At 43.6% G+C, this 112,144-nt stretch overlaps 1 protein-coding gene across 1 annotated transcript; it reads right to left on the bottom strand.

The window, feature by feature from the left end:
• Positions 1-15,056: 15,056 nt before the first annotated feature.
• On the bottom strand, positions 15,057-111,848 carry LOC128422290 (sucrase-isomaltase, intestinal-like). The gene is made up of 23 exons (XM_053406131.1): positions 111,788-111,848; positions 105,036-105,123; positions 102,550-102,652; positions 101,956-102,104; positions 79,739-79,907; positions 79,013-79,109; positions 75,085-75,197; positions 60,487-60,612; positions 60,105-60,236; positions 52,211-52,324; positions 51,235-51,351; positions 51,049-51,133; positions 48,171-48,288; positions 40,913-41,081; positions 38,621-38,737; positions 36,470-36,618; positions 30,525-30,613; positions 28,971-29,023; positions 27,790-27,920; positions 26,026-26,114; positions 25,722-25,771; positions 20,183-20,341; positions 15,057-15,214 (listed from the first exon to the last, which is right to left on the bottom strand). The coding sequence occupies exons 1-23, from the start codon at positions 111,831-111,833 to the stop codon at positions 15,155-15,157; spliced, it is 2,523 nt and encodes an 840-aa protein (XP_053262106.1). The 5' UTR covers positions 111,834-111,848; the 3' UTR covers positions 15,057-15,154.
• Positions 111,849-112,144: the final 296 nt, after the last annotated feature.

The raw sequence follows: 112,144 nt of genomic DNA, 5'->3' as shown, positions 1-112,144 counted from the left end.
AATGATTTCTCAGTCTGTTGTAATGATATTTAGAAGCACATTAGGTTTGCTTATTTAAAAACTGGAATGCTAAACTGATATAGATTGCTTTAACAGTTAATTATAGAAAGGTTTCATACTTTCTTCCAGCAATGTCAGCAGCTAGTTGCCAAATACATTAGAGCATCAGAACTTCATGGGATGTCAGGAGTAGAAACAAATGATAGGAGGAGCCATTGTGGCTTCATTCCTGTTTGTGACCTGTGCTCCTGAAGAAACAATTCACTTGTTTTTATATAGACTCATCAGGGTCAGGTTTAAGGTGCTGGTTTTGACCTTTAAAGCCCTATGCGGCCTAGGACCCTCGTACCTATGGGACCGCCTCTCCTGGATGACCTTAAGATCCATAAATAACACCACTTTGGAGGTCCCAAGCCTCAAGGAGGTTAGATTGGTCTCAACTAGGGCCAGGGCCTTTTCAGCCCTGGCCCCGACTTGGTGGAACACTTTGTCACAAGAGACCAGGGCCCTGTGGGATTTGAAATCTTTCCGCAGGGCCTGCAAGACGGAGCTGTTCCACCTGGCCTTTGGCTTAGACTCACTCTGGCCCCTTATATGGGATTTGGTATATAAATTTTCCCTTGGCTTTTTTGCTGGCCCATGTAGAACCAGCATGGATAGCTGACTTGGGTGAATATCTGATGTTTCCTCCCTGTATGGTCTTGATTTATGGTCTACTACTAAAATGAGGCTGCATTTTAAGCTGCATTTTAAGCCGTATTTTAATTAACTGCCAGTCCTACCATTGGCACGTGATGACAGGTCCAAGCTCGACTGCTTCACTGTGCTGGCCTGGGAGCTGCCATTGCAAAGCTGCATTCTTCTTCATCACACACCCCAAGCTGCTGCAAGCTGCAGAGCTGTGGGCATGGCAGCGACTATGCCAGTCTATCAAACCCCACCACTGCCAACCACTGGCTTAAACTGCAGCTTCAGAAGTCAACTGACATTAAACCACAAGCAGACCAACTCTAAGAATGAAGTTCTACAGTTTTATGGGAATCTGAGACTCATGGCAGAGGGTGGGTTGCCAGTGCCCAGGGCAAGGCAAGTATTGCACCCCATAAACCATTAAGTGTGTGAAGTATCGGGGGGCAAGAGAGAAGAAGTGGGGAGAGGAAAAGCTAGTGTAAGAGAGTCTCAATCCAGCAGAGGGGCCAGTGGGTCAGTATTGGAGATGCTGGGCGAGCATGATACTCTTAATCTCAGGGATGTTGGTTTGAGTCCCATATTGGGCAAAAGATTCCTGCTTTGCAGGGGGTTGGTCTGGATGACCCTTGTGGTCCCTTCTAACTCTACAATTCTATGATTCTAAGTGCTGGATAGTAGTTGTTGCAAGCATGATATGATGTGTGTTGAACTGATGTCGTAGAAAGCTTTATAAATGATTACCTGGCCTGCCAGTAAGCAATGTTGTTTTGGATTCAACAAAACACCAAGTACATTAGAACTGGAACGTACCTATAAAAAGTGTGATTTTACAAACCCAAATACCATAAATTCTCTTCTGAACTAGGGCAGGATGATACTATTCACCCCACCTAAAGTTTCTCTGGCACTGTGGGAGGTCCTCTTTCTGTGCTGCCAGAACAATGTGGGATGCCTGGGCTATGTGGCAATTATTCACACTGATTTCAAGGCGAAGGGAAAGATGACTTACAAACAGCCTGCCCAAAGTAAAATAAATGAAATGTGTAGCACTGAATAAATTACCTTTAACATTGCTTCTTCCAAGTTTCAGGGTATAATTGAACTTGACTGCCACAGGATGCAAACATTGATCACTCCCCCATTTTCTTCCTGGTAGGTCATTAATTAGTACATCTCAAGAAAAAGACAACTTTCGTGACTCAGTCTTTGCACTCCTAAAAAATTAGCACTGTTATTTAGTGAAAAGAAACATGGAATTGCAGAGTTCTAATACTATATATGGAAGTTTTTTCTCTCCATTTTGCATTAGCTTTAGTTACTGTTCAGAAGCCCTGTTCTGGCAACTGATAGCAAAATTGTGCTTCAGAACCTCAAGCTTCCCACTGTACTATTTTTTGTTGTTAAATGCTCAAATGCTAGTTACTTATACATTTTTTACATTTGAATTTAGGGACCTGCATGATTTTGCATAAAACATTGAGTGGGGAGTTGAATCCTCCCGCAAAACCCTGTAGAATGACTCTGATGTTTCGCAACGTGAAAGTTTCCAAGAGTAGCTGAATTTTGCCATCTTTTCCCTCATCTTCATTAGCTGCTAGGGTAGTAATGGCTTACGTATGTGGCCTCTAGTCCTAGTCCTGCTTTTCACTTGAGGAAGCAACGTAGGTTGGAAGGGCTCTTTTGAGGGTGCCTATCCATACATATTGGGAATAAAAAGGTAAAGGGACCCCTGACCATTAGGTCCAGTCGTGACCGACTCTGAGGTTGTGGCGCTCATCTCGCTTTATTGGCCGAGGGAGCCGGCGTACAGCTTCTGGGTCATGTGGCCAGCATGACTAAGCTGCTTCTGGCGAGCCAGAGCAGCGCATGGAAACGCCGTTTACCTTCCCGCCGGAGCGGTACCTATTTATCTACTTGCATTTTGATGTGCTTTCGAACTGCTAGGTTGGCAGGAGCAGGGACCAAGCAACAGGAGCTCACCCTGTCGCGGGGATTCAAACCCCCGACCTTCTGATCGGCAAGCCCTAGGCTCTGTGGTTTAACCCACAGCACCATAGCAAAGCCACAAATGTGAGCCTTACCTTTGTACAGTAGGCTGTACTCCAATTATGCAGAAGTCAGGTGTTTCCAGGCAAACGAGTGATACTGTCCAGGGGCATTCCAGCCAAGCAAAATAACCTGTGGTGGTTGGGGGTACACAGAGCAGGGCTGGTTCGGGTTCGTGATACAGTGATGATCCCAAGGGCCAGGTAGAGTGGTCTGGAAGTCCACATTAGGTCTGCCAGCTATATTAGATTCTGAGGCTGAGGTACCCCAGATTCCATGTCCATTTTTATTTCAGGCAAGTTGACATTAAGAGGGGGGCAGGAGTCACAGAGAAGTGATATTACGATGGAAGAGAGAGCAAAATTAAGCAGAAGGTGAGAGGAAGACAAAAAAAAGGCAATACCAACAGGTGAGGAAAAAGAAGGTAGGATAGAAACATTTGAGAACATAAAGAAGTAGAGAAGAAAAGGTACGCAATGGGGCCAAGAATGGAAAAGCAGTGTGATTTGCGTGTGAAAGCAAGGGGGCAAGGGGCCCTCTGGGCCCCCAGGAACCTGGAGTGTTAGGCCCCAGGCTGTAGAGTGTTTTGCATTCCTTAGAACTAAGGATCCTGGCATAAGTGAAGGCAGGAGAATTTGCGTACAAGCTAAAAGAAAACTAATGGGTTGTAATAATGTTAGCATGTTACATATTGCTCCCTCTCTGGTTTTCACTGGTTGCAACACACTTCAAAGGGTAATTATTCTGTGGTTTAATACGACACATAATGGGCACCTCTGCAATTGAATATTGTTATTATTCTCTCTCACACCTTTAATTAAACTAATATTGTGCAAAACCAAAAGGGTCTTGGCTCAGATCCATCCATACTCTTAATTCCATTAAGGGAATAGCATTTGGTTTTTCTTATTGAGTTGCGTGTCATTTATTCATCTGCCTTATTGCTCAATTCTCTCAGTGAATTATAAATAACATATCATTTAGTAATACCTCAAAACTACTTTACCTCCTCTGTTGTGCTCTCCCCCCATGCTTTTATTTTGTTTGTTCCACAAGAAATATATGTTACATTTTATTAATACAGCTCCTTTCAAAGGGTAATGGCATGGAAATAAAGGAGAGGGAGAAATTCAATTAAGGGGATGGAAGCAGTTAGAGGGAGGGAAATGTGAAGTCAGTCTTTTTCTTGATTTAAAGAGGAAAGAAGATTGAAGCTTTGTCAGTGACTTGTTCATCAAATACTAAGATGTGGGGATTTCATAATCCCTTGCAATTTAAAATTCCCAGTTACACAAAAAGTTTTTCCTATTAATTTAAATATATATAAGTGGATGAAATAGTATTAACTATGTGTTCTTTCTATACAAGAAAGGGATTATTGTACAGACTGGTTTTGCAAATGGAGGGCAATTTGTTTATTAAAAAAATTATGGACCTCTATTCTTAAAAAGGGACACGGGTGGCGCTGTGGGTTAAACCACAGAGCCTAGGACTTGCCGATCAGAAGGTTGGCGGTTCGAATCCCCGCGACGGGGTGAGCGCCCGTTGCTCGGTGCCAGCTCCTGCCAACCTAGCAGTTCGAAAGCTTGTCAAAGTGCAAGTAGATAAATAGGTACCGCTCCTGCGGGAAGGTAAACAGCGTTTCCGTGCGCTGCTCTGGTTCTCCAGAAGTGGCTTAGTCATGCTGGCCACATGACCCAGAAGCTGTACACCGGCTCCCTTGGCCAATAAAGCAAGATGAGCGCCGCAACCCCAGAGTCGGCCACGACGGGACCTAATGGTCAGGGGTCCATTACAACAACAGCACACAAAACCGTACAATTAAAAGCAGATAAAAAGTTAAAAACAGAGAGAGCCGGCCCTCCCATGAGGCAAAGTGAGGTGACTTCAGGCAGCAGGATCCCCGGGAGCGGCAGATTCAGTCTCCAAGGAACACGTCATCCACGGCTGCAGTGGGGAGTGCAATCCCCCGCCATCTTGGTGAATAGGAGGCATTGCTTGTCTTCTCCCACCCACTGTTCCGTTGTTAATCTTTATTCCCTCTCCCCACCCCTGGTCCTGATGTAGTTCTTCACTCCCCTGTTCTTCCCTTGTAGGGGAGGCGCAATTTTGTGGTTTGCCTCGGGTGCCACAGTGTCTTGGGCCATGAAAACAAGACACCAGCTAACTACTGTATAGTGGAAAAATATATTCTTAGATGCCTGCATAGGCCTGATGGAATGGCAAAGTTTTCAGCAGACATCTAAAAGTTGAAACAGAAGCTTCCTGTTAAGTTGTGGGTGAACATATCAGAGGACACAGCGATTCTTCAGACAGCTCTTGTTTATTCACAGGCCAGGACAGAACTGAACTGAAGGGTTCAGTCAGCCTGCTTATATAGAGCTCCCGTACAATGTAAGTGTAATAACTTTCTAAAACTATCCAATCACTGAACGTCACTTTCGATCCCTTATTTGCATAACTATCTACAGTATCCCCCTGCTGGCCCAGGGTGAGAACTTCAGTACATAACACCTCCTGCTCAAACTCAATTGGCAGAGTGTTCTGCAGTATTAGATCAATGAGACTGAAGACCCTATTTGTTGTTGTCGTCGTCAGGTGAGCCTTGCAACGTAAATACATAGGGGCTCAAGCAGGCCAACTCCCTCCCTTCCTTCTCCCCATACCCTCAATATTCAGTAAGTCCTGGAAGCTACTGTAGGGCAGTGTTTTCTGTTTTCTTTTTAATAATTTTTTTCTTTTAATTTACAAACTAAAATCTTTCTTTTGCATGCATACCTTCAGTATACAGAAATCACTACAGTGGTACCTCGGGTTACAGATGCTTCAGGTTACAGACGCTTCAGGTTACAGACTCCGCTATAACCCAGAAATAGTACCTCGGGTTAAGAACTTTGCTTCAGAATGAGAACAGAAATTGTGCTCTGGCGGTGCAGCAGCAGCAGCAGGAGGCCCCATTAGCTAAAGTGGTGCTTCAGGTTAAGAACAGTTTCAGGTTAAGAATGGACCTCCAGAACGAATTAAGTACTTAACCTGAGGTACCACTGTATTGTTTCAAACTCTTCCTACGTGTCACTGATAGGACCACCCGGTTTCAGTATAGGAAGGAATGAAATGCATATTCTCAAGAAAGGCACACATGGACTAGTGAGGCATTTGGAAGACTTAGCTGTTAGGCTCCAATTGTCAGCATTAAGCTTGACATCTGAAATTTGCATGTGATAATTGCCACTGAAACGAAATTAGTGTGAATGAAAATGGAAGCATCAATGTTTTTATAAGCCCAGTTCCACATGAAAGTAAGTCGTTAGCAAATGAAATGTTTGTATAGAAACATTATCCTACCCTGCTAAGTAGATATTTTATTTAAAGGTTACTGCTGGAATCATACACTTGGTTCAGCAGGTTTAAGCACTCATGTAATCACCGAGACGAAAGGATTTGCATGGATACAACAGCATTGCAGCCCAAGTCCTTAAATTGTTCAAGATGGCTGGGGTCCCAACACAGTGATATGCACTTAAGCCCATTAATGCTGGTGAGCTGAAGCAGGCCTAGGTCTGCTGAATGGGTGGCTAAGATGGAACTTGGTTTGCAAAGAAATATTCAGGGAGATTTGGTTGCTTTGGCTTGATATAAACAGGATCTTTTGTTGTATTTAAGCTACTAAAGGAATGAGAAAACATGACTTTCTCAAGTGCACATCCATATTTTATTTTATTTTTTAAAAACCAAAATTCTAGAATTGGGATACAAATAAATATTTAGGAAAATGTTCTATTTTTAGTGTTCCAGCCTTGTTTTTCCCCTTAAGTCTTTACTTAGTCATAAGCTTTTCATTACGTATGCTGTAAGGACAAAATCCCTGAAACAAAAAGGTCTCCTTTCACAGCTGCAAAATTGTTCTAATTGGCTTTAATTGTCTCCTGATTGCTTAATCTCTTTACTGGCTTCATGAGTGGGGAATGCGCTTGCTAACCCCACAATACCCACAGCTTCCAAGGAAGTGGAAGTAATAATGCTGTTTCCAAATAAATGGATTTAAAAACAAGGCATTTGAACTATGACAGATAAGTTGTTTTGGAGTTATAGAGGGAGGTTGTAGTTGGAAACATCTGAAGGCCATAGGTTCCCCACACCTTCCTTAAATAATAGTGAAATATGCTCGGAGTCAAGAGTGGATTTCATGCTCTTTATTCAGCTCATAGTGGTGAGGAGGAATGGAAGTTCCCCCATAATGTCTGCTTTATATACATTATTTACACAATGGGCTAATTCCGGGATTCACCTGTAGGCCAATCTGGTTGCAGATCCACTTCCACCTGGAGCTGGATTGGGTGGCTCCTGTGGACCAATCAGACTGCTGCATTCTGGACCCTATTGTTCTAGGACCAATCAGACTGCTGCCTTTTCTATCCTTTTTTTAAAAAATTATATTTTATTAATTTTCCATACATTTATACCACATTAACAATTTGCATTAAACTTTTCGGTTTTTTGACTTCCTTCGGCTTCTCTGCCAATCATTCAAATTCTGATTTTTTTAAATACACATTTCCAAATTTTAGTATTGCCTTTATACCGTCCCCCCTCTTATATTTTGCTTTTTTACAATATTTCTTATTCTGTTACAGAGCTTCTTTAAATGCCACTAACGTTATTCCGTTATCACTTATACATTCCCAGTATTCTACTAATTTTCTCCAGTCCTCGATGAATTTTTGGTCTCGTTGATATCTAATCTTCCCAGTCAGTTTATCAAGTTCTGCATAATCCATCAGCTTCGTTCTCCATTCCTCCAACGTTGGTATTTGTTCTTGTTTCCAGCTGCCTTTTCGATCCTATTCAACTCAGTACATAACAAATAGCAACCATTCAAAACTAATCAAGTGTACCTCTGTCAAAGACAAATATCTTTCATGCAAATGTTTATTCTCCTTCCTTACCCGAAGCCAGTCAGATCTAAAATATCTGGACCGCCAGCTTCAATCTGACTCTCTGCAGACCTTACAGAATTATAATTATTTATTATTATTTATTCCATCCCTTACCTGCTGTTCACCTCAAGGTCCCAGGGTGGGATACAACAATTTTAAAAATACAGTATTAAAAACAGTTTAAAACAAATTACATTCAAAAGAACAAGATAAGTCCTAGAAAACATAGTATTTCAGGTGTCAGAGGCCATCATAAAGATGTGTGTCTTCAGCACTTGATGGAAGCCACATAATGAAGGAGCAAGACTCACCTTTGTGGGGAGATAGTTTTACAGTGGTACCTCGGGTTACATACGCTTCAGGTTACATACGCTTCAGGTTACAGACTCCGCTAACCCAGAAATAGTGCTTCAGGTTAAGAACTTTGCTTCAGGATGAGAACAGAAATTGTGCTCTGGCGGCGCAGCGGCAGCAGGAGGCCCCATTAGCTAAAGTGGTGCTTCAGGTTAAGAACAGTTTCAGGTTAAGTATAGACCTCCAGAACGAATTAAGTACTTAACCCGAGGTATAGCAGAATACACAATTAGCTTTGTAAATCTAATTTGTTGCCAGGAAAGTTTTTAAAATATCAACTCCCCCCACCCACAAATCACCCCGAATACGATATAATGAATCACTGGATGCAGTGTTTCACGCAAAGAAATCAATTAATACAGGTTTGCCTATAAAACCTCACAGTCTGGCTGAAAAACAGCAAATGAGAACTAATGAATCATGCTAATGAGAAATGTTACTATTTTCCAGAGTGAAATGTGGAGGAGTGCTATATATTTCTGTGTAAAAGATAGCACTATTTAATGTTTGGTAATTTAGGGATAGTTAGCAGGAAAGTAACCAGATTCTTTGTAATGATAAATCAAAGCAGAAAATACTATGAATACAAGATAAATGATCTCTAGTGACGGCAGTGGGAACAATTAAGAGGACTGGCAGGACTAACTAGCTAACCAAGTTTTAAAGGAGAGGCAGCGTCAAATACAGGGGTTAACTGGGGAAGCCAGATCACATCCTCTCATTTTAATATCTTTCCGGACCCTTTAAGGACTACCTGATGTTAAACATTAGAATGTGCATAAATATATCAGAATAAAACAAAGGCCAGATCTTGCCCACGACCCCTTCAGTATATAGCGATCATGAGAAAACATCCACCCTTTGGTGATTCTCGACTGCACTAAACTGCTGTGAGGTTTTAAGGAAAGGCTGTACCTCAATGGGACAGCATCTGCTCTGCTTTCTGCAAAGAAGGTCACAAATTGAACCCCCCACTATCTCCAAGCAGAGCTGAGACCTGTCTGAAATTAATTCTAGAGGAAATGCTATCTTACCATGCTTACTAGTGATGAGTGGGCTACTGCAATCTTCATTGGGCTCTAGAGTAAGGTTACCAGACATCCCCGTTTCCGGGGACAGTCCCCGGATTTATAAATCAGTCCCCTGACAAAATCCTATCATTCCTACTGAAATTGAAAAGTGTCCCCAGATTAATTGGGGAAAAAATCTATTAACCATACTCTAGAGTTCTAAATTCATTTGTTATTGCTGCTCCCTCCTGCAGGAGCCTTCTCCCACCCAACTCCTTGCTCCTGCTGCTGCTTAGCATTGGAAAGGACAGCAGAAGGAACTTTCTTCCCCTCCTTCCATCTTCTTCCTTCTCTCCCTGGCCCCACTCCCTCTGCTCCCTACCAGCTCAACCAGTTTTGTCACACTGGGCGCAGAGACTAGGGGGTGTCACAGCTACGATGTAGAATGGAAGGCGAGGAGGGCAAATTTTGGTGTTGTACAGGGCGCTGCTGGAATTTGTGACCTCAGGTCAGCCACTGCTCCCTAGCCAGGCACCTGGAATTCTGGTATGCTAATCTAAGGTTGACGCAGGTGGTGCTGTGGGTTAAACCACAGAGCCTAGGACTTGCCGATCAGAAGGTCGGCGGTTCGAATCCCCGCAACGGGGTGAGCTCCCGTTGCTTGGTCCCTGCTCCTGCTAACCTAGCAGTTCAAAAGCACGTCAAAGTGCAAGTAGATAAATAGGTACCACTCCGGCGGGAAGGTAAACGGCGTTTCCGTGCGCTGCTCTGGTTCGCCAGAAGCGGCTTAGTCATGCTGGCCACATGACCCGGAAGCTGTACGCCGGCTCCCTCGGCCAGTAAAGGGAGATGAGCGCCGCAACCCCAGAGTCGGTCACGGCTGGACCTAATGGTCAGGGGTCCCTTTACCTTTACCTTAATCAAAGGTTCCTTGAGAATAGCGCATTCCCATGGTTCCTGCCTCTGGAACCATAATTGCCGCCGTGTTGCAGATGCTGAGGGCAAAGAAGGTAGAGTGAATGTGGCGGGAGACGTACTTCACTCCCTCGTTGTTGCTGCCGCCACCACAGCAAAAGTCAAGTAAATGAGTGGATGGTGAAATTTAAAAAATCCATTAAAAAGTGGGTGGATAGAGGTCTTATCTAGGTCAGATTAAACTCAAATCTTGAGAAGAACTGGGTTCATAATGCTTGTTTCACACTGAACATTATGAGCCACCATGGTCCATATTCCAAATCAAAAAATTACATACTTCAGCAACATTGCTAACGACTGTCTTCCCGCTGGCTGGCTGCACATTTATTTCAAAACCGTTGCAGAGTTTTGTGCCCGTTGAAGAGGGCACAAAACAGTTCAGTTGGGCAGGGTGGAAGGAAAGCCATGGTAGGATTGCATGTAGCTCACAGTTCATACCTTGGAAAACATGGCTGCTGATCAAAAGATTAAAAACAGAAATCACAAGCATTGGGCTCATTCGGAGTTGTATTTTTTTAGTGCATAGAGATCAGTTGTATTATTATGCCGTTGGACCCCACACCAGAGGGCAAGGTCACAAGAACCTTTCAGATTAGGTTTCTTTTATCAGCAATGTAAGCTCCTAAATGCTCAAAATTACAGTGCAGAGGTGACTCTCCAGGCTGTCTTTCACTTCTGAGTTGTTCTAATTGGCTCGGTAACCTGCAATTTTAGGGCAGTCGATGAAGTGACCCTCAGTCCTAATGATTTCACTTTTGGAGAGCTAGAGCAGCCCTGATTTTATGTTGCCTGAGAATCCTCTCTGTCTCAGAAGAAACTCAGGTGTCTTAATTGGGGAAGTTTTGAGAACTTTATTTTGTTTGGAGACTATGAGTGAGAATTTCCTACCCCTTAATCCTGGTTTCAATCTTTGTTAGAATAGTGATGTGTGTGGGTTTTTTTAAAAAAGCATTTTATTGTTATTCCATACCTTATTGGATGGAAAAGCCTAATATATTATATCCTAAATTTCAGTACAAAGTTGTCCTTCAGTGCAATTTCCCCAAACATCACATCTGGTAGAACCTGGCCAGTTTTTAAGCCAAGCAAAAGTTTCACAAAACCAACACAATGTGCATACAAGTGTCTTGCTTTGTGGCTGTCAAGCAAGCAGGCAGGCGTGTGGCATTTCAGGAGAGCTCAATTTTGGTTGTGGCACTCAGATCCATTCCTCAGTTTATTATCCGACGGGAGCAGGCAGCTGAGGAGATGAGATGGCAAATAGCAAAGGCATACCAGCTGAAGGGCTCAGGCAATGAATATTTTGACAGATTTAGTGGGTTCCGAGACTCCCTGAAAATGGGAAGCCTTTGATCGTGGGTGCACTTATGCAGCACTCAGATGAGAAAGGCACATTGTGATCCTTCAGAAATTTGGACTGAGAAGTCACACTTTAGCATGCACATTTGTGCCACTTAGTCATTAATTCCCAAGTTAATTTCAGCAGCCATGCATTTGATAAATGTGATTTTCAAAAACACAGGGTCACTATCTATACACACAGGCATTTTCTTAAAGGGATGCAAGCACTTGTGAGGATTTTGCACTGAGAATGAATGGAAATATACTTACACCTCAGTTTGCATTCAGGGCTTCTGTAATTATGGCTAAAGCAGAGGGAGGCTCCATTAGGGCACTTTTACACACGGTGCATTTATGTCTTGAGCAAACTTTTTACAAACTTGTGACTGCGGTTGATGTTAGATGCTAGATGAAGTAAAACATCTTAGTTCTTTACCATCTGTCATACTGCAATTTCTGAAGTGCTCTCTTTATGGCTGCAAGGCTAAAAGCCAGTTCTCGGTGTTTTGGCCCATAGCATTCTGCCAAGTGAGCAAGCATTTTAGTGTAGGTGTGGCCTGAATTCAGGCTTGCAGGAAATACTTTGCTTTTTCTTGGAATTTTGAGGTCCGCAAACCAAAGAAAATATTGGGGTGGGGGAGCAAAGAGAAAGCTCATAGGATGGAGCCAATTACCTGCTGCACCCCATAAGGCACATACTCAGGGATGATATCCATATATAAATACAGATCTACATCTTACTGTAGACTAAGAAGTCCAAATAGCCCCATTTGTCAGGTGAGAGTCTCTTGTTGTCATACAGACAGGAGGTAGAACCCCTTGCTGAACTACAGCAATTCAACCAGTAATAGATCTCTAAGTAACCATCTACCCACCTCTGTTCTAGACCTTGAGAATAGAGGTGGGTCTCTCTCAACAGGGTTTCTGTCTCTAGTGTCTTGGAGCTGCCCAAGCAGCATGAAAGGGGAGTGTTTATCTACTGATAAATCGGTCTTCTCACCCTTTGTGCTGATTGGAGCCAATCAGAACAAAAGGAGGTAAGTGAGTCACTGAAGATGGGCTCCTAGGGTCAATCTGGAGAAGGTGTGCAGGAAGATCACCAAGAGTTCCGCATGTTCCGGTGCTAAGGATTTCAGAACACAGAAAACACAAGGTACTCAGTGGCGTAGCGTGGGGGGTGCAGGGGGGGCCGGCTGCACCGGGCGCAACATCTGGGGGTTAGGGTTAGGGGGAGCAAATCCACGGGTTAGGGGGCGCAAATCCACGGGTTAGGGGGCGCAAATTACTTGCCTTGCCCCGGGTGCTGACAACCCACGCTACGCCACTGAAGGTACTTCAATTTCAAGAGAATGGTGTTCGTGTCCTGTTGCATTCCACTGGAATGTCAAGGAAAGCACAGTTTAAATCTTCCTGAAAGAAGATACACACCATTTATCCATGCATATGCATTAAAAATAATAGATTTAGCTGAAAGGTAATGCATGGAGATCAGCACGGATTGTTGCAATGCATCCCTAATTATTATGACTGTATAACTATAAGATTATGGTATAATCTGAGAAGGTTGCATAGTCTTAGAAAGGAGTGAGGGGGCGTGGCTGTGGCTATCATGAAGGGAACGTCTGAATTTGCCCCCAGACTACTGCATGGAAGGTAAGCTATCTGTAAGGTGAAGTCTGAAAAGTGTCTCATACGCTGCCTGATTTAGGAAATTAACGTATTGTGAAGGCTGACTCTGTCTAGTTGAAACATGCAGTGTATGTGTGGCGTGTGTGGCAGATATCTCATATCGGTTGTGAATGGTCAACTTCCATTTAAACTGTCACTTTTATTATCAAACGGGACGCGGGTGGTGCTGTGGGTTAAACCACAGAGCCTAGGACTTGCCAATCAGAAGGTTGGCGGTTCGAATCCTTGTGACGGGATGAGCTCCTGTTGCTCGGTCCCTGCTCCTGCCAACTGAGCAGTTCGAAAGCATGTCAAAGTGCAACCCCAGAGACGGCCACAACTGGACCTAATGGTCAGGGGTCTATTTACATTTACCTTTATTGTCAAAAGTGATAGAAAGAGAAGACTGATCCTTGCAAGCAGCTGAGCCTGTGTACTTTACTACAAAAAGCTGTGATTTCAACGTGCATGCACCATTAGCAGCTGATGTGAGGCACATTCTTTTGGGTGGCTGCATACAAAAAATATTGCAAGGATTGGCCCCCAAGAGCATCAATGTGTCAAGTGAGCATGATTTGGTCCAATCCATTTCCCTTGTTCAGTTATCTCTGGAGCTCTCTTTGGGTGCTTTTAGAGTAATGCATTGCATGAAAAAAGCATGAACCATTAGACAAGTTAAGGTTTGGCAAAGAAAGTATGTGCATTTGAACTTATCAGCTGATCAGGGAGCCAAGTAAATAATTCAAGCTGCAGCATAAATTAAACATTTTAAAATATATCGCACTTACGTTCATGTTAAGTAGCTGAATATATTTCCCTCTCTAGACCCCCAGACATACATGAAAGCAGCTTTTTATAAAGTGTTTTGACCGGGTCTGTGGAACAATATTTTTCACTCTCTTCTCAAAAGTTGGCTTGCTTTAGATGACTTAAACACTTAAGCCTGGTTTACACACCAATGCTCAGCTGTCATGGACTGGTTGGATGCAGAGGAATCATGCGAGGAGCCAGCTGGGGAACACTCAAGGGAAGAAGGCTCAGAGCTAGGGGACTGGTGGTTGAACAACACTGAGTGGTCAGAAGGAGAAGAGGGAGCAGACTGGGAGGAGGAAGTGCTGAAAGCTGAAGAGGCAACAGGGCTTAGTGAGCAGGAAGAGACTGTGGCAGAGAACAGTCCAGAATCAGAGGCAGAAGCGGAGGCTGGAGATGCCAAGAGGCAGAGATGAGTCAGGCTGGTGAGTAAGCGAGGCTGTCTTCCCCTCTTGCTGCAACCAATTCCACTCCCTGCTGGTCTCCCAGAACCAGAAGAGGTGTAAAGAGGGTGGAGCAAAAACAGACAAGGCATCATAGTCTCAGATTACTTGGGAATGACCCGAGGGAGGAGGATACTTAAGGAGCTTTGGGAAGGTGGGGACCTTTGGTCCTCACAACTGCCTCATTGCGGCAAGATCTACTGGGAAGGGTTGCTGTGCTCATGAGGCCTGAGCCATTTTGTTTATTTCAATAAAGAGTTAACTTCACTGATACCTTCTGAGTTATTGCTGACCTGCTCCTGACACCCACCCTGACATCAGCATTTGACAACTGCAGCATCAAGGGATGAATTGCATTAAAAACTGAACCACCATATATCTAATCTTGCCTGATGATGATGAGGTCAACCTTTTTGGTGAGTGCTTTTGATTCTCCTTGGGGTACAGAAATCCAGTCTAGAATATTAGGTGAAAGTAGATGTGGCTGTCATAGCAAAATGGCCTAGATGCAACATTCATAGTATTGAATTCAATTAACTTCTACTTAGAGTAGACACTGCAAAGGACCTAAATTAGTTGTGGCAATTACAGTTAGTTGAATATAACTCATATAATTGGAAGTGACTTCAAAAAGTCTAGCCTGCTATGGAAGCAGGAGGCCCACTTACTTTTGAATCCAGACATTTATTAACATTAAAAATGACACGTTGATTTATGCTTCTCAGAAAAACCTACCCTGTAATTCTCTAGAAAGGAGGACGCATGGGACACTCACAAAAATATGCAAGGTACTGGTGTTTATTAATTCAGAAGAGAATTCATGAAGACATGCAAATTACAGATTTAATCACAAAGCAAATTATTTGATTTCTTCAGCATCCTATTGAAGTATGAGGTCCAAATCTTCACCAAGTGGTACAGAAAGGTGCACAACAAGTTTCTAGTCAGAAAGAAACAAAATTAATGTTAAAAGGGTTTAAAGAAAACCACCTCCAGTATTAGGAATTACCAGAACAGGAACAACCCACCCAAAGCTAAACGTTTGGGAAGCCCTTAGGGGAAGGTTTGAATACATGCTTAATTACTTTATGAAACAATGAAACTTAAAAGTGCTTCATTTTGCTGGAATCATACCACTGTATTTTGACTGGTATAACATACCTCTCATGTAGAAATAAGCTAAGATACCTAGTCTAGACACCTGAAGTCTAAGGCAGGATAAAGGTCACTACCCAGACACTGTCTTTTTTGCAGATAATGGTTGAGAACTCTCCAGCACTTCCAAAACAACTAAAATGCAACATTACTGATTTCAACATGAAAAATAAATGGGCTACATCTTTTTGAGATTCAGTCTAACTAAAGTTCTCTCTATTATCCATTTGCAAACTATTTGTCTACAGTTTTAAAGGAGATGTGTGCCAAAGCACAAGCCTATCCTGTTAAGAACAGCAAATCGCATAGAGAGGTTGGTGAATTCAGGCCCCTAGAGTCTCACTATTTACTATAAGAATGAGAGATCTTAGTAAGAAAAGAGGATAGCCCTATTGTAGCCACACTAAACCAATATCCTCTGGACCAGGCATAGGCAAACTCGGCCCTCCAGATGTTTTGGGGCATCCCTAGCTAACAGGACCAGTGGTCAGGGATGATGGGAATTGTCTCAAAACATCTGGAGGGCCGAGTTTGCCTATGCCTGCTTGGGACAAATACTGATTACCTGGGCTTATCTTATTCTGATCAACTACCTTGTTCCAGAAACTATTTCCCAAGGATACACAATTTCTCTTTTCTATTGACAAAACAATATTATGCTTTAGGAATGCAAGAAGCTGTGTTGACTATTTGTCCCTATGGCCCAATATTGCCCACTCTTGACTGGCAACAGTTCTCCAACATGTCATGCAGAGGTCATTCTCATCACCTGCCACCGGTATTTTCTTGAACAGTCCCCTCCCCATCAAAAAGTATTGGTTTTGCTATGTGATCTGATAGGCACCTTTCCTAATTCCAGTATATTTTTAATGCAGGCAGGGGAAGAAATATTCTAAAGTAATTATAATGATGAAGTCTGACACTTTTAAAATAGAAACTGTCGACCTCCCCATTGCTTCCATGCAAAGCCTCTTTCTCTAGTTCTTTGTTCAACCAATTTGTTCAGTTTTGTAAGTTACAGAAACAGCATTAAGCAATGGGGCTTCTTATCCTGACTCCATTTCCCAGCTAGAGAGCACAGCAAAAACTATTATTTTTTTTGCTTGCGTCCTTAGTGATTTATTTCCAGAAAAATATGATGGTGTGTTCAGAAGCGATTTCTGACTTTTACTGGCTTTAAGGGCCATTGGAGGGCAGTGCAATTGTAAAGCATCTATAACAGAAAATATTTGGAGTGAAATAGCCAACTACAAGGTATTTGGAGTGGAAAAATCTCTATTAGGGGAAATTCAATCTTCCTACTCTAGACCTGACATTAATTTCTGAAATGAAAGGCACTAGGCTCAAGCCAAGAGCTATGCTAAGAATTTCATTTTTTTCCAGTTTTTGATGAATTGTTGGATGGCTGGCAGGGTGGTGATGGGATGAAATCCTCCCCAAATATCACAGGGTGGGGGGAGGCATTTCTCTGAAATTTTCGGGAAGGAGTTGCTCTTTATCTTACTTCATACTATGAGGTGGACAAGGGCTTCCCATTTCCCCCCATCCTTTTAAAATATAGAAATAAGCACCCTACACCACTCTCGGTAGCACAATGCTCACTCCACAACTTCCCACTGGCTGTGCTACCTGGAAAGACTTGGGAAAAACACAATTTCATGCCGCGACCAAGGCGTTTCAAGAAGAAGGCATCCTGAGGTTCTTACCAGAGTTTCTCACTGGCCATACTTTCGGGCAAGATCCAGTAAAGGTAAGCAGCAGCTCCTTTCAAAAAATTTGGAGAAATTTCTCACCCCTCCCCCACCACTGCCAAGAAAGCAGCAGAAAACCAGGTCCCTTTTCTGAAGGAAGAGGATGTTTTCGAGAACTTGGGGGTGAGGAAATGGATTTGGGACCAACTTTGATGCCTGGAAACTGCCCCAGATGTGAGGGACTTTATGGAGCTTCTCCACTGTAAGCAAAATTCTGGCTGAATTTATTTTATTGCATATTGTTTTAGGAATTATAACTGAGCCCCTTACCCAGCCCTGGATGATGATGATGATGATGATTATTATGTTTCACTATGGCCCTAACAGTGTTGTGACACAATGCCCTAATGATCTGCTGACAGCTGCCATTTTGTAGCTGCTTGGAAAACATGTAATTGTGAGCTTATGTAAATAGCAGTCATGAAACAAGACAGGCAGCCTTCCCACATATGCGCACAGAAAAGTTTCCCATTCTTACTGCGGTGGCTGTTTTTGAAATGCTAACTGCACATTGTGCCAAATGGAACAGAAAGAACCATTCACATGCCCATGCTGGATAAATATTAACACTATGGGGAGCAGCCAAACTGTTCAGCTTGATTAATAGGCAACGGGGGCACTTTCCCCTAGAAAGCCCCCTCACTCCATTTCCTACTTCATTCCTCAGGTCCATAGGTCATGGCTGCAAGCATATAGTGATGGTTCAAAGAAAAATATTTCTGGCTTTCCCTGTAGCAGCAAACCACCTTCAACATTATCTAGATTTGCACACACCACCAGACACCCACATGCTAGTAAAGGTAAAGGGACCCCTGACCATTAGGTCCAGTCATGACCGACTCTGGGGTTGCGGCACTCATCTCGCTTTATTGGCCGAGGGAGCCGGCGTACAGCTTCCGGGTCATGTGGCCAGCATGACTAAGCCGCTTCTGGAACCAGAGCAGTGCACGGAAACACCGTTTACCTTCCTGCTGGAGTGGTACCTATTTATCTACTTGCACTTTGACGTGCTTTCGAACTGCTAGGTTGGCAGGAGCCAGGACTGAGCAACGGGAGCTCACCCTGTCATGGGGATTCGAACCGCCGACCTTCTGATTGGCAAGCCTTAGGCTCTGTGGTTTAACCCACAGCGCCACCCACGTCTGCTAGTAGTCAACAGCAAATGGAATGGGATGGCTCACCTGACCTCTGTCTGACTGAGGACTCAGCTACATCAGCAAAGAAAAAGCGTTTCATATGTGTTGTTTATGCATTCTAAAACTGTGGAGTTCCGCTTTTGCCAACCCGATTTCTCGTACAAAGTTTGCAACATGTTTAACTGAAACGCTGGTTTGCTAGATCCAGCCTAAGTAACTACAGCAGAGGTTGGCAACCTAAGGCCCATCGGCCGGTTCTGGCCCATGAGCTTCCTGGAACCGGCTCACGGTCGTTCTGTGGATTGGCGTGGGGATTCTATGCATTTTCCCACCGCTGTGCCATTTTCTTCCTCGCCATGGGGACCTACTTCTGGGTTGGAACAGTGCCAGAAATAGCGTACGTACACAGGCACTCCTCACCCAGAGGAGCGCCTGTACGCGTCCGTACAAGCTATTTCCGGCGCACTTCCAGGACGGAGGAGCACCCGTGTGCATGCGCACACGCTATTTCCGGTGCTCTTCCGACCCAGAAGAGTGCTGGAAATAGCTTGAGTGCGTGCATGGGCACGCATGCTCTGGGCCACCGAGAGGTCTGCCGGGGAGTGGACCAGACCAGCCTCAAAATAACAACAATAATAATAATTTATTATTTATACCCCGCCCATCTGGCTGGGTTTCCCCAGCCACTCTGGGCGGCTTCCAACAAAACACTAAAATACAATAACCTATTAAACATTAAAAGCTTCCCTAAACAGGGCTGCTTTCAGATGTCTTCTAAAAGTTTGGTAGTTCTTTTTCTTTTTGACATCTGGTGGGAGGGCGTTCCACAGGGCGGGTGCCACTACCAAGAAGGCCCTCTGCCTGGTTCCCTGTAACTTGGCTTCTCGCAGCGAGGGAACTGCCAGAAGGCCCTTGGCGCTGGACCTCGGTGTCCGGGCAGAACGATGGAGGTGGAAACAAAAAACATTGCCAACCCCTGAACAACAGCAAATTGGGACATAGATGGGGAAGAGGAAGGAGACACCACTGATAGTGTGACACAAATGTGCCCGAACGAATCCGGCGCTCCTGCCCATGTGTTTGCACCACACTCACCTCAGGCTACCCCCTGCCCTTTCTGGTATGTTGCAGTGAACCACAACACAGTGTACTACTGCCAATGGTGAATGCCACACAGTTGAACAGAGTGGAATCATGTAATGACAATGCAATGTACTTAATTGATTACATAAAGCGCACTACGGGCAGCGAGATAAATAACATAGTTTTTGTCTGAAGATTAACTGCAGCAAAACGGAAACAGTGCTATATATACCGTCTTTTTCAGTATATGGGGCGAATTGCAGGCTTTCGCTGAAGCCTGGAGAGCGAGGGGGGTCGGTGCGTACCGACCCCTCTCGCTCTCCAGGTTTCAGGAAGCTATCCGCTAGCCGTGGGAGATGCAGCTCTCCCACGGCTAGCGGAGAGCTTGCCAGCACCCAGAAACTTGGGGTGCGCTGAGCTCAGCACGCCCCAAGCTTCGGGCTTCGCGCAGCTCTACGCTAGCCGTGGGAGAGCTGCACGACTTCGCACAGCTCTCCCACGGCTTGCGGATAGCAGCCTGTTCTGGGGGCTGGGGTCGGGGGAAGCTTGGGCTTCCCCCGCCCCAGCCCCGCACCTGGGGGGGGAAAATAATTTTTTTCCCTTTATTTCCCCCCCAAAAAACTAGGTGCGTCCTATGGGCCGGTGCGTCCTATGGGGCGAAAAATATGGTGTGTGTGTGTGTGTGTGTGTGTGTGTATATATATATATATATATATATATATATATATATATATATATATACAACAACAAATATTTTAAGTAATTCACAAGCAGAATGCCTACCCCATTTTCCTGGTAATGTATGTCACTTCTGCGGATGGCTTTTCCATTCATAACGACAGCATTAGGTCTTGAGGTCACACCAAGGATCTGAACTGTATCATATATCAGAGAATCGACCCCACGGTAGTTGTTGTTAACAATACTTGTCTTCAAGTGCCCCTAGAATAATTCAGGAGGAGAATACTTTAGGCATTCATTTGACACACAGTGCAATGGCAAACGATGCAGGCATCACTATTTTTTTATTTTTAAAAAGTCCTACACAGAACTGTCTTGTGCTGCTGTCAGAATTCCAGTTTGGTGTCAGAAGTACAGATGAACAAACATTCAGCTAAATTGGAACACAAAGGACCAGCTGCTACATACATCATAGCGCATTTACACAAGAGAGACTTTGTCTTTCACAAGCCACTAGCTACCACAGCTGCAATTTAATGGCTTAGTTATTCACCTCTCTACAGGTTCTCCTAAGCTAGTTACCGTAGTTTCCATATGCCCTCTTTTTAAAGATACCGAAGAAGCTGGTAAGGTCTGGGAAAGCTCTGATAAACAAGGCAAGAAACATGGCGTGTTTTTTCAGAATTGTTCAAAGAATAAAATAAAATAAAAAACCCCTGAGAGGCCATTCAGACACCCTTTTAACAGCACATGATTCCAGCCCCCGTCTCCTGCGCATTGAAGGCAGAGTGATAGTCATGCAGTGGTACCTTGGTTTTAGAACAGCTTAGTTTATGAACAACTTGGAAATAGAACGCTGCAAACCCAGAAGTAGGTGTTTGCCTTGGAAGCAGAACATGCTGAGTGTGTTCCATTTGTATATTGTGTCCCCCACTGCTAATCAAAGGCTACCTGTTGAGTCTGTCGGCTGTTGAGTCCCGAGCACCCATGCAACACAGAGGTGATATTTGGAGCTTTCGTTTTTGCTATTTTTTTGCGTTTTGGTTTGTGTGGCTTTTTCGTGTTTTTGACAAAGACTTGTTCTTCGTTTTATGGTACTGACTTGTGACTGTGGCTTGTGACTTCGTTTCTGTGACTTGTTTTTTGTGACTGTGTGGAACCCAGTTCAGCTACTGATTGATTGATTGTGTGACTGCAGAAATGGATAAAAGCCCCCCATCCAAACAATGACTATCATCAGTGCGCATAAGAAATTTTATTATTTTTATTTTTATCACCTACAATACTGTCTTATTTATTTTATAGTACAGTACAGTGATTATTGCTTTCATTTTATGGATCAGTGGTCTCATTAAATAGTAAAATTCATGTTAAATGGCTGTTTTGGGGGTTGTTTTTAAAAGTCTGGAACGGATTAATCCATTTTGCATTAATTTCTATTGGAAAGCACACCTTGGTTTTAGAACAGACTTCCGGAACGGGTTAAGTTTGGGAATCAAGGTACCACTGTACATTGAAAACCACGTCAAAACACAATCAGCACAGCCCTGTGTTGGCACAGGATACAACTTTTGAGTGCTGTGCTTTATTACACCTGCTCTCGGAGAGATAACCCATAGCACTAAAAGCTGAAGAAATACACCCAAGGGGACAGCTGCCAATGACTGAGCAACTTCCAAATACATTTCAAGCAATAAAAAACCCACAAAAACCAGCTACTGAGAAGGTATTAATTACTTCGCTAGACAGATCTGTCAGTTTCCAACAGCGGTTCGCTAGAATTCCTCTCTACACCTGTTACTACGTGATTTTTTGATTTTTTGATTTTTTAAATGTACCCACTATGTGCTTCAGTCAGAATTGGCACTAGAAGAAAGAAAAGGGACCCCTGACCATCAGGTCCAGTCATGGATGACTCTGGGGTTGCGGCGCTCATCTCGCTTTATTGGCCGAGGGAGCTGGCGTACAGCTTCCGGGTCATGTAGCCAGCATGACTAAGCCGCTTCTGGCGAACCAGAGCAGCGCACGGAAATGCCGTTTACCTACCCGCCGGAGCGGTACCTATTTATCTACTTGCACTTTGACGTGCTTTCAAGCTGCTAGGTTGGCAGGAGCTGGGACTGAGCAACGGGAGCTCACCCTGTCGCGGGGATTCGAACCACCGACCTTCTGATCGGCAAGTCCTAGGCTCCGTGGTTCAACCCACAGAGCCACCTGCGTTCCATGGCACTAGTATAGGTGCCCCATAATACCTGTTCCACATTTCTAGGACCTTGATTGTTTGGTGTGTCAGCACCTGCACTTAGGAACTCCCTGCCTATTGAGATCGAGCAGGCTATTCACTGTACTATTTTCGGCACCTTGTTTAGACAAGCCTAACCAGATGCTTAGAAAGCTGACTTAACTTTAATGTATTTGGGTATTTAAAATTTTGTATGTTTTAAAGTATGCTTGTGATATCCCCCCCCAAGTTTTATTGTTTTATCTTTTTTGTAAATCGCTTTGAGGTTTTCTACAATTTAAGTGGCATATAAAGTTGATGCAATAATAAATAAATAAGTTTTCAAGTTATGGATAGGTGCCTTGTTTCTTTCTATTTTGAAAAAGAAAACGGGAAATGAATAGATGTTAAGTGTCTCTTACTTAAAACAGTCTTAAACGGGGCCAGCTATTCAATCAGAATAAAATTAAGACATGTGTAAGAACAGTTTTAGTGAAAAATAGACTAAATAGACTGTAAGAAACTTACAGCATATGAAGATTTACAGTATTTACTTACTTACTTATTTTACATACAGTCATACCTCCGGTTGAATATGCTTCATGTTGAGCGCGTTCGAGTTGCGCTCCGCGGCAACCCGGAAGTAATGAAGTGCATTACTTCTGGGTTTCGCTGCTCACGCATGCGCAGACACTCAAAATGACGTCACACGCATGCGCAGAAGTGGCGAAAAGCGACGCGTGCTTGTGCAGACGTGCTGTCGCTAGTTATGTTTGTTTCTGGATATGAACGGGTCTCCGGAACGGATCCCATTCACATCCCAAGGTACCACTGTATAATAGCCTGGGACCTGAGCATCTTTGGCCACATATTTCTCCCTGCCTGCTCTGGTTGGCATTGAGGGCCCTCCTCCAGATTCCCCGACCTCATGAATTTGGTCTGAACTCCCGCCCCCCTTGACTTTGTAATGCAGTTTTGAGTATGATCACTGCTCTTGGAAATTTTCATTTCTCTTGGTTTATCATATTGGGGTTTTATTAAGCTCACTTCACTCTTCTTAATAAAATGTTTTCTCTGTATACCTGCTGTATTTTGCTTTCGGGGGTGTTTTTGTGGGTCTTTGGACCGTAATAAAGAATGTGTGTGTACTTCACTCTTCAGCAGGAAAGGCTTCCAGAGCACCTTTCAACAGAGCTGATGGAATGGCCCCTGCGTCCCACCTCTCTCACTACTGCAGGTTTATGAATGTTGTTTTAAGAAAGTTCAATACTGTATGTCTCTGTGTTTGCCTGTCTGCTCATTCACACACACATTTCTCTAAGGCCTTTCTTATATATCACTGCATTGCATGCCTCTTCTGTATTAGAATGCCGATTTAACTACCTCACATTTGCAATGTTAACTTGGCGGTTAGGGCTGGCTTAAATGCAGGTTGTAATTTCAGGTACTACAGAGAAGAATCCAATTTAAGCAATGAGAAATAGAAGTGCCACAGAGCCAGCAATCAAATGCAAAGCGATTTCCTGCAGAACATAAAAGTGGCTATCGCCTCTCAATTGCCTTCGGCACATTTTGCCCGCCATGCCAAAGACAGAAGCCTAGTCTAATCTTTTCCTTCCTTTGCCATTCAGCCCATGCCAGTTTTGTGCAAGACAACAAGATAAAAGCACTCTGAAGAAAAGAGCAAAGGAAGAGCCTTAATGCTGGAAAAGCATCTGCTGTCTTAAGACGAAATATCCGATGCCAGTCTCTGCAGAGATAATCATGCAGAAAAAATAGTCATCACTCTTCTCCAATTCACTGTCAGTGCTGTAAGCAGGAGGTCTGGGAACAACACCACAGGAATATTAATGTCATTTTGTTCTTCTAAATGGCTCCTATTAATTGCATACTTCTGGGACTGAATGCCAATTGCATCTTTCTGGGACTGCAGACCTGAGTAATATCATCATCAATAGGCAGCTCTGTAGAGGAGGACTGGAGGGAAAGGAACCTTTCTCAGCTGCAGCAATCAGAGAGTAGTGGTAATTCAGTCCTCCCTAACGTTCTGATTTTTTCTTCATAGAGAGATATGCATGCTGACTTACAGCAACACTAATGCTTGATATTTTGTGTGTTTCCCACAAGCAGAGAAAACTCTACAGTACCTTGATTTGGCTTCCTTTCGGGTGAGAGAACATAGAGGATTTGTGACATGTTTGTAAGAACTGCTTGGTTTACAAATATATAGGTAGAACCTAAGTGGGGTAGAACACTTATCTGGCAGCAGATCAGCTACCCCACATTACTTACCTCCAATCTGTACTCATGGCTTTTCCTTTCAGAGTGATCTCTCAACCAATACCTCCCACTGAGTAAACCAACCATTTTGGGCTATCAACAAGTGATCTCCCTAACAAAGAGATGGTCGGCCAATAGCCTGTTACATGATGTTTTGCCAATATTACTAACAGCGTGAAGCTGACTTGGAAGGGACATTAAGGGAGGATAAAGATGCCTGCAGTGTTTGAAGATTTTCAAAGAGCTATCAGGAATCAGGAAGAGGATTCACTGGATCCCCTCCAAATGTGTGTCCCTTGTTTTTGCCTCATCAAAAAAACCGAAGATCATGGCCACTGGTCCCATCACCTCCTGGCAAATAGAAGGGGAAGAAAGGGAGGCAGTGAGAGATTTTACTTTCTTGGGCTCCATGATCACTACAGGTGGTAACTGCAGTCACAAAATTAAAAGACGCCTGCTTCTTGGGAGAACAGCAGTGACAAACGTAGACAGCATATTAAAAAGCAGAGACATCACCTTGCCAACAAAGGTCCGTATAGTTAAAGCTATGGTTTTCCCAGTAGTGATGTATGGAAGCGAGAGCTGGACCATAAAGAAGGCTGATCGCCAAAGAATTGATACTTTTGAGTATTATGGTGCTGGAGGAGACTCTTGAGAGTCCCATGGACTGCAAGAAGATAAAACATATCCATTCTTAAGGAAATCAGTCCTGAGTGCTCACTGGAAGGACAGATCGTGAAGCTGAGGCTCCAATACTTTGGTCACCTCATGAGAAGAGAAGACTCCCTGGAAAAGACCCTGATGTCGGGAAAGATGGAGAAGGGGACAACAGAGGACAAGATGGTTGGACAGTGTTCTCAAAGCTACCAACATGAGTTTGACCAAACTGCGGGAGGCAGTGGAAGACAGGAGTGCCTGGCGTGCTCTGGTCCATGGGGTCATGAAGAGTCGGACACGACTAAACAAGAATAACAAAAACTGATACATGTCTTCCCTAAATAGAGGCTACCACTTCCCCAGCCTAATTTTTACTCATTTCTTCTCCTTACTTTGCTTTTGCTTCCTGAACCTCTCTTCTCCATCCCCACCCACATCTGCTGCATACACACCTTATTTGTCCAAGTGCTTTTTTCTACTTACTTCTCTGTATGTATATCTGGCATAGAAATAATTTCCATTCTCGACCGTGTCTGCCAAAACACAAATCACAAGACTGATGTTAGTATTAGGTCATCTAACAAGGAAAAGGAACAGCTTCCTTTTAGACTAAAACATAACAAAGGACACACGTTGAGACAACATGTGCTTGCCTATTCAATAATAACCTTCCCCCCTCCCCTCCTCACAAGTTAAAGGGACAGTTAGTAGGTCAGACCCTTCCCTGCCCCTTTTACACTTTATACAATGTGTTTTAGATACAATACCAGCATTTTTGAACACTCACCGGCAGAGTCGCCATCATCCCAGAAGAGAGAACCAGTGGCTTGGCCTTGTTCATCCAGGGCAACAATGAGTCCAAATGGATTCAGTCGGCTGTTGGGTTATTAATTTAAAACTAATTATGAAATGTGGGTGATAGAGTCTTTTTATTTATTTGATTAACTCCTATCCGGCTTCGGATTTCATCAGAAATCTCTAAGCAGTTTGCCAATCCAAACTAAAAGGAATCAATAAAAGAACTAAAATACAAATTCCACATTCAAAACCAAACCATGCACAAATCATGCATTAAACATCAATATAAATCAAGGTACATCAAAATGCAACACAATGACAATTAACCATAGACATTTCATTATCATTAGTGTTATTATTATTTATAAAATTTATATACCACCCTTCATCCAGAGATCAGAGGGCGGCTTACAGTATAAAAACACACTACACACAACAACAACAAAACAATTATGAAACACAAGAAAGGACGACCTAGTAATATGGTCCTGTGAACAAGTGGGAGCTATCCAGTAATGGAGAAGAAAGTGCCCTATGAACATCTGACATAAATAGCGATGGAGACCAAAGCATATGCAGAGCATGAGACTTAATTCAAAGGCTACAATTCAAATCCAAAATTTTCAGCCTCCCTGGTCATATCATTATAGCAAAAATGTGACCTGGAGGTGTACCTGAATAACTGAGAAGACCATTAAATTCATTGGTATCTACAGTTATGATTTAGCATTTATTTACCCATACACTAATAGAAATTTCTTACCCATACACTAACAGAAAATTTGCAAAGTTGGTTGTGGTGCAACATTAATGTACTCATCAGGAACATACAGGTTTGCTATAGGTGCACCTTTTTTGCACATTTAGTGCAAACCCCCCCCCCCGAAAAACAAAAGCATTGAGGAAAAACCTGTTCCCACAATCCACAAAACCCAAGAAGGGACAGCTGGACATGTTAGTTGCGGAAAGGCTGAATCTCCAATGCTAGGATGTTTGAAAGGAAATTGTTTGGCTTTAGTATAAATGTTTAAAGGATTAGGTAAGAATATAATGGATATGAGAAGTTAGTAAAAATAAGTTTAAAGTTTTGAATTTTAAGGTTTTTCTTCTTTTTTATGGTATAAGATAATGATGAAAATAGGTTAAGACAATGTAATGAAAGATTAAGATAAGGAAAGTGGGAAAGGATTTGCTGAATTAACAAATTGAATTGGAATACAAAAAAGGGAGAGGCGAGGAAGTCTGGGAAATAAGTAAATGAAAGTTAAGTGAAAGAAGGTGGAATTGTTTTTAATTACTGTTTTATTTTTGTATTTTGCTTTTTGTCTTTTCTTTTTTTCTCTCTTTTTTCTTTTTATACTTTTTGTAATTTTTTGAAAATTTCAATAAACATGTATGAAAAAAAGAATGAATCCCCAATGCTAAAAACAACCCTGAAATAAGCACTAAGGATAGAGATTGGGTAGACCTAGATTGAGGCATTGGCTACTCGGAAACCCACCTCCCAAATGCCATGCGTGCTCACAGCCCCGTATTTCATTTCTGCCATGTCAAGGAGCAAAAAGCAATCTAACTTCATTTAAAAAAACAAACAGGAAGGTTTTAAGTGTGCAAAGTGAGATTACGCTCATTACCGTAGTAATTTATAAGAAATTGACACTTGGTGCACAACACAGACAAATTTCAGCATGGTACCAAGTTCAGGCCAGTTTTCTAATTTGATCATTTTAAAAAAGGTAATTATGTTAGTTACCTCTTAGCAGTTCTTACGGCTGGTGCTTGCGTTGGCAAAATATATCCTCCTCGGATAAAGAGTGGAATCTTTTCCAGTGGGGCATCAATGTTGACACGCTTACGGTGCGATGACTCTGGCACTTTATCTCCCTACCAAAAAATTGGACACAGCTGAATTTTTTTTCCAAAAGCAATCTAGCAGCATCTCTGGCTATATAAATAGCTGGTGATCTGTTTTGATTATTTTTGTGGCTTTTACTGTATTGCAACTGTTGTAAACTGCGGTATATTAAAAAATAAATACATAAGCCATTTCCCCAGTTGGCATGTAAACTGGATTTTAATCTGAACTCAAAATTGCCTATTGTTTATAGTACAATGTTTACTGAAACAAAAATGCAAATTACTTCCTGGGACCTATAGCTTCTCATATATGCAAATAATCATATTTGTAACTAGTCTGAAAAATAAGATTTTATTTTCTTTGTTTTACTACATTTATCTCCTTCCTTTCCTACAAGGAACCTAAGGCAGCATCCTGCTTATCCTTGATCAGATCAATGGTTCACCTGGTCCAGCACTGTATCTTCAACAATGGCCAAGCAGATGTTCTTGAGGAACTCATAAACAAAGCAAGAGGGAGATGTCCATCTCTTGCTTCTTATCCTCAACAGCTGGTAAACATTCCTAGGCACTTATAGGATGCATTTAGCTAGTAGGTTTGGGTAGATCTTTCCTCTGTAAATTAAATGTATTCTTAAAGCCATCTAGATAGCTTTTGTCTCAACTAGCTTGTGATTATGAATTTAAGCATGTGTTTGTTTTGTCTAAAGTAGTATTTTCTATTTTCAGTCCTGAGCCTATTGCCAAGGCTGTGTGGGGTATATTACACACAAGAGTATAGAAAGACACATCTTTATATATAAAATGCAAAATGGGAAAATCAATGCATAAAGTGGAAGAAAACATTGCTCAGCGGAGTCGCAATTCCATAGGCTCCTTGAAATTTCAACATTTTTAGATTTAGTTCAGCACAGAACAAAGATGGACTCTATGATGATTTTGAAAATGGAAATTAGTAAGTTTAGTAAAGGGCACATGAAGAAAAACAATGGAAATGCCAGCTGACTGGAGATCAGTGAAATTTTATGCAAGACACTCGATGATATATAACATAATGTAATCTTTACAAATACATACCGTATAGTAATCAAACCAGGGTGCTTCTGGGAAATATACGTCTACTGATCTTGCTCCCTGTAACCAACAAGAAAGAGTTAGATCAGCTTTATACATTTCTGCTATATCAGTGTTGATATCCTCAGTTTTGGTTTGATATTTCTACAGATACAACTATACCACTGGTAAACAAATTGTGATGCTATCCAGTCAAATTTCAAAAGTGCAATAACGACCATCTTCAGAACTTAGGTTTTTTGTTTCGGCTTCACTACAATCACAACTGTGGCTTGATTTAATTAGTGTAAGATGGCCACAAGCTGGAGGAGGAAGTGGTTCACTTGCTCTCGCCTGTGTTTCAGTGCCACCATTGCAGGCACCACCAAAGCTAGGACACAGTACTGCAGTTACCATAACTTAAAAGGTAAAGGTAAAGGGACCCCTGACCATTAGGTCCAGTTGTGGCTGACTCTGGGGTTGCAGCGCTCATCTCGCTTTATTGGCCGAGGGAGCCGGCGTACAGCTTCCGGGTCATGTGGCCAGCATGACTAAGCCGCCTCTGGCGAACCAGAGCAACGGAAGGAAACACCGTTTACCTTCCCACCGGAGCGGTACCTATTTATCTACTTGCACTTTGACGTGCTTTCGAACTGCTAGGTTGGCAGGAGCAGGGACCGAGCAACGGGAGCTCACCCCGTCACAGGGATTCGAACCACCGACCTTCTGATCGGCAAGTCCTAGGCTCTGTGGTTTAACCCACAGCGCCACCCACGTCTCCAAGTTACATGGCACTAATGACCAAAAGGGTTTCACCTAGCTTTGTGCAGCTAATGATTCAGGCATGGCTCCTCAGTCTAAGCAACGCATTGCTCAGCACAGACTGAGCAAAGAAGACTGCCTGTTGCTACCTTCCCGCTCCTTGGCTCCAGCTGCCAACCCTGACAATTAGGCATCTGCATTTTAAGCAAGGCAGATTTATGATCTAATTTTTTGGCCTGCTGTACAAGGGTAGAAAGGCTCGTTGTGCCAGTACAATGAGTTCATTACTGTGCTCTGTACACACTGCGGCACTCTGAAGGTAATAGATTTATATACATAGAATAACTGATGCATGAATCAGTATTCGTGGTGGTTTAAAACCTTTTCTCAGTGCCTGGCCGGATGTTACAGATTTTTTTATTTTTTTAAAAAAATAGTATCAAAATATTTCAATCTGCTTTACAACTATCTTTTCCCATCTCTTTCCTCCTTTTGCTAATTTCTAGCAATTTGTTTTACTATGAGTGCAAACACACATCTCTGAAGGGAGGCAAGAGATGCAGGAAAATTTGGGAGCAGCTGGGTGAGAGCTAGTATTCACTGCTTCAGTTTTACTTGGATCCAATCTCTTCCGAAAATTGACTAGGATCAATTTATAATGACTATCTCTGAGATTCAATCATTTTCTATAATTGGCTGTGATCATGCAGCAGCAGCAAGGGCATGAGCAAACAGAAGTTCATCCTGTTTCTGTTGAAAACTATGAATGATATTGCCCATCTTCACTTCCTCCCAGTACCATTGTGTTGCCAGCACTTGCCTCTTGAAGAACTGGAGCAATCATAAACGCAGATCCCCAAAGAAAAGCTGTGTCTATTTCATGGGTCTGAGGGTCAGCTGGAAACCTAGAACAAGAATTGTATAATTTGCTCAATATGTGGAAACTTATATTGTTCTACATGTTTGGATGCTCCCCTGCGTCTGCAGAATGTTTCTATCGGCTTGCAAAGGCTCCCTGTCTAAATTTGCCAAAAGGATGGAGCTACCAACATCCGTATTAGAAATAATAATTCATAATAAATGCAGGTGTAAAAGTTCCAAATTGTCCTTAATTTATACCCTGGCAGAGAGCTCCTGCCCTATACAGTGGTATCTTGGTTTGCATACGTTTTGGATTACAAACACATCAACCCCGGAAGTGCATGTCCTGGTTTGCAACATTTTTTTTGGATTACAACCCATTTTTTCTGGATTCCGAACAAATTTTGGGGGGGAGGCCCCATTGGCAAAAGCATGCCTTGGGTTACAACCTGTTTTGGTTTACAAATGGACCTCCGGAACAGATTGTGGTTGTAAACCAAGGTACCACTGTACAGTACATACCCTCCAACATTCCAGAACATGTCAAACGTGTATTTTCAAAGCTTGTGTATCCTTGCTGTCTCCGACAGCTGCGTCCACCTTAAGAATAACTCATGATTAACCAATATGTGTGTTCCTTGTGATAAAGTCTAATCTTAAACACACATGCACATACAGAGATGTTCTGACTCTAACCAGTTTTGCTGAATCATTAGGACCCAAACATAACATAACCTTATGTTATTTTATATTATGATATATTTCTTGTGAAAATTGGGGGTGTTCCTTATCACCACGACTTAATTTTTTGACATTGCGCCTTCAGGGCAAAGCAGTTACTTTAGTTTCACTTTCCTTCCTGTTGTTTGTATTTGATAGTGAAGCCTACGGAGGTCCCATCTAGCCTGTTTGACTGGCTGGATGTGGAATTATGGTACTTTTGTACCCAGTTATGCCCTTCTTTTCAGTTATTCTGTATGTGGTATGCCAAAGTAATATTAACCCTTGTCAAATGCATCAGAGCCTATGTTTTTGTCATTCTTTTTTAGGCTTTCCCTTCAATATTAACAAAACTTTCTTCCAGACTGATATTTGCATATCCAACATTCAGTAAATTGTATTGTGCTGACAGGATAAATGAAATTGCTCTAAAACACTCAGCATGCTGGCAAGTGCAGTGCCAATTATAATTAATAAAATTACTTGCATTATTCCCCATGTGCTATATTAAACATTATCTTAAAATTCCATTCGGTAATCAGTACAACCTTCTGAGATTAAAACTTCAGAGATAATAAAAGATAGCTGAAACAGTTCTTCATACTTGAAGCCACTTTCCCCAATAATATTCAGCTCAGTGCTTTGATTACTTGGCAATAATACAAATTTCTCAAAGCCTTGCCTTGTCATGCAACTGCCTTGGTTCATGTTCAACAGCCTTTTTGTAGGCACCTCAGGCTTGGTTAGGTTGTTCTAGCTCAGCAGCTGCCGAACCACAGATTCCTTTATTTTAAGTTATTTCAATAAGATGAGTATTTATTTCTATAGACTAGGATTCAGTTTATTGTACATAGAATGTGAATGGCATAAGCCTCTGGGTCACACTGAAAATATCAATGGGATACAACATGGAACACAGTATAAACACGTCGTACTTTATTCTTCTTAATGCCAGGAAATGCCCCATGACTGCAAAGCATTCCTCCGCGAGGAAAAATTAAGAAGCCCCTGCCTATGTAAAGCTCCACAGCACTTCAGAGCTCCGCATTTCTGTTTTAATTTCCCCCACCTACACCCCTGCTGGTTACCAGTTTGTGTGCCGTGGAAGCCCATAGCTGGCAACCGTCCCTTATTTGGCGGGAAAGTCCCTTATCCCAGCGCTGTGTCCCACTGCTGTCCCTTATTGATGATGTCCCTTAAATTTCCCGGGTTTCAAAGGAAGCAGCTCCTCTCCCTCCCTCCCTGCCGGCCAGGGAGGAGGGAGGCTCCAACTGGGTTGCTTGGCTGCGTTGCTCACCCAATAAGGAGTCTAAGAACGACTGAGGGGGTGGAGTCTGCATGCTTTGTGCCGATCAAATCAGCCGCGTTGCCTAGGGACTCGCCTTTGCTCAGCACTTCCCAGTGGAGAGGTGACGGTGGTTTTCCTTGCTGCATCCCCTTTGCCGGGTTGCTGCGCTGTGGGAACCACTGCTTGAGGCTTCGTTTGGCTGCTGGTTGACTAAAACCCCTTATGTTGGCTGCTGGTCCCTTATTTTCAAATCTGTAAGTTGACAGCTATGGTGGAAGCCAAAGGTACAGCAATATAGGAAATGTTATGTTTCCTTCTTTGCATGCTTGGCATGCAAAAGGTTCCAGAGTCAGGTGGCGCAATGGGTCAGTGCACCTGCTGTTAACCAGGAGTTGGTGGTTCGAACCCACCCAGGGACAGCTGTGGGAAGGATTTATGCATTGCAGGGGGTTGGACTAGATGACCCTCAGGGTACCCTCCCACTCAACAATTCTACAATTCCACGATTCAGTTCCCAGCATCTCCAGGCAACGTTTGGCAATACTTCTGTCAAGGTCTATGGAAAGCCACTGCCAGTTTGTGTAGATATTTGTGGTTAAATGGTTTCACTGTGTATTGAAGTCAGCCTACCTATGTTCCAAAAAGGAAATACCAATCTGATATCATTGAAACAAAATAAAAAAAATCCTTCCAGTAGCACCTTAAAGGTAAAGGGTAAAGGGACCCCTGACCATTAGGTCCAGTTGTGGTCGACTCTGGGGTTGCGGCGCTCATCTCGCTTTACTGGCTGAGGGAGCCGGCGTACAGCTTCCGGGTCATGTGGCCAGCATGACTAAGCCGCTTCTGGCGAACCAGAGCAGCACACGGAAACGCTGTTTACCTTCCCGCCAGAGCAGTACCTATTTATCTACTTGCACTTTGACGTGCTTTCGAACTGCTAGGTTGGCAGGAGCAGGGACCGAGCAACGGGAACTCAGCCTGTCGCGGAGATTCGAACCGCCGACCTTCTGATCGGCATGTCCTAGGCTCTGTGGTTTAACCCACAGCGCCACCCGCGTCCCAGCTAATGCATGCACATGAAAGCTCATACCAATAACAAACTTAGTTGGTCTCTAAGGTGCTACTGGAAGGAATTTTTTTATTTTGTTTCGACTACAGCAGACCAACACGGCTACCTAACTGTAACTTATATCATTGACATAGATTTGGGGGCTTCTATACTGAGCTTTAGAAAGCTGTTCTCATTAGTATTCCATGGCATTGCTGCATGTCAGTGGCTGCCTGATGTTTTATTAGCAGGAGTCAAACACATGGGGTGCATATTTGCCTCTGAATCACAATCTCTCCCTCACCCAGAAATGAAATCAAACTCGGCAGTAATCTGAGCTGCATTGGCCTTTACAGCAACTGTGAGGAAGCTCAAGAGCAGCTTGTCATATGTGCAGACAGAGGGTTTGGAAAAGGGATGGTTGCGCCATTAATGTTCTGAAGAAAAAAGGAGCCCACAGGTATCTGAGCTATTCGTTTTTCTGAAGCAATTGACACTTTGTGAGGTCACAATGTACAAGGGTAAATATGCTCCCGGGCTTCCTTCAGGGCTTCCTCCTCTATTTAGCTGTGTGGCAAAACAAACTTCACAGAGACACCTCATGTTCTGCTCTTTGGATGGAAAAGAAACTGGGCTATTTCTCTCCCTTTCTCCTCAGTGAGGCAAGATGCATACGTTCATAATGTGATTTAAATGATAAAAGGAAAGGTGACTAAGAAACACTGCTCTTAATGCAAGCACAATGAGCATGATTAAATGGTTTCGATGCTGTCACAATATAAAAAGGAAACCATCTAATATAAAGAGGAAATCGATCAAACTCAGACCTGCATGTCTATGTCATGAGTCCCTTTAAAAACACAACCCAAATCATGCTTTCAAATAGTGTGCTGGCCCCAAAGCATTGGCAGGCTCCATGGGGTATCTGCATGGTATTATATACCATTTCAGGAGGTAAAAGAGGCACACCTAATTGTGGCACTAAAAAACTAGAACTACTAAGAGCAGGCCCTTTTTCTACCTGAGGTAAAAAAATCCAAGTTTCTAACCCCTTTAGCTTCCTCTGTCTCCCAACAAAACGGGCTTCTCTTAAAAGTAACCAAAATCTGCTCCCAGAGGCAGCCGTCTCATCTTTCCTCATCATACAGCTATTTCTGGTTTCCAGCAGACAGCTGCTTCGATGACACTAAGCAGGCACGGAAACCTGGCACAAAGTTGTCTCTCTGTGTAGACTGGCCGTTGTCATGTGCTACAAAATATTTCTTGTTGGCTGCTTGAAGCACGGAAGAGAAAAGTATGTGGTGGGGACTGGTTTGCATGAAAACTGCGGTGCATGAATGGCTCACTGTTTGGTGTACTCAACCTGTGGGCAGGGTATATAATTGCAGGAGGTCTTTCGACTGAAGGAGGGCTTACCAAAAGGTATTTAGAACATCCTATCAATCTAATGACTAGGACTAGCTAGAAACATTTTGCTGCCTGAGGCAGAGAAGATTGTGCCTCTTCATATTCCACATACAAAAGTCAACCAGACTAGCAGCTGAATCTTACTTTGATGCTAGCATCTTCTGCTGCACCTGAGGACAGAAGGCCAACTTAAGGGGCATTAGACAGATCATGTGGTACATACAGGTCTGTCTGCTTCTGCCCCTTCAGCATCTGCCACCTGAGGCAGCTTCATCCTACTGCCTCATGGTAGGGCCAGGCTTCTACATGATTTTTGCCTTTACACTATCCTTTTTAATTCCCGTCATCACACTCTGGGTGAAACTGAGCAATGCTGTCTTTGCTTTGTAACTGAATTTCGTTTGGAGACCCTCAAACAGTTTATCATTGACTTAGCCGCAAATCTTCCAAAGAATTCTGAATGGTAAGCAATAGACTTTTAAAATATGCCTGTAAATATTATATTTCCATTGTAACCTGGTGTTGTTGTTCCTGTGGAGAACACTTAGCTCTGTTTTCTTCTTCATCATCATTACGATCAACAAAATAATTGTGTGTTCAGACCTTTAAACCTCCCCCTTAAATAAATTCAGACAATACTCAAATTTTGGTTTGGTTTTTGGCAGAATTTAGGCCACAACTTTATTGATTGCAGCACGTGAGTGGCTGCATAGGCTCTGGTTTGACTAGCTCTCTGCACCATTGCAGGTAGCGCTGACCCAGGCACCAGCATAGGTCAGGCTAGGTTGAACACTCAGATAGGCGGAAAGCCAGGAACAGGCTATATCCACCACCCAGATGTCCCCCTGGACTCCGGCACGGGCACAACCCCCTCACAGGGTTGGCCAAACCATTGAGTCCCTGGTTTCCTTTAACAGAATACCCTTCCCATAGGGATGGTGAGAGCGTTCCGCCATCCCTATCACCTGAACCAGAGCCTATCTGCAACCTTACAAGTTGTGATGATTTGCGGCAGGCAAAACCCAAATGGCAACTGCCAATCAGCCAAGTGGGGAAAATTCCTGCCGTGCCCCTGTCCCAACGACAGACGACACACGAAGGCATAGCAAGGTCAAGCACACAAGCCCTAAAAATAGGGAGAGGTGGGCAGGTGTTCCGAATGCACACGCCGAAAGAGAAAGCTCTGGGTCATGTGCATAGGTATATATAGGTCCCTTGATCTGTTTGGACTGTGTCCCATTGGCCTGATTAAACCCTGCATCAAGGGACCTACCAATTGGGTGTTGTGGCTATCCAATCATACCCACCCACAACAAAGGGTTTGGTTGCCAGGTCGTGCCGCAACACGTGCCCTCTTTAAGGGAGGACCCATAGACCTAATAACATATCTTTGATTAAAAACCCATGACAAGGGGGAAAAATGAATGGGTAACTTACTCGTGCATTAAACCTCGGGCCACTGTATTTCCAAAGGCATGAGCTTCAAAGAATAGGGTGTACAAATATGGCAGGAGGGAGTATCGAATCTGCAGTGTTGATCGTGCAATTGTGGCAAATTCAAGCCCAAACACTCCAGGGTCTTGTTCCTGTGAAAAAGCAGGATTTCGGTTTGATTTGCATATATTTATATTTACGCATTCAAGCTTATTGGACCCCCTGCCCCATCCTGAAAGCTGAGGGAACAACAGGCTTTGGCATGTAAACCTATTAAAGACTTCTTTCATGAACTGCTTGGCTTTTAACTAAGCTAGGATTTCCCAAACTTGGGTCCCCAGCTGTTTTTTGGACTACAACTCCCATCATCCCTAGCTAGCAGGATCAGTGGTCAGGGGTGAGCTAATCTAATAACAATATATTTAAAAAATATGTTTTTGTGAAGGTCCTGGGAGCAGGGAGCAATGAGATGTTGTGGTACGGATCAGGGAGATCTAAGTCCCTGCTCATAAAGGGAGTACAGGATCAGGTTTAAGGTGCTGGTTTTAACCTTTAAAGCCCTATACGGCTTATGACCCTCGTACCTACGGGACCGCCTCTCCTGGTATGTCCCACAGAGGAACTTATGGTCTTCAAATAAAAACATCCTGAAGGTCCCAGGCCACAGAGAGGTTAGGGTGGCCTCAACTAGAGCCAGGGCTTTTTCGGCTGCGGCTCCAATCTGGTGGAACGCTCTGTCACAAGAGACTAGGGCCCTGCGGGATTTGACATCTTTCTGCAGGGCTAGCAAGACAGAGCTGTTCCACCAGGCCTTTGGTCAGGGCGCAGCCTGACTCCCTCCTTTGGCAATCTTTACAGAACTTAAGCTTATGGTTGCCATCAATTTGATTTTAATTAATTTTTATAATGAAATGTTTTTAGAATGTTGCACTATTTTATTGTTGTTAGCCGCCCTGAGCCCGGCTTCGGCTGGGGAGGGCAGGATATAAATAATTTTTTTTATTATTATTATATTATTATTATTATTATACGTGGAAGTTTGCTGGGTAACTTTGGGCCAACCACAACATCTCAACACAATTCATCTCATGATATAGAGGAGAGTTCAGATGCCCGCCCCCCCATTGGAACAATGCATGAAGGTTGCTAATGACTTCCCCCCTTCCCAGTTTGACCAGTTTTAATATGCATGTAGAATCCCTTCGTACACTATGTTTTTATTATTATTATGTTGTTTATGTTTATGTCTATGTTTATGTTTATGTATGCGACTGCTGCATATGTTGCTGGGAGCATGGCTGTTCTTTTCATCTCCTCACCCCTGAGGTACTTTCAATATCTGTTGGGGTCATCTGACACCCTGCCCCCCCATTAGCACCCCCCCCCCCACGTAAGGATTAAAGAAGGCAGAGAACCAATATTGTCCTAAGCATCTCAAAAGTAGAATGGGATAAAAGTGTTACAAATAAATGCGTCCCAAAAATGTTATTTAAAAGTTTATTGTTCAGGTAAAACCAAAGCATCCTCTTCCTTTTAATTACATTTGCAAAGAAAGCAAAACTCTGATCCTCTACATTTTATGTTTCAGACTGGTGGTCTCCGAGGCAGTTGACCGACATTATGCTGTTCTCTGAATCAGCTGGTTTCCAGAGACATCATTTTAATGTCCCCCCCTTATTCTGTCAACACTGCTTATTTACAGTAGCTGGGTCAATAGACATTCAATGGGCGCTGGTTTGTTCACAACAGCAGCAGTGCTTGACAAGCTTTCATAAGACCCTGATGTGACCAGATAGTAAATTACCTCAGCCTTGGCCCTGTATTTCTTTTACACAAACCGGAGCCAAAATGATTTCTTTTGAGTAGGAAAGGTGTTTGTTCCACAAGGCTAGTGACTTGGCTGATACTTTTGAAAACTTTTGTAAAAAGATTCAGAGGATTAATCAAACTGAGAAACCAAACGATCAAAGTTGCTCATAATTTAAAAATGTCTGTCCAGGCCAACCATCAGAATTGCATGTCCTACAATACTGAATGTCAAAACAAATGAGGAGAACATTCCAAATTTGTATCAAGCCCAGAAAAGTGAGCATTTCTCATATATATATATATTTAATGTCCAAACTGCAATATTTCTAAGTGGCACCCATTTACCTTTTGACCAAATGCATTATGGTTTCTGGACAATGGATAGAATGCACCAAGCTGTGTCCAACGGAGGCAGAGTTCAAAAGTAGTATCATAGTAAAAGCCACAGATATCAGCACCCACCTGTGAAGACAGACAAAAAATCAGTGCTTCCTGCCATTCATGCTGTAAACTGGCCACAATTCATTTGGCTACCAGTTGCCTACTGCAAAAGGTACCGTATTTTTCGCCCCATAGGGCGCACCGCCCCATAGGACGCACCTAGGTTTTTTGGGGGGGAAATAAAGAAAAAAAATTTCCCCCCCAGGCGCGGGGCTGGCGCGGGGGAAGCCCAAGCTTCCCCCGACCCCAGCCCCCAGAACAGCCTGCTATCTGCAAGGCTAGGGAGCCCGGCGCGAAGTCGCGCCGGTCTCCCCAGGCATGCAGAGAGGTGCGCGAAGCCCGGGTGCGCTCTTCAGTGCGTTCCAGGCTTCGGAATGCAGGCAGCTCCGCGCAGCCGTCGGGAGCCCAGCGCGACTTCGCACCGGGCTCCCGAGGGCTGCGCAGAGCTTCCTTTTTTTTAATAAGATATTTATTAGAGTTTTCCATTTTATACAAACAAAAAAAATTAAAAAGAAAAAATAATAAAAAAAACATAAAGTTCATAACTTATTTTTCAATAACATATTTCCCTGACCTCCTCATACCTCCCCTTCTTGTATTCCAGTTCAAATTGTTTATCCAGCAAATCCTTATCTCCCAACATTACAATTAAACCCCTTATTTTCTATCCATCTTCTTAAATTATTGTAGCTTAAACTCTTAGTTATATACAAAGAAAAAAGGGACCATTTTTTCATATTCTTGTGTGCCATTACAGCTAGAAACCACTTAATTTCAATCCAACATCACTCAACATTCATTAATAACGGCTCCCTCTTTTGGAATGAATGGGCCAGCAAAAGATCTTCTATGTAGATCAAGGTATGGATATTTCTGTGTACGTAGAACTTTGTTACGTTAAATGGTGTTTGATTGCTGAGCTTTGGATAATATATAAAGTTAAGTAGGGTGAATTAGCGCTTGTGGCTTGTGAAGGCCAATTGTTTTGTCAGAGACACTTCCTTGCGCAAACCACTGAGGCCACAATGCTCAAACTTCCTCTTCCAGATTATTCTCACGTATGCCAACAGACCCCTGCAGAAATTTGTAATTAAGTTTGTTTCCATGCAAGAAAAGTAGTTATCTAGCACTGAAATGTAAACTTATTTTAGTATACGCTACCCTAACTGGTAACAAAGTCTGTCCTTTTGCGAAGTATTCATTGAATCACCAGGGGAGTAGACACTCCTGTATGGTCTACTAACATGGAGGCTACTTGTTTGCCTCTCTTCCAGCCTTCAAAATCCTGCATAGTTTTTTGAAACTATGCAAGTATCTATCTTGCTTGGTTTCTGATCATAGCAGTCAACTTACAGATTTGAAAATAAGGGGCCAGCAGCCTCGGAAATAAGGGATCAGGAGCCAAAATGAGGGATTTTCAGAGCACAGGTATGTTCGACTTCTGAGCCCCTCCGAGCCAAAGGCAGAAAGCCCAGCCAGCAGCCAAACGAAGCCTCAAGTGCAGCAACCCGGCAAAGGGGATGCAGCAAGGAGAACCACCGTCACCTCTCCGCTGGGAAGCGCTGAGCAAAGGCGAGTCCCCAGGCAACGCGGCCGATTTGATTGGCACAAGGCATGCAAGCTCCACCCCCCAGTCATTCTTAGACTCCTTATTGGGTGAGCAATGCAGCCAAGCAACACAGTTGGAGCCTCCCTCCTCCCTGGCCAGCAGGGAGGGAGGGAGAGCAACTGCTTCCTTTGAAACCCAGGAAATTTAAGAGACATCATCAATAAGGGACAGCAGCGGGACACGGCGCTGGGATAAGGGACTTTCCCGCCAAATAAGGGACGGTTGACAGCTATGTTTCTGATTCACCTTCCCAATGAAATCTCCCAAGCCCCATGGCATTCCAGAGGGATATTCAGGAGAAGTGGGGAAGGGCTGTAGGACTGCTACAGGATATTGGGAATGGAAAAATGGCCTCTTTGTGGTCATGCTTTTGTGGATCCATCCCATTTTATAATATACCTTATGGACTTAAACCCTTGATGCCTACAAGTGCAGCATTTGAACCATGCCACAACATCACCACCACCCCCTGAATTGACACTTTATATTCCTTTGCTTCTGTTGTTATTGCCAACTTTTGTGGCCATTTTGAAATGGTACAACATTGTACGCAAATGTTTGCCCTATGTGCCTTCAAAACCACTTACTTGTGGAATTCCAAAAAGATTAAACTCCAAAATTCCAATTATGGATGTGTGCATATCTTCCCAAAGAGCATGGTTGTCCCCTAGCCAGTGGGCTGTATATTTCCCGTTTCCAACAAATGTAGAGCGACTCAACACAAATGGCCTCTTTCCTGTGGCTTCCTTGATGGCCCTGAGAATGAAAAATGCACCCACATCAGCAAAGCCCTGGGAATTCATTTTCCTTTAGCTTGGAAGTCAAAAATAAATCCAGAGCACAGGCAAAACTTCAAATGCAACTTTGAAATGTCCGCAGCTATTTCTAATGTAATCCTTATTTGACGTTGGATTTCCTATCTTGGCGCGACATAGTAATTTCTCGATAAAGGCTTCTTTCCCAGATGAATGCTTCCCTTCTCTTTTGAACTTCAAAGAGTATATAGTATCTCACAGTTGCAAAAAAAAGATCAAGTAATTTAGGGGCTACTGCTTGCTGAACAAGAAAACAAACTGGCCAACCCTCTCTATGCATTGAAATGTGCTTTCGCTTTTAGATGTCATGTTATTTAACAGAATATCCTGTATTAATAACTAACAAAGGAGTTTTCAGAATGTAGAAGATTGCAGAAACCCAACTTCTATTGAATTTCCAGGAGGATTTGGGCAGCTGGTTGCTTCAAGCTTTTTAAAACTGCCAGCTAGTGAGCATCAGTCATTTATATCCATGATTAGATTCATTCTACTCCAGTGGAGTCTATTCACGAGCTCTTGCATCTACATAACCAAACTGGAACTTGTATAAAATATTGTGGCAGCACAGCTTTCAGGCAGGAGACGACATCCTAACTATATTATACACTTGGACACCTTGTGAATGGATTGAATTTAACCCTGACGTTGTTAGTACTGCCAGAAAGGCTTTCCACTTCCCATCTCTTGTTGCCCCAACAATGGAGACTAGCTAGCTCCCAAGTCCTGACATTCACAGCGATGTATCGCACCAGCTTGCTACATATGTCAGGTTTCATTCAGGTTTCATTCTTACTGACTCTAACTGCCTCTAATCCTGACTGGATCACGCTCCCGCTTACAGCCAAGCCTTTCAACCAAGTGTTTACTCAATGGATCCATGTGGAGGTTGGCACCTTCTGAAATCACCACAGTAAACACTGCTTGCAGTTCAACCTACCACTACCATGCCAGCAAAGAACTTCCAATGGTGGGTTTAATTAACGGTAAACATGGCTGGAGGTTAGATTGTGAAGTAACTGCACCAGCTGCTTGAACAGATGTGGATCAGTGATTAACACTGATGCATGTTTTTCTCTACTGATTTAAATGTATTGCTTACCTGATATCGGAAGCAGAATTTTGTGTGAACTTAAGAACAAGATGGGGAACTTGTGGTCCTCCAGGTGTTGTGGGGCTACAGTGCCCTGAGTTGGCTATGCTGGTTGGGGCAAATGGGAGTTGTAGTTCCTTTAAAGGTAAAGGGTAAAGGGAACCCTGACCATTAGGTCCAGTCGTGGCCGACTCTGGGGTTGCGGCGCTCATCTCGCTTTATTGGCTGAGGGAGCTGGCGTACAGCTTCCGGGTCATGTCGCCAGCATGACTAAGTCGCTTCTGGCGAACCAGAGCAGCGCACGGAAACACCGTTTACCTTCCCGCCAGAGTGGTACCTATTTATCTACTTGCACTTTGATGTGCTTTCAAACTGCTAGGTTGGCAGGTGCAGGGACTGAGCAACGGGAGCTCACCCCGTCGCGGGGATTCGAACCGCCGACCTTCTGATCGGCAAGTCCTAGGCTCTGTGGTTTAACCCACAGCGCCACCCACGTCCTCTGTAGTTCCCTTATCCCTATTCAATTTCAACATCCTGCTTCCAACAGGTCAACCAAATGCCAACAATGCAATCGCTCCCCAGCAAGTGGCTCTCAGGGAACTACAGTGGTACCTCGGTTTACATATGCTTCAGGTTACAGACGCTTCAGGTTACAGACTCCGCTAACCCAGAAATATTACCTCGGGTTAAGAACGTTGCTTCAGGATGAGAGCAGAAATCATGCTCCAGCGGCGCGGTGGCAGCAGGAGGCCCCATTAGCTAAAGTGGTGCTTCAGGTTAAGAACAGTTTCAGGTTAAGAATGGACCTCTGGAACGAATTAAGTTCTTAACCCGAGGTACCACTGTACTGCCTCTTACCTTGGAATCTGCATATAGCTATCATAAGCAGCTATTGATAGAACTCTCCTCCATGTATACATGGCTGTGCAACACACTATGACTTTAATTTTAGGCACATTCTTGCTCTCAAAGAATTCTTGGCAATGTGTTTCAAATGTGCTTTAAATGTATATTGTATCTACACAGCCTTAGTCTTAACAAAAAAGGTAAAAATGGTAAAAGACCTCTAGATCCAGACCTCTAGTCCAGTCAAAGGTGATTAAGGGGTTGTGGCACTCATTTCACTTTCAGGCTGAGTGAGCCGGCGTTTGTCCACAGACAGCTTTCCGGGTCATGTGGCCAGCATGACTAAACCGCTTCGGGTGCAATGGGACACTGTGACGGAAGCCAGAGCACATGGAAGCACCATTTACCTTCCTGCCACAGCAGTACCTATTTATCTACTTGCACTGGCGTGCTTTTGAACTGCTAGGTTGGCAGGCACTGGGACAGAGCAATGGGAGCTCACTCCATTGCGGGGATTCGAATCGCTGACCTTCCAATCGGCAAGCCCAAGAGGCTCAGTGGTTTAGACCACAACGTCACCCACGTCCCTTCTTAACAAAAGCCATCTAAGAGAGTGGCTATCGCCACATCTTTTGCCGTTTCCCAAAATTGCAACATGGAAAAGATTTACACATGATATATCTTGATCATTATTCAAAACACGTGAGCACTCTGTGCTTCCCAACAGTGCCTTATTGCCTGGAAGCAGGTACTGATCAGTAATTAATAATAATTAAACAGGACCAAGGGGAAAGAAGGCGCAGTGTTGTTAATGTCATGTTGACTCCACAATGATCCTTTGTGGGTTTGGGGAGCATGAAATCAGTGCAGCTGGGGCAAGTGACCAGCTGCACGAAAGAGAAAGACTCTTTTACATTTAATACTTGTATGGAAGAAGGAATTTTGGTCGGTGCAGCAAGTCACCCGATAAGGTGAGAAATGCGGTGCCTGCCAAAATCCCTCCTCCTAGCCAAAGGATGAAAGCTGGAGAGCATGGATTCTGCACACAAATTTGGGGAACACTGATGTTGCACATGAGTTTTGACAAAGCATGTTCTCTTTCATAGAGAGCACGTGTTGCGGTGGGGTCTGACTGGCCACCCCTCTGTTGCTGGGCGGGTTAGTATGGATGACCATCTGCAGTGATTGGGTGGTTGGGTTACTGGGCAATTTTTGGTGTTACCATTTAGGGGGATGGACCAAAGGTTATAAAATCAAGTCATGCAGCACTGACTGGGTTCTTTTGCTGCGTGCATCGGATCACCTGCCCACCCTCACTAATCTAGGGCCATTGCGTTGACCTTGCTATGCCTGTCATGGGGTCGTCTGCCATTGGGGCAGGGGCCTGGTAGGAATTTTGTCCATTTGGCTGATTGGCTGGTGCCATTTTGTTTTTGCCTACTGCGTAGCAAATCGTCACAACTTGTAAGGTTGTGGTTAGGCATTGGTTAAAAAATTGGTTGATGGAGGGGTAAGAATTGGCAGTGCCTGCCCCTCCAATGCTGCTGCGGAAAGGGAATTTCGTTAAAGGAATCCAGGGGCTTGCCATTCTTTCATCCGTACCCCTGAATGGGGGCTTAGGGTCGCGCAAGCCCCTGGGAGCATGCGGGGGGGGGGATGAGGGTCTGGTGTCCGGCTCCATGCTCTCCCCAATATTGTTTTCCCTCACGGGCTTTCACTGGAATCCGGAAGTCAGTTCTGTCCCTAGGCGTGGGGACAGATAGTCATAGCCAATGCCTAAGCAACCACTCACATTTATGTATTTTAATAAAGTTGTGGCCAAAATTATGCCAAAAACCTTAAACAAAAATTATGTGTGAATTGTGAATTATTTAGGGGTGGCTTGGGGGACCTCGGCACACAACTGTCCCAACATTAAGGAGCGAGTGTGGTACAAAGTGTAGAGGCTTAATGCCAGGAACCTAGGTTTCAGGTCATTGCACTGAGTAGTATTGTCAAGTTACTTGGATCTTGGCATCAGAAGTTAATGTGTCACTGACTCTTTCCATTGGATCCAGTTCCTTGAAATGCTACTAGAGGGGGCAAGGGAGGAGTCATGTACTATTGCTGATAACCTATTAATCTTGTATTTAAACTAGATTCTTAGACACTCTGAAGGGGGCAGGAGAATAATAATGATTAGACTTGGTCTTGCCACAGAATAAGGTATCTGCATATGTATTCCAGTTTCATGTGTATATTCTGTGTATAATATATACCGTATTTTTCCATGTATAAGACGCCCTCATGTATAAGACAACCCCTATTTTTTTAACCCAAAATTAAGAAAATGCACTATGCACTATCCGTGTATAAGACGACCCCTTATTTTAAACTTCAAAAATTTAGGAAGAAATATAGTCTTATACACGGAAAAATACGGTGTGTAATGCATATATACATATATACTGTTTATATATACACCCACACCCATCCTTGTGGCAAATTTGTTTAAAGAATTTTACTTCCCACTTGGAACACATGCTGCCATATTCTATTACTGTACACCATTGGCTTCCACTTTTAGATTCATTTCTGAACACCTTTCTGTCTTCCAACCTTTTATTTGTTTAGCCAAATAAAGCATTTGCATATGAGTGCAACTGTTCTGCCCCCGCGGGGCAAGAGGACCACTGAGAGATGCTTTTGTATAGTATGTTTTGTGTGGAGCTGAAACGACATACACGCGAGAGAAGGTCAAAATTGACCTTTAGTTGCTGGCTTAGTTCTGTACAACAGACACAGCGGGTGTGCAGTTTAAATCAGACTTCCTCCTGGGAAGTAAAATGGTTGGTTACAAACCCCTGGGGAATAATTCAAAAGTGGAGCTGGGCTCATCCCCAGGAATCTTCTGATGCTATAAAGCCCTTAGTTAGCCATTATATGAAAAGAGGGGAGAGTCCTGATTTGGCTCTGAATGCTCTTTGTTAGAATGAACTCCAGTTGATTCCTACTCTATTCGTTATAGAGACTGCTCACCTATAGCCTCTTTTAAATCTCTCTGGGGTAGGTGGACGTTCGATAATAGGAACTGAAGAGTCATAGCGTAAGTCCCTCTGGGTTCATTCTTCTCATAATGCAGCTTAAAGTTACTTTATCCAGTTTCAATTTTGTATTGAAAACAGCATGATGCTTCTGTGCGGTTTCTCCTTTTTTCCAGACCTTAAAAGAGTCTAGTTTCCCTTTTTCAACCACTCTAGTTTCAGAGCAACAGGTGCTTTTAATCTATAGCAGCAACGAGCGTCCCCTGCTCTGCAAAAATGTGCTTGCTTGCTTGCTTGCTTTAAGGCTGGCCAGCAACCTGTGTTTCAATCCCACCTCTGTCATGGACTTATCATATGAAATTGGGAACGTTTGTATGGCACTTTGCTCAAAGAACATTTATTTATTCATTCATTTATTTATTTATTTAGTCAACTTCTGGACCACTTACTATTTATAAAAAATATTGCAATAAGTGGTGTAAAGGTAAAGGTAAAGGGACCCCTGACCATTAGGTCCAGTCGTGACCGACTCTGGGGTTGCGGCGCTCATCTCGCTTTATTGGCCGAAGGAGCCGGCGTTTGTCCGCAGACAGCTTCCGGGTCATGTGACCAGCATGACTAAGCCACTTCTGGCGAACCAGAGCAGTGCACGGACACGCCGTTTACCTTCCCGCCGGAGCGGTACCTATTTATCTACTTGCACTTTGACGTGCTTTCGAACTGCTAGGTTGGCAGGAACAGGGACCGAGCAAAGGGAGCTCACCCCGTCGTGGGGATTCGAACCACTGACCTTCTGATCAGCAAGTCCTAGGCTCTGTGGTTTAAGCGACAGCACCAGCCGCATCCCTTAATAAGTGGTTTACAGTAGCAATATTAGCAACAGACATTCTACTGCCTCATAAGGCCCAGGGTAAAATGGTAATTTAGACCAGCCTTTTCTAAGAAGGCTGAAACTTAAAAGTCCAAAATACAGGGAGGATCTTACGTTGCAGAAGCCTGATTTAGGCAATTTCTGGAGCTTTTTATAGCCTCAGTTGAGAACCAGCTCAAATTTGCAACCATGCAATCACTTCCTATGATTTTTTTTTTAACTTTTGCAGAAACTCATGGAGAAACACTTGCTTAACAGAGGTTTTCTTTTTCTTTTTTTAAGGTTGTAAGGTTTTCAAACTATTTTCCAGGGAACTGTAGTGTTCCGTGGAAGCTCATTAGCAGTTCCTGAGTGAAGCGATCTGTAATTGTAGATAAGATTTCCTAAAAACAGTTTGCTATCCACTATCGCATTTGCAACCTGGCTTTCCTCCAGGAAGCTCAGTGCGGTGTATGTGGTTCTTCCCATGGCTGACTGTTGAAACTTAACCTGGGTCCCCTCTGATACTATACTACACTGGCTGTCTACTGATCTTCCTCACAACTTCAGGTAGCCTCGGGTATGGGGTCCAGAGTGTACCCACAGTTAATGCAAGGCAATAGCTAGACCCTGCAATCTCCCAAATGAACTAAGGCAGGCAATACAATAAGTGCAAATGTGTGGAAGGAAGCCTTGATAGCAATTTTATAAAAATGGAGAGTATGGCTTAGAGCAGTGGTATGGTGTGTGTGGGTGTGGGTGTAAAACACTTTCCTTACTAGCCATTTTCTGAATTAATTTCCACCACACCACTGCTTCTCCCTCTCATCTTTTACTTTCATCCTTGAAAACATGCGCCTGAAATCCTTGGCGCTGACAGCACTTATCTAGCCAATTTGTGATAAATTCCCTCCTAACTACCACTACTGGAATAACTTTGGCAATAGTTTCAGCAAGAACATATGAAATTACTTTATACTGAAGTAAATTATACTGAAGTACATAAAGTACCCAGGCAGCCCATTTTATATGGACTGGGGGTGGTTTGCCCTGCTCTCAAGTCCATCCTCTGCATTTGCAACATGAGATCCTAAGTACAGCCCATTTCAAATTTCCAGGTGGTACCAATTCTTCCTGAACAAAAAAACTTAAATGAAAACTGTGTAACGTATCTTTTAAAAAATTTCAGAGCGTTTAGTGGAAGACATTCAGAGAACTTACTGGAACGTAGGTGGGGCTTCAGACCATCCAAAGAGAGAATGTGTGTCATAAAGATCTCCCAGAAAAGTTTTAGAATCTGGACACAGTGTGCTTTGAAACAGAGAAGAATCAGAAATTCCTGAAAGTGGAATACAAAATATTAAGAATTATTATTGAGTAACAAGTCCCAACACATTCACAGTCATTTTTTAAAAGTAAAGTTGATTCATAAGAAATAAACTTGAAAGTTTTTGTTGGGTTGCTTTATACATCCACCGATAATTACATTTATTCCCATGATTATTCCTGCCGTCTGGCTGTGGAACAATAAGGCATGCAGGATGTAGTTGTATCTAGAGTATAAACTAGGAATGTTCTTTTTGTTGTACACGAACTTGTCCCACAGTAATCACATAAATCACTATTTCCACAGACTGTCCAATTTTTTCAATACTATTCACTGTGGCAGAATTCATGGCTGAGAATATTATCAGAATAAAATTCCCAGCCATGAATTTGGCTCCCTTTCTCAAATAAAGGGAAGAGATTCCTCACTCACAGTTCACCACAACTAAGCCTTCAGTGACAGGCAGTTCCATAATGATGTTTTGCGTTTTGGATTCCCCCCCCCCTGATATTTCATTGTCAGCAGCACATAATAGATATCAACTGCTTGCTGCCAATTAGGCTCCTGAAAACAGCCAGGGTTTGTTAGAAGGATGTTGACCAGGCTAATTGCTGGATGGTTGACAGGAGCTGTAGGGCTTTGGGCTTCCCAGAACAGGGTTTTAACCTTCCAAATTCTTTCATATAGAGAGAATACTGCAGCCTGCATAGGGACACTGAACTCTGCACCCAGGTTACTAGGATAGACATGATTCCTCTCTCAAATAAGTACATGTACCGTTGCCTCTTCCAGCTGACACTGAATGTAAAATATTGAGCAACTGTCAAAATCAATAAAGAAGGTTTCCTCCAGATGTTCTGGACCACAGCTCCCCTCAGCTCCATCCAGTAGGGATGATAGATGCTGCAGTTAAGAACACTTGGAGTGCACCAGGTTGTCTATCCTTGCAATAAGCAAGGCATTGTAATGTTCAGATCCGCAGTCATGCCTGGAATTTTGAATACCAGTGTTCTCATATTCTTGCTCTTTGTGATTTATGTGGTTTCTAGAAACACAATTAGGGTAAGTGAAATCAATAAGGCTTAAAAAGCATTTCACTTTCTCTGTGTTTCACCCATCTGTCAGTGCTCAGCTGTAGGTAGCTGTCAGAGGGGAGCGAGGAACCTGGAACCAGTTGTGGCAGAGGGCCAGAAAAAGCTAGGAGACAGAGCTAAGGAACAAGCAACTTTTCTGAAGCGTCAGGAAGACCTTTTGTTCAAATCCCACCCCAGACAGGAGGCCCTTTATAGACTAACCAGGGTATGAGGATGCAATGGTCAGCCTGAGTGGACAAAGCCAATTCAGAGCCTGTGTGATGGCCTGGGAATCTGATTCAGAATCTGAATCTGAGGAGTCTCAGCCTGTACAGGAGTCTCTGCCTCCAGGGCCGGTTGAGCTGAGGCAGGGGCTTGAATCTGAAGGGCCTGCACCTGTGCCGGATCCTCAGGAGCAGACACCAGATGAATCCACTCTGGCTCCGGAGGTGATTGAGGACCCATTGCCTACAGGTGCACCTCTCCCAGCCCTGTCAGGGGAAGGTAAGCCTCCCCCTGGGTCCAGTAACCCTCCAGCCTCTCCTGAGCTGCAGAGGCTCAGGGCAGAGAGGCGGAGGGAACTGGGTTCTCTCAGGAGGAGTGCTCGCCTTAAGGCCAGGAGAGGCGGGTCACCTGTGGGCCGGGACCACCCCTGGCCTCAGAGAAGATAAAGGCCAGTCAGCCCGGTCCCAGGTTGCGGGAGCAACGATGTTGAAGACCTGTTACTGCCAGCACCCAGACCTGTTTTTCCCGGAGTTCCCGATTACACCCGGCTACCTGCTTTGGACCTCGCTTCACCCTTGGTGGACAGTCTCCAGACCCTCGGCCCAGGACTGGACTCTGACCACGCCTCACGGTACCCCCCCCCCCAGAACTAGCACAGCCTGATTCAATGGTCAGCCTGAGTGAACAAAGCCAATTCAGAGCCTGGGGAAACTGCTCCCAAAGCAGCTCTGGTATCTCACCACATCAGAGCCAATGGACATCTATTTCTAACCCTGGTGGCTCCTGACACCATTGGATTGGAGAGGTAGTTATAAAGAATGCAAGCGAACTCTATGAGCCTGCTACTGCCCCGCAGCTCCACTCCACCCTCCAACGCTCTTCATCCTGCTGAAATAGTTGTGGTCGCAAAGATGGGAGAAGAGGAAAAAGTGACGAAGAGGAGGAGGAGAGCTTATGCTCTCCAAATGTTACTGGACTACAGCTTTCGTCATCCATGGCCTTTGGTCATGCTGGCTGGGGCTCATCCCCATCCTTGGGCTTAGGTGTTTTTCAGGGGCACCGTCCAACACAAGTACCCATTTCCCTGTCGGTCCTGTACAGGCCCTGAACTTTTGAAGGGTAATTCCACACATTTTCTCCACAGAGGGCATCATGGATTCGCCCACAGTGTAGTACAATGCCAAGAGACAAATGTGATTAACAACATCATGATAGAGACTGTAGCTACCTTGGAAGAGAACTTAATGTCGGAATCATTAACAACTGTATACAAGTCCCTTTTTATCTTCTCCCTTAGGGACAATCAAGCCTTGAGTTCTATATAGCTCAAGATCAATAGTGAAATACCAGGGATGTCCTAGAAGAGCTGGTTCTGGTTTTTTTAAATAAGTGTCTACTAAACTTTTAGAAACATTGATGCTGTAGTGGCTATAGGAATCAGGCAAAGGATATTTGTTTTTCAGAAGTCACTTACTGGGAATGTAAGGTGGGTAGTTGAGGTTGTTGTGAGCACAGCCTGGGATCTGGCCATTGAGAAAATTTGAGGGTTCATTCATATCCTAACCAAATAAAAAACAAGAAACAGGTTAGGTTTTATGGTATACTTTGGGTGGGGGAAGAGAGAGAGATAAAATATAAAGGGAAATATTATCAAACGTACAAGCCAAATACCATCATAAGGAAGGACATTATGGAACTGAACACACATCTGGGTCCACCAATCAGCTGTTTTGGGGTTGAAGTAGTCAGGGTACACTGAATTTCCTGGAGCCAAGGCCTGGAAGTGAGAATGAAATATATTAAGGTAAGGACATTTCGGTCCTGCTAATGGACGTGGAAAATTTCAGAGATTGCGTGGGATGCAAGCTCAGACTGTACCACTTGTTGGCATCTGTCTTGGGAGACAATGGAGTGTGCCTCCAAGGGTGAAGTAAAACCGCTGGAGAATCACAGCACCTGCTGTGGCTGCTGGGACAGGTAACACGAAACTCCTGCCTCCCACGTTGTTTTTGCCTCCCTCTCAGCCCCACTGATGTGGTCCAGAGAAAAGCAGAGCAATACATTTGGCCCCAGCTTGGGTGCAGGAGTTGCCAGAAGGAGGCGTACAAGGTGCCAGGGATTTAGGACCTCTACTCCGGATTTGTGTAGGGTTTACTCTTTAGACTTTTCTTCTCCCAAAGATGTCCTGCAAGGCAGAAGGTAAGGAAATACTTCTTCTTGGAATACTATTGCTTATGTCCAATTGATTGTGGAGGGCTGCTGCCAGTCAACAATACTAGGTTAGATGGACCAATGTTTGACTTGATGTCCTACGTTCATATGAAATCATCAAGAGCAGTGCCATAATTAGTGTGTGGCAATGGTATTGTGAGAATGGGTGTTGCTCTCTCTTCCTTTACTGTTACTGTGATTGGACATTGCTATCAACATGATACACCAGGGTTTCCCAGCTGTTTGGGGACTACAACTCCCATCAGCCCTAGCTAGCAGGAGCAGTAGTCAGGGATGATGGGAATTGTAGTCCCAAAAAACACTTTGAGACCCAAGTTTGGGAAACTCTGTGTTACAGCAATGTAAACTCTCCCACAACAACAACAATCTTATCCAATCCAAAGGATTGCCCCATAGATACCTACCTGCCCAACAGCTGGAGTCACTCCATCTGAATTTTTCACCCAAATTCCCAATTGTTCTCCAAGTTCGTAGGGTTGGTAAGCCCCTCTAGCTTGATCTTTACTTAGGAAAGGATCCTGATGAGGGAACAAAACAGAACAAAAGTAAAGGATAGGAAATAGAAACACTGCAACAATACCGGTTTTGAAAAATGGATCTGAGATGCCTGATTATACTGAACAAAATGGAACTACTGTTTGGGTATGACAATAACCTGGAAATCATCCACTGGAAACCTATTAGCCTTAAAGTTAAAATTTAAGGTGTCAGAAATGCAGATATAGTATATTAACAGAGCACAACATAAATCCTTCCCTACATAGACATGGACTATGTAACATAGTCTACCCATAGTTTACCCATAGCGGGTGGGGCTGTGGGTAAAACCTCAGCGCCTAGGACTTGCCGATCGCATGGTTGGTGGTTCGAATCCCCACGGCGGGGTGAGCTCCCGTCGTTCGGTCCCAGCACCTGCCAACCTAGCAGTTCGAAAGCACCCCCGGGTGCAAGTAGATAAATAGGGACCGCTTACCAGCGGGAAGGTAAACGGCGTTCCGTGTGCTGCGCTGGCTCACCAGATGCAGCTTGTCACGCTGGCCACGTGACCTGGAAGTGTCTGCGGACAGCGCTGGCTCCCGGCCTCTTAAGTGAGATGAGCGCACAACCCTAGAGTCTGGCAAGACTGGCCCGTACGGACAGGGGTACCTTTACCTTTACCTTTATGTAACATTATTTCCAAACGATGCATGGAAGAAACTATTGGTAGGCTAGCAGAATGCCAAAGATGGAAGCAGGACCAACCCTACCAGTAGGCAAGATGAAGTAGCCAATCTCAACACACAGAGGGTTTTTGGGGTACCATTAAATGGTGGCAAATGTCCATTTAATTAATTATTACCACATGTTGTTACCATATTATTAACCACCATGGAGGTGCCATTTGGATTATTCCCATCACGTATGAAATTGCTTGGGCCACTTCTGAGTGGAAGCTACCAGGTTGCCGTCAGAGAACATTATTACAGAAGTGGCCATGAAAAGGGAAAGAGAAGAAGCTTATCAGTCAAAGTCTGAATCCAGAAAAATCCTGTTTGCACTGGACTACCGACTCTTAGAGCACCGGAGTATTTATTGGAATTTAAACTTCTTGAATAGAGAATTTCCAAGAAGCTTAAAAACTCGATCACCAAATGAAGCCAATACTTAGGAAGTTGTCACATCGTGCACCTTCAAACTGTGCACTGGGTATGGCTGCACTTTGCAAATGTAACACACGCTGCCTGAACGGTTTGCCATGAGAACGAATTGTGATTTGGCATGAGCCACGTTAGGGTTCTTTACGATTAATCTTCTAGTGACAAACTATTCAGATTATCTTGTTTCCAAGGGACCAAGGGGTTTGGAAAGTAAGCAAGCAAGAAAACATCTAACTGCACTGCTGCTAAATTGCATTGGGAGCTATATTTTTTATGGCATTCTTTTTATAGCATTTTTCATATCTGTGTAGAACTGGTTTCAAGTCCATTTCATGATATTGGTTTCATCATTTTTGACCTGGCAATATGTTGTGAGTCATAATGTGTGCTTACGTGTGTGCTATGCACAAATAACAAGGTGAGGAAAAACCTGAAGCCAGCCAATGCCTCTATAGTACATAGCTCCATCCTTATTTCAGACATTGTGATATACCAGTATATCGTGATGTTCAGCAGGTGATATATCATGAAGTCAAAAATCAGACATCATTCAGTCCTACTGTTCACCTCTACATAGTTCCATCCTTATTTCAGACATAATGATATATCAGCAATATATAGTGATGTTGAAAACCAGGGGTGTAAAACACAGCCGTTAGTAGCCACTCCATAGCCTTACCCTCCACAAATTTGTCTAATCTTCTTTTAAAGCCATCCAAGTTTACCGCCATTGCTGTCTCTTGTAGGAGCAAATTCCACAGCACTGTGTGCAGAAGCACTTTCGTTCATCTGTCCTCAATTTCCTTTCCATCCAATTAATTGCCACGGTAAGAGCATTGCACAATGCCACTCCAACGGTGGTGGCACGGGAGCTCTGAGCCACACTGTTGCACCAGTGTGACGTCCTGGCGTGGCTTATTGTACCAGCACAATGCCAAGACATGAGATCGTTCCAACACAGCAGGCGCACTCCTAAACATGTAAGTGCTAAGAGCGGGTCATAGAATTGAGCCTTTAATCTCATTCCATTCCTTCCCTAATAACTAAATAACGGCTCAGTTTGTCTTGTTTTTTGGAAAAAAAAATCTTTTATGATAAAATACTGTGCTTTTCGGCACAATACTCTTATTTCTGGCAGACTGTACCATACTTTCAAGTGTGTGGGGGGGGGAGGCATGGCACCTACAGACTTGAGGAGTCCAAGCGTTCAGTAGGTGTGCAGTTTTAGCTTACGCAAAACCTCTCAGATGTGGTGTTTTTTTTAAGTGCTGCCCTTACGTAGTAATTAAAACCCAGGCAGGTGATACCCAGGGGACAATAACACTCTAAAACAACTCAGTTTAATTATCTACACCTAATCTGAACCTCTGATATCTCGTAGCCAAAAGTGTTGTTGTAGTGCATAAATCTAATACATTATGCAGCTCCAGCCTCAAACCAAGGAGAACAAAAGGCTTTGGTGACTGATTTTGCATTCCAAATAAACTCCGTGCCTTTTTCACATGCTCCTACCTATTCTTCAGGGAATGAGTGCCATATTAGAGACTGACAGAATAGCTTAGGAAAGGGTCCAGAGAATTGTCTGAATGGCACACCAACAATGCAGTCCTTTTGCTGGAGTTAAAGGTCCGGCCCTGGATGTGTAAGCTGGCCTGATTTCTTTGGCAGAAGAGTAGGATATAATTTTGATAAACAGATATTCAAGAATAATGCAACCCCCCCCCCCAGTGCATGCAGTGGGGGCTACTGTAAATAAGCAACATTTGTCAAAACCAGATCACATTCATACTGGGAGCAAACAGCCCAAACCTGAGCATGTTTACTCAGAAGTAAATCCCACCATGTTCAATCTCAGTGGGGCTGATCTCAAACCCTTAATGTCCTAGTCCTCAAGATCATACACCCAGGCTTGCAACATACCATTTCAGAATTAATCCCACCCCTAGTTTTTTGTATGCCAAAGCTCCTGAATATTGTTTTCAATTGTTTAGTGAATTCTAAATTGTTTCCATTTGCTGTTGCAACGAATTCTCTTTTCTGTGGGGGTTGATGAAGAGCAGGCAACCTTCCTCATTAAAGTTATTCTGCTGGAATAGATGTTGATCGTTCTGCTTGATAACCATTGTTACTTTTAGAGCATCAACCTTTGTATGGAAACAATGCATTTGCTCTGACTCAGAATAAGTCAGAGGCGAAAATGGGGCCATTGTTCAAGGCAGGCAGCAGAGGCTGATGAGTAAGCCCTGACATTCTTAGGGGGGAAATTGCCAGGAGGCAAAGGGGTGGCAGAGAGACTGAAATTGCCTCATATATTTTTCACATGATACACTCACTTAAAAAACAACAACACAACAGTGATTTTATGAGGTGAATGCTGCGTCCAAATTTGCCTCCACTTCTCCATGCATTGAAACCCGAGATGTCAGTAGTGGATAGCATAGTGCTTACCTGACTTCCCAACAGCTGAGTTATAGCTTCTAACAGGGAGGAGCAAAGTGGTGGGAGGCTGGCATGGTGCAAATGAATGAGCAGAGCAGGCACCAGACGGGTTCCGCTCACGTGTTTGCTTTGTGCTGCTTCTCCATCGCATCTCCCATCTCCCTTCATTAAGCAGCAGTAACTCAGCTGTCAGGAAGTCAGAAGAACACAGCCACTCCACCATCCGCTCCAGGAAATATCCCTGTTCTCCTAAATCCAATGTCCAGAGGAAGCTGGTGCATTTCACAATATGGAGGCTCATTCAGAAGGTCAACACAAACAGGTAGATAGTCACTGCTCATTGGGAGTTCCCCACGATCAAAGATAAATAGAGGAACCTGACCTTAAAAGGAAATTCAAAATCTTTAATAGCATTATGGGTACAACTGCATAGCTAATTTGGCTTTATAAAGGTAAAGGTAAAGGGACCCCAGACCATTAGAAGAAGAAGAAGAAGAAGAAGAAGAAGAAGAAGAAGAAGAAGACGAAGAAGAAGAAGAAGAAGAAGAAGAAGAAGAAGAAGAAGAAGAGGAGTTTGGATTTGATATCCCGCCTTTCACTCCCCTTCAGGAGTCTTAAAGCGGCTAACATTCTCCTTTCCCTTCCTCCCCCACAACAAACACTCTGTGAGGTGAGTGGGGCTGAGAGACTTCAGAGAAGTGTGACTGGCCCAAGGTCACCCAGCAGCTGCATGTGGAGGAGCGGAGACACGAACTCGGTTCCCCAGATTACGATACTACCGCTCTTAACCATTACACCACACTGGCTCTCATTAGGTCCAGTCGTGGCCGACTCTGGGGTTGCGGCGCTCATCTTGCTTTATTGGACGAGGGAGCCGGCGTACAACTTCCGGGTGATGTGGCCAGCATGACTAAGCCTCTTCTGGCGAACCAGAGCAGCGCACGGAAATGCTGTTTACCTTCCCGCCGGAGCGGTACCTATTTATCTACTTGCACTTTGTTTGTTTGGTTTTTTTAAAAAATATTTTAATAGTTTTTATTGTTAAAATAATTCAGCATTAATACACACATATTGCGAATATACAAACATACATTTCATACAATCCTTAAAAATATTCAAACATACCTAGATGAAGTAGATGAAGGTAGGTATGTTTATCTACTTGCACTTTGACATGTTTTCAAACTGCTAGGTTGGCAAGAGCTGGGACCGAGCAACGGGAGCTCACCCCGTCACAGAGATTTGAACTGCCGACCTTCTAGGCTCTGTGGTTTAACCCACAGCACCACCCGCGTCCCTATTTGGCTTTATAAGTTGACTTAATTATCATAGATGCGTAGGCAGAACATAGCAAGTACCTTGCCTGGTCAGGCAAAAGGCCCATTTAGTCCAGGACACTGTTCTCAGAGTTGAGAACCAGATGACCATGGGAAGCCCCACAAGCAAGACATCAGTGCAATTGCACCCTCACCACTCGTGTTTCCTAAGCAACTGGTAGAACACAGTCATCATGGCTAGTAGCCATTAACAGTCTTATCCTCCATGAAATTATCCAATCTCTTTTAAAGCCACCTCTATCATGTCCCTCCCCCTTAATTTACATTTCTTCTAAGCCAGTGTTCCTCAAACTTGGGTCCCTAGCTGTTTACAGACGACAGTTCCCATCATCCCTGGTCTTGCTAGCTAGGGATGATGGCAGTTGTAGTCCCAAAACAGCTGGAGACCCAAGTTTGCGAAACACTGTATCTAAAAAGCTCCAAACATGATGAACTTTCGTCATAGGAGAGTTGCTCCAGACTAGCGATAATTTTGATTGTCCTGTGCCTCACCTTCTCTAGCAATTCATTTTTCAGATGGCAGTTTCGTTCTTGATTGCTTTGCTAATCATCCCTAGCAGGGCATTTGCCATTTTCACAGTGGCTACACCATAACCCTGTCTTCACTGAGCTGTTCATTAAAACCACCACATCCCTCTCCTGGTCAGTCATTACTAGCTTGCACTTCACACTGAAATGCGTTTGCCATTCACACGTTCACCTCCTAATAAGGAAACGAGTTTATTCTGCATGTTTCGGTCTCTAGAATAGAGGAGCAGACCGTCTCCCTCCTCCTAGCAGCTCACAGAGGCAGCTGTGGCTGAGAACATTTGCATTTGTCCCTAGATTATGCCCCCTTCCATTCTAAGTAAAGACCCATTTTTGACATGTTTTCATCAGCACAGCTCTTGGGAGAAAGCAAAAAGTGCTCTTCAGCTTTAATCGGTATTCTTGCAATTATAACACCAGGTCCTATTAGTCTGCAGGATGCATTAAGAATTCTTAATGTGCTTCCTTTGGTGATGGATTTACTAAACTGAAGAACTGTGTTTTCTGGCATGCTTATGGATTCTGAATTAGAGATGAAATATTAGGCTAGCATTTAGAGGGAAACTATTAGGCTAGCTTTATAACGATGCTTTGTGCATTTATGCTGCACATTTCATCTGAGCATCCATGACAGTCAGAGGGATGGGGTTCCCCTGAGGCTGACATGAACAGGAACTATGTCACTTGGCCAGTCTCAGTGGCTCCTCCCAACAGATATTTCCAGAGCAGTAAAGAATCTAGCTTCACAGAAGTAGCTCCCACACCATTCTGGTAACATGTGCTTTAAAGGGCACAAGATGGCCTAGGAACTTCCTTCTGTCTTATGAACAGATTATGATCATGACAACCAATGTACTCCCCCCCCCTACAAAATCCAAAGCAGTGGTTTTAGTGGGTTCAAGGTAGTCAGGAAATTCCTTTTTCCATATTCATGCAGAACCTCACAGAGAGATGCATTGAGCTGGATGTATAACAGAATTTTTACATAGCAGGGATGGGGAGGTTTTTTCAAACCCAAGGCTCGCATTCCCCTGGGGTGCCATGCCAATAATGATGATGATGATGATGATGATGATAATAATTTATACCCCGCCCATCTGGTTGGGTTTCCCCAGCCACTCTGGGCGGCTTCCAACAAAATATTAAAATACAATAGTCTAGTAAACATTAAAAGCTTCCCTAAACAGGGCTGCCTTCTGATGTCTTCTAAAAGTCAGATAGTTGTTTATTTCCTTGACATCTGATGGGAGGGTGTTTCACAGGGCGGGTGCCACCACCGAGAAGGCCATCTGCCTGGTTCCCTATAACTTGGCTTCTCACAGCAAGAGAACCACCAGAAGGCCCTCGGTACTGGACCTCAGTGTCCGGGCAGAACAATGGGGATGGAGACGCTCCTTCAAGTATAGTGGGCCGAGGCCGTTTAGGCTTTAAAGGTCAGCACCAACACTTTGAATTGTGCTCGGAAACGTACTGGGAGCCAATGTAGGTCTTTCAAGACCGGTGTTATGTGGTCTTGGCGACTGGGTGGGGCCAAAAGCAAAAGTAGGCAGGGCACCGGATGCAAGAGGATACCTTCCAGTGAGGCATTAAGGAAGGCACAGAGAGGGGCCAATGAGGGGTAAGTCCTGAGAGCCAGAGAGAGAGAGAGGCTTAAAGGACCTCATGTAGCCTCCAGGCCTGATGTCCCTCCATCCCTGCTGTACAGCATCCCCCCCCCCAAATCCATAATGGTGTTTGTGTTTTCTTCCTCTCCCATGCAGTACTCACTCACTTCCCACCCCTCCCATTCTCATATTTTCACTAGGGACCCCCCAAAAAGAAAAGAAAAGAAAAAAACTGAACAGAGCACATAGCTGTCAAGCGTCCCTTATTTGGCAGGACAGTCCCTTATCCCAGCGCCATGTCCCGCTGCTGTCCCTTATTGATGATGTCCCTTAAGTAAGCTACTGAAGGTAATGGGGCCCTTTCAATGTTCAGCTGTCCTTTGTCAACAACAAATTGTTGCTGTTTTTTGTGTTGAATATATGCTATATGGTAATTTATGGACCTAATAGGTATCTATAGCCATTTGCACGCAACAAAATATGTATTTTATCAAAGTAATTGTTGATCCCTTATTTTGGCTGCTGATCCCTTATTTTCGAGGCTGCTGGCCCCTTATTTTCAAATCTGTAAGTTGACAGCTATGACAGAGCATACTGAGAGTACAATGTACATTACCCAGGGTGGGGCAGGGGGGAAGCATCCTGTTATAAAAGAAAGTAGAGGAGAGAATCTTTGCTTCAATGCCACAATTCATATAGTAAGTTGTATGAATGAAAGCAATGTAAACAAGGTTAGTACTTAAGCTCATTTACCAGAATAATGACATAATGCAATCCATCCTTCTTCAACTCTTGCATGAATTCTGGTAGGCCAGCATACTTTTCTTTGTCATATGTGAAGTCCAGCTTACGGTCCATATAGTCAATGTCTCCGTACTGGACATCCTGGTAATTGCAACAGAAATATGTTGTGTTTAAGAAGAATAGAGCACAAAGGTCAAGTTTTACCTTTTTGCTCAGGCTGATACCATAATAAAAGCTGGTACAGAAATTATCCCATGCCTGATCAATTATACAATTAATATAATACCAACAAACATTATCAATACTATTCTTTTAGGAATACAATCTGTTCTTGTTCATTGTTTCCCCCTGGAAAACCAATTTAAATACACATTGCAAAATGCCCACTTACGTAGGGGATGCCATACTCTGTCATGCGCTTCACAACTTGTTCTACTGCACCAATATCAGGATATCCCCATCGTGAGAGCTGGTACCCCAGAGACCAGTAGGGAGGAAGATGTGGCCGTCCAATAGCCTTAAAAGCAAAAAACAGAACCAGAACATTTTTAGTTTTTTGGTTTTTTTAAGTGTCCTGCAGAATCTCATACAGTGACAGAGAAATTTAGATATTTTAGTTCTTTGTGTTAATATGAAACTCAGGTAAATTTAACAGGTGTGTTACACTCAGCAAAGTGCTACAGTAGAACCTCGGTTTTCAAACGTAATCTGTTCCGGAATACCGTTTGACTTCTGAGGCATTCAAAAACCAAGGCGCAATGGGCAGTTGGCAAAATCCATTGAGAAAAAAGAAAAACACATGGCGGAAGCCATTCGATTTCCGAGGCGCGTTCGAAAATGGAAGCGTTCGAAAACGGAAGAGTTCGACTTCTGAAACGTTCAGCTTCCGAGATGCTCAAAAACTGAGGTTCCACTGTAATTCTATTCTTTGTAGTGTAGACCTTGGAACTGTGGGAAAATTATCACTTTATCAGGCAACAAAGCAGGAGTCCTTTCTGTTTCTGTTGGGGAGGAAATACTTTTCAAATCTATTTTAGTTGTGTGTTAGTTTTTCTCTGCACTTTGAGCAGGCAAGATAGCTAGGGAAGCTGATTAGAGGCCTTTTAAACAAGTAAGATGTCACGAAGATGCAGGCAAACTTTTGTAGTTAAAGTACCACAAGGAATATTCACACAATAGCTCTTTTGAAGAGCAGGAACACAACCAGCATTATCAAGAAGCAGTTTTGTCGAGCAGAAGATTCCACCCCGAAGGAGAGCACTTTCCTTCCTCTTAATCTATCATTACCGAGTAGGGTGGGTGGAGATCAGATCAAGTATCGTTTTCAACAGAGGTGCCAAAATGTCTCAAAGCCAGCATTGTGGAACAGCCACCATGAGCTGATTTTGCCTCTCAACATTTTGCCATCCTAGTAATTTGTAATTTCACCAGATGAGAATATTGTTATAGAACTGCATACAGGAGTTAAGGTCACCTTCTGATGGATTTTCCACCTCAAATATAAAACAGCCTTATAATATCCTGATTTTGCAGTCCTTGCTACTTTCGTAGCCTTGAATGAGAGGCTGTTGAGGAGATCTGTGATAAATAGGACAAACGGGGAGAGAAAGCATTCCCTTCTTATTTTCTTCACCCAATGCATATTTGTTCAGCCTTTTGTCAGATGGTGGGAAACACATGGATTTTCATCTTGGGGTATAAACATCACAGATCACTTCAGCAGTGGGTGTTTTGCGGTGGGGAAGACAGATGCTGCAGACCCCTTTTCAGGCCCACAAAGAAACAAAATTGTGTCCTAATTTCACCCAGTGACTGGTGTCTGCCTCTTTCTTTCCAATACACGCCTCAGCTGTGCCTGGAATTTCCTAAAACTACCTTCTTGCTCCTGCTATAGTCCGTACCCTAGTTGTTTCAATTTACCCCCATCTAGAGTTCAAGTCTAAATGGCACATTGAAGAGACCATATTTAGCTGTTCCCATTGACAGGTGGCTGTTCCATGCATTTGTATAGCAATACTGTTCCGCTAATTAAATGTTGGAAAAAATACCCTGAGTTTTCTTCCACATACTGGCTCCGTCCAATCCCCAGTTTCTTCATAGCCATTGCCAATTAGCAAGCCTTTAATTAAATCAATACAACATTTTGAACTTTCCAGCCCAGAATGATACTATTTTTAATGCCACAGTCTGCTAAGCTACCTGATCAAAAGGTTGGTGTTTATTCTGAGCTCTCTGAGTTTTAATTATTTGCATTCACCTCCTCAGGTCAATCACACACACACACACACACACACACACACACACCCCAAGCTCAGCTAATTGCAATCGACTACTCATAGTTCAGGCACTTGATTTGGTATAGCTAAGCATTTGCAAATTGTTGAATGGCAAAATAACAATTGTGCACTCCTTGAAACCATCACACAAGATGGCTTTGCCACCCACAGGGATGAGCTACAGACAACCGCAAGTTTCTCCAAATGTCAAAGCACTTTTAAGATTGCTGTCTTATATATTAAGGTTACCAGATGTTTTTCAGTGAATCCAGGGACACTTTTCAACTTCAGTAGGAAATGACAGGATTTTGTCAGGGGACTGATTTGGAAATCTGAGGACTGTCCCCGGGAAATGGGGACATCTGGTAACCTTATTATATATAGTATATAATCTTATAATCTTACATTGCAAGTGCAACTGGATACTATAAAACTGAGCTCTTGCAGCTTTATCAAAACCCTAGCATTGTACAGGTGTTCAGCTACTAATCAGAAAAACTCAAGATAAGAAATGAGGAGTTGGCTTGTCATGGAAAAAATTAGTAAGAAGAGTTTTGAAAGCTATGTGGTTTTTTGGGAGGAGCGGGGAGGAACCAGTTATAGAGGTTTTCAGCATTGAATGCACTTTTCACCTGGCTGCAGATACTGAAAGCTAACAAGTAACCTCCCATCTATGTACACAGTAAGTTATGACTCAAAGGTCTACTGTCCCTTAGCAGGACAGGATTTAGGTTTGATGAGGCCCTAAGCTACTGAAGGTAATGGGGCCCATTATATGTCCAGCTGTCCTCTGTCAACAACAAACAGACTTCCGAAACGGATTAAGTTTGAGAACTAAGGTACCCCTGTATATAGAAATGAGCAAACCAGTGATATTTTAGGGAGCAGGCTAGCAGGAGGGGCCCATTACTTACATCATAGGAGCCTACACAGCACAAAACGCTGTTGCTGTATGTAGGTTTTATTTTATTTGTTTTTTATCTTATATTTTGGAAATGTACATCCAGGTGTGTTTTTTCTTTGAATTTTCTGGGGGCCCCGAAGAGAGTAGGGCCCTAAGCTATAGCTTGTTTTGCCTATACGTAAATCCAGCACTGTCCCTTAGCCAAAAATGTTGTGAGTTTATTGTAGGGAATATGAACAAAAAATGAAATTATGTCATTTAAAATCTGCCTAGTGCTTTTTAATTAGTTCAGTGCTTTTGCACTCATTGGCTGGTAAGCTGGAAGACAGAAATAGGTTTACTTCTTGGCACTAATGGGAACTTATTTTCTAAGCATCACAGGCGTACAAGAAGAGGGTGTGTCTTTGATCCCAATCATGTTTGGAGAAGGAAGGTATCAACCTCCTTTGTGTATGCTGCGGTACCAATAAAGACACCCTTCACCTATAATTCATTAAAGGAAAAACAACGGTATAGCTGCATCTTATGCTTCTACCATGGTGTGCTACTTGGCCCTTGGTGAACCCTTTTAACGTTAAAATAATAATCAAGTACTGGGTTGTTACAGACCTGTCAGTACAAGATTCCCACCGCATAGTGGCAGAACTCACAGCCAGGTGACTGAGACATTCTTCAAGGGGAAAGGTGGAGAAGAGGCTTGCTGGAATTCCCAGGAGAAGAGGCTTGCTAGAAGCCACTTTCATTACCATCCAGACTCCAGAATGAAGTACCGTATTTTTTGCTCTATAAGACTCACTTTTCCCCTCCTAAAAAGTAAGGGGAAATGTGTGTGCATCTTATGGAGCGAAAGCAGGCTGCGCGGCTATCCCAGAAGCCAGAACAGCAAGAGGGATTGCTGCTTTCACTGCTCAGCGATCCCTCTTGCTGTTCTGGCTTCTGAGGTTCAGAATATTTTTTTTCTTGTTTTCCTCCTCCAAAAACTAGGTGCGTCTTGTGGTCTGGTGCGTCTTATAGAGCAAAAAATATGGGTAATGCAAAGGATGTGTCTGTTTGCTTTAGATTTGGGAGAAGTTACAGGGACTAATTAGGCTTGCACCTATGCAATTTGTTAAATATATATGTCAGAGCTGAGACGCCACCCCCTACCCGCCCCGTTGCAGCAGTTGGTATTGGGAAGATATTTGGCAGGAACCCCGGAGTTTCCCTGGCTTTTTCAGGTTCCTGGCAAGAGCAATGGCAAAATGCATGCATCGTCTCAGGGCATGATCAAACTAAGCTTCTCAGTAATACTTCTGCAGGAGAAAGAGTTCAGCAGGAGTTCAGAGCAAGACTCCAGCACTGAAAGTCTTTCTCACAGCATTAATGCTTCCTCTCAATAACTGAAGGGCCTCAACGTACCGGTACCCTGCTGCTAAATATTTGAGGGTATGTGTTCCCAAACATGCCCTTGCATGGCATTATCTTAGGTCACATCAACATCGTACATTTAAAGCACATAGCTTCCGCCAAAGAGTCCTCTTTAGCTTCCGCCAAAGAGTCCTAAAAAACTGTAGCTTACGTTTCAGAGTTGCAATTCCCAGCACCCTTAACTCACTACAATTCCTAGGATTTTCTGGGGGAAGCCACACGCTTTAAGTGCGTGCAAACGTGACCTAAATTCAGAGCATCAGGTTGGTTTGGAAACCATGGACAACACGATTCTCCTGCTGATGCCACCACAGGGCAACTATATGTTCCACAGAGCCCACAAAGGTACTTGCCAACCCTGCATAATAAGACTGGAAATTTCCAGTGTGGAAGAAACATTATTCGCCTGTTGGGTGGGTAGGTTGTCTAAAGGTAAAGGACCCCTGACAGTTAAGTCCAGTCAAAGGCGACTATGGGGTTGCGGCGCTCATCTTGCTTTATTGGCCAAGGGAGCCGACGTTTGTCCGCAGACAGTTTTTCTGGGTCATGTGGCCAGCATGACTAAGCTGCTTCTGGCGAAACCAGAGCAGCGCATGGAAACATCATTTACCTTCCCGCCGGAGCGGTGCCTATTTATCTACTTGCACTTTGATGTGCTTTTGAACTGCTAGGTTGGCAGGAACTGGGACCGAGCAACAGGAGCTCACCCCATCACGGGGATTCGAACTGCCGATCTTCTGATCGGCAAGACCTAGGCTCAGTGGTTTAGACCACAGCACCACCCACGTCCCTGGGTAGGTTCTCTACCTTAAGCTATATATTAGGTTCAAAGCTTTGAAAGATTGAGCTCGATGCTAGATACAGCATGTGGGACATGTGGGACAGCTTCCTATAATTCTATCAGGAAATGGTCAGCTATATATCAGGCTTAATTAAATTAAAGTAAATTAAATTAAATGGAAAGGAACCAAGACGATGAAGCACACAAAGTAGATGAGGTACACAAACTGGCTCCATATGAGAGCTGGGGTCTAAAAAGCTGCTTAAACACACACACACTTATCTGACCCAGTAGAATCATTTTTCTTTGAACATGTGATCTCCATGTCATACCACAAATTGGGTGGTTGGCTTTTTTTATAATAAAAAACAACTCTCCTCCATTTTAAAAGCAGTTTTGCCACATTGCATGGTAGAGGGACTACTAACAAATCTATCACGGAACTTTATGGATTCTGAATGGCATCTTTAAAATAGGTATCAGGGAAGGACAGGATTTACAGCCACAATTCCATACTCTCCAACATTTCTCCAATGAAAATAGGAATGTCCTATTCAGGGCCATCTTACCCATAAGTACTAGGGGTGTGGGGCATCCAGGTGCTGGGCTCTCGGAGGCGCCAGGCCAAGAGCCCAGGGCCCGAGAGTTGAATCCGGAGAAGAGCCCACCCGTTCGTCAGAGCTTCTTCTGCTGTGGCGGGCTCTCAGCGCAGCAAGTTCAGGGGCAACCGAGCCAGTGAGATGCTGAGGCAGCTGGCTGGCCGGCTCTGCCCTCCTTCACACCTGGGACTGGGCAACTGGGGGGGGCACCGGTCGGATCTTTGCACCCCGGCGCCACATACGCTTAAGACAGCCCTGATCCTATTCCATGATGATGATGATATTTATACCCCACCCATCTGACTGGATTGCCCCAGTCACTCTGGGCAGCTTCCAACATATGAAAAAGCTCAATGAAACATTAAACTTTTAAAAAATTCCTTATACAGGGCTGCCTTCAGATGTCTTCTAAAGGGTGCATAGTTACTTATCTCTTTGGCTTGGGGGTCACATAACTCCATACCCTCCATTTCTCTGACGCAAATACTGTAGGGACATCCTAAAGAAAACCGGGACATTCTGGGTTCAAATCAGAAACTGGGATGGCTTCTGTAAATCTGGGGCTGTCTCTGGAAAATAGGTACACTTGGAAGGTCTGCCATTCTACATGATACAGTTTCTTTTTTCTACAAGACAGACCTCTGCAGCACCTTTTCACCAACTAGGTACTGAGTTGATATTGATGTTAGAGCTCAAGGGTGCGTCCTTCAGTAACCTAGACTATCTGCATTAGCATGCCTTTAGGAGCATCCTGGTTTGGGCTATAGGAGTCCTTCTTTAGGCAGTGTGACCCATACATAATCCTGTTATAGATTCAGTTACATAACTGCATCCTTGAGCTTGTAAACATCGGGTGTAACCTAAGGCAAGGCTAAATTCTGCCAGAACCCCCCTGAGGAAACAGCATGTAGGGTTGAACAATTACAAGAAAACTGCTTGCAAGGTGGTCTTAACTTTTAAAACAGTTCCTTTCCCAAGTTCATTAGGCTGGAGCATCTAAGGTGAACGTGATTTTGAATTAACAGAATAGTCCAAGAGAAGACTTTAAAAGTAGGACAGCTGGGGAAACAAATGTTCCTTAGTCTAATTACGCCTTAGATGGTCTCTCAGATGGATCCCCCTGAAGCTTCCCAATAAAGTAACCAACATCTGGCACATATTCCAGATGGTTCCGCTAAAGCAGAGCAGAATTTAGTAGACCTGGAATTTACGTCTGATGTTGCCAGAATAGAGCTTTCTTTCCTTGAAATGTAGCCTCAGTGTAGAGCTTTCGGTACGCTTTGCAAAACTGGGCAGAACAAAGGCTATAGAATAATTTGCAAAAGTACAATACAGTGGTACCTCAGGTTAAGTACTTAATTCGTTCCGGAGGTCCGTTCTTAACCTGAAACTGTTCTTAACCTGAAGCAACACTTTAGCTAATGGGGCCTCCTGCTGCCGCCGCGCCGCCGGAGCACAATTTCTGTTCTCATCCTGAAGCAAAGTTCTTAACCTGAAGCACTATTTCTGGGTTAGCGGAGTCTGTAACCTGAAGCGTCTGTAACCTGAAGCGTGTGTAACCCGAGGTACCACTGTAGAGGGTGAAGAAAAATAACTGAAACCGTAGAAGGACTAAATCTATAGGCTACTAGCAAGAAACAAAGAGATGAGGGAATGTCAAAGAGGAATTTTTTTTGGTGAATTCTTCCTGCAAACAGTGTCTCCTGCATTTGACCATTCATAAAGGGATAACTCTGAAAAAGCTTCACAGCTGAATTCTTATGGGAATGTAATGTATCTGTTTGGAAATAACTGGTGTAATTCAGAGGATATGTTGGCTTTAAAATGTTATCTAAAAGAGCACGACAATACAATACATTACCTTTAGTTTTGAAATATTATTTCTAATAAATAAACCCGGGAACATGTTGCCTCTCGATTTATCTGAACTCTAAGGGCATTGTGATCTTTTCTATTGTTTGCCACTAAGATATGTTTTTTCATGTGAAGGTTATGTAAATCTAAAAGTGCACCCAAATAAAGTTGACAAATCAGGGAGGAAGTCTGAAGGCTGGGTAGGATCGCTTTCTATCTGCTGGAAGGTTTATTTTGTGGAGCTGCTTTGCAAAAAAGCTATGTATGGTGAAAAGTGGTAGGGCCGGCCCCACCATAGTGCATAGTGAGGTGACTGCCTCAGGTAGCTGATTGAAAGAGTCTTGAAAGGGCAAAAAATGATTAGTCACTTAAGTTATTGTAATTTTACTGCTAGGGAGAAGGAGTAGAACTTGTGGGATTTTGGCTTTATGTGCCAAAGCAGCTTGGCTGGCCTTGGGTACTATGCACATTAACTACATGCACACCATCCATTTAAAGCACATGGCTCCCCCCAAAAAAATTCTCTCACAGAGCTATAATTCCCAGCACCCATAACAAACTACCATTCCCGGGACTCTAGAAGCTAATCTTTAAACAACAACAACAACAACAACTTTGGTTTGTGAAGACTTATTCCTGTCAGAATGGCATTTATTTTTCTCCTATACAAGAATTATTATCATCTTTCCTCAAGCTCTCCAATTAGAAGCTGTGAGAGAAGCAGGATAAGAAGAAGAAGGGATTGAATGCTACCAATTTGGCAGGTGAAAGGTCACACCAGGTCTGAACAAACTAAATTGTCTCCCTCGACACATCCCTTGCTTTTGAAATTTGCAGTCAACATATTCACCAATTGAGTAATGTTCTAAGAATAGCACCTGGCGTTTAAAGATTTCCAGGAAGCTGGCTTCAGAAATAATTTCACAGTGAAATTACCTCAGAGCACTTCCTCAGACTTCCCATCGTGATTTCCACTGTAGCAAAGAACTTGGGGCAATATCCATTACTGCTGGCCTGTCACTTGTTTATTTTGGAAATATGAGGTGGTGCTTAGGTTATTTTTTTACAGCCCCACCCTAGCTGCCAGAGATCAAGACTGAGCTTTATATTTTCAGTTGCTCCCACTTTGCTGAGTTGGGGAAATTTTAATTTCAGACATCAGGGAGCAGGGGCAGGTTTCCCAGAGGTTTGCTAATTGCTTAGGATTTCACCTGAGAAATTCTGAATGACGGCTATATTTATACAGGCAATTTCCCAAGGAGTTTTCCTATTATTACAATATAGCTGGTACAACACGAACCGAAAATAAAGTTACCATCAATGGCACTGACAGTGAAAGTAATTGAATAAAATATATTAATTAGCATCTCATAAAACAACTCTAACTTGGAAGTAATCATCACCATGTTCAGTTGGACTTACTCCCAGGTAAGTGTGAATAGGATTACAGCCTCAATGTCCTATTTTTATTTTTGTGCTTTTTCATAAGCTGCCCAGGGCATATTTACTGACAGGTGGCTATAATTAGTTCAATGATTAATAATGATACTAATGATATAAGGCATCAACAACACCCATCAAAGCATCCGTTTTGTCATGCCACAAATGTACACTATGTACATTTGGGAATGCGTGTGAAATTTACCTGCCGATCTTTGAAATACCTAATTTTAACGAAAATAAGTTTATTTGGCCTTACTGATCTTATATCATTCATTCAACGCTACCTATCTCTGTTATAGCAACCGGTTATCTATAGCCAAGCCCTATGCTATAACCTTCTTTACTTTTGTGTCTTTAGAAGAGAATTCCTGCATTTACTCTGAGAAGAATGTATGACTGACAGCATGAGGAGACGAGATCTGGTGTTGTCAACAACACAATAAGCTAAACAATTAATAAATGCCATATTCTGCAAAGTTGGGAAAGGCTAATGTAAGTTTGAAAGGGTGTTAAAAAGGGAAATTGAGCTTTTCCGCTAATGAAATAATGGAGGGTTATGAATTATTTTCTTTGACTTCAAATGGACGGGGTTGTCACCTTTACTTCTTCTCAACAGACAGAATTTTTACAAATGCACTTACTCCCAGAGTGAAAACGTGAAACGGTTCAGTTTGCTTAATTTCTGCCGTCAGCTTTTAAAGGCATTCCTTTGCAAACATACACCGTACAGTGGTACCTCTGGATGTGAACAGGATCCAGTCTGGAGCCCCGTTCGCATCCTGAAGTGAACGCAACCCACGTCTGCACATCCGCGGGTCGCGATTCGCTGCATCTGTGCATGCGCGTGATGTTATTTTGAGCGTCTGCACATGCACGAGCAGCGAAACCCAGAAGTAACGCATTTCGTTACTTCCCGGTCGCCACAGAGCACAACCTGAAAACGCTCAACCTGAAGCAACTTCAACCTGAGGTATGACTGTAGTTGCATACTTAGAACTGCAGTGTCTCCTCTTCCTGGGCAAGAGAAGATGCCTACCAAGAATGCCAGACAGGTACCTGTTACAGGACAGATCCTGCGGCGAAAGTATCAGGGCAGTGCCCAGCTAAAGCCTCTTTAGCACATCATCCAGGGTCTTCGACTTTTCATAGAAGATGACCCTTCGCTCTGAAGTAAAGGCCTGCCCATCTTCACAGGCAGCTCCCAGTCTTAAAAACAAATAGTTAGCACGCACAGCAGCCGATGCTACTGTAGGGCCATAGCAAACCCCCCCAAAGGCCTTTCTTAGAAAGGAGAGGTCCGTCAGGAGAACAAGGCTGGCATTGATGGAACAGGCTCAGGTGTTTATTGTTGAAGGTTGTAAAGAGATAAGCAAACTTAGGAATGCACATGGCCGTGGTGATGTGGGAGATGGCAGGGAGGAGGGAAACCAAGACCTTACATGGTAATAGGAACTTACTATAACTTTCAGTTTCCCAGAAATCAGGTGGTTTACAAGAAATCAGGTGGCTTACGAGAAATCAGGTGGTATTGTATTCTGCAAATGTATAAAAAGCTGGCTCGCTCAGAATTCGGGGGCAGACATTGGGCAAACGCGTGTCTGTACCATTTTTGTCATGACAAAATAAAGGGATTTTTCCCGCTGTCATTTTGACTCTTTCAAGCGTCTCTATTGCTCCAAGGATCTCATCACATAAGGAGGACATAAAGCGTGTCATTCACTACAATCCTGATGCCAATTCTGTCACCATGTCTACTCAAACAACACTATCCCCTGATTAAACATGGGTCCTGCCACTAAGAGCTTATACTTGGCACATTTTCTAATGTGGCAGTTGGCAATGGGGCGCCTGCAGGAGCCCGTGGTCCCCACGAAAAGTCCTTCCCCATCAAGCTTTGTGTTTGTTGAATTTTGTTAAATGAAAATAAATAAAAGATCCCCTCAAAATCTACAATGCACGAGACACTGATTGCTTTTCCTGCTCGGCTCCTGTCGGCACTGCCTCAGCCTCTCCTACACTGATCCCTTTAAATATGCCCACATTTCAATGGATGACAGGATTGGACAACCATCTTCCCATCTGTTTCGAACAGAGGAGAGGTGCAAATTGTTGCTCTCTATAACTGTGGCATTAGCCAATGTGGGTGCCTCCCCCCCCCCAACTGATGGAGCAGCTGATCCTTTCTCTTTTTTGCTTTGTCTGTTTGGATGTGGCAGCCATTTTCTGTCATGACATGCCTTAACGGTAGCCATTTTGTGTTATGCCACAACCTCGGGGCAGCCATTTTGTGACTGGCACCTGTGGCGCTTTCTGAAAATTCCAAATGTGCCCTCTGGCCCTAAAAGGTTGGCGACCCCCATTCTAATATGATATATGCCACCATGCACCAACAAACCCCTTTTGCTACCTAGCCTGGCCAAATCAGACAAGTCTCTATACAAGAGAATAATAGACGGACACAAATTAGGAATGAAAAATGGTAGCATCCAGGAACAATATTCCAGTATCTCTGAGCAGGGAGAAATCAGAAGTGCATGGACACAGGACATGCTTGTTCATTCAGCTGCAAGGCAGGTATATGGAGAGGGGCAATCCTTTATTCCAAAAGGACTAAATGGGAGAGAGAATCAAAAAAGATTCCAACCGCTGTTTACACACCCCTGCTTAAACCATATAATCCCCGCTAGCTTACTTCCAATATTAGAGCTAGGCTGAGAGAGAACAAAGAGTGCACTGAGGTAAAGCAGTTGAGGGTTTCACTCCCTTCCCCTGTGCCCTTTTTCTAATATAAAAGTCCCTGCTTTATACAGTCGAATGGGACGATGTGCATTTAATAAACACACGTCCAGTTAGGCCTTCAGCAACAGATTTCAGCTAGGAAATTTCAAATGGAGATGTTAGCATGAAACTGCTGAGTTAGAATTCATGAGATCGGACTTGGGCTGAGTAGAAATTGGGAGAGGATGGTCCGTCTGGAGAGAGCAATTGCCCTTCCCTCGGAGTTTATGTGTACGATGCGTCTTGCTTTGCGTGTCGAGGTCCCCAAGCCACCCCCCCAATAATGCACACATCAATTTTTGTTTAGGTTTTTGGCATGATTTTGGCCACAACTTTATTTAAATACACACATGTGAGTGGTTGCTTAGGCATTGGTTCCGACTATCTGTCCTTGCCCAGGGACAGAACTGACTTCCGGATTCCAGCGGAAGCCAGTGAGGGAAACAATTTTGGGGAGAAAATGAAGCTGGGCCTCAGTCCCTCACTTCTCACCCGCATGCTCCTGGTGGCTTGCACGGCCCAAGTCCGATGCCAGGGACAAGGACGAAAAGAATGGCAAGCCCCTGGATTCCTTTAACGGATTTCCCTTTCCGCACCACCATTGGAGGGGTAGGCACTTACCCCTCCACCAACCAATTTTAACCAATGCCTAACCGCCAACCTTACAAGTTGTGACGATTTGCTACGCAGTAGGCAAAAACCAAATGGCACCAGCCAATCAGCCAGATGGACAAAATTCCTACCAGGCCCCTGCCTCAAAGCAGATGACCCCATGACAGGCATAGCAAGGTCAAGCGAACAACCCCCCCCCCCCGCAATACAGGGAGGGTGGGCAGGTGATCCAGTGCAAGCAGCCAAGAGGACGCCCAAAGCTGGGCGTCCAGCATTTAAAACCTCTGACCCCTCCTTCTAAATTGGCAACAAGCAATTCTCCCCAGAAACCCAATTAACCAATTCACTGCCTGGGTCTCTCCACAAATCCGCCCAGCAACAATGGGTGGCTTGTATCCCCCACTGCAACACGTGCTCTCTGCTAGGGAGAACACGCTTTGCCAACTCATTACTGGTTGGCTGTGGGCCCCACGTCCTATGGTGGTAACATTGCAATGGCAGAAATACCTCTCTTGCATTGCTGCTTCTCTGAGCTAATAACGCTTCCCCCTGCCCCACTATTCCATCTATTACCCCAATATATATTATCTGCCCACTTAGGATAAGAAACACAAGCAAAAGCAGACTCTGGCCAAGAAATGTTTATGCCATATTGCAGTTCATCTAGAAAGTATCACAGGGCTCTTTTGCAGTAGGATTATTAGTTGCGAACATTTCTAGCTAAGAAGCAGTAGAAATCCTACGGAAGATTAATGGTTCTTCCCATCTACCAACTCTACAATTCTGTGATTCTGTTAATTCCACGATACCTATCTACCAATCAAATTATTGAGGATTCATCCTGCCTTGCTTGCAGGGTAGTTAGTGAGTGTTGCATCAGGCATAGCTGTCAATATTTCTCTTTTTTAAGGGAAATTCCCTTATTCCGAATAGGATTCCTCGCAAGAAAAGGGAAAAGTTGACAACTATGGCATCAGGGCAAGTGTTATCCTACACTTTCAGGGGCATTTCCTCATCTGTTTCCTTATCGCGGAGTCTGATATTTGGGGTGAGCAGGTTTGTTGTGATTGAATCTATCCCCAAAACAGCAACCGTGTGGAATGCCCAAAGGAACCTTGCTTAAGAAACAAGCCTAGGCCACAATAGTAAAGTTTCTGAAATGTTCACCCAAGAATTATGGGCATTTCAGCCAATCATTTTGCAAGCAACGCCTCTCTTAGGAAGGAGCCCTCTCAAGTCAGACTGAGTGAAACAAAGGAAGGAAATACAGTGTACATAACAGTAACACAGCAATGTGTTCTTGTGGAATTTGGCACTGTTGTGTACTGAGTTGAATAGGATCCAAATTGCAGCAGTCTGATTGGTCCTAGAACAATAGGATTCAGAATGCAGCAGTCTGATTGGTCCTAGAACAATAGGATCCAGAATGCAGCAGTCTGATTGGTCTGCAGGAGCCACCCAATCCAACTCCAGGTGGAAGTGAAGCCGCAACCTGATTGGCCTACAGGAGAATCCCGGAATTAGCCAATCACATGGGGCCCATTGTGTAAATAATGTATATAAAGCAGACATTTTGGGGGAACTTCCATTCCTCCTCACCACTATGAGCTGAATAAAGAGCATGAAATCCACACTCGACTCCGAGTATATTTCAGGCACCTTCTCGGGAAAACAAGGATTCACAGGTGGCGTTAAAGGGGCTGTAATCAGAGCTCCAAGTTATTGCGAAGGCCTTTTGTGCTTTGAGAAAATATTGGTGCTATGTGCGAGAAAAATGCAATGAAGAGAAGGGAGGGGAGGGAGCAATAGGAGGAACCACATAAACAAATCTAGATGGAACATGGGTTACAAACCCTTGGTGAACATTCCAATATCCTATTATTTATTTCAGTTCTTACTCCTTGAAAGCCATCCAGATACTAGACTGATAAACATTAACTTTTAGCAGATTGATAACATTTTAAAAATGTTTTACAGCAACTTCAATCCTTCTACCTCTGTATTAAAATTCATAGATAGGACCAGTATTAAAGTTGCCCCACTGGCTTCTGAAGATACAATTTTTTTTCAGTGCAACTCAACAAATGCAACAAAGAGTCAAGGAGGCTAATAAAACCACCCCGTTGCAAATAAGAAAGTATAGTTGTCGATTTAAAGATCAGTACAATTGATCTTTAAATCAAGAGGGTGTGTTTTTGTTGTTGTTTTGCAAAGGGGTGACGCACCGAGTTTCACTGTCATCATTGTAATGCAATACCTCATGCAAACCCACAACCAAATCAACAAGTAAGTGCTTTTCTTAGCACCGCATGCCTGAACAGATTTCTCAACTAACCTCTGTGTATTGCTGGATTACATTTTCTGGAGTTGGGCCAAGGAAGACAAAGAAATCGAGAACCCCTCCAATGGTGCGGAAGGTCAAAGATGGCTCTGGATGCAACGTGACATCTAGAAGAAGTTGACAGATATGTTGAATTCAGTATAAATTACCTCAGAGCTAAGGATCCCTATGCAATGACCTTGCCTTTTCTGTACATTATTATTATTGCTATGTAGGTCATCCAGGGACTTAATGTAACCCCACCCACACTCCCCGCCAAGCAAGCTCAAAATATTTAGCATTATTTAACTAAACAGAAACAGACACTCCTTCAAACCCATCTTTGTCAGGCACATAGCCCAGTGCGTGTGAAAACAGAAAAAAGCAAGTGATTATGCAGTGGTAGGATTTGACGTACGATTCTGAAACACAGGAACAAAATAATAATAATAAGTCAGGGTTTCTTTTTTATTTAGAAAATAACAACTCGGCAACTCTAGACATTCTAGCAATGCTTAAATATAGATCTGACTGCAAAATATCCTTCTTTTGTCGTCTCTGCTTGGCTAAGAATTTTTATTTCATTGCTTTGGGGAAGATTCTCCTTTTTGAAAATTACAGAGCGAGATTAATGCAGTAAGGTGACCATAGCAACAGGCAAAGCTATACCCCGTCAACAGAATACAGGACAAATCTAAATTGGTTTGTTTCAATTGTATGAACCCCCGAGGAAATTTGTAGCAACTTCATTTTTTGTGTGGTTTTTTTAGCACATGCATCTATTTTTAACAGTTAATCATAATTTTTAGTGGAACAGACCCATTTTGCTTCATTTAACAATAGCTTATTACTGGATCTGGGAACATGAGAGCAAGACTTTGGGAATCCCGTGATACCGTTTTAGAAAAATTAAAACGCTTTTCACTGAAGATGTTATCTTTATTTAGTAGACACAAACTAGCGTCATCACTGAGTTCTAGAAGATGTTAACAGAATTATATTCCTATAATCCCTCTCCTTCCTTACTCAGAAGTAAATTCATTGAGGTCAATGGACCTTACTCTCAAGAACATTTGCATAGGATTTCAGCCTCAGTTCTAGATCGGTCAGTCTAGAATTAAAGTCGCACTTTTGACCATTATTGTCCCTTTATTTGCTGCCTTATATCACAAGGGTCTCAAGGCAACATAAATACAAGAAAAATAAATACTATAAAAAGTCGGACCAACTAAAAGGTAGGTAAAGGGTAACGAGACCCCTGACCATTAGGTCCAGTTGTGACTGACTCTGGGTTGCGGCGCTCATCTCGCTTTATTGGCCGAGGGAGCTTCCGGGTCATGTGGCCAGCATGACTAAGCTGCTTCTGGCGAACCAGAGCAGCGCACAGAAATGCCGTTTATCTTCCCACTGGAGCGGTAGCTATTTATCTACTTGCACTTTGAGGTGCTTTTGAACTGCTAGGTCGGCAGGAGCTGGGACCGAGCAACGGGAGCTCACCCCATCACGGGGATTCAAATGGGAGCCGGCGTATGTCCACAGACAGCTTTCCGGGTCATGTGGCCAGCATGACTAAGTCCCTTCTGGAACAATGGGACACCGTGACGGAAACCAGAGGGCATGGAAACGCCGTTTACCTTCCCACCACAGCGGTACCTATTTATCTACTTGCACTGGCGTGCTTTTGAAGTGCTAGGTCGGCAGGAGCTGGGACTGAGCAACGGGAGCTCACCCCTTCGCGGGGATTCAAACCGCCAACCTTCTGATCGGCAAGTCCTAGGCTCTGTGGTTTAACCCACAGCGCCAGGTACTCACTGACTAAAAACAAACCAGATATGGAAACCTCAACAATCGAATGCCTAGGGAGTAAAGAAAAGTCTTGGCTTGGTGGCAAAAAGATGTCACCAAAGTCAAGACCAGACCTGGAGACCCTGGAGAAAGCATTCCAAAGGCCAGGGGGCTACTACTGAAATGGCCATCTCTCCTTCAGTCACCCTCCATACATCTGCTGGAGGAGGCACCTGGAGAAGAGCCACTACAGTGACATGAAGGACCCAGGTAGGTTCACATGGGGAGAGACATTGCAGGAGGTGTTGTGGTCCAAAGCTATGTTAAGGCCCTCCAGCGCCGAGGGCCTTCTGGCGGTTCCCTCGCTGCGAGAAGCCAAGTTACAGGGAACCAGGCAGAGGGCCTTCTCGGTAGTGGCACCCGCCCTGTGGAACGCCCTCCCATCAGATGTCAAAGAGAAAACTAACTACCAAACTTTTAGAAGACATCAGAAGGCAGCCCTGTTTAGGGAAGCTTTTAATGTTTAATAGGTTATTGTATTTTAGTGTTTTGTTGGAAGCTGCCCAGAGTGGCTGGGGAAACCCAGCCAGATGGGCGGGGTATAAATAATAAATTATTATTATTATTATTATTATTATTATTATTATTAGCCTTAGAGGTAAAAAACCAGCACTTTGAATTGTGGTGGGAAATGTACTTTTCTCCCAGTATTCACTGATGCAGGTTTAGGAACACCTTTCTATTCCTGTATACTGTATCTGGCCTACTTATTTACTTCTTATAAACTGTTTATGAATAATTATTAAGATTTTTCTAATTATAACTTAAATATCCACAGGAAGGAAGTCTTTTATTTGGTTGTTTGTATTGTTGTATATTATGCTCACTGTATGTTATGTTCACGTTTATTGAGGGTGGATTTCTGTATTGGGGGGGTGGGGGTTTGTTATGTTATAAATAAAATTCCCAATAAAATTATTAAAAAGGAAAAAAAGAAAAGGAACACCTTTCTATTAATTTAATGCTCTTTGAGGTATTGGAAGCATCTATATATTATAATACTTTGATCATTTTATATGAGAAATGTGTGCTAAGTAGTGGCTTTTTTTGGTATGTGATCTATGGCCATACATTTTTCATTTCGGTGCATGTGAAAGCTGGCCTTCTATTAGGTAAAGGTAAAGGAAGGATCCCTGGACAGTTAAGTCCAAAGGCGACTATGGGGTTGCGGCGCTCATCTCGCTTTCAGGCCAAGAGAGCCAGCGTTTGTCCACAGACAGCTTTCCGGGTCATGTGGCCAGCATGACTAAGTCGCTTCTGGAACAATGGGACACCGTGACGGAAACCAGAGCGCATGGAATCGCCGTTTACCTTCCCACAACAGCGGTACCTATTTATCTACTTGCACTGGCGTGCTTTCGAACTGCTGGGTTGGCAGGAGCTGGGGCAGAGCAACGGGAGCTCACCCCATCGCGGGGATTCAAACTGCCGACCTTCTGATCGGCAAGCCCAAGAGGCTCAGTGGTTTACACCACAGAGCCACACGTGTCTATTAGATAGAATGACGTGGCCACCTCAAGCAGTAGAGGCTGGGTAGTGAGAAGCATTAGGGAAGCGTTGGGTTGTCACATGCCCTACACCCCCAAAGTTAGGGGGTCTCCGGCGCTTCAGTGTCATTGAGAAAATCTCATGTCTGTTTTGACATGAGATTCAGCTGCCTGTCCTGTGCTCAGAATGGTGTGTGCTCCAATTTGTCATTTTCCTCAGACAGCAATGTCTTGAGCAGTCCTGAATGGCTGGAGCTCCTCACATACAAAAATGTTGTCATGTGTTTCCCCTCCTCCTGTGAAGTGAATGGGAAAACCCAGGAATCCATGCATGCATGTGCAACACTTCTCCAGTGTGCAAAGAGGCTTTAAGTGTGCAGCTTAGGCACACACACATACACATACACATACACATACACACCAGTAAATCCAATCACATGAAGTTCAATAGGATTTGGTTCCAGGTAGTAATATGATATGGGACTTCAGGTATGCCTCATCCCTAAATTGCATCAATAAGGGAAATTATTTGCCATATATATATATATATATATATATATTAAAAGAACTGCAGTCTAAACAGTTCTGTTTAATTGTTAACCTTTGATTACCTTGTGCGTTGGCATTGAGGAAAAGTACACCGTGAGTGTTTGTGTCGTTCTCTATGCACATGTAAAAAGGATGAACTCCATACAGATTTGCATTCATCTGAAATAAATAATAATAATGATTACATCTAGTTTTAGTTTTATTGCTTTACTCAGGTGTAGTTATCGCAACAGTGTCTAGGCTGCTGAACAGGCATAGCGCCTTCCTAAGAAGTTCTACAGTCTTCAGTTAAAATTTTGCTAGTCTTATTTAAAAAAATAAAATAAAATATTTGGTTTCCTTTAAGTTCCTTAGATGATTTTCCCAAATAGGAACCATTTGCCTTAAAAGTCAGTATCACCCTATGCAACTTCCTGCCTGCCCACCTCTCTTCTCTCTTCCCCATTTTAGGTTTTCCTAAATTCCTCAGGACAGTGTCCAAATTAAGCCAGAACTATCAGGATCCACTGGAGGATATGAATGGACTTAATTTAAAAAGCACATAATTCATGTTTAAAAAAACAACCATCAACATCTGCCTACAATTCATCCGAGATGGCCAAGGGTTATGTGAAATGAGCCAAAACTGCCCAGAGAAGCAGAATGTGGTGCTTGATTGTTAATAACTTGGATTAATGTGTGAGGGGAAGCCTAACTAATAGCTACTATTAATAAATGGCAGAAGACGTATAGAAGGCACAAGGCTCTTTCTGGGAGAGGAGTGCAAGATGTAATATTGAACTACTTACTTTGGGAGACTGGTCTCTAGAATACATCCCGTAGGTTATATGGTTCATATTGTGCTTAAAAGATGGGTGCTGGTGTTCACCAAAGCCGTACACAGAACTGGACGGGACATTGGTTGAAATGCGCAGGTATTGCTGGGAAAACACCAGATCTGCAAGGGACGTGTCCCACCTATGTCAAAAAGAAGAGCAAGCATAAATGTGATGCGGTTGCTTTTGCTAGATATTAAATTTCATTAGGCCCGATACAAACTATGGCGTCTGTCACAGACAGTAACCTACTTGAAAGGTTATACCTAAAAATTAAGCAGGTAAGTTAAAAAAAAAATCACTGCTAAAAGAAATACGAATACAATATGTGGTCTTTGAAACAAAATCACTCCTTGATCTGCCTGCCTGCCTGCCTGCCAGTTCTTCTGGTGCCTGTGGGACACACACACACACACACACACACACACACACACACACACACCCTGCATATGGTGACATTTAGAATGTCACTAAGAATAAGCGCTTATGCACATAGACATACTGAATCCCCATTGTTATGGTGCATTTATTTTTCTGACGTGTTTCCTACTGGTTGGGAGTTGTTTTTCTTAGAATTTTCAGCAATAAGGAACAAAGCTAAAGTTCAAATCCAGCTGAGAATTTGGGTGAGGCAATTGACGGTAGGCATGGACGGTAGGCCATGGACTGCAAGAAGATCGAACCTATCCATTCTGAAGGAAATCAGCCCTGAGTGCTCACTGGAAGGACAGATCGTGAAGCTGAGGCTCCAATACTTGGGCCACCTCATGAGAAGAGAAGACTCCCTGGGAAAGACCCTGATGTTGGGAAAGATGGAGGGCACAAGGAGAAGGGGATGACAGAGGACAAGATGGTTGGAAAGTGTTCTCGAAGCCACCAGCATGAGTTTGACCAAACTGCGGGAGGCAGTGGAAGACAGGAGTGCCTGGCGTGCTCTCCCTGGCATGGGGTCACGAAGAGTCGGACACAACTAAACGACTAAACAACAACAACAAAGTTGTGGCAATGCAGTGATGTCACTGGGAGCACACTAAGCTGTCACAGCCCCCCTGATCCAGGCCAAAGGCCCATCAAGTTCAACATCCTGTCTTCACAGTGACCTATCAGATGCCTGCAAACAGGACATCTCCATTGCCCATACAACTGGACCAATCCTTCCTGCCTTGCTGGTCGTTTTGGCCCACATCCACATGACACACTTAAAGCCATATGATACAACTTTTAAAACAGTCATGGCTTCCCCCAATTAATTCTGGGAATGGAAGTTTGCTGATGGGGGAGAGCCCCATTCCCCACAGAACTACAGTCACCAGAGTGATTTAAAAACCAATCCCTCTTCACAGGTAACTGAGAATTGTAGCTCTAGGGGTCCAGGGTTGTAAAGACTGCAGAGAGAATAATTGGGTGCACTCTTCCCACCTTAGATCAAATCTATGCTGTCAGGTGCCATAAGAAATCTGCAGAGATAGGGACTTCCGGGTTAGCGCCATCGGCAATGGCAGAGTTCCTCTGACCGGGAGGAACCCGCTCCGTAAAAATCGGGTCTTGCCGCCGCGGCGAAGGCGGAGACCCTTCAAAAATCCCAGGCGGATGAAGCCTGGGAACGTGGGATTCGGCTGACACCAGGAACACCCCCCCCTACTCGCAGGGAAACCCTTTTTCGGGGATCCGAAGCGACGTGGGGTGAGCGGCGCGGTGTTTTGAATCGACTGCTACTTTTACGGAGTGAAGCCGCACAGCCGTTGCCGGAGAGCGCTGACTTTTTCCTGTGGACAATTGGACTCTAAACAAACGGAAAATTGGATTAAGAAATATTTTAATTTGGCACTGAAGCGGGAAGGTTCTAAACAGGAAGTCCGCCTTCCGCTTTTGTAAATAGACTGAAGCAAAAATTTGCAAGCTAAAGTCTGGAAAGTCGTATATAAAGGACTAAATTTCCTTCAGTTATAACCATCAAAACCCCTCTTGGAAGCAGGAGAAAAGGGGGGGGATTTTGATTGTTCAAGCCTGCAGGAGAGAGAGTAAAGAAAGATAAATTTCCACCGTCTCAAACCTGGGAACGGGGTGTCAGAGACAGAAATTTTTGGGAAAGTTCATTGACTGTGAATGGAATGTCTTTTGACAGATAGTTAAAAAAAAGAGAAACAAATTGATTCCAATGCTGCCTTTTGCACTCAAAAGATACAAAATATTTGAAAAATGAAAGTAACTTTCTTTTGTTGGACCTGTTTTCAAAAGATGGATACAAATAGAAATTGTCTCCTCTAGAGGGAGCTTGTTAAATTGTTGCTGGAGTCGAACTGGGGATCTCACTGCTGCGAGATTAGGATCGTGAGACCAGACTCTGACCTTGTATAAAAATGTGTTTAGAAGAAGTTTTGGTGCTTGCTTTTTGCAAGACAAGTGCTTTGTTGGAGCAGATGCATGAGAAGATGGATTTGATGACTGTTGCAGTCAAGAACTTTGGACAAACGGTGAATACTCATATAGAAACCATTCAGGAACCAACCCAGGAACCTGTTTTGACAGGGCAAGTGCAAGTGCAGAAGATAATGGAGGAGGTTGCTGTTCAACCTCAAGTAACACAAATGGAGAGACCTGAGGCCCTGCAGGAGCATAAGCCGCTGTTCTTGAAGATTGAATCTGGAGTGGGGCGGGGGGGTCTGGAGTTGTGGGGGCTTTTAATTTTGAAGGGCCTTTGAAACATGCTTTTAAATACTTTTTGGATTACAGTGCGGACTGTGGGGAATGGGACTGTGGGGAATGGGCTGATCTGCTGAGGGGAGATGGAGATATTTTTGGGTTGGAGTCTCCCCGAGACCTATTCCTCAATGAGAAAGGAAAGAAATTAAGGAATAGATCAACAGAAGACAAGGTAAAGTGTAGGCATAAACAAGAAGAAGATCTGCAGAAGGGACATGGAAGAGACTTAAAAGCCTCGGACACAAGAGCACCAGGTTGATGGACTAGATGGAATGGACAGTAAGGACTGACATAACCCAAGACCAGGAAGAAGAGACGTTGGATGAAGATTGGAAGAAAGCTTTTTTTAAAAAAAATATTTTGAGAATTAGTGTAAAATTAATGAGTATCAGGAAAAATGTTAGAATGAAATTATTCGGCTTTAGTAGAAATGATATAAGGAGTTATGTATAAATAAGTATTAAGTTTTAAGCTTTAAGGTATTTTATAGTAAGATAAGGTTAAAATAAATTAAGGTAAATTGAATGACAGAACATAGTGAAAGACAGCAAGGAATTGTTGAGTGAATTAATATGTTAGATTGTTAAGATAACAAAAATTGAGAAAGATGGAAAGGATTTGCTGAAACAATTAATTAAACTAGAATACAAAAAGGGAGGTGTGAGGAGGTCGATGAAACAAGCAAATGAAAGATAAAGAAATGGAATATTGGATGTGTGTTTTTTATTGTTGTATTGTTGTATTGGTTTTTATGTTTTTTATATTTTTTTTGTATTGTAATGTATGTCTTGTTGAATTTTTTGTTGTTTTCTTTTCTCTTTTTTCTGTAATTTTTAAACTTCTAATAAATATTAAAAAAAAAAAAGAAATCTGCAGAGATAGCGCAGGATAGTACGCACCCCGGAAATGATTTCTTTCAGGTTCTGCCTTCTGGAAGAAGGTATAGGGTTATAAAGGCCAGGACTAGCCGCCTGAGAAACAGTTTCTACGCAAATGCAATTCTGGTTCTAAACGCAGCATAAGGAGTCTCTATAGTATATTATATTTTAAAATGGGGTTTCAGAGTTTTTAGGGGGTTTTGAATGTCTTATGTATATTTTTCAATTTCATTGTTCTGTATGGAACAATGACAATAAAGATACCGTATATCATATCCTGGGGACGCTCAGCACCTTTAACAAACTATAGCCCCCAGGATTATTGGGGAGACTTTTCAAAGTGACATCATAGTCATAGTGACATCAAATGCATGGTATAAAAGTGTGTACTAGCAAAACCCAAAGTTGGGGAAGGCGGCTCCCAAGTAAGGTAACTTCCCTCCCCTTACCGGGACCACACAGGATGCCCCCCTCACACCACAGTGACTCCATCAGTTAATTGGCTAATTAATTAATCTATGGCCATTTGAACTGTGTGCGGAGGTACTGTTTTTGTTTGTTATCATGGTACATATTTTGTGTTTTGTGATCCTTGGATGAAGGGTGGTATGTAAATTTAATAAGCAACAACAGTAATAATCAATTCTGTTTCTTAAAGCCCATTTGTTGGCCTTGCAATGGGGATATCAACCAGGGTTATCACTCTGACCCACTTGTGAAAATTTGCCATTATATTTCTTCCCCTCAGTGTAACAGTGGAGCCTTCACTCATAATCTGGGGTGTGTGTGTGGGGGGGAAGGCTTCTTTCCGGGCTGGCCATTAAGATTTGAGGTGCCTACCATCTCCCTGAACTGACAGTAGCTAGAAGAAAAAATTAGGACACATCAGACCTGATCAAAGCACAGAGAAGGTTCTTTTCCCTTTGATTTTCTATTTTTGCCTTCTTTCCTCTCATGGCCCTTTTATATTTATTTCGGCTAAATCCCCTGTGTTACTCACAGGCACATTCAAATTAGCCTGCTGCATTACGCTGGTCGTTACCAGGGCTATGACGAACCTTTTGACTTGAATGGTGTATTTATGTATGGCCTTCTCTCTGCCTTCGTCAACTTGTGGACTTGCTACACTAAATTAAACCAAATTGTCTGGAAAAGGACCTTGTGGAATTGGCATTTCTCTTAACAGAAATTACTTGCTATTAGGGGCTTTGATAAAATGAAGTGGAAGATCAAATTAACCAATGAATGAATTAAGTGGAATGTTCTCCACACCCAAAATGACTCAATTACCACAGCTATTTATTGCTTTTGTATTACATCCTTTCAGAGATGGTGTTCGTACAGTTTGATAGAACAGAGTTTGCTGAATTTGAGACAAATGCCTTATTTGTGTGGGTTCCAGTGGCTGGCTCCATATGACTTAAGGCCTCCCATCAAGAAAGAACAATGAACTTTCTCTTTGAAAGAAGATAATTCCTTACTTATCTTTGTAACCCGGTTGTACCTGGATTATGTGAACATTAGCGATCATTAGCTATTGTAACATGCTTACTGTGAACAAACAGCAAGTGACAAAGTAATTCTTCTGGATTGGGGGGAAAAGAACCCAATTGCTTCCGGTCTTTGATGTACCTAGTAGCTATAAAGTGTGCATCTCACAGTGCGAACCACCTACATACATGCCTATAGAAGCTTCTGTACCTATGGGCTGCATACCCACATGACTGGCAAAAATTATTTGCTTATTTATATAGCATCATTAGTGTGTATGAAGCTTTACAGAGTATAGGAGAGTAGGTTCCTGAGCTGAGGAATTTAGCTCAGGAAGACCTTGGAGACCTTGAGATGGTGGAGTTGTAAGAGTGAAGACTGCAGACAAGTTTGGGGATATAAGTGTGGAGAGATGCAGGGAGAGGGGCAAAGCCAATGTGAGGAAGAGTGTCCCATGGCCAGAAGTGATGAAAAAGGTGGATGGGGTTTGGCACATGAATGCTGGATAGACATGAGGGAACCAAAGTGAGACAATGGAAGACCAGAAATGAGAAGATTGCTGTTGTCTACCTGAGAGACAACCAGGGCATGAACCAGAGATTTTACTGAGGTAACAGAGAGGAAGGGTCACCTTTTTTGTAATGTTTTAGGAGAAAGCATTACCCCATCACTGCACTAGCACAAGTAGTTTTCAATTTTCGCTCCTGAGTCACCTCTCACCAACAGCTGAAACATATGTCATTGGAAACATTAGCTGTTGGTTTGTTCTTGTTGCTGAAGCGACTACAATATATCCTCAGGAGTTTGTATCGACCATCTTTCAATTTTAAAAGCAAAGAAGCAAAAACCTCTTATGAGAACATGAAGAATCGCTAAAGCTCTGTTAAGAACTATTGGGTAGGCCTAGTCAGCAAGTTACTATTAACTACATACAGTACTTTTTTCTGGGGGGGACGCAGGGGTACGCATACCCCTAAACATTTTGTGAATCTAAGTTTGGCCTCATTGAGGGGCAGTATTTCAATATGAGTAGGAAAATGAGAGTACCCCTAAATATTTTTTAGGGGAAAAAGCGCTGACTACATATATACTGTTAAGTTGTGGGTGACGTGAACATATCAGACAACACAGCGATTCTTCAAACAGCTCTTGTTTATTCACAGGCCAGGACAAACTGAACTGAAGGGCTCAGTCAGCCTGCTTAAATAGAGCTCCAGTACCACGTTACTGTAACAACTTTCTAAAACTATCCAATCAATGAATGTCCCTTTCGGTCCTTCATTTGCATAACTATCTACAGTATCCCCCTGCTGGCCCAGGGCGAGAACTTCAGTACATAACATATACTGTGAAAAGACTCTTCACAGTATTTACTAAGTTCATCCTCACAAGAGTTCTATGAAACAATCCATTATAATTTGGCTGCAAATTAAGCCAAGATTTGAGTGATGTGCTCAGCACCTCACAAGGAATCCACGGCTGAAAATGCCCAGCTTCCAGTCCAAACCTCTTGCCATTGGGCAACGTTATACTTATGAAAAAGCAACAACAGAAACGGAGTAATGTGGGCTGTAACTCTTCAATTGTTGCTTTAGCCCACAGAACACTCCTATAAATACTTTCAGGAATCATACAATTGTTTCCTTTCACCAGTCATATCTGAAGGGCCCACCACTACACGCTGACATTTATTATTGAAGTTGTCATGGCAATTCACTTATTCCTATACTATACTATACAATGTGCACTGTACAACTGAGTCTCTGGCATGATTTGAATGAAAATGGCAAGATTATGATTCCATCACATTAAAAACAGAGTGTGAAAGCTCATAAAATGGTGGCCCATTCAATCTAACCTCACAACCTCTCCCTCTCTCTTTCTCTCATATTATCTCATTCTATCTCAAACATCTCAATGTGATCCACAAGGAATAACCCAAGAGAGGATCCACTCCAATCTTCTGCCCAAAAGCAGATAGTGTATTCATCCTTGTTCTGTCACTCCCTCTAACACCGAACCGGGGGAGGGGGGGAATGTGTGCTAATGGTTTTGTAGGCAAAATGGCACCACTTGCAGTTTTGCAGAATTACATAACACAATGAAAGGTAAAATGAGACAAAAAAAAGTCTGTGCATGCATGCACTGGCATGGAGAAAAGGTAGGGAGTGGAATACAGAAGTGAGGGGTTGGTCAGTCAAGCCACCCACTCACAGCACAATCCACTCCAAAATGGCCGAAGAGAAGAAACATTGTGCTAGGTCTTGGAGATGAAGAAAGCAGGAGGGAGAGGAGGAGGAGGAGGAGGAGGAGGAAGAGGGAAGACCCAGGTTGAAGTCTGGGGCAGTGGATGCATGTGGAAAGAGGAAAGAGCGCAAGATTTTGCTGTGGCTCTGCTCTAAAGTTCACCCTTACTTCTGCTGGTTCCCCAAAGGTCTGCAGGAAATAGGAACCAAAATGAGGTTTCCAGCAAAGGATGTAGGACATATATTTTTAAGTATATGACAGCTCCCTCGCTTGGGAAGTACCTTGTTTTGCTGTTGTAAATATCCTTCCGAAAACAGGTGCTTCGTTCCAAACCCTGTTTCAGGAGGCTTAGGAAGATATGCTGCTATTTTTAGCTTCTCATCAGGAAGACAGACTGACTCAGGAGCCCAGGAGGGGTGATGGCAGGCTGAAGACTGCCTTTCTGACTGGTTCTTGAACTTAACAGCATACAGAAGACGTGCAGAAAGGCATTCTCTGTCCACAACACCAGGAGAAAGTGTAACCATTATGGAACAGTGAGCCAGCTTGGAAAATAAATACAGTGGGGTGGGGGAATGTTTGGTTTATTTTTAGGAGGCAGAATATAACTAATTTAGTTGGAGCATTTCATGGATGACTGAAAGGCAGAGGAGTGTGGCTCGCTGAAACATGGTCACTTATTCCCTGAACATTAAAAGTTCACATGGCTCAAAAGCTTTGTTCCATTTAATTTTCTCCTGAGGACATCAACCTGCTTTCTTCCTACAATAGTTCCAGGGGTTACAACCCTCTGCTTTTCTTATCTGGACAGCTGGGGAGCTTGATAAACTTTCACAGTTGTACAACTTTGATGGCGACTCTTGGATAAATCATGACAGTATTCATGAAACTGGCATTTGCACTTGGCTGGGTTCTTTATGAACTTCCTGCCGTGGCTTCTTTGTAAACAACCCAAAGGAGCATTTATTGCTGCGCATTGCAATTCTGCTTGAAATGCCAACGTCTGCATGACTGCTCCTTCAAATGAGCAAAACCCGTCCAAGGGACAGGAGCCAGACAACGTGCAAAACACCTTCTCCTCTAAGACCATTTTATAGTTTCCTTAAATTTTGCAGCCCAGGATTCCGATCGTCCAAACATCACAGAGACTTGGAATGTGGCAAAGGATCAAAGCATCATTCCAAGGTCAAATCCTGATTTCTCCTCCTTCTCTAGATCATTTTGAATTTTCCTCCAAGTTAATCTGTCTCTTAGATTAAAAACAACAACAACAACAAAACAAAATGATTTTCTCAAGAGTCTTAGAGCCTCCCGTATTTTGAAATTTTTATCTCCTAGGAAGCTAACCTGGATTTTTTAATTATTTTTTTTTACAAAGACAGGGCTTGCAATAACAAATGAATAAATAAATGGGCATCCCTTCTGTAAGCATTACGTGGCATTCTCAGGGGGATACATTTTTTAAGTGGTTTTCATCCAGTGTCATTTATAGGGCCCCCCTTGACTTTGGTTATAAAAATATAACCCAAACTAACAATAAAACAGAGTGCTTAAGAGCAAGCTACTAACGCCAAAACATGCTAACAGGATGCTTTTGTTGGATACAAACCCCAAACACCTCTCCCTATTCCAGCCAGCCCATGTATTAAGATATTTATATTGGTGGGACACCCTTCCCACAATCTGCCAATGTCATTGTTTACCTTTCAGTGCCAGGTAAACATGTGCTTCTTCACTCAGGCCTTTGTAGGGGGTTGGCTTAATGTGGCCAGCTATGAAATTATGGGTGCTCAAGTGTTGCTAAGATTGCACATTTGCCTTTGAGGTTTTAATTGAGAGAAGTGGTTTTATAATTTAAAGCTTTTGTGCTGTATCCACCCTGGGCTCATAATCACAAAGAGTAGTCCTGAGACTGAAATAATAAAATAAATAGAATAAAATAAAATAATAATAATAATAAATAAATAAAATAGAATAAATTGTCTACCCAAAATGGTCCTACATTTCCATGAACCATGGTGAGTAAGTCAAAGGCAAGATGAACTATGGATGCAATCAATCATAGTGCTCAGAAAGCCAGACTGGTGGAGTGCCTAGGGCACTGAGCCATAGGCCTTTGATACCATTGACCATGACATCCTTCTGGACCATCTGGGAGCTGGGGGGCACTCCTTCCTCCTGGGCCATGTCCAGAAAGTGGTTATTGGGGGATGAGTATTCAGACCCCTGGGCTCTCACTTGTGAGGTGCCTCAGGGTTCTGTCCTCTCCCCCATGCTTTTTAACATCTATATGAAGCTGCTGGGAGAGATCATCAGGGGGTTTGGACCAGGTGTTCATCACTATGCGGATGATACCCAGCTCTACCTCTCTTTTAAATCAGAACCAGTGAATGTCCTGTGTCTGGAGGCGGTTGGAGGATGGATGGTGGCTAACAGACTGAGGTTGAATCCTGACAAGACAGAAGTACTATTTTGGGGGGACAGGGAGCAGACAGGTGTGAGGGACACCCTGGTCCTGAATGGGGTAACTGCGCCCTTGAAGGACCCGTTATGCAGCCTTTTGGACTCACAGCTGTCCATGGAGGCGCAGGTCAGTTCTGTGTCCAGGGCAGCTCCATCTGGTATGCTGGCTGAGCCCCTGCCTGCCCACAGACTGTGCATGGGCTGGTTGTCTCCCACTTGGACTACTGCAATGTCCTCTACGTGGGGCTACCTTTGAAGGTGACCTGGAAACTACAATTAATCCAGAATGCGGCAGCTAGACTGACTGGGAATGGCCACCAAGACCAGATAACCCCGGTCCTGAAAGAACTACATTGGCTCCCAGTACAGTGGTACCTCGGGTTACATATGCTTCAGGTTACATATGCTTCAGGTTACAGACTCTGCTAACCCAGAAATAGTACCTCAGGTTAAGAACTTTGCTTCAGGATGAGAACAGAAATCGTGCTCCGGCGGCGTGGTGGCAGCGGGAGGCCCCATTACCTAAAGTGGTGCTTCAGGTTAAGAACAGCTTCAGGTTAAGAATGGTCCTTCAGAACGAATTAAGTACTTAACCCGAGGTACCACTGTATGTTTCTGAGCACAATTCAAAATGTTGGTGCTGACCTTTAAAGCCCTAAATGGCATCAGCCCAGTATACCTGAAGGAGCGTCTCCACCCCCATCATTCAGCCTGGACACTGAGGTCCAGCTCCAAAGGCCATCTGGCGGTTCCCTTACTGCGAGAAGTGAGGTTACAGGGAACCAGGCAGAGGGCCTTCTTGGTGGTGGTGCCCGCCCTGTGGAGCACCCTCCCATCAGATGTCAAGGAAATAAACAACTATCTGACTTTTAGAAGACACCTGAAGGCAGCCCTTCATTGGGATGCTTTTAATGTCTAATGTTTTACAATTTTTTATATGTACCGTAAGCCGCCCAGAGTGGCTGGGAAACCCAGCCAGATGGGCAGGGTGTAAATAATAAGATTGGAACAGTCATGGTCTCGCAGCTTAATCTACTTCACAGGGTTGTTGTGAGGGCAAAGGTGCAGAAATGGTAGGCCCATGTGTGCAATCTTGAGTTCCTTGGAAGAAGTGTGGGATACAAATCTAATAATAAATAAAGTAACCAATTGGTTATTAAGTGCTCTTGCAATTGCCTGTTCTATTAAGATCCTTGTATTGAATGCAATCCACCAAGAAAACATCTCACAAAAATCCCACATTTGTGCCTTGGCAGAGCTCTGCTGCCCATTCAGTGGAAATAAAGCACATTCTCGATATTCATTTGCTTGGAAGAATGCATTTCTAGATTAAAGCACACACACCACAACACAAACACCAGATTTCTATTCATCACCCTACTAAACACCGCCCTCAAACGAAAACAAATCGAATCACCTCATTCTTTGCAAAAATCGAACACGCTCAACAAGAAGAATGGCTGTGTTGGGGGCTGTACAAATTCCATGCAGCAATTTGCATTGCTTTCAGGAGGAACTGCAGCTTAAGACAATGGCGTTTTTAATCATTCTAATAGCTTTTCTCTGTGCAGAAAGCCCCCTCGCAGCCTTTGTTTGCCACCAGAATCTATCTATAACAAATGAACTCCAGAGCAGCGGATTGGAAATTAGCAAAGTTTCTGATTAGATGTGGTTATTTTTTTCTTGCTTTCCCAGCTGCAGCATTTAACAAAGCGTTGCACCACAGTCAATATTGCAGAGAAGTTGTCTGACTGGGGGAAAGATTTTCTGACTTGTATTACAAATGGCATGCCCACACTAAGTTGTTAAAGGGGAAAATATATCGTTGGCCATTCAAGAATGATCACGTAGGATCAAAGTAGCACTCCATCTAATTCAGCATCCTGTTACTTTGATGTAATCAGGCCATCCTACAGAGATACTGGACTAGCACCAAGGGGCAGCTTCACAGTTAAGTTCTTGACAAGTGAGGTGACACAGAACTCCATTATTTCCTGGCATATGGTTGGTTTCCAGCATGAATGCAAATGCCTAAGAAACTCTGCATGTGGGCAGAGGATGTGGACAGTACCCTAAACTCTAAGGTCAAGAGGTAGCAGTTATTCCCCTAGCGTTGGATTTGCGACACAAACTTACCCCATGGTAACCTGAGGGTATCACTGGGTGGTTTTGTAATGCAGAGGTGAGCAACCTTATCCAGTCTGGGAGCTGCACTCAATGTGAAAAAGGTAAAAGTAAAGGACCCCTGACAATTAAGTCCAGTAGTGAACAATTCTGGGGTTGCGGCGCTCATCTCACTTTACTGGCTGAGGGAGCCGGCGTTTGTCCGCAGACAGTTTTTCCAGGTCATGTGGCCAGCATGACTGAGCAGCTTCTGGCAAAACCAGAGCAGCACACGGAAATGCCGTTTACCTTCCCGCCAGAGCAGTACCTATTTATCTACTTGCACTTTGACGTGCTTTTGAACTGCTAGGTTGGCAGGAGCTGGGACTGAGCAACGGGAGCTCACCCCGCCGCAGGGATTCGAACTGCTGACCTTCTGATCGGCAAGCCCTAGGCTCAGTGGTTTACACCACAGCGCCACCCGCGTCCCAATGCACTCAATGTGGGGAATGCTATAGAACATCTTCCTTTCATGCAGAAAATCCCAGAACAACTATATAAAAGGCTAATCGTTATAAAATTCCCAAAGCATTACAGCACTCATAACCCACAGAACAATCTTAACAAACTAACAGCCAAATACAAACTAAGCACTACAGTGGTACCTCGGGTTAAGTACTTAATTTGTTCCGGAGGTCCGTTCTTAACCTGATACTGTTCTTAACCTGAAGCACCACTTTAGCTAATGGGGCCTCCTGCTGCTGCCGCGCCGCCAGAGCACTATTTCTGTACTCATCCTGAAGTAAAGTTCTTAACCTGAAGCACTATTTCTGGGTTAGTGGAGTATGTAACCTGAAGCGTATGTAACCCAAGGTACCACTGTATTGAATTCACACACTCTCTTTCCCCATCCCTGTGATTCATAGTCTTCTACTTCCACTCAGTTCATCAGAACTAAGGGTTGGTCCACACAGTATCCATGTGTGCATTTATTTAAAAGCGGCTACGAACTGCTTATTACTTTTAAAAGCTCTAAGCGGTACGCTGCATAAAAACATGTCCTCAGTGCCATTGCATGCTCCCAGTGCCATTGCAGCATGCAACTGTGAGCAACGGAAGGAAAACATTTAGACAAGGATTCCTGGGGCTTCCCTGAAGTTACCACAAGGACCTTCCATGAAGGCAGCAAAGTTGTGTCGAACTAAGTTATACTCAGAGTAAACCCACTGAAATTAACGAACCTGAGTTATTCACTTCCATTAATTTTGATGCGTCTTCTCTGAGCAGAACTAACCTTGGATACAGCTCTGGGGCTGAGGCATTGTGCACATAAGTATTGTAAGAATCAGTTGCACGGAAGCTGTGCATCTAATCTCTGTTTTTCACCTAACGCCTGGTGCTGTCAAGGTTTGAAGAAAATTGTTCATGTGTAGAGTATTTCACTGACGTCCGTCCTTACTACGTAACCACTGTGTTTGCAGGAGGTCATCCCTTGATGTCCACCCAATTTAACATCGCAGCCTTGCCTACTTAGCTCCTCTGACAGAGTCCTGGCCTATTAACCCCTACGAACACTATCTGATGCTCATGCATTTTGGTCACTGCAAACAATCTCTCTGGAGGAGCTGAAATGCTGAGTAAACAGCAATCAAGAATGTACACTCCCCCCTAGGCTAACTTGTCCCCATTCAATATGCTGCCTCTTTTTCTCCTGCAAGTCTGACATTTAAAAACTCCCCATCGGGATTTTTCACTTAGATACAGAGCATAGCTATATGTAGGAGCCAGATAAAGCACGTTTGTGTGAGCCACCCCCCCCCAGCAGCCCCCATGACTGTCACCCCAATAAGCAGTAAAGGTAAAGGGACCCCTGACCATTAGGTCCAGTCGTGGCCAACTCTCGTTTTATTGGCTGAGGGAGCCAGCGTACAGCTTCTGGGTCATGTGGCCAGCATGACTAAGCTGCTTCTGGCGAACCAGAGCAGCGCATAGCAGTGGCGTAGCGTGGGGGTGCGGGAGGGGCGGCCGCACCGGGCACAACATCTGGGGGTTAGGGTTAGGGGGTGCAAATCCACGGGTTAGGGGGCGCAAATCCACGGGTTAGGGGGCACAAATTACTTGCCTTGCCCCGGGTGCTGACAACCCACGCTACGCCACTGGCGCATAGAAACGCCGTTTACCTTCCCACTGGAGCGGTACCTATTTATCTACTTGCACTTTGACATGCTTTTGAACTGCTAGGTTGGCAGGAGCAGGGACCGAGCAACGGGAGCTCACCCCGTCGCAGGGATTCGAACTGCCGACCTTCCGATCAGCAAGCCCTAGGCTCTGTGGTTTAACCCACAGTGCCACTCGCGTCCCAATAAGCAGTATTTTGGGTCAAATCAGGCCACAACTTTATTGACTACAGATACGAGGTTTAGCATAGGCATTGAATATAATCATTGAGATACCAGCCTATCTGCTGGGGTACACCAGATGGGGTCAACCCAGGGGTGAAGGAAGGGCCTATGACACATGTCAAATAGGGACCCCTTTGAGGAGTGCTATGGCCCCCACCCCCAGCTGGGCTTCCGGACAGAAGCAACTCCCACTGGATCCCTTTAAGAGGATACCCCCGAAACCTGGAGGAGCAGGCAGGGGCTATAGCAGTGTTTCCCAAACTTGGGTCTCCAACTGTTTTGGACTACAATTCCCATCACCCGAGACCATTGGTCCTGCTAGCTAGGGATGATGGGAGTTGTAGTCCAAAAACAGCTGGAGACCTAAGTTTGGGAAAACCTGGGTTACAAGCTCCCCTCCACCAAAGACTCACCCAATGCCTAAACCGCCGAGTTGTGACAATTGCTACGAGGTGGGCAGCCACGCTGGCCTGGGGGAAAGTCTTGATAGCTGCTTCCCAGCCAGATCATGAACTGAGCAAAGCACCTAATATCACTGTCAAAAGCATGCTTATTCTGTCTAACCCATTTATCTATGGAAATTAGCCAGTCTTTGTTAAGTCTCTGTGGTATAGTAAGTAATTACTTATTCCAGTGATTACACTGGTCAACAACAAATTTGTTGTCTGCATTTTTTCAGTTGATTTAGGATGAATCTGATGCGCTGAATCCAAAAATCACATTGGTTTTGCTCAATCAGGTCAAGTTTTTGAGCTATGGCCACGTCATTTTTTTACGTTTTTGTTCACATATACGCTTATGTGGAGCATTTTAGAAGAAGTTGGTGGGGGTAAAATGCCATGTCGAATAATTGTTTTGATTGGAAATGATTATTTTAATGACAAGAAGTATTCAGGTCCGATAGTTCTGGGTGATTATGTCGAAAAGGGATCAGTTTGAAGTCATAAAACCTCGAAATCTTCCATAAATTGGTGCGGCAAAGCATAAAGTTGCTTACCATGCTTATTTTGGTATTAAACTTGGTGACCAGGATAAAGCTTGGGCGCCACACATGGTGTGCAAGGCATGCACCGAGACTCTACGTGGGTGGACCAATGGCAAGAGGAGTCTGAACTTTGGAATTCCCATGGTTTGGAGTGAGCCAACAAACCATGTCACTGACTGCTACTTCTGCGCTGTTGATGTGACTGGGATCAACAGAAAGAACCGGAGCAGCCTCAAGTATCCTGATCTTCAATCAGCACGTCGTCCTGTAGCTCATTGTGATGGAATTCCAGTGCCTATCTTCGGAGAACTTCCTGACATTAGTGACGAAGATGCCTCCAGTGTTGAAGAAGAAGAAGTGCTTCTTGAAGATGATGCTCCACATCCATTTTCCCAAAAGGAGTTGAATGATCTAGTTCGCGACCACAGCTTGTCAAAGGACTCTGCCGAACTGTTGGCATCCAGATTGAAGGGGAAAAAAACCTCCTCTCTGACAGTGCTTGCATCAGCTTCTTCCGCAACAGGCATCAAGAGTACCTCCGTTTTTTCTCGGAAGAGAAGGACTTGGTGTACTGTGCAGATATTGCGCAGCTTCTGCTCAAGCTTGGAGTGCCACAGTACGAACCCAAAGATTGGAGACTGTTCTTTGACAGCAGCAAGCGATCACTGAAATGTGTTCTGCTACACAACGGCAACCAGTTTGCCTCTATACCCCTGGCTCACTCGAGTACACTGAAGGAGAACTATGAAGCGGTGAAGTATGTGCTGGAGAAAATTGGTTATGATCAGCATAAGTGGTTTATTTGTGTTGACCTGAAGATGGTGAACTTCTTGTTGGGACAACAGTCTGGCTTCACCAAGTACCCATGTTTTCTGTGCATGTGGGATAGTAGGGACCGTGCTCAGCATTACACAAAGAAGGACTGGCCTGTGTGGGAGGAATTGGTGCCTTGCAAAGAAAGGAATGTCATCAATGACCCTCTGGTGGACAGAGACAGAATACTCTTCCCACCGCTGCACATCAAGCTCGGCTTAATCAAGCAGTTCACCAAGGCTCTGGACAAGGATGGTGACTGCTTCACTTACTTGTGCCAGGCTTTTCCAGGATTGGCCATGGAGAAGTTGAAAGCTGGCATCTTTGATGGTCCTCAGATCCGTCAGCTCATCAGAGATCCAGAGTTCGGAAACTCAGTGAACGAAGTGGAACTGGAAGCGTGGAAGGCATTTGTTCTGGTAGTGAAGAACTTTCTTGGCAACAATAAGGCCAGAAACTATGCAGAACTTGTCAACAACATGCTGACTGCTTTCAGAAACCTGGGCTGCAACATGAGCGTCAAGATGCACTACCTATTTTCACATATGGACCGGTTTCCTGAGAACCTGGGTTCAATGAGTGACGAGCAGGGGGAGAGATTCCATCAGGACATGAAAGAGATGGAGACCAGGTATCAGGGTCGCTGGGATGCAGTCATGATGGCTGACTACTGTTGGACTCTGAAGAGAGACCTCCCTGCCGCTGAGCATTCCAGGAGTTCCAAAAAACGGAAGTTCAAGCCCTGAAGTTTGAAAAATGGTGAAGCAACATGCAATTTACGTGTACTTACCTTTATCAATGCCCACCATTCAGTTTACAGTAATCAATGTTTCTATCAGGTAATCAATATATGTTGTTGGAAAAACATTATTTTCTCTTAAAAACATATTTAGGTTGATATGTGTTGACAAAAATCAGCTGATAATGCCACAAAAATGTAATCGATTTTATCACAAGATCTGATTTTTTTTCAAATCAACATAGCACAAAAACCTGACCTGATGGAGAGAAACGGATGCCATTTCCTGATTCAGCAGTGCAAAAATACCCTAAAGCAGTTGTAGAAATCTAGACAACATTCAAAAAGTAAAAAATTGTTGCCCAGTGTTATAGTATAGAAAAGGCAGGGAGGTGATTTAACCATGGATATAAATATCTACATGTCGCTATGTCAACAGCATCCCTTGGAATGGGGTTACCTGAATTATGCCAGAAAAATTGTGGGATACGGAGGTGCATTAGGGCTTTCGGGGCAAAATATAAAGCCTGCTTGACAGAGATAAAAGGTACAAAAAGGTCTGGGGACTCAGACGTGGCTGAGCAATGGCAGAGCTTCTTTAGGGGCCCTCAAATTATACAGCAGGTACAGAAGGATTTTGTGTTGCTCTCTAGACACAATTTATCATCTATTCAGACATTCAAATGCAGCTGGAAAAACTGCCCGCCGGCCTCATTTGCAGCTTATTGATTGCTTTGAGCAATATTTTATTTTCAAAGATGCAAAATTGGTCCCTTTCTTTATTGGCAAACAACTGGCCTTGCACTGCTGCAGCTGGATGCACATTCTCTCTCTCTCTCTCTCTCTCTCTCTCTCTCTCTCTCTCTCTCTCTCTGTGTGTGTGTGTGTGTGTGTGTGTGTGTGTCAGTTTTCTGGCATATTAATTCATGCCTTTTTCCTGCCACAAGCTCTTCTGCAAGCCCCAATGACCGCCTGCTTTTCCACACATTTATCAAAAAATCTGTTTTAATTTTGAAACCCCTGGCTGGAAAACACACAGAGAGAGATCCTATCCAAATATTCCTCTCCACTGTTTTCTAATTCCTGCCAGGCTTTCCTTCTGCTGGAAAAGTTTGCCTTGGCTTAGAATTATTTTTATTTTTTAACTTTATACTTGACATTTCACACCCACCTCACCCATCTGATTCTTCTTAGGTCTCAATATACCTGTTATGCAGGTAAACATGTATCTGGATGGCGTTTCACTAAGAGGCACAGTGGCGCCTGGCCTGCAGAATATGGTTCTGGTAGCAGCCAATGTAGCAGTGTAGATGGCATGTTGTGTTTGGAAACTGGGAGAAACCCCCCGGTTGCTACTGCCTGGGTCTTTCCTGAGCCTCATGCCAGGGAACAATGCAAACAAGAACAAACTGAACAAAGTGAAAGATTATGGGTCATCAGGGTGCGGAGAATTTGTGCACGAATTCAGCAGCGCTCAGTTTATTTTCTGGGTGTTATTTTGTTAATGCTGACAATATTGTTTTGTAGATTAGCTGTAGTACTTTTGTATTATTATTTGTTGTGTTATTTTATTGTTTCATTATTATTTGTTGTATTATTTTATTGTTTCATTATTATTTGTTGTATTGTTTTATTGTTGTTAGCCACCCTGAGCCCGGCTTCGGCTGGGGAGGGAGGGATATAAATAAAAATTTATTATTATTGTTATTATTACTTTGTGAGTCCTGTAATAAGACTTCTGCTGCAATTGTGCTGCTCAGCTTATTACAGTGGTACCTCGGGTTACATATGCTTCAGGTTACACACTCCGCTAACCCAGAAATAGTGCTTCAGGTTAAGAACTTTGCTTCAGGATAAGAACAGAAATTGGGCTCCGGCGGCCCGGCGGCAGCAGGAGGCCCCATTAGCTAAAGTGGTTCTTCAGGTTAAGAAGAGTTTCAGGTTAAGAACGGACCTCCAGAACGAATTAAGTACTTAACCCGAGGTACCACTGTACTTTAGTTGTTCTGCTAATAGTGTTTTACAGATTATAATTGTTTTACCGGTGACATAGATAGTTCAGTTGGTGGAGCGCGAGACTCTTAACCTCAGGGCTGCGAGTTTGAGCTAATGGGGCTTCCCGCTGCTGCCGCGTACTTTCTGTTCTCATCCTGAAGCAAAGTTTTTAACCTGAGGTACTATTTCTGGGTTAGCAGAGTCTGTAACCTGAAGCATATGTAACCCAAGGTACCACTGTACAGTGGTACCTCTGGTTAAGTACTTAATTTGTTCCGGAGGTCTGTTCTTAACCTGAAACTGTTCTTAACCTGAAGCACCACTTTAGCTAATGGGGCCTCCTGCTGCCGCCGCACCACCGGAGCCCGATTTCTGTTCTCATCCTGAAGCAAAGTTCTTAACCCGAGGTACTATTTCTGGGTTAGCGGAGTCTGTAACCTGAAGCGTATGTAACCTGAAGCGTATGTAACCCGAGGTACCACTGTACGGATGTTCATTTAATGTTAAGCAGTTGAGGCACATCCCTTTGTAAACCCTGGCTTGGCTTTCTGATAAGCCGACTATATTACCGTAACTCCACTCTTTTCTGTGTAGCAGAGTTTGCCAGTGCAAATATGCACATGGCGGTAGCCGGGCATGCCTAAGCCCCACAGAAAACAAATGAGAAAGGCAGGACAATCCTAAACTTGCATACTAAGAAGAAAATCCCACTTGGTCTAATGATTTCAAGGGAGGGAAGAAAAGGCGGAAACCAGACCAGGGAGAAGAATTGATGGAACAGGACTGGAAAAAGTTTAAGGACTATCTACAAAAATATTGCAAAATGTTTGAGTGTTAACATGATGTGGGAAGTGAAGGTAACAGGGCATGTGGGATTTGGTTAAATGTGAATGAAAAGTAAATTTTCAAAAAGGAGAAGGGGGTTATGAACAGAATAAAATTATGTCTTAGTATATAAGATGAGGAATGGGCTAAGATAATGAAAACTTGGGACATAATAATTAGAAAAACATAATTTGTAAACATGGTTTGAAGATGGGTTTGAATTTGCTGAATCAGATTGGAATAAAGAGGAACACAAAAAAGGGAGATGTGAGGAGGTCAGGACAGAGGGATAAGGAATTTTGTAACTGTTTAAAGTGGATTTTTCATTTTTCTATTTTTCTTTTTTTGTTATATATTTTTGTTTTTTGATTTTTCTGTGGGTTTTAATTAATGGAATGATCTATGTGAAATGATGAATTTTTTGTTTTGTAAAACTTTAATAAACATTTATTTAAAAAAGAAAAGAAAAGGCGGAAACCAAACAAGAAGAATAAATGCCAGTCAAACAACCACACATAGCTGTCAAGCGTCCCTTATTTGGCGGGACAGTCCCTTATCCCAGCGCCATGTCCCGCTGCTGTCCCTTATTGATGAGGCTTCATTTGGCTGCTGGCTGGTCTTTCTGCCTTTGGCTCAGAAGGGCTCAGAAGTCGAACATACCTGTGCCCGGAAAATCCCTTACCGAGGCTGCTGGTCCCTTATTTTCAAATCTGTAAGTTGACAGCTATGCAACTACAGTATGGGAATAGCCACACTGCTAGTATAAGTTGGGGGGAACATGGTTCTAAGATGGCATCAAGAACATCCCCTTGCCCTTCTCCTCTTTGCCCGGCTAGTGCAAGTTTTTTGAGGGGAACAACAAGGTCCAGTTTGAACAGAGGAACCAATGAATGCAAGGAGCAAGGATTTTTATTTCACACAAAAAATGAAATGAAGAAGAGTGCAGTTCAGTTGGGCTGGAGACCCTGAAATCAATACTGACTGGCTCTGTCCTTCATGCCATGGAAAAATGGCGGAGGGGATATTGAGGGGGCAAAGTGTATTTCTAAATGGGTGAAAATTGGGAAAGAAAAATAAAATGCACTTGTTAATAAACAGGAGTTCAGAAATGGGGGCGGGACAAGTGGAAGGAGAGCGACTTGCTGGGGGGGCCCTGTTTTTAACACCCCCTGCCTCCCCCTGACACTGTCTATGCCTTCCCCCCTCCTTTCTGAACATGTTATATGAAATCCCTGCTAGTCTTTTTCCCACGCTAATGTTTCATTCAACACATCCTCTTCTGGTAAAAGCGACTAACCAAGCATCACCTTGAAAATTAATTCTCCATTGAAAGAAAGAAATAGAAGCAGATTTTGAAAGAACTTACATAAGCCCCTGAAAGGAATTATGATTTCCTGATACTGTTTTTCCTTCCAGGCAATGTTAAGCAGCCAAGCACCTTGCTTTACTGCGGATAAACGTATTAGCCAAGACTGCCCTCTGGCTTCCTCTAAACTACTGCTCAGTCTCCTCTTTTCGTAAAGCTGGCCAATACCATTAAATCCACATTTCAGAAACCAGAACCTAGCAAAACCTAGCAGAAGATCTTATCCTTGTCTCAGGGCCTCTTCATACATTCTCAGTTTTCTACGCAGATTTCACGTGAGAATAAATGCCATCCTACATGTAGATTATAACATATGATGATGATCACCCATTTCACTGCATGTATGCATGACCAAAAGTTGAGACTGGCTATAGATACATGGATATGAAGCGCGGTAGATACAGCGTGATCATTACGTGTGAAGATCTGGACACAGATAATGCCCCTTTTCCTGAAGGAGTCTTAAACTAACTGAAATATACTCGGAGTCGAGTGTGGATTTCATGCTCTTTATTCAGCTCATAGTGGTGAGGAGGAATGGAAGTTCCCCCAGAATGTCTGCTTTATATGCATTATTTACACAATGGGCCCCACGTGATTGGCTAACTCCAGGATTCACCTGTAGGCCAATCAGGTTGCGGATTCACTTCCACCTAGAGCTGGATTGGGTGGCTCCTGTGGACCAATCAGACTGCTGCATTCTGGACCCTATTGTTCTAGGACCAATCAGGCTGCTGCATTCTGAATCCTATTGTTCTAGCACCAATCAGACTGCTGCATTCTGAATCCTATTGTTCTAGCACCAATCAGACTGCTGCCTTTTGGATCCTGATCAACTCAGTACATAACACTAACTCCTATCTGCACAAGGGCGAAGAGTATTAGCTAATGACCCATCTGATGAGGGATTATGGAAAGAAAATATACTCATTCAATATTTCTTCATCTGCATGTGTGCACTTGGCATTTTATCCCTTCAGCGAAGACAAGGAATAATTTGCTCCCTGCTATTTCTGTGACAAACAGAACTTATACTCAGGATAGAAAGGATCATTTTTCTTTTCCTTTCATGCTGAGCCAAGCTGTAATGCATGAGAAATGGTGCTCATCTCAGTTCCATCACTTCTTGTTTTCTTTTTTTTCTTCCCCAGCAAGCAAACTTAATATAGCATGTACTCACAGCACCGTTCCTGTGGCTTTCCTTATGATTTTAAACCGAAGAGATAAATCGTTGACAAATTCAATGTCGTAGCTGGTGTCAGCAGCAGCGAGAGGAGGGGATTCAATCTTGAGAGGAACTTCGAAGCGTTGGTTGCTAGGGTCATAGATCTATTTCCAAATAAGAAGAGACACACACAAAATAAACATATCAGTAGGTTGAGAGTCCCATGGACTGCAAGAAGATCAAACCTATCCATTCTGAAGGAAATCAGCCCTGAGTGCTCACTGGAAGGACAGATCGTGAAGCTGAGGCTCCAGTACTTTGGCCACCTCCTGAGAAGAGAAGACTCCTTGGAAAAGACCCTGATGTTCGGAAAGATGGAGGGCACAAGGAGAAGGGGACGACAGAGGACGAGATGGTTGGACAGTGTTCTCGAAGCTACCAGCATGAGTTTGACCAAACTGCGGGAGGCAGTGGAGGACAGAGGTGCCTGGCGTGCTCTGGTCCATGGGGTCACGAAGAGTCGGACATGACTAAACGACTAAACAACAACATCAGTAGGTTGTGATAGCTGACCAACTTCTTTCCTTGCTTGCTTTCTCTTTCACTCACCTTAAACCTGACTCTGTCCTCTGTCTGAAGCTCCACATCCAACGCAAGTTGAGGAATGTCATTTCCGTAGAGGGAAGCTGTTCCATGTCTTGACAGGGCCACCCTGGAAAAGACACACAGCCATTTATCTTCATACTATATTGTCTGTTCCTATGAGCAGTCAGCAAGGAGTGAAAAATATTTTGTTCTCTGAACATTCTGTAAGCATACATCTCCAAAATCTCACTCTAGTGAACAGTTCATGTGTCTAAATACTGTATATCCCATCGAAAGAATATTACCCACCGCTTTATGACATTTCTGCAAAGTGTTTTATAGTTTACATGGAGACGCAAGGAAATGGATCCATGAATCGGTTGGGATTTTAATCCGGATCAGCTAAATCAGGATCAAAATTCTACAATCAAGGCCTTATAATTCAATAAAATGCCACATGGCTACACAGGTCGACAGGCAGAGAAGGCATTTGGGACATAAATGTCCATTATTACTCTGTGTCCCGTCCAGTGAACCCTTTATTCATCCAGAATAATTGCATTGTGATTCAGTTTGTGGTAATTAAATCCAACTTTATGTCATCTAGTTCCCGTCCAGTGAACAGTTTTATTGATTCAGAACCATTGCGTTGCAATTCCATTTGCGAAAATCAAATCAATTCTTATGCCCTGAGCCAGGCTCCATTGTTTGTTATTAAAATAAAGCTTTAATGGTTTCTACTCTCCAGACACTCAGGACTGGATCCTAAGATACCCTTCTGCTCATAGAAGGAGTTTTACCATGAAGGGTAGCACCTCTGATCCAGGAGAGTCTCTTTCTGACAGAAGGAGAGAGGGAATATTTGCCTAATCTCCCTCTCCTGTGCAACTCCATATGGTCCCACAATGTCCCAGAGAAGATTGTGGGTGTGGGGACAGAAGGAAAGAGGAATCAGCACACTTTGCCTAGCCCTCTTCCATTTGCAGATGTCGCAAGCACCCTTTCCACAAGTAGAACTCAGCTCAAAGGATGTTAGACTACATCATAGCTGTCAAGTGTCCCTTATTTGAAGGGACAGTCTCTTATTCCAGCGCCATGTCCCGCTGCTGTCCCTTATTGATAGATGTCCCTTAAATGTCCCTTAAATGATGTCCCTTAAATTTCAAAGGAAGCAGCTCCTCTCCCTCCCTCCCTGCCGGCCAGGGAGGAGGGAGGCTCCAACTGTGTTGCTTGGCTGTGTTGCTCACCCAATAAGAAGTCTAAGAACGACTGGGGGGTGGAGCTTGCATGCCTTGTGTGTGGCTAGTTAATGTAAGCTGAGGGGTTTTTTGAATGCTGGACGCCATTTTGTTGCACGTGCTGCTGCAAACTTTGCAGTGCAAAGCCAGGCTGGGGAGCCATCTTAAGTTGAGGCTGCATAGGCCTTGTGGTGCATGTGATTCAGATTCTATTCAGTTTGAACCTCTGGCTACAAAGTTGGTTGGACAGTGTTCTCGAAGCTACCCAGTATGAGTTTGACCAGACTGCAGGAGGACAGGAAGACTGGAGTGCCTGGAACAGGTGAGGCTGCAGGTCCCTTATTTTGGCTGCTGGTCCCTTATTTTCAAGGTTGCTGGTCCCTTATTTTCAAATCTGTAAGTTGACAGCTATGGACTACATGCATGGACTCAGCTACATTAGCAAAAATAAAACGTTATAAATGTGTTATAACAATGTGACAACAGATGGCGCTGTGGAGTGGAAATTGGAACTCCATGGAATTTTCCATTGTGAGCTTTAAAGCAGTTATTTTTCAGAGTGTTTTTTTTATAGCTGTGTAGATGCGGCCGTGAACTCCACATGAGCAAAGAATGACTTATTCTTTTCAATATCAGAGGGTATCCCCTTGATATAGTGTGAGGCAGAGGGCCTTCTCGGTAGTGGCTCTGTGGAACGCCCTTCTGTCAAATGTCAAGAAATAAACAACTAACTGACTTTTAGAAGATATCTGAAGGCAACCCTGTATCGGGAAATTTTTTATGTCTAATGTTTTACAATTTGTATGTGCTGTAAGCTGCCTAGAGTGGCTGAGGAAACCCAGCCAGATGGGCGGGATATAATTAATAAATATTATTATTATTATTATTATTATTATTATTATTATTATTATTGGAGGCATTTCCCATCACAGAAGAGATGGATTATTCTTGCTTATCCAGAGCTCTGGGTGTACCTTTGGAGTATAGCTTTGCCTGGGCTTCTGTGCGGGTAAATGTCACTAGCTATCTTTTATCTTTGCTAGCTTATGCATTGCGCCATATGCACAATCGTTGCACTTTTCTGTTGCTCTTTACATTGTTTTCAGCATTAAACAATCCACATCCATTTGCAAAGCATATGGCTCCTTCACAATCAAGCAAGGCTTTACATCTGAGGAAAATTCAAGAGATATCAGAAAAGTGTTGTCAGTGTACAAAATATTAAATACACAAAGAACTGGGGTGGAGAGGAATAACAAAACTGACTTTTACCTCCAGCCTTTCTCTGTCTTCTCTGGTTTTCCAGTCAGAGAGTAACCATGCAGTCCATCTTCCCTCACAGCATAAGCCTGGCTTAAAACTAAGAGGGGAGAAACAAAAATTAGTGGATACAATCTTCCTGATTTCTGATTCTTTCAGTCATTTTAGGCATTTCAGCATAATCCATCAACTTGATCTGCCATTCTTCTCTGGTAGGGACTTTATCTTCTTTCCATCTCTGGGCCAATAATTTTTTTTAAAATAAGGAACAGGGAAAATTTATAACTTAGCTTAAAGACCATTGTAAAAAGTTCAAATCGTTAGTAGGATTGGAATATCACTTGTAGTTTAATTTTGGACACAATAGAGAGGTAAAATATTTGGATTATTATAAAAGATGCAGGAGGAAATGATTAACAATGCGACCCACAAAGGGGAGGAGGGAAATCCAAGAGATCCATTGGAATCTTGTTTATATGCTGTATGTTGGACATGTGACTGCAAATTTTTAATCTGAAAAACCAAATAAATAAATTTAGGAAGGAAGGAAGGAAGGAAGGAAGGAAGGAAGGAAGGAAGTCGGTCCAGCTCCAAAGGCCTTCTGGCAGTTCCCTCACTGCGAGAAGTGAGGTTACAGAGGGCCTTCTCGGTAGTGGCACCGGCCCTGTGGAATGCCCTCCTATCAGAGGTCAAGGAAATAAACAACTTTCTGACTTTTAGAAGGCAGCTCTGTTTAGTGAAGTTTTTTTAAAATGTTTGATGTTTTATTGTGTTTTTAATATTATGTTGGGAGCTGCCCAGAGTGGCTGGGAAACCCAGCCAGATGGGCAGGGTATAAATAATAAAGTTAATTTGTTATTTTTATTATTAATATTAATTGAGGGACCTTGTGTTGGATACTCCTGAACCTCCACAGGTTTCTACTTCAGGCTTGATGCTGGGCTGCATTCTGACTTGGGATTGGATCAACCCTAAACCTCGTTTCTTGACCTTTGGCTATGGATCTCGGACTGTGGACTTTGCGGGTGCTGAGGGACCCTTGGATTTTGGACTTGGTCTTGTCACGCTGTCTGGCTGCCAGGTAGGCCAGAGGATCAGGACAGACTATCATAGTAGCATAGAAGCGATGTAAATGTATGGTTTGGATGTGACCTAAGAGCTTCTCAGACATCTTTGGGCAACGCGAAGAAGAGAGGGAGTGCCCCTCCAATGTAGGTGCCATTCATAGCAAACTTCCCTCTCCATTGTCATAATCCCAAGTCCATTTGCCTATTGCCCTCTTTAGGGTGATGTTCACAAATGCCACTCAGAAATAAATTACATAAGGTGGAGCATGCAAGATTAGTTCCTTCCTAAGAATGAATGTTAATAAGAAGTTGCTGTTGCCACCAAACATTGTATAAAGTCAATTAAAATCCCACTGCACGGAGCCTTTCACTTTTGACTAAAGTTTCTGGAAATATTAATTGCTGGCTCCCAAATTACAATTCAACGTAATTATCCCCATTTAATTTAACAGTATATCAGTGATTGAATCCATCTCCGAAGCGAGGCTATTTTCTTATGAGAAGCATGTCAAAGCTGCAGGAAGGTTAAGTCACACAATAAACCATTGTGGGAGTGAAGCTGTGGCTGAGAGCAACATTCACAATTCCAACCAAGGGATCTTTCTGGTCATGATGACTCTTCAGTTAATGTATTGGGAACTAGTGAATCCACTTCTATAGCGTATGTATGACTCCCGTGGGTTTATAAAAGGCAGCGCTATTCTTCTGGAAAAGAAGGTGCCGGAACTCACCACAAACACCTCTTGTTCTCTTAGAATGGCAATGGTGCCTGCCTGAGAGGTGCTGGAGTTCCAGCAAGTTCTGGCTGAAAAAAAGCCCCGAGAAGAGGTGGTATCTTGCACCTAGCTACCCACCAGAGTATAATTTATGAACTTGGGGGTCATGGTCCCAGTGACTGACAGTTGGCAGAAGCCAACTGAGTCAAGAGGCACAGCAGCCCAAATCCTACATCTGGATCTTGACTGAGCCCAACCCCAGAAACCTAGAACCTTCCAAACCAGAGACAACCCATGAAACAGGGCAGGCCAGTGAGCCCCTGGGCCAGTCGCCAGTGAAGACACAGCATTCTCGTCCCGATGGGCCTCACATGCCAACAAGCCTGCTGAAATATACTCGGAGTCGAGAGTAGATTTCATGCTCTTTATTCAGCTCATAGTGGTGAGGAGGAATGAATGTTCCCCCAAAGTATCTGCTTTATATATATTATTTACACAATGGGCTGCACACGATTGGCTAATTCCGGGATTCTCCTGTAGGCCAATCAGGTTGTGGATTCACTTCCATCTGGAGCTGGATTGGGTGGCTCCTGCAGACCAATCATACTACTGCATTCTGAATCCTATTGTTGTAGAACCAGACTGCTGCATTTTGGATCCTATTCAACTCAGTACATAACACCTGCTCACCATTTTCTCTATTTTTCTGTATATTCCCTAGGTCTGACTTACTTCTTCCGCAGGGACACCCATTGGCAGGGCTGGCAGAGTGAGGTAGCTGCCTCAGGCGGCAGATAATGAGATGGGGGCATGGCCAGAGCTATGGTTATCATGTGGCCTGCCTCCTCACCCCCCTACTATCCTGCTGCCCTCAAGTGTCCTTTCACTAGTATTGGAGAAAGCTTCAACTACCAGTCCAATTGGCTTCTAACTGGGGGTACGCACAACTTGCCCTTTGCCTCAGGCAGCTAAATTTCTTGAGCTGGCCTTGCTTACTGGGGGGGGGGGGAGTCTGTCCCCTGGGCCCTGGCCTGATCACCCTTGTTTCCTAGTTCCTGACCTTTGAGTAGTATTAGACAATCACTCCTGGCCAATCCTTTGCTTTTGCTGTCTGCTCCAAACTGCTTCCCCCAGAGTCCACCATGGGCTCATTCTTGACACCAAGGAAGATAAGTGGAAGAGGAGATGATACCTAAGGCTGCATTTCCATGAACACTGACTTAGGATCTGGCCCACTGAGCTCTGAATGTACAGAATATTGTGCTCCTTTTCAGATGCACCTAATATAACTAAGTTGTGGGGATGGCACTATTGTACAGTCCGTGGCGTCCGGTGAAATTTTTCCTAGGGAAACAATTAGGGCCAGAGGCGCCAACTTGAGAGAGCGACTGGGGTGGTGGTGATGCCGCAACATCGTGCATGTGAGGATCACTCCTTCCTCCCTAAGTTAGGCAGAAGCTGCCTGAGCTTTGGGAAGGACGCTCCAGACTTTAATACTTTAATACCCTAATTCAATGGGGACATTTAGAAGACTAGCCTAGTCCCCCTAATTCACTGACCGCATGCCACTGCGGGCAGAGCAGTAGGACACAGATCTCTGACTTAACTCTCATTGTATACTTTGCCAAGCTGAGTGGGGCCAATGGGAATTCGTGTCTAACATCTGGCAGGTCCAAATATTCCCCATTCCTGCTCTAGCAGATCTCCGTGTTGTAGGTGTCCATCAGGGGTCAGCAAACTTTTTCAGCAGGGGGCTGGTCCACTGTCCCTCTGACCTTGAGGGAGGGCCGGACTATATTTTTTTGGATAGAAAACAAATTCCTATGCCCCACAAATAACCCAGAGATCCATTTTAAATAAAAGCACACATTCTACTCATGTAAAAACACCAGGCAGGCCCCATAAATAACCCAGAGATGCATCTTTTAAAAAGGACACATTCTACTCATGTAAAAACACACTGATTCCTGGACCGCCCATGGACGGGATTTAGAAGGCGATTGGGCTGGATCCGGCCCTGGGCCTTAGTTTGACTACATATTTCCACCTAGTGCTATTTGACTGGTCACGATCCCATTGCCTTTTGACAACATTTTGGGACTTCTGGCATTCTGAAAATGCTTCCTAACCCCACAGAGTAATGGTGAACTTTACAGAGATATAGCTCAAGTCCGTGCACATTCGCCCCCCCCCCAAAAAAAAACAAATAAGTTCTGCAGAATTAAAAGAACCTTGACATCAGAGTATTTGTTGAGCAAATTGCAACTATCGTCTTTCCAGTCCACCCTGTCAAGATTTTTGAGTTCCCTCAATATGAGGTGTAACTGTTTCTCCCGGACCACCCCCAGAAATTCTTTCTTTTCTTTGGTGACCTGATGCCAAGAATGTTCATGGCCTTTTAAATATTGAAGTTTACGGGGACATCATGTACTGATATTTAAAGTGCCAGGAGAACACTTGATAAGCACAATCTGCATATTGTGCTGCCACAATTCTGGCAATTGCGCTACAGCAGGGACCCGGTTTGCTTTGGGAACTGTTCTATGGCATGCTTAGAATAGCGCTTAATCCCGCCAGGCCTTAAGAATACTGTTCATTGTATTCCACTTTGCAAACAGAAACATTTTGAATGAGATCGTATCCCATACGCTCTCTCCCCCGTGAATAAATAAATACGTAATCCCACGCAATCTCTAGAGAAGGGAAGCATTTTAATTCTAGATCTGAACTCGCACAGAAGGTCTTAGAATTAATAATAAAAACGGTTTAAAACCCCTTAGCAAAAGCTTGTGCTGCCGACTGGTGGCCTTTTAAAAAATCTCTCATTTTGGGGGAAACAGATGCTGCCTGTATTGGTTTTCCACATGGGTGACAGACATTCTTTATGGCATGCTGGTAAGAATGGCCACATTCCCAAAGCCAACATTTGGCTACCCATTTTGGGGGATAATGGGAAGGCACCGTCACAGGAATTGAGAGAAGAGGGATATTGCATTTTACCTGCTTTAGCAGATAGCCGGCCGAATTGCTGCCGTTTCCCAGCTGAAACCAGTCCGGTTGCTCCTAAAGAAGAGCTACAACCTAAAGCACGTCGTGTGGGGAACTATTTTGCTGAAAGGAAAATCTTCCAAAACAGGAAGCATCCGATGATGTAAACAAAACAGGGAAAGTGTATCTCAAAGATGCTGGAAAGGATACATGTTTATTGTTAAATTTGCCTGCAAAATTTGCAAAAGCACCTTCTTCAAGGGCATGTTTCTTTACAAATTGCTCAGAAGCCATCCTTTTCAAAGAACCTGCAGGATCTTATTTGTAAAGCGACAAAGAAGCCACTATGGAAGGCGTTCGAACCGAAAGACTGCCAGTTAATTTATCAAAAAGCATTCCTCCTTTCCAGTATCTTCTCCCCTTTCTTTGGTTCTGTTTTGAACTATTTTGCTACTTATGATTGAAGGAGGTAGACATCCTCACAGATCAATGGCTTGAGCCAAGATACACTAAAGACTGCCTCTTCCCGTACCTGTAACCAGCCTGCAACTCCCTAAAACACCTTCCTCTATGCTCCAGCTGTGCAGGATGCCTGACTGACTGGGACAAGAGCATGGGCCTTCTCGGCGGTTGCACCAGATTACTGAAGGTTGATTTGGCCCTCTCCTTTACTGCCCAGTGAAAGCTTCCCTGTTCCAGCAAGCTTTTGTCATATTAGGCAGATGAGGGTTTCTTTTCTGGGGAGTCTTTGAATTTCTGTCTCCTCAGACTGTTTGTATATTGTTCTTATGGATCACAGCACTTTGGACTATTGTAAACTGCTCCAAGCAATGACAAACCTAGACAGCATCTTAAAAAGCAGAGACATCACCTTGCCAACAAAGGTCCGTATAGTTAAAGCTATGGTTTACCCAGTAGTGATGTATGGAAGTGAAAGCTGGACCATAAAGAAGGCTGATTGCCGAAGAATTGATGCTTTTGAATTCTGGTGCTGGAGGAGACTCTTGAAAGTCCCATGGACTGCAAGAAGATCAAACCTATCCATTCTGAAGGAAATCAGCCCTGAGTGCTCACTGGAAGGACAGATCCTGAAGCTGCGGCTCCAATACTTTGGCCACCTTATGAGAAGAGAAGGCTCCCTGGAAAAGACCCTGATGTTGGGAAAGATGGAGGGCACAAGGAGAAGGGGACGACAGAGGACAAGATGGTTGGACAGTGTTCTCGAAGCTACCAGCATGAGTTTGACCAAACTGCAGGAGGCAGTGGAAGACAGGAGTGCCTGGCATGCTCTGGTCCATGGGGTCACGAAGAGTCGGACACGACTAAACGACTAAACAACAACAACAAACTGCTCCAAAAAAAAAGGGAATGCATTGGAAGGGTAAGATACATACACGGTTGAATTACTGAATGAATGAAGAATCAATAACAGCTGTTGAACACAATCCAAGAACAAGAAAAAGGGCAGCTGCATTATAGATGCATTATGAAGAAAGTCTTTTATCAAGGGGAACACAAATGGATCTGGGCAACTCTTCTACCGCAGTTCACCTTTACAGGCACCTACTACAATTTTTTTAAAGTGTATTTTTGTTCCATAACCCCAAGGCACATTTGACTTAAACAGAGAACTGCACCTGTGAAGGTAGCAAAGGATGTTTGGGGTGACCAATTCCATTGGCCCCAAACGGAGGCTGATGGGAGGGCATCCGATTGGCAAAAGGTCATATAACCTTGGAGGACCACTGCCACTTCGTCTAGACCAGGGAACCCCAAACTTGGGTCTCCAGCTGTTTTTGGACTACAACTCCCATCATCCCTAGCTAGCAGGACCAGTGGTCAAGAGTGATGAGAACTGTAGTCCCAAAACAGCTGGAGGGCCAAGTTTGGGAATCCCTGGTCTAGACAACAGGGAGCCAGCTAGAGCAATGGACTGACTCAGTATGAAACACCTTCCAATGTACCGCTATCCAACTATAAAATTCTATCTTACCTGCAAGAGCAAGAACCAAAAAATGAAACTTCTTATTTCTCTCCATGCTTGAATAGATATAACACAAAGCTCCTCGGACAATGGCCTTTTATAAGCAAGATCTAGCAGGGCACACAGAGTTATCTGCAAGCTGACACACTGCAAATATTTGTTACTTTGATAAGGAGAAAAAATGACCTTATTTGCAGGTTATGTAAGGCTGAAGGGAAGACAAGTTGCAAATTTATTTGTAATCAAAAAATGCTGTCTTCAGGAAAAGAAGGGGGAAGAGTTGCTTATGTAACAGAAGCTACAAGGCCAATGTGGGCATAGATTTGAAGTTTAACACGTGCATTTGACCACAGAGATAGGGGAATG

This window comes from Podarcis raffonei, chromosome 10 (genome assembly GCF_027172205.1).
Source record: "Podarcis raffonei isolate rPodRaf1 chromosome 10, rPodRaf1.pri, whole genome shotgun sequence".
Lineage (NCBI taxonomy): Eukaryota > Metazoa > Chordata > Lepidosauria > Squamata > Lacertidae > Podarcis > Podarcis raffonei.
Note: the sequence above shows the minus strand (reverse complement) of the source record. Positions and strands in the feature narration are given on the sequence as shown.

Coding starts and splice junctions, on each gene's coding strand:
- LOC128422290 (XM_053406131.1), bottom strand. CDS start 111,833: ATGGAGAGAAATAAGAAGTTTCATTTTTTGGTTCTTGCTCTTGCAG. Junction 41,082..48,170: donor GAAGCCCCACCTACGTTCCA/GTAAGTTCTCTG, acceptor TTTCATTCTCAG/GGCCATCAAGGAAGCCACAG. Junction 27,921..28,970: donor CCTGGTTTGATTACTATACG/GTATGTATTTGT, acceptor ATTTTTTGGTAG/GGAGATAAAGTGCCAGAGTC.